General features: G+C 49.5%; 6 protein-coding genes and 2 long non-coding RNA genes across 11 annotated transcripts; 3 read left to right on the forward strand and 5 right to left on the reverse strand.

Annotated features, from left to right (window-relative positions):
• The first annotated feature begins 24,139 nt into the window (after nt 1-24,139).
• PNMA3 (PNMA family member 3) lies at nt 24,140-27,986 on the forward strand. The gene is made up of 2 exons (XM_008990061.5): nt 24,140-24,265; nt 24,559-27,986. Exon 2 carries the CDS (start codon nt 24,665-24,667, stop codon nt 26,054-26,056), a length of 1,392 nt encoding a protein of 463 aa, XP_008988309.1. The 5' UTR covers nt 24,140-24,265; nt 24,559-24,664; the 3' UTR covers nt 26,057-27,986.
• Nucleotides 27,987-30,587: 2,601 nt separating this feature from the next.
• PNMA6A (PNMA family member 6A) lies at nt 30,588-31,815 on the reverse strand. Its single transcript, XM_003735848.5, is given in 4 exon segments — nt 30,588-30,776; nt 30,886-30,997; nt 31,000-31,417; nt 31,419-31,815. Coding segments are annotated over 4 exon segments (1,092 nt in total). The 5' UTR covers nt 31,794-31,815; the 3' UTR covers nt 30,588-30,589.
• A 12,247-nt stretch (nt 31,816-44,062) lies between these two features.
• On the forward strand, nt 44,063-55,826 carry LOC144581086 (uncharacterized). Its single transcript, XR_013531617.1, has 3 exons — nt 44,063-44,143; nt 46,600-46,742; nt 54,915-55,826. It is a non-coding gene; the product is annotated as an uncharacterized LOC144581086 (long non-coding RNA).
• LOC118150532 (uncharacterized) lies at nt 46,746-59,743 on the reverse strand. 4 transcript variants are annotated; one of them, XM_035288662.3, is made up of 4 exons: nt 59,632-59,743; nt 55,270-55,450; nt 53,862-54,568; nt 46,746-52,021 (listed from the first exon to the last, which is right to left on the reverse strand). In XM_035288662.3, the coding sequence occupies exons 3-4, from the start codon at nt 54,346-54,348 to the stop codon at nt 47,361-47,363; spliced, it is 5,148 nt and encodes a 1,715-aa protein (XP_035144553.2). In that variant the 5' UTR covers nt 54,349-54,568; nt 55,270-55,450; nt 59,632-59,743; the 3' UTR covers nt 46,746-47,360. The 4 variants fall into 4 exon arrangements, with proteins under 4 accessions (XP_035144553.2, XP_035144552.2, XP_078219376.1 ...); XM_035288661.3 differs by having other exon boundaries at nt 46,746-52,129; XM_078363250.1 differs by having other exon boundaries at nt 59,588-59,743.
• LOC144581227 (uncharacterized) lies at nt 52,140-53,796 on the reverse strand (the record flags this gene model as incomplete). The annotated part of the gene is made up of 2 exons (XM_078364212.1): nt 53,628-53,796; nt 52,140-53,515 (listed from the first exon to the last, which is right to left on the reverse strand). Coding segments are annotated over exons 1-2 (1,545 nt in total), but the record flags the coding sequence as incomplete, so codon positions are not given.
• Nucleotides 59,744-81,690: 21,947 nt separating the features above from the next.
• Nucleotides 81,691-94,682, forward strand: PWWP4 (PWWP domain containing 4). Its single transcript, XM_078363251.1, is given in 4 exon segments — nt 81,691-81,802; nt 85,978-86,158; nt 86,860-87,979; nt 87,981-94,682. Coding segments are annotated over 2 exon segments (6,987 nt in total). The 5' UTR covers nt 81,691-81,802; nt 85,978-86,158; nt 86,860-87,079; the 3' UTR covers nt 94,068-94,682.
• LOC128930599 (uncharacterized) lies at nt 85,606-97,365 on the reverse strand. The gene is made up of 3 exons (XR_008478844.2): nt 97,285-97,365; nt 94,686-94,828; nt 85,606-86,513 (listed from the first exon to the last, which is right to left on the reverse strand). It is a non-coding gene; the product is annotated as an uncharacterized LOC128930599 (long non-coding RNA).
• Nucleotides 97,366-134,185: 36,820 nt separating this feature from the next.
• On the reverse strand, nt 134,186-138,234 carry PNMA6F (PNMA family member 6F). The gene is made up of 2 exons (XM_017968781.4): nt 137,974-138,234; nt 134,186-137,221 (listed from the first exon to the last, which is right to left on the reverse strand). The coding sequence occupies exon 2, from the start codon at nt 137,148-137,150 to the stop codon at nt 135,414-135,416; it is 1,737 nt and encodes a 578-aa protein (XP_017824270.4). The 5' UTR covers nt 137,151-137,221; nt 137,974-138,234; the 3' UTR covers nt 134,186-135,413.
• Between the last annotated feature and the right edge of the window lie 4,287 nt (nt 138,235-142,521).

Raw genomic sequence — 142,521 nt, forward strand, 5'->3', positions numbered from 1 at the left:
TTTGCTCTATACTCTAAAGTTATGAACTGTTCTGAGCCTATTTATTTCACCATAATTAACCAACTGTTTAATTTCTTCTTTTCTTTTCTTTTTTCAAAATGAAGACAAGTTTATTAGAAAAGTAAAAGAATAAAAGAATGGCTATTCCACAGGCAGAGAAGCCTTGAGGGCTGCTGGTTGCCCATTTTTATGGTTATTTCTTGATTGCATACTAAACAAAGTGGGGTGAATTATTCACGCCTTCCCTTTTTAGACCATATAGGGTAACTTCCTGACATTGCCATGGTGTTTATAAACTGTCATGATGCTGGTAGGAGTGTAGCAGTGAGGACGACCAGAGGTCACTCTCATCACCTGCCAGGATCTGGCTCACAGACCCTAACTGCACGACGGATGAATAATGTACTCGGACACCAGTATTCAGTGAAAGAGCAGACCACGTCACTGACAGAAAGAGTTGTAGCAGCCACTGTGGCCATGACTCACTGGCCTTCCCAGCATTTATTCAGTACACATTCAATGACAAAGGCATTGAGTCACTATCACTAGAGGGTAATTAACCTGGTCGCCCTCCCCCTGAGAGAGCCATCCTGCCATGAATGATCAAAGGTTAGTTTTAGGACCACGTGAGTAAACAAGTTATTTAGATAAACTTCTCTGTATTCCTGTTATTTGCTTTTCTGCTATCAAAGTAAAGAGAATTAGGCTGCCTTCAGCCAAACCTTTTACTGAGGCTATGCAATCCCCACCCCTGGCCCTCCAAGAAGTTTTGTGACTATTTCCTACAACTATCTTTATAATTTTTCCTTTAAAATGTTTCCTGCCACCCTGACTGAACTCCCACAGTCACCATTTTGTTTTTGGTGGGTTTGGGCCAGCTTCTTTACTGCAATCTGTTTTATCTGCAAGGTTTTTATGACCTGTAACTTACGCTGACCGATCTCATCCTGTGACTTAGAATGCCTTAACCATCTGGGAATGAAGCCCAGTAGGTCTCAGCCTCATTTTACCCAGTCCCTATTCGAGATGGAGTTGCTCTGCTTCAAATGCCTCTGACATTTCCTTCCTCCCTTTTACAAGAGAACCCTTAATCCTAAGGGTTGCAGATGGATGAAGATACCTCTTTTGTAACTTCTTTTTGCTGAATAGGGGAGATGGTATTCCTACCTAACTATTGGGTCTCTTGCATCCAAGGTAGAGAGGAGCTCAGTTAGAAAATGTTGGTATGGTGAAGGCCATTTATAACTCTTGAGTTATAAATAAATATGTATATACATATCACAATATATTTATATCTGCAATAATCACAAGGTGATATCTGGAAGATTAATAAGTGTTCAATTTATGAAAACATTCAGTAAGCATGTACTGCATTCCTGAACAAAGAGTACAGTGGCAACATATTCCACAATAGTAAAGCGAAATCAGTAAAATTATCTCAAGTAAATTAAATTAGAAAAGGCTTTCCATGAACTGGGCAATTGTTGGAACTGAGTTGATATGGGGTTACTAGCTGATCCCAATATATGCCCAAATTAGAATATTGATCCAGATTTTTACATTACCCATCCCTCTTGTTTCTTCTGAATAGCAGTCAGAGGTCATTGGTTGGTTCACAGGAATAAGCAGGGTTAGGCTAAATTGCAGGGAAAAAGCCCAAAACAATTGATGAGCCTAGAATCTAATAACATGGGTACCACAGTTTTTGAAACATAATTTTTCTATCTCTAGTCTCCCATTTTTATTAAAAACAAATAAAGGTAAGACCAATTGACTTTATTATACTTGGCCTGATCATTCATATGAAGTGCAGCAAGAAAAATTATTCTTCACATAAGGCCTTTTAAAATTAGCTTTGATGGAACTCTGCTCCATAGAAAGAATCTCAGATAAGACTTTTTTTTTTAAAGTCAAGCTCAGCCATGAGTTTATACCCTCAAATACCTATGAGTTGGGTAAATTCCTCTCCTCTTGAGGTCCTAAGATAACTTGGGGGTTCCTGGGCCTGTCAGAAAGTGATATTCTTTACTTACCACAGGTAAGGAACTCTGTACAGGGACTGTACAGGCAAGGTATGAGGAAAGTTTTCCCAAGGGACTTTTATTGTCTCTATAAGTCAAGTTTTGTTCTTTAAAAGAAATCACACACTAAGTTATATCAGAATTATAGGAGTTTCCTATAATTTTGGAATACACACCAATAATATATTTATACAAACACTACCCAAAGAAAGCCAAATGCTATTTCATATTTGACGGTACTTCCTTTGTGACTTTTATACCAAATAAGCCAAATGTCATTTTTGGCCTTTAGATGACCTAATATCTAAAAGATTAATTAGGTCAGAAAAATAAAACACTAGCTATCACAAAATAGAACTCCAGGTCAACAAAAGTCATTCATTTCACCAAAATAATAACTTAAAAATTTTCAAAAAGGCAAATATCTCACTCATGAAGAGGGAAGATCTGGCTTTCCAAACGATGTCTCTTTTCTTTCCCTTCTTTTCCCAGAGTTTATTTAAAAGGCAAACAAAATCTTTCATTATTTTTTAATAAAACATGAAAATCCTGTTCAAGAGAGAAAGCCACATTTTGCTCTTTGCATTAGTGCACTACTGATATCAAACCCAATTCTCAATGAAACCTTACAGACAAATCTATCCAATTTGAATGTCTGACCATAAAGTAAGATTCTTATAAACCCTTTACAAATTTTTGTTAAAGAGAAGATTAGTGCTTTAAGAAAAACCTGTTGTGCTTTATTCCAATATTCAATTTACAGAAAAACTGAATACCCTTTAACATTAGCCAATATGTTCACACACAGAATTTCTTTTACAAGATTAATTTTTTTACAAATCTTCCAGAACTTGCTCAAATCTTCGGCTTTTTCCTATCTAACTTAAAACAATAGTTTAACCCTCTAAAAAAAAATCCACATTCTCATGCATTCTTATACTCTTTTACCAAAAACACATTTCATGTTCCTTACACACCTTGCTTGTAAAACTATTTTTATTTTCTAAAGATTACTAAAGTAATGTGAACTAAAAGGCATTATGCTTTTCATTTTCCTGACAAAATATTTTATTTAAACACTTACTATTTTTAAACCAATTAATTAAAGCCGTTTCATATATAAACAACACACACACACAACACATATAAATACACAGCCAGAAGAATGTCCAGTAATTGTAAGATTTTTTGTTTGCCAGTTTCTTAAGTTTCCTTCCCAGAAGGAGCCTAGAACAATTTTGAGATTGCAAAAGTTTTTAACGCTTGTTTAAGTGAATCCCAAAATTCCTGTTCCCTGGATGGCAGAGACCAAGAGAAGCTACTGCCATGTATTACAGAGTAGAGCTCCCAAGGACATTTTTCAACATGTGATCTCCGGGGACAAGCCAAAAGCATTCCCGTTGAGAACCGGAACGACACAAGAATGCCCACTGTCACCACTATTGTTCAACATAGGACTGGAAGTCTTAGCCAGAACAATCAGGCAAGAGAAGTAAATAAAAGCCATCCAAATAGGAAGAGAGGAGGTAAAACTATTTCTCTTCACAAATGATATAATTTTAAGCCAGGAAAATTCATAGTCTCTGCACGAAGGCTCCTAGATATGATAAACTACTTCCGCAAAGTTTCAGGATACAATAATCAGTAATATTTCTATACACCAATAACATCCAAGCTGAAAGCCACAAAATGAATAAAATACAGCTAATCAGGGAGGTACAAGATCTCTACAAGGAAAATCACAACACATTGCTCAAAGCAATCAGACATGACACGAACAAATGGAAGAATCAATATCACTAAAATGACCATACTGCCCAAACAGATTTGCAGATTCAACGTGACTTCTATCAAACTACTAGTGTCATTTTTCGCAGATTTTAAAAAAGCAAAACGAACAAAGCCAGAGGCATCACACTACCCGACTTCAAACTGTACTACATTTACCAAAACTGTGTGATACTGATATCAAACAGGCACTTACACAAATGGAACAGGATAGAGACCCCAGAAATAAAGCCGCACAATTACAACCATCTTATCTTCAACAAAGTTAAGAAAAACAAGCAATGAGGAAAGGACTCCCTATTCAATGAATCATGCTGGAATAATTGGCTAGCCATATGCAGAAGACAAACAAGATCCATTTCTTTCACCATATACAAAAATCAACTCAAGATGAATTAAAACTTAAATGTAAGACTTAAACTATGAAAACTGTAGAATAGAATCTGGGAAATACAATTCCAGACATAGGCATTGGCAAATGTTTCATGATAAAGTCAGAAAAGTCACGGCAACGAAATCAAAAATAGACAAGTAGAATCTAATTAAAGACCTTCTGCACAGCAAAAGAAACTATCGAGAACTGTCTACAGAATGGGAGAAAATATTTGGAAACTATGCATCTGACAAAGGTCTAATATCCAGAATCTATAAGAAACTTAATCAATAAGAAAAAAAAACAAAGAATCCCATTAAAAAGCAGGCAAAAGACATGAAAAGACACTTCTTAAAAAAAGACATACAAGTGGCCAACAAACATATGGTAAAATTCTCAATGTCACTGGTCATTAGAGAAATGCAAATCCAAACCACGATGAGATACCTTCTCACACCAATCATAATGGGGTATTATTAAAAAGTCAAAAACAACCGATGCTGCACGGCTGTGGAGAAAAGAGACACTTACACACTGCTGGTGGGCGTGTAACTTAGGTCAGCCACTGTGGAAAGCAGTTTGGAGATTCCTCGAAGAACTTAAAACCAAACTATCCTTTGACCCAGCAACCCCATTACTGGGTATATATCCAAATAAATATAAATAGTTCTATAAGACACCTGCGCATGTATGTTCTCCACAGTGCCATTCACAATAGCAAAGACACAACATCAATCTAAATGCCCATCAACTGTAGACTGTGTAAATAAAACATGGTACATACACACCACAGAATACTATGCATCCATAAAAATGAATGAAATAATGTTCTTCGTACCAACATGGATGGACTGGATGCTATTATCCTAAGTGAACTGAAGCAGGAAGGGAAAACGAAATACCACATGTTCTCACTTATAAGTGGGAGGTAAGCATTGAGTACATATGGACATAAGAAAGGGGACAATAGACACTGGGACCTACTTGAGGGTGGAGGGTAGAAGGAGGGTGACAAGTGAAAAACTACCTGCTGAGTACTGTGCTCATTACCTGCGTGACAAAACAATCTGTACACCAAACTGCCACGAAACACAGTTTACCTGTGTAACAAACCTGCACATGTACCCCCTGAACTTAAAAGTTGCAAAGAAAAACAAACAAAACAAAACGTGCAAAAAACCCCACAGTAGCTGAGGAAGCTAGAATCACAGGGTGTTTTGTTCCCTTGTAGAAACTAAAGATAACATCTTAACATATGTCTCTGAGTTGCTTTTCAGAAACTTGGACCCCCTGCCCCCCGCCCGCCACCAAATGGATGCTCTGGCATGTAAACCTTAGAAAAGGAGGAGCTGAGGACTGAACTCTGACCACTGCTGTTTGTTTGGAATTCCTTCATGAGGGGCCTGGAGGAAGTTATGTCCATGAGCCAGAGGTAAAGTTCTTTTCTACTGACCCCAAAATTTTAAACAAAGTTTCTCTTCCTTAACCAAATGCAAATCAGAATATTTCTGAATCTATTTATGGCCTGTAAGTCCTCACTTCAAGATATCCCCCTCACTTAAAGATATCCCATCCGTTTAGGCCAAAACCAATGTGTAACTACCGTGTATTAATCTATGAATTGGCCTGTAACTTCTGCTTTCGTGAAATTAGCTCCTGCCTTTGAGAGCCCTGACCTGCAAGCCACTGGGGAGGCCTGGATTTGAGCGTTGGCTGCCTGATCATCTTTGCTTAGTGCCCTGCAAATAAACACCTCCATTTCTACCACTGCAAACCTTGGTGTGGATATCTGGTCTTACTGTGCCAAGTGAGTGGACCCCAATTCAGTTTGACAACAAAAATATAAAGTTTTAAATGAATTTTATGGAAACCTGTATATCCACATGCATAAAAAAGAGAAATTAGACCCTACCCTTACACCATACACAATAATTAATTCAAAATGGATTACTTCAATATAAGCCCTGAGACCACAAAATTCCTTAAGTGAAACACAAGGGGAAAGCTCCTTGACAATTATAGTTTGAATATGACAGCAAAAGCTCAGGCAACAAAAGCCAAAATAAATCAGTGCGACTACATCAAAAGAAAAAGCTTCTACACAGCAAAGGAAACAACAAAGTGAAAAGGCAGATATCAGAGGATGAGTTCCTATCTAAAATATATAAGCGGCTCATATAACTCAATAGCAAAAACCAAATAATCCAATTTAAAAATACACAAGGGACCCAATAGACATTTTTTCCATAGAAGACATACAAATGGCCAAGGAAATGCCAATCAAAACCACTGTGAGGTATCACCTTCCATCTGTTAGGATAGCTATTATCAAAAAGTCAAAAGACCATACGTGTTGGTAAGGGTGTGGAGAAAAGGAAACTCCTGTACACTGTTGATGGGAATGTACATTGGTGTAGCCATTATGAAGTATGGAGGTTCCTCAGAAAATTAGAAATATAATGGCCATATGACCCAGCAATTCAACTTCTGGGTATATATCCAGAGGGATTTCTTTTTATGTATTAGTTAATGGTGCAGCAGGATATCCACACCAACTTCTCAGACTGGGGAAATTGAGATTCATGGTGGTGAGTCACATGTTCTTATGTATCAGTGACCAGATACTTGTCCGTTGTAACGTGGTACTAAAGAGTTTTGTTCTGGCAAATCTTTTCTTTGCACCTTCCATGAGGCTCCCCTAACCTGGGCATTTTGTGGGAATTTCATCGGCTACCTGATACCTGGAAACTGTGCAAGGGGATTCCCTCCACTCATCAACGCAGAGATTCAGAGGGGTTTCCTTGGCTCTCTGAACCTGGAGATCCAATGAGAGGGAAATCAAGAAGGGTGGTGGTGGGTCCCTTGGCTCTTAGAACTGAGAAATTGGGGAGGGGATCCTTAGGCTTTTGAACTCAAGGACTGTGTAGGGTGTTCTCTTCATTCTCAGACCCAGGGAGTGCGAAAAATTAAGTAAGTGGGACTACTTTCCAGTTATTTACAAGGACGGAGGTGGCCGTAGGGCCCACAGCAGGAGCGGGGGAAGACAAGGTACCTTGCCAGGAACCCCAGGAGGAGAGGCCCGGGACCTGTGGCCTGTGGTGGTTGTTTGCAGTTTCTCTCTGTGTTGTGGTTCCCTTCTCTTCAATGGTTTCGGTATGTGTTTCTCTTCAATATATTACATTCAGTGCTCCAGCCGGTCTTGCCTTTGCTGTGGGAAACTGGGGGGAAAGGTCTCTTCGGGATAAAATGGGAGTTGGGGGACAACAGCAGCATGGAAATCTGACCGTATTGTGGTCACTGGGATACGGTCAGGGCATAGTCTGCCAGGGATTGTAGCGAATGACCTATCTGCAATGGTGGTTCCAACCCAGAGTAAGTGGTTTATGGGGTTGAGGAAAGAAACCAAGCTGAACATGCTGGATGATGTGTGGCTGGCTCCCCAAGGCATGCACGGAGGCTCCCAGAATGAAGTGCCTAAGACATGGAAGAGCAGGCAGGGACAGCAGGCAGCAGATAGCAGGCAGGGTTGGAGGCCTGGGTGGAGGCTCCACCATAGACATCTTTTTAATAGTTCCTCAGTTTCTCATGTTTATCCAGCGTGTGGACTACAGTGCCAGAGGTTTCACCATCTCTTTGGGAAGGCAGAAGAGATGGATAACGAAAAGGGGTGGAGCAGGGTCTGGGGAGTGGGGGAGCGGGACTTTTGGCCTGTCGGAATGTGCAACCACCATCAGCCTATGTGACGTGTGCCCGCCTGTGCACCTTGTTGAGCGCGCCACCGTGATGAGTGTGGCGCCGCCATTTCCTGCAGCCACAACCGCAGGGTCGTTGTTTCCCGTTGTCCTTTTATTCTTTTTAGAAACGCTCTCACTCTGTTCCCCAGGGTGGAGTGTAGTGGCGCTATCATATCTCCCTGCAACCTAGATCTTCTGGGCTCAAGCGATTCTCCTGCCTCAGCCTCCCGAGTAGCTAGGACCACAGGCGTGCACCACCACACCCGGAACCACAGTCACAGTGCGTCGCAGTGCCCGCCGGGAACATGGGACCCAGCACAGAGCGAAATGGCCGCCCGGGGCGAGCTCGGCTCCGGCAGGAATTCTAGTGAGGCCATGCCCCCGCTGGCCGCCAGAGGGCGCGCAAGGATCACCGGAGGCGCCGGCTGCCTTTTCCCTCGCTCAAGGTCTGCAGCTGAGGCTACAGTGAGGGCCTTGGGGTGCCCGCGCGTGGACCATGGCCGGAGGGAGGGAGCGAGGGGCCGAACGGGGCTCCTGCGGCCTGAGCTTGTTTCTCAGGGAGCCCTGGCTGCCATGGCCTCTGGGGTGGAGTTATCTTGACATCCTGTAGGGCAGTGGAGCCTTACTTTCCCTAGCCCCAAAGATCATGGAGCCTCTTTCTGTTTAGAGGAAGAAACCAAGGACAAGAGATTGGTGGGAATTGTTGTGGCTACAGAATTGATTCTGGAACCCGCGCTTTCATTACACTCTACCCCTTCCAGTTTGTGATGTCCTCCTTCTGTCAACAGTTATCGAGCCTGCTGGCCGTGTTGCTCTGGCAGTGAGTCCAAAGGTGAAGGGCAGCCTCAAAATGTTTCCTCAACTGTCCAGTATGGTATACCATGTCCTGCCTCCTTGATGCTTATGATGGCACCCAAAATACTGAGTATATTTGGAAATCTAGCACTCCTGCTCCTACCTGGACAGACCCTCAGTCTTATTGAACGAAAGCTCGGTTATCACACAGGCAGTGACAGCACGGTGATGACTTTCCTGTTGTCATGTTTGCGTTTTTTTTTGACACAATCTGGCTCTGTTTCCCAGTCTGGTCTATGTCCACAGTATCTTCCTGGTCTGCTTGTACTAAGTCAAGCAGTTTCCGTGCTGGCATGGGTGCCAGCCACCTGAGGAGGCCCAATGTCATCTCTCTTTTCACAGTGGTTCTGCCTTTTGTCTGTGCTTTCTATTCCTTCTAGCATAACCCCTTCCTGACAGAAGGCCAGGGAGAGCACAGGCCACTTTAAGGTTTGACATTCAAGTAACTAACAGCCTCCCTTTCCCAGAGCAGCATCAGTGCTTGGAGAAGCATCTGCCTCAGCCTTCATTCTCCCTAGAAACTGACCTTGCCTTTTACCATTGTAACCTACCTCTGAGCAAGCTGGCAAAAAGGCCTGCACGCCCCCTTCTTTGCTGATGAAGGAAAGTCAAACCATGCAAGTTCCTGTCTCCATGTGGGAATTCTCGTATTGGCCCCCCGCTCCTAACCATAGAGAAAACCTAAGCCACTCTCCTTCTTTTGCTTCCAGAAGCCATTTTGGAATTGCTGGAGATGACTGCTCGCCTCTCCCAAAAACCCTCAGTTATATAAGTAGTGAAGCTTTTCTTGTCTTCTTGGTATATATGTGGGGTCATCAGCCTTAACATTGTGAAAAGCCAAATGGAAACCTATGAAACTGGATCCCCACTCCTGAAAGCCACTTTGAAGACCTAGGATGCAGGATGTATTAACAGATGTGGTTCCCATCATATCTCCATTTAATCTACCAGTTCTGTCCCCTGTAGAAATTGGATGGATTCTGGAGAATGAGTGTACCCTACCTCATGCTTCATCAAGCAGTAATCCCAGTTGTAAATGCTCTGTGCCAGACATAGTATCACTGCTCAAATAGATTTATAAGGCCTTGGCTGCATAGTATGTGGCCATTGATTTGATGAAGGCATTCGTTTCCATTTCAGCCAATCAAGGAAAGAGGATGAGAAGCTGCTGTTTGAATGTTTGTCTCCTCCTTGCCCTTACGAATAGATTAATCCAATCATTGATTAATGGACTAATGGCTTCTCATGGGAGTGATACTGGTGGCTTTACAGGAAGAAGAAGAGAGACAGAGAGACCTGAGCACACGCAGCCTTCTCGCCATGTGATGTGTGCCATTTCGTGACTCTTCAGAGAGTCCCCCCCATCAAGAAGGCCCTCACCAGGTACTGCCCCTTTACCTTGGACTTCTCAGCCTCCACAACTGTAAGAACTTTTTCTTCTTTATAATTACCCAGTTTCAGGTGTTCTATGATAAGCAACGGAAAATGGACTGACACGGAAGCATTTCACGATCACATGGACAAACAAAAATCTTTATTTACATTTTGTCTCAGGACCATGTTAACTCTTTTGCCCTGTGTCATATCTATCCTCTGTCATCATACAGTCCAAAGAAATGTGGATCATCTAGGCAGTGCATAGAATGGCACATGAGTCTGTTACACTGACATCCTCATTCTGATTGGACAGGAAGAGTCAGACACTGGGATGCCTCGGTGAGACACGTGCACTCTGGAGGGTGGGCAATAAGCCCTATGGGGATTCAGAGATATGCTATATCAGTGAAGAATGTAGGAGTGCAGTGGTCAGAGGCGTGCCAGGATGTCCCCTCCAAAGGAAAAGACAAATTACTGCCTCTTGAATCTCCCACTGCAAAGAAAAAAGTAGTTGTACCTGGTACACTTCTTTGGGTTTGGGGGAGAAAACATTCCACCCATAGGATAACTTCTCCAGTTCACACACTGGGTGACACAGAAGGCTGAGATTTGAGAGAGACTGGGGGCAAGAGAGGGATCTGCAGCGGGTCGTGGCTGCAGTGCAAGCAACTCTTGGACCATCTCATCTGACAGACCCTGCAGTGCCAGAGGTGTCAGTGGTGAGAAAGGAGGCAGGGCAGGGTTTAAGGCCAGTCCCCATGGGAGGATTGCCACACAGGACCCTACAGTTCTGGAGCAAGGCCATGCCATCCGCATCAGAGAATTGTACACCTTTTTATTAACAGCTTTTGGGCCCTGGCAGAGACAACACTTGACCATGGGACACCAAGTGACTGTGAATCTGGAATTTCTTCTTATAAGCTGGGTCCTGTCAGACCATGAAGCGAAAGTCAGACGACCCTCTGGCAATTCACTATAGGATGGAAATACTTCATCTAGTCAGGCAAAGAAGTGTGAGTGAGCAATGGAAGCAATGGTGATCACACTGCCATAGGTGTGAGCTAAGGGAGAGGCACTGGTGTGATCTCATGTGATTAGATGAAGGAGGAAGAAAAGGCCTGAATATTGCTTATATGTGGCTTGGCTTTCATAAGCAATGTTCAGGCGTTTTTCTCCTCTTTGGTATGAGCTTAACATGGACAGCAGGTACATTCCAGCCACACCCACCTAGGGACAGCCCTGAAAGGCAGTGGGGAGGAAAGATCTTTCTGATGGGTGGAGCTTTAAGGTGTGCACCTTGTCATTCACTTTGTGTGGAATATGCAGATTTCTGAGCAGTGGTCAAAGGACTAGAAAACTAGAGACAAGGAGGTCTGGGGTAGACGCAAGTGAGCATGAAGGGAAAATTGTACATCACATGCAAGTGTCCCCCAGAAAGCACCAACAGTGGAAGAGGGTCTGAACAGTTAAGCAGACAAAACGGCTCAGCAAGTTGGACATTAGCCACCCTTCACCATCAGCCAGTCCAGAACTGAAACAATGGGCACGTAAACAGATGGAGAGAGTGTGAGGGATGGAGACGCTTGCAGACCCAGAAGCATGGAATCCCACTCACCAGGCCTTCATTGCTGCTACTGGCTCTGAAGGGCCAGTCTTTCAGCAAAGGAGGCCAATCCTGAGACCCCAATATGGCACCATTTCTCCAAGTTGGGTCCCTTCTCTTTTAGAAGAGACATCTACTCTTTCTTACAGACACGGAAACCTATTTTGAGTATGGGTTTTCCTTTCCTCCTGGCATAACTTCAGCCAACACCACTCTCCAGGGGCTTTCAGAGTGCATGACCTGCAGAGCTGGAATCCCACACAATAGGGTGTCCTACCAAGGGACACACTTCAGAGTGAAGGAGGTATGTGTATGAGCCCAGGAACATGGGATAATCTAGTATCACACTGTGCCACCCAGAAGCTTCTAGCTTGATAAAGTATTGGAACAGCTTTCTGGAGGTATAGCTGAAGCACATGCTTAGAGGCAATACCCTACAAGATGTCCATGTGGCACTGTGTCCCCAGTAGAAAGAATACATGGGTCTGGAAGCCATAGGGTGGAAGCCAAAGTGGCCTCACTTTCCATCTTTCCCAGTGACCTACTCAGGGGTCAACATTGTGCTTCCCACTCCTCACCTCTAGGCTTTGCAGGGTAGAGGTTCTGGTTCTTTGCACTCTTATCAGGAAATACAGCCTGGGTTTCGTTTGTACTTATAGCTACCACTGCTACCTGGTATTTTGGGGTTCCTTCAGTCCAGACACCAGCAAGCAGGAATAATCATCATGTTGGTGGGACTAATAGGCACTTATCGAGAAAGAGGTAAGACTGCTGTTATTATACAATAGAGGCAGACGGGAATATGTTGGGGACTCGCATGATCTTCTCCAGTGACATCTGGCACTCCCGTGCCTCATTGTGGCTGTAAGTGATCAAGTACAGTGTGAGGGTACGGATACGAGGGACTCAGGTAACTCAGGGGTGAAGGAAAGCTGCCAGAACTGCAGAGGTTATAGCTGAGAGTGACGGAATCCCAGAATGCACTGATAGGGCTTGTGCTTTGCCCCACCAACTTTTCTCTTCTAAGTTTACCCTCAGAAAGAGTGGCCCACGGGAGCAAGGAGGAACTGCTCCCCGAGCAAGCGTGGAGTAGTGCATCTGTGTGGCACAAAGGATGGCCTGTGGCAGCTATGGAAGTGCACTGCTTGGGTGTTGCTTTAAGAGAGGACTGTTATGAGGAGTGCAGTTAGTTGACGCCATCCAGGCACAATGCCTTCAGGGTCCAGGACAGCATTTAAGCCGAGACCATGCTAGTCCCAGGCAGCTCCCCATCAGAGGCTTAGCACAGCAGGGTACTAGGACCATTTTTGCTCAGTGTGGAACTCCTCTATGGGCTATCTTTGCAGCAGAGCTCCCCATTAGGCTGGCCAAGAATTCTGAAAGCACCACCACTGTCTGAGAGTCTTCCTTCTAATCCTTCTTCTTTCTCCCTGTCTTTCCACTTGTGTTAGACCTGCCCTGTGGTCTGAAGGTTCTTCCTGCCTCTTTTTGTGTCCTCTCCCCTTCATCTTCTGTGATAAATTTTTTGCACTTCTAACTCCATCTTGACTTCCTGGAGGACCTGAACTGACACATTTGATTTGGTGTTAGAGAGAGCAACTTCTTATCCTCCCTCCTAGGCAGGGTAGGGGAAAACGAAAGCACTCTTTGCTCCTACAAGTTCCCTTTGAAAATAACCTTTGACATGCTTAATCTGTTCAATAGCCTTGATGTGATGCTGTTTGCTGAATGGGTTTTGCCGTCTTTTACTAAATTCAGGGAGTTTGTTCAAGAGATTTAAGGGCTGATCAAGGACAAAGATATGACCATAAGGGACAGCAACACAACAAACTTTATTGGGTGGCACTTACACATGGTTGCATAAGATGGAAAGTCCTCACAGCCAATGGGCTAAGGTGCCACTACTCACAGGGCACGAGGAACCAAGAGAGAGCTTATGGGTTTAGGTGAGGTTACCCGGTACCACATTGGAGAGCCTCTGGGCATGCAAAGCAGGTAGTCTTTAAATGACTAAAAATCTGCTTATTCGGGATATTTTAAAAATAACCAAGCTGGGTACGGTGGCTCATGCCTGTAATCCCAACACTCTGGGAGGCCGAGGCAGGCGGATTGCCTTATCTTAGGAGGTCGAAACCATCCTGAGCAACGTGGTGAAACAGCATCTCTACTAAAATACAAAAAATTACTCAGGCATGGTGATGCATGCTCGTCATTTCAGCGACTTGGGAAGCTGAGGCAGTAGAATCGCTTGAGCCCAGGAGGTGGAGGTTGAAGTGAGCCAAGACCATGCCACTGCACTCCACCTTGGGTGACAGAGTGAGAATCCATCTAAAATAACAATAGTAATAATAATCAGGCATGTAAAAATATGAGTTGGACACCAGTGAGCTTTTCAGCTAACAGATCTCAGTCTGCAGTGAAGAAATAAACAGAGGCCATCTTTGATTCATTTATATAGCAAACAATGTTTGGTGTTTCCATTGAAAATGTAAATCATACAGGGACTTAGCACCTCTTGTCCGCAGATTTGAACTAAACATCTGTGGAAAACAGGCACGATCTCATTTGCTATCCTGTTATACATTCAATACTCAACAACTATGCCTTGAGGCAGCTGCTAGGGACACAATGGTCTAGGGAAGGAATTGCACAAATGCACATCTGATCACTGGGTTAAGTGCTAAGGAAGGGCAAGTAGTACAAGGATGCTACAAGAACGTGTTTAAGAGTGACCTCAGAAGGGGGTGCAGGTGTCAGAGGAAGCATCCTTGATGAAGAGACATAAATGCTGAGACATAGAGGATAAGTAGGAGTTAGCCAGGCAAAGAGTAGAGGTGGGGGTGAAACCATGTTCGGGCAACAAAGACAGAATATGCAGCAGGCATTGAAGCTTCCTCTACCCCACCTGCTCCCAGCCAGTGACGCCCTAGGCTTTGTCATCTCTTAATATCGTCCCATCTCAAGAATCAGTGACTCAAGTATGCCACTTTATGACCACAGACTCCCTACTGTTATCCTTTTCAACCTCTTTGGGGCCTTCAGATGTTGACTCCTCTCTTTCTTCCAAACTATCAGCTCTCTTCTTTCCCTCCTAGTTTCTTTTTTTTAAAAGAGCTTTACTCAGACATAATTCACACACATGTATTTGAAGTATGAAATTTGATAAATGTTGGTATAAGCAGACACCTGTGAAATCATCACCACAATCAAGATTAGTGAGTGTATTCATCACTCTCAGAAAGGGCCTCAGGCCCCTTTGCAATCTCTCTGTCTGTGTACCCTGCAACCTTGTTAGTCCTGATAGATCTTTTGGGTAGATTCTATAGACAGTCGCACTTCTTCCTTCCGGTATGAATGCCTTTTGTTTATTTTGCTTGTCCTATTTTCAAAAGGCTTTTTTCTTAGCTCCTTAGCTTTTGACAACATACAGCTTCATAATTCCTCCACCTCTCACTTCGCATTGGAATCTCGGCTCCTTAGGTCACCAAGTTTGTCTCCTGAGCCCTGTTAGACTGTGGAAATCTCTGGTGGGTGTTTGACCCCCAGCCACGGCCATCTAGATAAAGCCTCAATTCTCAGCCTCCTTCCCTGCACCTGGAGGTGTCCGCACCCTCATGGTTCTCTTCTTTCCTGCATGTTGGCCCCTCAAGTCTTCAGTATTTTAATGGGTCTCCGGTGCCTTTAAACTAATTCTTTTATCATGTTCCATTGGGCTTTTCTTGTTCTCTATAGGAGCCTTTGTCTGCCAAAAGCTACTCTCTCATACCCATAAGCAGAAGTCAAATCAATAAAATTGTTACTCGTTAAATGTTCTCAAACATTTCCACCACCATCCTAGTCCAGATCACTCCCCTAGGTTAGTGCAATGACCCCCTTCATTGCCCACTTATTCCTCATACAGCAGCCAGAATTCTTTTTAAAAAGACAGATAAGATCATATCACTTCCCTGCTCAAAACCCTTACATTATTTTCCATAGTTTTCTTACCATAAAATGAAAATAAACATTATTAAAAACAATAAATGGTACTTGCTGAACTGTGGTCATGTTCAGTTTGCATCAGTAATGCAAACAGCCCTTCCTGTGACTCGTCTCATTAATAGAGACAAGTAAGCAGGCGTTCATCAAGTTCAACTTAATTGGTCAAGGACACAAATGGGGCGGTAAAGGCAGATTTTCAAGCCAGGTCTCTTCAGCTCAAGAGCATGTCTTTGAAGCAGAGTCCTGAATGGAAAAATGACTCCTTTCCTATGTTGTCATCTTGGTATCAATTGGGGCTGTCCAGAGAAACAGGATCACTAGGAGAGGTAGATGTAGCTCCTGTTGAGGCAGGGACTTTAAGGAACTGGCTCACATGATTGTGAGTTGGGGGCTGGCAAGTCTTAAATCTGTCGGGCAGAGCAGCAGGAGGAGACCAGGGAAGAATTAATGTTGCAGCTAGAGTCCACAGGCTATCTGAATGCACAATTCCTTCCTCATCAAGGGACCTCAGTCTTTTCTCTTAAGGCCTTCAACTGATTGGATGAGACCCATCCACATTGTGGAAGAGGGCAATCTGCTTTGCTCAAAGTCTGTTGATTTAAATGTTAATAATATCTTGAAAAAATAGCTTAACAGCCACATCTAGATAGTTTGACCAAGCAACTGGGAACTATAGCCTAGCCAATTGACACACGAAACCAGCCATCATACTTCCTGACTATATTTTCATGGTAAAGAGTTCAAGCAACAGAGACATATATAGAATAAATGCTGAAAGCCACATTTCCATCCCACCCCCTTTCTTCCCAGAGGTGAACACTGTGAGTTGCTAAGTTAGCGTCCTTCCCAGACCTCTGCATATTCCTTTAGCATTCATACATGTAAATATATACATATATCATTTGCTTTTATTTTAGGTAAATGAGATCATCCTGTAAGTGCTGTCTAGTGTCTTGTTTTTTGTCTCAAATGGTAACTCATGGAGATCATTCCGTGTTAGTTCATACATATTTATCTTGTTTTGTTCTCAGTGTTTACAAAATCCTCTTTGATCTCTTACTGCAGCCTCAAACTTCTGGGCTCAAGTGACCCTCCCTCTTAAACTTCCCAAGTAGCTGGGAGCACAGGCATGTGCCACCACACCCAGCTAATTTTTTATGTCTTGTAGAGATGGGATCTTTCCATTTTTCCCAGGCTGGTCTTGAACTCTTGGGCTCAAGCCATCCTGCTGTCTCACCCTCCCAAATTGCTGGGATTACAGGCATGAGCCACCAAGCCTGGCCAGTGAGTGCTTTGATCGGTTTGGTGTCTATCTAATTACACAAAGAAGTGAAGACGGAAGGGTGGTCTCTTTACTTCCTTCATGTTCTCTTTTCCTCTCTGTTCTTACCCCTGTGATACAGATAACTTGTATCAAGAATGTCCTGCTATGACAGTGAACTTACATCATGTGACATGATCTACATTAATAAGAGAGAAGCTTGCATGTTATTAGGTTGGGGAGACATATAAGACTCAGAAAGAATTTTTCAGCCAGAAAGCCAAGACTGAGTTTTATTGTGAGAGATTCTTAGACAAATATCTGCAGAAACTTTCCAAAGGAAGCGATCGGGGAAGGGAGGCTGTGAAGAGGACTCTGTAAGCTTAAGCGTGGGGATGGGCATCATGCGTTGGACCAGAGGCAGGGCACAAATTGGGCTGAATAATGGCCCCCAAGGATAGCAGGTACAAATTCCTGGAATCTGTATATATTACCTTATTTGGGAAAAGGGTCTTTACAATGTGATTAAGTTAAAGATTTTGAGATGGGGAGATTATCCTGGATTATCTCTGTGGGCTCTAAATCAAATCGCTCATTTCCTTATGATGAGGCAAAGGCAGATCGTGTTTACACACACCCACATACAGGAGGAGATGATATGATGAGGGAACAGAGAGATTTTTAAATGCTGGTCTTAAGACCGAGGAATGCAGGCGGCCAGCAACCACTGAAAGAGCTAGAAATGGATTCTCCCCTGGAACCTTGGGAGAAAGTGGGGCCCTGCTGACATCTTGTTTCAGCCCAGTGATGCTGATTTTGGATCTCCACTCTCCAGAACTGGGAGAGAATAAAATTATGTTGTTTTAGGCCACCCAGTGTGTAATAATTTGTTACAGTAGCCACAGGCAACCCATACAGGACCTAATTGAACTCTTCAGGTGTTAGCCACATATACATACTTCCCCGGCCCCTTCCTCCCAGAGCCTGGGGATGGAAGCTTGGAGATTTTAATGTTGGGGAATCTTCCTGTTACTGAGGGATAGAAAGAGAACATGAGGAGGAAGCTGAGTGCCTGGATCAATGTTTAGTCCCCCTGGGAGTGATTTGTGAGCTACGTAAAAGGGGGGCAACAGAGAATACAGTTTATGTGGCCCTCACTTTCTAGGGCCCACTGTAGGAGGAAAGCTGAGCCAGAAGCCCATGGTCCCAGGAACAATATTAAGAAACTCTTAATTACCGGCGCTCTAGCTGCACCTGCCTTCACAGTGGCACACAGGAAATCCAGGGGAGGCGGGTGGCATGGCAAGACGCTGAATAAATGGAGGCAGAGACTGGCTGTGGCTATGTGTATGGCTCAGGGGAAGTATTCATTGCTATTTATACTTTGTTTAATGTCTTGGTTATCATTAATCTTATTAATAACAATAATAAAAATAAAGCACAAATGGCCAAGATTCCTCTGAATGCCTATTCTATGCATTTAGTAAAGTAATTTTGACGTAGGAGATCAGCAGGAGTTGTTATCTGACTACCGGTCATGACCTTGCTGATGAAAACAAATAAATTGCAGTAAAGAAACCAGCCCGGGCCGGGCGCGGTGGCTCACGCCTGGAATCCCAGCACTTTGGGAGGCCAAGGCAGGTGGATCACGAGGTCAAAAGATCGAGACCATCCAGATCAACATGGTGAAACCCCGTCTCTACTAAAAATACAAAAAATTAGCCAGGCACCGTGGCGTGTGCCTGTAGTCCCAGCTACTCGGGAGGCTGAGACAGGAGAATGGCCTGAACCCAGGAGGCAGAGGGTGCGGTGAGCTGAGATCTCGCCATTGCACTCCAGCCTGGGCAACAAGAGCGAAACTCCGCCTCAAAAAAATCAAAAAGAAACCAACCCAAACAGCTAAAACGAAGATGACAATGAAAGGGACCTCTGGTTGCCCCCACTGCTCATTACTGGCTAATTATGATACATTTGCATGCTAAAAGACACTCCCGCCAGCACCGGGATAGTTTACAAATGCCATGGTCCAAAGTGGGGGGTGACCCTTGGTTCCATCCCTTTTCTAGAAAATTCATGAATGACTTATGCCTTATTTAGCATATAATTAAGGAGTAGCTATAAATATAGCTAGGCCGCAACCAGGAGGGCTGCTTTGCTTATGGGGTAGCCCTGCTCTGTCTATGGAGCGGTCATTTTCATGTACTCTGTTGCTCTGATAAACTTGTTTTGCTTTCACTTTGCTCTGTCAGCTAGCTCTTGAATTTGTTCAGGTATGAACCCAAGACCTTTTTGAACCAGCTCTTCATTCTGCTCCTCCCTCACTAATGAGTTAAATAAAATTTTGACCCATAATCATTATCTGTGTAGGAATTTTATGATTAAAAAGAATTGGTAATTGTGACTTTACATCATCCTACGATCCAGGACAGACTGTTCCTGTAGGGTCCCTGGCCTTCTGGGACTTCACTTTCAGGAAGTGAAATTAAAATGGCAAAATTTATCTGATGATCCACAATCTTGAAACAGAACCACTGCTCTTTTGAGGGTCGCCATCTCAGTGGCATCACTGGAAAGTCCAGATTGCCTGTCACACTGGTAACCAATTATTGGGGGTCAGGTCCCAACAGGTGCCTGGGTTTAAGGGAATTAAATCTATCCTGACAGGTGGAAAGGGAGAAGAAGACATAAAAACAATTTGTTTTTTCATACCAAGGCTTTTGTGCTAAGGTGGCCATGTGCGTCAAAGTCAGAGAATCCCTCCTCCTGGGAACTAATAGGAAGTCTCTCAAAACTATAAGGGAAAGGTGTTTTCCCCACATAAATCCAGCTTTATAGACATTCTATTAGTGACCTATTTCCCTTTCCTCCAAAACAACAATGAATTGCTCTGTGTGCTAACAACATATCTTAAAAAAAGTAAAACAAAAGTCTGAATTACCTGATAAAAATAATATTTCAAACTCTTCAGTCATCAGAAGTACACAGTTATAAAAAATGCAGACACTCCACGTGGCATCTCCAGGACATTCAGCTTTCTGTGCCTGGTCTGTTTTAGCATCTCTGTTTTCTGCAGGGTTAATCCCCTCCTTGCCAGCATGAGCATTTACCCTTTTCCCTTTGGGTACCTTCTCTCCCTTCTTTCAAGGGGCTTCTTTAGGCTTGGGATCTGGCTTTGGAGGAACAGGTTTAGCAGACAACCTTTCAGATCTTCTCTGTGGTTTGTCCTTCACCTTGGCTGTATCTGTTTTAGCATCCCCTTCAGCCTTTCTCTTGGGGATGGTGGCAACAGCAGTGGGACATAGGTTCTCAGGGCGGGATGCAGTGGGGCACCGGCTTTGGCCACTCTGGGGAGTCATTCTTGCCTCTTCTTCTTTCAGATTCTTTTTTTATTGAACAAGTCATTCCTTTGCTCTCCTCTGGCTCTCATGTCTCTTTATCATTAAATAGTTACACCATCTAGTCCCGATTCAATTTCAGAAACCTTTCAGCATTTTGCCCTTAGAAGATTTCCAACAGAAATGGAATATCTCCCGTTTCTGGAGGCCAGAAGACCATCAAATTATTGGCAGGGCTGGTTATTTCTGAGAGTGGTGAGGGAGAATTTGGTCAGGTGCCTTTCTCCCTGCTTCCGGGGTTTTACTGGCAATCAGTGGCCTTCATCTTCATGTTTCTGAGTTCAAATATCCTTTTTATAAGGACACTTGTCACATTGCATTGGAGGTCCCCACTACCCCAGCGTGATTTCATGTTAACCAAGTACATCTACAATGACCCTATTTTCAAATAAAGTCACATTCTGAGGTACTGAGGATTAGGACTTCACCATATGAATTGAGATGGGAAGAGACATAATTCAACCCATAACAGTCTTAAATTAAGAGGAGTAATTTCTGTCTATCTGTGTATTTTTCTAGAGAAATTTCTTAAAGTCCCAATAAAAAATTTTATTGATCCAATAATGATGAATCAGAGGAGCTATTACTGTCTGAGCCTTTATGAAAATTAGTATGCATTTGGCCGCAAGTACCAAAAGTGTGACTCAGTGCCAGCCATATGAATGAAGCATCTTGGGTTCCCAGCCCTGTTGAGCCTTTAGATTATTCAATTCTCAGTTCATGAGTGAAATGCCCAGCTAAACTTTCGTCCAATTTCTGACTTACCAAATTGTGAGCAGAATAAAAGAGTTGTTTTAAGCCAGTATGTTTTGGGTCATTTGGGTCATTAAGTTAGTATTAAGTAACTTAACGGGAAGAAATGTCCAAACTAAATAAATAACTCCCATAAAAGAATAAAAGAAGAGAAGCACCCCAATTGAGAATTGAGAAAAAAATAGGAATTTCAAGTAAAAGGAATAAAAAATGTCCCCCCAACCAAGGTATTAAACCTAATTCATAATCATAGAAATTCTAGTTAAAAGCATAGTGACAATTGACATTTCTCAGGATTAACAATATTTAAGTCGCATAATATGAAATGTTAGTGATGATATGGAGCTTGACGGGAACATAAATTTGTACAGCAACCCAGAAAACTATTTGGCGATATCTCTGAATACTAAGGATAGTTTGACTCAGCAATGCCATGACTAGGTACATAACCTAGAGGAACTCTCCAAGAATATCTAAGGCAGCATTGTTTCTGGATAGTAAAGATGGGAAACTTAAATATCTGTCAGTGGGAAAACGGATAAATTTTGGTACACACACACACACACACACACACACACACAATGGAATACTATACAGAAGTGAAAAGTGACAGATAAAATTTGCTTATATCAAAATGGTGATTCTCACAAACAATGAATAGTTACTACAACAATGATATTTCTACCACGTGCAAGAGAGGCAAAGACAAGTGTTTAAGGATATAGTCATTTGCAGAAAAAACACAAAGAAATGCACATGGAGGACACTGCTTCCCTCTATGAAGGAGAGAGAGGGAGACAGCAGGGAAGGCCTGCAGGCGCTCACCCTAACTGCGGTGTTTTCTGTCTTCAGGAGTACTGGAGGCACTTTTTAAGCACTTTTTATGTATGTTAAATATTGCAGAATGTATTGTATAAAGTATTTAATTACCAGAAGCTCTTTAAAACATTCCCGGGCCTGTTTTAGACTCATCAGATCAGACTGCAGAGGTGGGGCCCATGAATCTGCCCCCTCTGTGATCCCCATAATCACTACTAGTCTAAGCCAGGGCAAGGCCATCCCAGTGGAGGCTACTTCCTTCATGCTCTATTACATTTTTCACTTTAGAAGTAATAATGTTTACCCGTCAGTTCCCCAACTCTGGTGCAGCTGTGTTAGCTGCCATGCAATGAAGACTTTCCACTGGTTTCAAGGGCAAAGGTTAACTCCAATATAAAGGAGTTCGAAAACCTTTCAAATTGGACATATTCACATATATCATCTTGATTCCAGCATTTCCAAATCCTTTTTTCCTGATCCCCAAAACATCCACAGATCACTGCATCTGTCTGGGAACTTCGCAGGCTTCTTTCTGAAGACATTCTAGACATGCCCCTCTGCCTTGGCACTGATACTTGGCATCTCACCTTGACATCTCAAGTTGGTCATTTACTCACTGTATGACCTTGCCCCAGTAGTGCCCCTCCTCTGAACCTCTGTTTCCACCCCTGTAGGTTGGGCAGATGAAGTGACAAAGCCAGGAACCATGAATGGACAAAAATAAGAGAAACCAATTCTAATAGTCATAAGGCAACCAGAGGAGAAATAGTCCCAATTCTACCTAAAGACTGATGGCCACCCATCGAGAACCCAGTTTCAATTCTACCTGCAATAAGGTGTGTGACTTGAAAATGTCTCTTAATATCTCTGAGCCTCACGAGTCAAATCACGGTAATGTTAATACCTGCCTCAGAGTTCTCCTGAGGAGTAAGTGAAATAATTCTTGTAGAGATATTTTAGGAATTACGTCTGACCATGAAAAAGCCCTTGGGGCCATTTCTTCTTGGTTCCTGACAAGTGACAGGCTACAAGCAGAAGACTGACCAGCACAGGGTTGGGGGGGATGTCGGTGGACAGTGTTGTGCCCCACTCACTGCAAGGTGGTCTCCCAGACTTCGCTGGATAGGTGACCTTGGCCTAGTAATCAACCACAAGCCCCTCTTTGTGTGGCTGAAGAGGAGCTGAAGCTGTGCGAACAGGAGGTGAGCATGCGGCTGGCAGAGCGGTCAGGGCCCGCAGAACACCTGGGCCTACTGCCTGAGGGGCCGTCACTCCCTTAGTCCTTTGGCTGCTGCCCTGGGATCAAACGGATACAACGCAACCCATGTAGCACCGCTGCCAAGGAGGGGCAGGCCCAAGGGATTGGGCTCCAAATCCTGCAAGTGGTTTACCAAGACACTAGATTTGCAGCACGCAAAACCGGAAAGGCCGAGGTAAACCCGGGCACTGGCACCTGGGCAGTGAAGCTCTTTGGCTGGAGGGCTTCGTGTCCCAGGAGCGGGATGGGCAATAAGGAGATGGCAGACCCTCCATGGGGTGATGTGCGTGAGCCACATGAGCGCTGGGGCATCTCCTGCACGGAATGGGACCCACACCAGTCAGAGGATCAATCCTGGAAGGGGAGTGGAAGGACAAGAGTCGGTGAACAGGCCCCAGAATTGCTCTCCCTGCCCCTGGCCAGAACGCAGAGCAGCCTGGCGCACCTCAGACCACTCCTTGGCTCTCTGGTGGGCACGCCCCGGGTGGGGGATGCAGATCCCTCGCCTCGCTGGCGCCTCCGGAGCACGTGCGGGAGGGGCAGGAGCCAGGACCAGGAGCTCCGAGGTGAGAGCCAAAGGCCCAGGGACCGGCCGCCACAGACCTTTGGACACCGCAGTGGGGGTGGGGGTGGGGGTAGGAGTGGGGATGGGCGGGCGCCTGTGTGCCGGGGGCCCCCGTGGCGGGGGGGCTAGGGGAGAGGAGAAGGTGACGTCACCCGGGGACCTGGGGCCCCCCGGGGCGGCGGCGAGAGCTCGGCCTCGTGACCCGCTGGCGCCAATGGCCCTGCGGTCTCCCGGGCGACGCGGAGGGGTCCGTGCTGCACCGCCCCCGCGCCCCCGCCCAGTGTCCGCACTGCAGAGAGCGGCGGCGAGCAGGCGCCGGCGCACTGGCCCACGTGCTGCGCGAGCGAGAGGGAAGCAGTCTGAGCAAACGCCCGCGCGGGGAGCCAGGGGCACCGGACTCCGCCGCCGCCGCTGCCGCCGCACATAGCCCCCGGCACGCCCCGTGGTGACCCGAACCAGGAGGGACCCTGCCTCGGGAGAAGGTATCAGACTCACCTGGGGAGGGGGACGCTGGCCCCCGGAGACTCTGCCGACCCTCACCTGCCCGCCCTAACAGAACTGAAGCAGCCTGCCGGGCAGGGGCTGGGGGGTCCTGGGGCGGCGCGGGGAGGGGGCTGAGGCCCGCAGGGACCCCCGGGGGACGGGGCTGGGCAGGGGCGAGGTCTGGCTGCAGAGACGACGCTGGGTGAGGCAGGCGGCTGGGGGTTGGGGTGGGCGTGGACGTGGTGGGGAGGGGTAGGCATTAACCTCGCTCTCGCCTGGCTGGCATTCACAGGCTGTGGAGACCTGGGCCTTCAGCGATCATCCTAGGAGTTGGTCCTGATATGTGCCTCGCGCCCTGATCACTCCCCCCAGATTAGTATCTGAAGAGATTCGGGAACATGCCGTCAACCCTGTTGCAGGACTGGTGTCGGGGTGAGCACCTGAACACCCAGAGGTGCATGCTCATCCTGGGTATCCCCGAGGACTGTGGAGAGGATGAGTTTGAGGAGACGCTCCAGGAGGCTTGCAGGCACCTGGGCAGATACAGGGTGATTGGCAGGATGTTTAGGAGGGAAGAGAACGCCCAGGCGATTCTACTGGAGCTGGCACAAGATATTGACTATGCTTTGCTCCCAAGGGAAATACCAGGAAAGGGGGGGCCCTGGGAAGTGATTGTAAAACCCCGTAACTCAGACGGGGAATTTCTCAACAGATTGAACCGCTTCTTAGAGGAGGAGAGGCGGACCGTGTCAGATATGAACCGAGTCCTTGGGTCGGACCCCAATTGTTTGGCTCCCAGAGTGACTATATCACCAGAGTTCTGGGCCTGGGTCCAGACTCTGGGGGCAGCAGTGCAGCCTCTGCTAGAGCAAATGTTGTACCGAGAACTAAGAGTGTTTTCTGGGAACATCATGTCCATCCCAGGTGCACTGGCCTTCGATGCCTGGCTTGAGCACACCACTGAGATGCTACGGATGTGGCAGGTGCCCGAGGGGGAAAAGAGGCGGAGGCTGATAGAATGCTTGCGCGGCCCTGCTCTCCAGGTGGTCAGTGGGCTCCGGGCCAGCAATGCTTCCATAACTGTGGAAGAGTGCCTGGCAGCCTTGCAGCAGGTGTTCGGGCCTGTGGAGAGCCATAAAATTGCCCAGGCGAAGTTGTGTAAGGCCTATCAGGAGGCAGGAGAGAAAGTATCTAGCTTTGTGTTACGTCTGGAACCCCTGCTCCAAAGAGCTGTAGAAAACAATGTGGTATCTCGTAGAAATGTGAACCAGACTCGCCTGAAACGAGTCTTAAGTGGGGCCATCCTTTCTGACAAGCTCCGAGACAAGCTTAAGCTGATGAAACAGCGAAGGAAGCCTCCTAGTTTCCTCGCCCTGGTGAGGCTCCTGCGTGAGGAGGAGGAATGGGAGGCCACTTTAGGTCCAGATAGGGAGAGCCTGGAGGGGCTGGAAGTAGCCCCAAGGCCACCTGCCAGGCTCATTGGGGTTGGGGCAGCACCTGTCCCTACCTCTGGCAACAGTTTTGAAGTGAGGCCTTCCCAGGGTTCCCGGCGCCGGAGGGGCAGAGGCCAACACCGAAGGGGTGGTGTGCAGAGGGCTGGCTCTCGAGGCTCAAGGAAACGGAGACGCCACACCTTCTGCTATAGCTGTGGGGAAGATGGCCACATCAGAGTGCAGTGCGTCAACCCCTCCAACCTGCTCTTGGTAAAGCAGAAGAAACAGGCTGCAATTGAGTCGGGAAACGGGAACTGGGCTTGGGACAAGAGCCATCCCAAGTCCAAGGCCAAGTAGGCTCGGGGGAACAGGGCAACATTTCCTACCGCAGTCCAAGGAGACAAGACAGATATTGGAAAGAGGGGAAAGAGGAGCCCAGACAAACAACAGATGAGTTGAGCGGGACAGAGGGACAGGGCAGCCAGACCAAGGCCAAGCTCCCTCACTCTGTGCCAGCTGGAAGGGACTTCAGCAACCAAGACAAACTGGCAACTGGCTTAGTGGGGGTCAAGTCCACAGCCCCAAAGAGGTGCTGGAGAGGAAAGCAGGGAGTGACTGCATCCAGCACATGGGGTGCCTGGGCCTCAGACGGGGACCCCAACAAAGTAAAGGCTGAAGAAGGTGCAGCTGGGGGTTCTGTCCTGCTCATCCAGCCACCCCCAAATGCCCACCCTGTGGACTTCGAGATGAGCATGCCCACTGGTCCCCAGGCCATGTGGGACCTGGAGGAGCCTGCCTGGGGCCTGCTCCTGCCAGAAGGAGCCAGGGCTGGTGAGGAAGATCTGTGGGACAGAGGCAAAGCCCATCTTCAGGATCATCTCCACTGCACTAGGGGAGCCCCAGGAAGGCAGCACCCTGGAGGCCCTGTGCCAGTGAGGCCAGGAGACCCTACGGCTCTGGGAACCCAGTGCCAGCCAGAGGCTGTGCAGGCAAGGAGACCAAAAATTGATGAGAAGACCCCCAGCAGGGGCACTGGGAACCCAGCAGGCCAGTGTCCTCACAGCTGACTTAGGCCAGGGTGGCTGTGAAGGGAAGTCTTCGTTGCAAAGGAGGAGGAAGAAAAGGGAGGACTTGGTGGGGGTTTGTTTCTTCTCCTTGTTTCTGTACAGGGCAAGGAACATCTGGGGCTGCCATGGCCAAAGTAACTCAACGGATGCTGACACCAAGGCCCGCCCCAACCCTGCCACCCTGGGAGTCCAGCCTGGAGGCAGCCCTAAGCAGCCAGCCGTGGCCTGGGCGGGGGCACCTGAAGACATCTGTCCCGAATCCCACTGGCCCTGAGCTGGGAGATGACGGGGCAAAAGAGGCCCTCTCAAGGGTGCCAGCTGCCTGGGTCTCCCAACAGGGGTCCCCCCACTCGCTGTCCCCAGGCAGACTGCCCTGTTCTGAGAATCCCACCCTCACCTGTGTAGGCCCTGTAGTGACCCATGCACCCAGGAGACACCCACTTACTGCTAGCCGTCGTTCCTGTGCAAAGTTGTGTACTGTGTGCCCACCCGGGTGGCCGCCTCTGGGCCCGGGACACGTGCTGTGAGCTTTCTGCAAGCCCACGCTCTGCTCGCTGCTGTCTGTCCCTTGTCGTGAGCACCACCTCTGCTTTCCCGGTGTAGATCTAGGCCAGGGGCTGCTTGTTCTGGTGGAGCTGTGTGTGTTCTTCTCTGAGCAGCTTCTCCCTGGAGGCCCCCAGTGCAGTCCCAGGAGATGGCAGAAAGGAGGCGGCAGGACACGATGCTCACCCCATCATCACGATGATGACGGTGCCTGCAACAGGAAGAACTGGACCCAGGACGGAGAGGGGCTGCCCTGCCTGAGGCTTCCCGGGGAGCTTTGTGCTTTGGTGTTCCACCCCTGTTGTTACTTGTGACTCAGTTTCCTCCACCCAGTGGTGTGTCCTCTGCTGTGTTTTCCAGTGTCCTGTGACTGTCCTGTGAAAGCCACAAGGCAGGGCCCCACCCATGCGGAAAGGCTTGGGAGGGGGCTCCCTGAAGCCAGTGGACACTGCCAGAGTCCACCGTCCTGGCAAGAGGCGGACCTGGGGCACTTGGGAAGAAGGGAGGTGGCCACGGGAGCCACAGCAGGAGGGGAGGCAGATGAGGTGCTTTGTCAGAAACCCCAGGAGGAGGGGCCCCAGGACCTGTGGCCTGCATCTTCTCTCTGTGTCGTGGTTCCCTTCTCTTCAATGGTTTCAGTATGTGTTTTTCTTCAATAAATTTCATTCCGTGTTCCAGCTTGTCTCGCCTCTGCTGTGGGAAACGGGGGGTAAGGTTGGTTGGGGATGGGGTTGGGGTGGAGTGAGGGCCACAGGGGCTTTTTAACACTGGTGTATACTTGGGGCTTGGTCTACAGGGCATTGTAGAATGGGCTATTGGTACACGTTGGTCATGAGCTAGGGTTTGTGGCTCATGGACCCAGGCCAAGAAACCCAGCTGAGCAGGCTGGATAGTCCCAGTAGACAGGACACTGGTGGGCCCAGGCAGTGGCTGGTTGGGTCTCCAAGGCACTGGTTGAGCTTCTCTGAAATGAATGAGTAACACATTTAAGGGAGGATGAGGAACAGCAGGCAGGACCAGTGGCCCTAGGATCCCTTATATCACTGTTGGGGTTCAGGGCTTCCACAACTGGTGCATCAAAACCAGGCCCATTTCTGTGAGTGTGTGTGAGATGGGGAATTTGTGTGTGTGTACTAGTGATTGTGTGAGTGTGGGAGAGTGTGTGAGTTTGGGAGTGTCATGTGTCAGCGAATATGTGAATATGTGAACGAGTATGTGAGATGGTATGTCAATGTGTTGATGAATGTGTGTTTGTTTTTGAGTGTGACTGAATGTGTGTTAGTGCTCAAATGTATGTTTGTGTTTAATGTGTATGTGTGTTAGTAAAAGCATGTTTGTGAATATGTGAGTGAGATGGTGTGTGAATGTGTGTATGACAGTGAATGTGTGGGTGACTGTTTTTGACTGTGTACATGAGTGGATATCTCTGTGTTTGAGAATGTTAATGTCTACGAGTTTGAGTGTGTATGTGTGAATGTGTGGAATGGGTGAATGCATGTGTGGGTATGTGTGTTAGTGTGTGTGAAACAATTTATGAGAGGGTGTGTGAATTTTCATGTGAGTGCAGGTGTTCGGTGATTGGTGGGATTTTTATTTCTTTAAGGAATCAAGAGAGTTGGAAAGAAGGCAGACAGAGGTAGAAGTTGCTTTGCCGCAAAATAGCAGTGAGACTTTTGTTGCCTCTAGGCTGATGGACCCTAGAGCTGGGCCTGCTACCATCTAATCATCCATTTCTCACCCCTGGAACATTCCTATTTTTAAGGTTCACGTGGCTTCTTGGCCTTTTGGCTAAGGTCAAGTGCAGTATCTATTTTCAGGTCCCTAATCTTAACAGATAGGTGTTACTGGTATTTTGTGATGGAAGCTGATAGAAACCGCCTCGGATGAGTCTCTGTGGACTTTTGTTTTCCTTTCTCCTGCACAAACACCTAGGAGTGGAATGACTGGGCCACAGGGTTGATTTAACTTTCTAAGAAACTTCACACAGATTTCCAAAGCTATTGTGACAATTTATACTCCAATGAGCAGTGCCCATTTCTTAGGGTACTCCAAAAATCTTGTATTGCCAGTTTTAAACTTTTAGCCGTCTCATGGGATGTCTCATCACGGTATCTCACGGTGGCATTAGTTTGCATTTCTGTGATGACTAATAACATTGAGCACTTTTTTGTGTGCTTATTAGCTATCTGTCTATCTACCTCACTGAAGCGCCTATTCCCTTGCCTAGTTTTTACCTGGGGTTTTTTTCTTTTTTCAGTTGTGCAAGTTGTTGAAATACTCTGGATACAAGTCCTTTGATATATGTACTGGGAAGACTTTTTACCAGTTGTGTCTTTCTTATACATATTCTTAGTGGAATGGTGTCTGTTTCTAAGCAGACGGGTTTCATTATAACGAAGCCCACTGCATCATTTGTTTCTTTTTACAATGACCGCTTCCTGGGTCCTGCCTAAGTTATCTTTCATTGGCCCACATTTACAAACGTATTGACCTATGTTTTCTTCTAGAACCTCTGTAGTTATAGCTTTTGCATTTAGGTCTTAGAATGTACCTACATTGGTTGGGCACAGTGGCTCACACCTATAATCCCAGCACTTTGGAAGGCCAAGGCAGGAGGATTGCTTGAGCCCAGGAGTTTGAGACCAGCCTTAGAATAAAAAAAAAAAAAAATTACCTGGGTGTGTGGTAGTGCATGCCTATTATCCTAGCTACCTGGGAGGCAGAGGTGGAAAGATTGCTTGAGCCCAGGAGATTGAGCCTGTGCTCCAGCCTGGGTGACAGAGCCAACTCCTGTCTCAAAAAAAGAAGAGTGTACCTAATAAGTTATTGGTGTAAGGTCAGATACATTTGAAAAGACTTTCTTTCGACATTGATTTTATTTAGAATGTTAGTCAAAAAATGTTTGACTTTGTACCTGTGGGTCTATAACGGGGCTCCTCTGCAAGTGTAGGGAAGGCTGCTGATTTGGGGCTCCCTTCTACCGTGTGTTTGATCTGACCCAGAAGTACCAGAAGTGAGCCTTGTTCAAAAAAGGAGGTAGTTTGGATTTGGAATCAAACGTGGTCATCTGAGTCAATGGGAAGGGCAGGTGGTGGAGGCCAGGGCCCCTTGGGGGGAAGGCGGGGGGGGCCCTGATCCCACTGTGGGGTGAGGGACTGGTCAGGGCCTCGCCTCTGCCTGCCTCCAGGGCGCTGCTCCCCGAGAGGAGAGGAGGCCCTGGGACCCTCAGAGCCTATTTACCCAGGGAGGCCGCATGTTGGCCCACCTCCAAGGCCCCATCCTAGTTGTCTGACTCCTCCAGGACGGGCTTGAGCCCCTCTTGGAGGGGATCCTCAGCCTCCTGGCCTCCTGTCTGGATGAGGACCTCTGGCCCCCAGCGGGAACCTCCTGGGACCGCCTGGACAGCACTGCCCATCTGGGCTGGGGAGGGGGCCCCATGGGGCTTGGTGGGCCCTGCCCGACCTAGGCTTGTGAGGATTTCGGGGGCAGGATCCTGGTTGTCCTCTTCCTTAAGGTGGTCCTCCTCCTCCTCCTCCTCCACCTTTTCATCCTCCACTTTAGTGCTGGCTCTGGCACCTCCCCTTCCTGTGCCTGGCTCTCACCCTTCTGGCTAGACTGGCCTCCCATGCCTCAGACTCCCGAACGAGCCCCAGCATCTCCAGGAAACTTGGAGACCTCCCCCCCATCTCAGCTTCCTCAGTGCTTCATCCAAAGGCTCAGTAAGGTTGGCTCTGGTGAGCATCCGCCTCAGGCTCACACAGTCGGCGGATGCTCTGGCCAGGGCCCACTTCTCCATGGCCTTCTGCAGGACTTCCAGCCACAAGGCAACAGCCAGGACAAACTGGCCTGACTGTTGCTGAGCAGTCAGATACTTCGGCCGGCTGGTAGGGGGCAGGGGGTAGGGCTCATTGTCTCCAAACACCTGGACCAGGGCTGTTAGACAGTCCTGAGCAGCCGACCTGGTGGGGTTTTCCGCCAGGAGTGCGTGCACAAGCTGGTCCCTCCCAGAAAACATGCCCAGGCTCTGGGACCTCAGGGTCTCCACCCAGGGCTAGACTGCCTGACTGACGGATTGGAGCCAGCTCGCCCTGCGCAGCCCCACACCCAGGACCCAGGGCACCGGCCAGAGTCTCCACCATCTGCCCCTATTGCTGCAAGAAGTGGAACACAAGACCGAGAAACTCCTCGCCTGAGCAATGGGGCACACAGACCGCGTTCCACGGGCCCGCAGTGCCAGGGACTTCCCTGGGGACCAAAGCATAGTTGACGTCCCCTTTGAGCCCGACCAGGGCCGCGATGGCACTATCCTCCTCTCGAAACACTTTGCCCAGCACCGTAAAGGGTCCCATAGGCCATAGGACAGCCTCAAGGGACTCTTGGAATTCGGCTTCATTACGGTCCTCCATGATGCCCAGGACAAGCAGGCCCCTGAGAACGTTGACGCCCATCCAACTGCGCCAGGCTTGCAGCATCGCCGTCGCCATGCCCGAAACCTTGGCCAGGGCTGGGCTGATAGGAGGGGCAGGAGAGGGTTCCCTGCACGGACCAGGGGGACATGGGGCGGCGGGGGTGTAGGGGGAAAGAATTGGGGTGGGAGTCTTGGACTCGGGGAGAACAGCCTAAGTCTCCACAGCCTGTGAATGCTAGCGGGGAGACCGAGGTCAATGCCCACTCTTCCCCACTCCCACGCCCACGTCCACCTCCACGCCCTCCTCCCCTGGCGACAGCCAGGCCCCGCCCCGCCCCCGGGGGTCCCTGCGGGTCTCAGACCCTTCCCCTCGTCGCCCCGGGCCCTGGACCCCTGCCGGACTCCTGCCCAGCAGGCTGCTTCAGTTCTGTTGGGACGGACAGGCAAGGGGCGGCGGAGTCTCCCGGGACCCAGTCTCCCGTCTCCCTCACCGAGTTAGTCTGATATCTTTCCCCGGGGCAGGGTCCCTCTTGCTTGGGGTCCCCACAGGGGCTGCGCACGGGGCGGCAGAGACCTGGTCGAGACCCGGTCGGGCGCCCCTGGCTCCCCGCGCGGGCGTCCGCTCAGACTGTGCCTCTCCCGGGTCCGCTCTGCACGTGGGCCAGTGCGCCCGCGCCTGCTCCGGCTGCTCTCTGCAGTGCGGACACCCGGCGGGAGCGCGGCGGCGGTGTAGCGCGGACCCCTCCCCGTCGCCCGCCTGAGAGACCACAGGGCCATTGGCGCGGGTGGATCACGCGGCCCGTCTCTCGCCGCCGCCCCGGAAGCCCCAGGTTCCCGGGTGATATCACCTACTCCTCTCCCCTAGCCCCTCGTCCCCCCGCTACGGGTCCCGGCATACAGGCGCCCGCCCACCCCTACCCCCACCCCCACCGTGGTGTCCAAAGGTCTGTGGTGGCAGGTCCCCGTGCCTTTGGCTCTCACCACAGCAGTTCCTGGTCCTGGCTCCTGCCCCTCCCGCACGTGCTCCAGAGGCCCAGCAGGGCGAGGGGTCTGCAACCCCCCCACCGCGGGGTGCCCACCAGAGGGCCAGGGAGTGTGGTCTGAGGTGTGCCAGGCAGCTCTGAGTTCTGGCCAGGAGGCAGGAAGCCAGGCTCTGGGGCCTGTTCGCCTGCTCTTGTACTCCCCCTCCCCATCCAGGACTGGTCTTCTGACTGAGGAGGCCAGGTGAGGCCAGGAACACTTGGTGCAGGAGCCATTCCATGGAGGAGATGCCCCAGGTGCTCACGCAGCTCACACACCCCACCCCACAGAGGGTCTGCCCTCTCCCCGCTGCCCATCCCATTCCAAGGACCTGCAGCCCTCTGGTGCCAAAGTGCTTCGCCGCCCCGGTGCCAGGAGCCAGCACCAAGGAGGGTGACCCAGCACCCAAGTATGCCAGGGCCTTGTCTGTTTTGCAGCCGCAAGTCCCAAGTCTGGGTCTCTGCCTCAGTGTGTGAATGCAAAGGTAGTCCAAGGGGAGTGGGCTACTCAATTTGTCCCCTGCCCCCTGTGCCCTCACCAGACTGATGGGCTCTGGGACATTGCTCCCTTGGCCCTAAGGGCAGCATGGGTGTTGTCCTTCCCTGGAGACCTCCGTCTGTCAGGCCTGAGTCAGCTTTCCATAGGTCCTTCCCCAGTCTTCTGCTACCTGGGCTAGACACCACACCAGGGCAGAGCAGCCTCCACTCATAGCAGAGATCCTGCACCTGTGGATCTGACCACCCTGCACCTGAGCTGTCACGGGAGTCTGGGGCCATGTGCACAGCATCTCCACCAGGCAGGTGGCAAGCAGGTTCCCACAGGGTCACACCTCTGGGTGTCGTTCCCTTGTCCCCTTCTCTTTCTTTGTCTGGCCTCCTGTTTGGCAACTTACAGGCCAAGGTTTCCCCCAGGCGTCCAGCTCGCCCAAGCTCCTTGCCGAATCATAGCCACAGAGTGTTTGTCTACGACCCTATAGATGGGCATGTAGGTCCTTCCCACCGTTTGGTTGTTGCAGACACTGCTGCCAGCGGCATCCCGCGTGCTCGTCTGAGCCACCACTGTCAGCGAGACGTGCTCTGGGGTGCACAGCAGGCAGTGGCTCTGCTGGGACTTGGGCTACGCCCATCAATGCCACCACCCAGCATTGCTCATCTGTGACCCCCCAGTGGGTGGGTGAAGCCACGTTCCCTTGCACTGGCAACTTGGGAGGGGTCCTGGGTTCCCACAGCCGGAACAGCTTTTGATCTTCTCCAGCCTCCCCCGCTTGCCCATCCCACAGGGAGAGACACCACCTTGTCGTGGTGTGCCCTGCGTTTCCCCGATCACTCGCCGTTCCCGGTTCCTCTTCTGTGGATCTCCTTTGCTCCTTTCCTCCTGATCTGGCCGATGACCATTGTCATTGGCCTGTTTCCAGGAGAAAGTTTCTAGCGTCAAGACGGAAGACTTTCTCCTTGTGATTCAAGCACTTGTGATATAAGACATGGCCAGTCTAACATGATGCCCAGAAGCAGGTTGCATTGGAGTGAGCCTCACAGATAGACTCTGGTTTGCCCGTATGGTTATGAATGGTTTCAGAATCAAGATGGAGTCAGTTGTGTTCAAACAAAGAAAAACCCGAATACCTGACAAATAGAGCCGTGGAGGGCCGCGGAGGCAGGGTTCCCATGCACAAATGCCTGATAACGAAAGCTATCACAGAAGACCGCAGAACCCACAAATCTGCACAAAGGCCGGCGCCACCTGACACAAATGATACTTCCGCGAGGACACCTGCCCAGCAACTGCCTGTCCAAGCCCCTGACCAATGTTACCCTGGTCATTAATCCTCGTAGCCACAGATCATGATCGCGAAACAATTATGGAAGCCTCCTCCCTTCTCCTGAAACACCTTTGTCTTCCTTCCCCCGCCTGAATATGCGCACGGTTCACTAGCGCACCCGCATCCCCGCTACAGTGCCTATTTCTGAATAGACACCATTTTCTTTGAGGGAGGCTCCCTCTCTGTGTGACACTTGGGTTGACATGGTCTTGCTCCCCAGGCTTTTCTACCTCCCCGGTAGGAAACATGGGGTCAGCGAAGAAATGCATGTCTATTGTCACAAAGCAGCCTCCCCAGTTGGCCTTGTGTGTCCGGTCTCCCCCAACAACAACCCGCCCCCGCCACTTCTCCCCATGGAGGGTCAAGACTGCTTGCTCTAATTCACCTTTGCTGTTAGAGTGTCTGTCTATGGAACCTTTAGTGGTAGACTTGTGACAGCTTATAACTCATATTGTCCTCTCTCTTGTTTTCAGCCATGATTTTTCTGGAGTCCTTCTGCAGAGAGGGCACTGCCCACCCAGCCGCCACCCGCCCCCCACCCCGGGAACATCTGTGGGTCTGGTGTCTCCAACTGGCCAAGCCAGTCCACAGGCCAACTCTCAACTAATTTCCTCTGTTTTCAGCCTTGTCTCTTCCCACTCTCCTTCCTTCCTCACCTGCTGACTCCAGGTCCAGGACACTGCAGGATGCCCATTCTGTGACCCCACCCCACCGGCCCTGGCCCAGGCTGGGCTGTGACACCTCAACTGTTTGTCTTTCATCAGTTCCCTTTCCCCACTCTCTCCTCCTCTCAACACAGTTGATGCTCCTTCCTTCTCAAAACCATTTCCTTTCTCAGCTTCCTCCTCTCCCTCACCCACTTTTGGGCTGACCTCCTCCCCCTCTACCTGCCTCTCTGTCCTTGGACCTTTCTCCTCCTCTTCCTGCCTTTGCTAGATCTCAGCGTGCTGGGGGCGGGCTCCCAGCCTCAACCCTGAGACATACGGCACCTCCGATGAATGCTCTGTCTCTGGACATGACCTCTCTTCCAAGCTCCACACATACCCATCAATCTGCCCAGGTGGATGCCCTGCAGACATTTCAGAGCTAAGATGGTCAAACCGGAGGGCTTCAGCCCCTTCACCACACCTACACCATCCCCAGGCTTCCCCCTCTGTACAGAGGGTTCTGCCTTCTACCTGGCGACTCAAACAAAGCAGCCAGGGTTCTCTCCCCTCTCCTTTGTTCCTCACTCCCAAATCTAACCCATCACTGGACTTTGTGGACTCTGGTCCAAGACTGCTAGCCTTCTCATCTCCAGGGTCCTTGGCCCGCCCTGTCTCTCCCTCTCCCTGCCTTCACTCTGCTTCCTCCCTACTCCACCCACACCCACTCAGCAGCCAGGGCGATCTCTGCAATACCACCAGACCCTGCTCCTCCTCGTGGCATCCCATCTCCTTAATCTCAAAGTCCCCATCCTGGTCAAGAGCACCCCAACCCCACTCCTGGAGACCTGGCTCCTCCGATGCTCTTCTTCCCTCCCTGAAACCCACCCCATGTCACCGTGCCCCCAGCTCCTCTCACCACACTCCTGCCGATCTGGCCCCGTGGCACAGGGCTTGTTCCCACCTTCGGCCTTTGCCATCCCTCCTTCCTCTGTGTGAGCCGCCAAACCCCAAGAACCTTCTGTGGCAGCAGCTTCCTCCTCCTCCTTGTCCACGTCTCAGCTGAACTGTCCCCTCCTCACATAGGCCCCCTCTGCTGGGACACACAAATCACACGCCCTCCATTTATATTCTTACTGGCAGCATTGCTACCTGTATGGGCACGTGGGAATTGCCGGTCTGAGTCTTTGCTTTGGGGTATCAGGGGCTCCCTCCCCAGGTGGTGAGCCAGTGGCCAGAGGGTGGGGCGGCCTTGCCTGTGTGTCTGGCCTATTTGTACTGCTATAGCAAGATACCTGAGACTTTGTAACGTGCAGAAACTTATTGCTCCCAATTCTGCGGTCTGGGAAGCTGAAAGTCAAGGCACTGGAGACTGGGAAACTTACAAAGAACAGAAATTCCTTGTTCCCCATTCCAGAGTCTGGGAAGCCCAAGATCAAGGCACTGGTAGGTTCAGCGTCTGGTGGGGGATCAGTCTCTCCTTCCAGGATGGTGTCTGTGCCTGTGTCCTCACATGGTTGTGGGGAGAAAAGGGCAAAAAGGGGGCCTACCTAGAGCTTTGAAGCCTTTTACAAGGGACTCCTCTCATCCCGGAGGACTCTGCTCTCATGGCCCCATCACCCCCTAAAGATCTCACCCCTTAACCCTGCTGCATCAGGGGTTAACTTGCCGCATGAATTTTGGCAGGGACACAATGTTCAATCCGTAATGCAGCATCTCCCACCCTGGGATCCCCAGCACCAAGAACAGAGTGTGGCCCAGAGGAAGCCCTAGGTGCCTTCTCTCCAGCAACTGCCTGAATCTGTCAGCCTGCTCCAGCCTGCCAGGGAACCGGGGTCTTACCCTGGAGGCTGTGGGGAGCCCTGACGGCTTTGAAGCCAGGGGCTGGTGACGCTGAGACTGGCCAGCTAGCCGTGTGAGGGAACTGATCAGCAGGAAGGGAAACCTGGAGCAGAGAGGGGCAGCAGCACAGGTCCAGGTCCCACTGGGGCTGGGCAAGGAGTGTCTATGGAAAAGCGGAAGATACAGGCTCTGCAGAGGGAGAAGGCCCGGTGAGGGCTCGCGCACAGTCTCTGGTTCCCTGTTGTATGTGGACCGAGTGGAATGCAGAGTCCTTGTCTGACATGGGGCTCTTGCTGGCAGTTGTCTTTCCTCCTGCCTTTTGTGAAAAGAGGGGTGACAGGCGTGGGGATGAGTTCCTGTGGCTGTGGTCGCATTCAAGTGGCCTGTGCGACACTCAGGTAGACATTCGCTCTGCCCTCTTCCTCCTTCCCGCCACTCTCCCACTGTCCATCTTCCGGTCCCGCCCCTTGCCCCCAGCCCCCAGCCCTGGCCTGTGGGCTGGTAGACTCCCTGGTAAAGGTAAAGGAATTGTAAAGGTACCCCCTATTTGGTTTGGCCCCCAGAGTCTTCCATCTTCTTAGCTCCGTCCCCCAGATTGCCAGCGGCAGGCTCTGCACAGAGCCAGTGTGCCCAGCAGATGGTGGGCACCTGAAGGGACGAACACAGAAGCACTGCAGCCTGAGGTGGACGCAGATGCTTCAATCAAGATTCACAGAAGGCTCTGGGTAGCTTGGTGACCAGACGCCCCTGTAGACCACCTCCTGCACTACTGGCTCTTGAGAACCAAGTCCCAAGGATAGCCGGCCTCGCTGAGTGCCTGCGACACAGGCCTGGACATAGAGCCGGTCTCTGTCTGCGTTTCTCCCCACCTGGCTGCCTCCTGGCTGGCTGGCCCTGGACGGGCTCCTTACAGCCTCCACAGGTTGAGAGGGAGCAATGTCTGCCCCCGAACCAGGAAGGGCTTCTCTGCTGTGTACCACAATGTCAGAGGGCCCAGGCTTTGCATAGCCAAATGCGGGGCCCTCCCATCTCTGCCACGGAGAGCCCGTGGCTCCCTCCTACCTTCCTACCAGGCAGGGCCAAAATTTCCAAGTCTGCGGATTCCGGCCACTTCCCCACTGGCTGCAGCCTGCTCTAACTGCCCAGAAGCCTCCTTCCCCCACTGCCTCTTTGATTCTGCCTCTGAGGGTTCCAGGCCCTCCTCACCAGAGACGGAGTCTGCTGGTGCAGTTCTTGGCTGGCACCATCCTTGAGATTGGGCTTTGCAGCGTGCGCACTGCAACGAGTAAATTTCTGTTTGGCACAGGTCACACCCCGTTCATGGTATTTTGGTATCGCAGCCCACTTGTACAGAGACGGCCTGATGCACGTTGGAGCCTTTGCCTTTACTTACCAGTTTTCAAATAGAAGCGTTGACGCCCCAGCGTTTTCGAAAAGTGAGCAGATGTTGTTTTTCTTTTCTCGTCGCTTTGACCTTGTGGATTCAGACCCATTTACGTGTTTTAATCGGTTTCCGTTGTTATTCTTACTGATGCTGAAACGGCCTCATCTGTGGCCAGTGGGAGCCCCTTTGGGTTGGTTCCCAAGACCTTTTAACGCCAGCCCGGCAGACTTTGAGCTTCCTCATCTTGTGGTACGCTCATTTCCCCGAGGAGTCCTGTTGGTTTTGTGAGAAGTTGTTTTCCTAAGCAAACAGTGGAATTTCAAGAACAATCTGGGTGCCATGGAGGCTGACTGCTGCTGATTTGATCATGATTTCTGGACCTCCTCAGCGCCCAGCGCTGGGAATTAATTACACACAAATACGCGCACGTGTACGTGTGCACATTGAAGATAAAAGATTATGTCTCATAATCTATAGATATGATAATTCCAACAACATCCACGACCACACAGCGAGCTTATCTATTTTACAGATGCTTATATATGCATCAGAATACAACATACTCATCTGTTGTATCCCACACTATATACACCAAGCATTCTCACCTGAAACTCTAAAACTCTTCGGAGAAAACATAGGGGAAAGGCTTCGGGACATTGCTCTGGGTAAAGATTTTGCGAATGAGACCCCAAAAGCACAGGCCACCAAAGCAAAAATAAACAAATGGGATTGCATCCGACTCAAAAGTTTCTGCACAGCAAAGGAAACAATCAACAGAATGAAGAGACAACCCGCAAAATGGGAGAAAATATTTGCAAACTATTCATCTGACAGGGGATTCATATCCAGAATATATGAAGAATGCAGATATTTCAGTAGCGAAAAACAACAACAACAACAAAACAATCTGATCTGAAAACGGGCGAATTATCTGAACAGACATTTCTCAAGAGAAGACACACAAATGGCCCACAAATAGATGAGAAAATGCCCAGTGTCACTAATCATCAGGGAAATGTGAACCAAAACCACACGCTGATATCTCATCCCAGCTAAAATGGCTTGCGTCCAAAAGACAGGCAATAAGAGAAGCTGGGGAGGATGCTGAGAAAGGGTAACCTTGGCACACTGCTGGTGGGAATGTAAATTAGTATGGATGCTATGGAGGACAGCGCAGAGGTTCCTCGAAAGACTGAAAATAGAAAGACCAGCAATCCCACCACTGGGTATGTATCTGCAGGAAAGGAAATCAATGTATCTAGGAGATATCTGCACTCCCATGTTGGTGGCAGCACTGTTCACAATAGCCAGGATCAGACGAAGGGCTAAAGAGAATGAGGTTCTTAGACCCGAGGGAATACTATTCAGCCTTTAAAAGAAGGAGAGCCTATCGTTCGCGGCAACATGAATAGGACACTGTGTTATGTGAAATAAGCCGGGAGCAGACAGCATAAACCCCACGTGTGCTCACTCATATGTAGAAGCCAAAAAAAATTGATGAAATAGAAGTAAAAAGTAGAACAGAGAGTACTGGAGGCTGGGAAGGGTAGGGGGAAGTGGGAGATAGGGAGAGATTTGTTAAAGGATACAAAATTACAGCTAGATAGGATGAAAAAGTCCTAGTGTTCTACAGGACTGTAGGATGACTGACTGCAGTCAACGGTGGCTAACGGAGAGCTTCCAATAGTTAGAAGGAGGACACTGAATGTCCCTAACACAAAGGAATGATACACGCTTGAGATGACGGTGTGCTGATGACCCTGATCTAATCACTACGGTAAGTTATATGTATCAAACATCACTATGTGCCCCAGAAAAATGTTCAAATATGATGCGTCAAGTAAAAGAAATGACAAAACCAGCCTTTCACGAACGTGATTACAGAGGAGAGTCTGAAAAAAACCAAAAATGGTGCATCTGCTCTTTCCCCGCCCCCTTTCATTGTACGGCTGCTGCAGTGTGTGGAGCCTGGCTGAGGTACAGATCCCCCCGCTCTAGGCTCCCTTCACCCGCTTGTGGCGCTCGGTTTTCCTTGATCCCGCGTGGAAACACAGATGTCATGCTCACCACCAGCCTTCACTGGTGCCCCTCCAGTCCTCTTGCTCTAGCAGACTCCTAAGAATGGAGTCATTGCAGTACATGCTCCAAGTTTTTGCACGTTGGTGAGAACTTGTTGCATTTACACTTTGAATGTGAGCTTGGTTGCGTACAATATCCTTTGCTCAGAGTTTTTTCTCATCATCTTACATTTTCTTCTAGCATAAGGCTTTCTGATGAACAGTTTGAGGATACTCTAATTTTCTTTCTATTATACCTGGATTCTTTCTGTCTCTCTGGCTGAATATCCAAAGACTTTTTTTTTTTTCTTTAAATTTCAATCATTGTGCTAGAACGTGTCTTGGCCTTGCTGGTTCTAGGCTGCTTTCCCCACGTACATGGTGTGCTCTTTCAAAGCTTTTGTGTTGTTTTGTTTTTACACATTTTATTCCCTGCTCTTTTCCTTTGCTTTGGTTTTTATCTTGGGGGACTCCTATTATATGCACACTAGATTTATTTTGCCTGCCTTCTATATTTGCCACTTTCTCTCAAATCTTCATCTCTTCGTTCTTCTTTTAATGTAAACACTGGCCCTGCTTTGCTTTTTCTATTTATCTTAAAGCATTATATGTCGCGTGTATTGATTCTTGGGGGCCTTTTAAGGAAAGGTCGTAATGACTGAACATTAAAAAAATCTTTTATTTATAATTCCTTCCCAGGCCTTTTCAAATTTGCCATGCTTTCCCGGGCCGATCGCCTCATCTCTGAGTTGCTTTAATAATTCTGATTTACGTTTTGTTTCATATGTTGAATCATTTTCTCAAGGTCCTTAGCTTGCTTTAAAATAAAGGATTTGCAGGCTGGGCGTGGTGGCTCACGCCTGTAATCCCAGAACTTTGGGAGGCTGAAGCAGGCAGATCATGAGGTCAAGAGATGAAGACCATCCTGGCCAACGTGGTGAAACCCTGTTTCGACTAAAAAATACAAAAATTAGCTGGGTGTGGTGGTGGGCGCCTGTAATCCCAGCTACTCAGGAGGCTGAGGCAGGAGAATTGCTTCGACCCAGGAGGCAGAGGTTGCAGTGAGCTGAGTCTGCGGCACCGCACCCCAGCCTGGGCGACAGAGTCTCGCTCTGTCTCAAAAAAAAATCCGAAAAACAAACAAACAAAACCCCACAAAACAAGAAAGAAGAAAGAAAGAAAGAAAGAAAGGAAGGAAGGAAGGAAGGAAGGAAGGAAGGAAGGAAGGAAGGAAGGAAGGAAGGAAGGAAGGAAGGAAGGAAGGAAGGAAAGAAGGAAAGAAAGAAAGAGAAAACCCAAAAGATTATAATTTCACCTGCACGTCCTTCTGGGATGTTTCTGTGGTCTGGAGGGATATTATACTGCTCCTTATTCTCTTCTCTGTTTTAGCAACTTTGTATGGGATTTGCCTTTGAGCCACTTGCTAACTAGTTTTCCCTTGAAATTCGTCCCTCTGCAGTTGTGGCAGGTGGGAGAGGCTAGGTTTTCTGATTTCACGTATGAAGAGCACTCTCTTCTGGTGAGTGTGGGAACTGAGACCGTCTGTCCGTTTAGTTTGTATCAGACGTTCTCCACTTGTTCTCCTCCGCCACTGTGATTTGGACTTTCTCTTTTTTTGCCCCTACCGTGCCTGTCTTGCTTTACTTGTCTTCTAGTCCCACCGGTTTCTGCTCAGTGGGGGCCTTTGTCCTGGAAAGAAGTTTTGGGAATTAATTGGGTCTAGTCTGTCTCAGCGCCTTTAGACCTTCGGGGTGACGGCAAGCCCTCCCTTGTTTCTCCTCTGGGAGACTGTGGGCTCCTGGATAGTGGGGGGATTGGCCCCTACCTCTCTGTGTGCCCAGTGGCTGGCACAGGGGCGGACCCTACCCCGAGATGTCTGTGAAGACACTGGCCCACCAGCTCCACTCACCACGTACCTGTCTCCTGGAGCAAGGGCTCGTTCAAGCCTGGGGCCCCTCGTTGGTAACAAATGAGAGAATCAGACCCCCACCTCCCCCAGGTCTCCTTGATCCCCCGCCCCCCCCACCCCTGAGCGGGTTGGTCCGACAGTCCTGGAAGGCCTTTTGTCACTAGGCCTGCTGGGGGGGCCCAGGTCACCAGGGGGCCCACCTGCAGGCAGGGGAGGGTGGCACTTGCCTCTCCCTGCCTCCCTGCCTCTCTCTCTCCCCTCTCTGCCCCCAGGCCCTTCTGACCTCTGCAGCTTCACAGCCTGGCCCCCACCGCCCTCCGGCATTCCCCTCCCCTTCAGAAGACACTTGGGCCACTCTAGCCATTAGTGGGTCCTCTGTGCTGCAGCTAGGCCAGGGGACTTGCCTGCCTGCCGGGATTGACAGATGGCTACTCTCCCCTCAGCCCGGTCAGGAGGCGGAGGGTGGAAGAGAGAAGCACTCATCCTTCTCACACGCACACAGGGCCACGTGGCCAGGGTGCTTCCACGTTCTTGTGCCCGAGGCCTTCCGTCCCGGCACTGTAGCTTATCCCTGGGGCCGCTGGGTGCTACCCTCTTATTGAGGCTGCCTCTGCCTTGTGCCTGAGAGTGACTGCGGGCAGTTACTCTCCTGACATACAGGGGCCACAGAATGGAGCTCAGCCCCTCCTGTCAGCCCTGGAAGACCCTGGCGACCTTGTCGCCTGAGCACGCCCCTCCTCCCACTGCCACCTCATGGGACTGGGGGTCAGAGACTTGGCTGGAGAGCAGCAGACACAATCGGCGGAGGATGGGGGTCCAGGCTCTGCCAGGCATCAAGGTCAGGACCCTGAGGGGTGACTGACGGTCCCCCAACCCCACCACGGCCACCACGACCTAAGCCTTGGGGTCACCGCTGACATCCCTCCCCCCCCACCCCGCAACCCCCAATCCCTTCCATATAAACGTCTTCACACCCACCCCTACCCCAATCCAGGCAGCACCCGGTTCCGCTCCTACTGTCAACCCAGGGAAGCCCTGGTGCCCGGATGTGACGCCACTGACTTGTGCGCATTGGGGGTTACAGAGGAGCCTGAAGGGCGGCCTGAGATCAGCAGAGGAAAGCGGGCCCAGGCTCTGCAAGGAGGCAAGGCGAGACGCTGAGGGAGGACTCAGGACACCGCCATCCCAGATAGAGGGCCCCAGATGATCCAGCGCCACCCCTTCTGGCAGCCCTGGACCACCTAGGGGCAGACTTCTCAGGCTGGGCCACCCCCAGCCCCCTGCTGCTGAAGCCGCTGGGGACTCTGGAGTCAGAGCTTGTGTGACCAGGGAAGGGCTGCTTGGGAGAGGACAGCGTCCAGGCTCTGCCAGGCCCCATGCTCAGGATTCTCAGGGAGGGCTGAGGGCCCCCCAAGACCCCACTCCAACGCCCATTCTCTCGGCGACCCAACCCCCGCTTAACTGCCATTCCCACCCCATCTCCCACCCCCCACCCCATCCCTCAACCCTCAACCCTGATCCCCATCCGCCCCGCCCTTCCACCCACACCATTCCCACCAGAACCCCCACCCCCAGCCCCACCCAGGCAGGATCCGGTTCCGCCCCTGCCATCCACCCAGGGAAGCCCCGGGTGCCCAGATGTGACGCCACTGACTTGCGCACTGGGGGACAGAGACATGTGAGGTTTCCATTCTTAGCGGCGGCCTGAGTTTGGAGGAGAGAGGCGGGCCCAGGCTCTGTGAGGAGGCAAGGTGAGAGGCTGAGGGAAGACTGAGGATCCCCCACCCCAGATAGACAGCCCGAAATATCCCAGCGCCGCCCTTGCTGCCAGCCCTGGAACACCTGTGGGAAGACGTCTCAGGCGGGCAGTGCCCAGCCCCCTGCTGCTTCAGCCTTGAGAAACACCAGGTTTTCCTCCCCAAGCTCTGGAGTCAGAGGTTGTTGTGACCAGGGCGGGACTGGTTAGGCGAGGGCAGGGCCCCAGCTCTGCCAGGCATCCAGGTCAGGACCCAGAGAGAGGGCTGTGGGCCCCCAGGGCTGCACTCCAATCCCACTCCCTCCATTCCCATTCCCATTCCCATTCCCCACCCAACCCCCATCTCCCCAACCACCCCTCCACCCCCGCCCCACCCCCACTCCGTCACCTGACCACCACTCTCCATCTCCAGCCCCATCCCCAACCCTTCTGCCACCCCACCGTCTTCCCCCCATCCCCACCCTCATCTCTCTCATCCACCCCACTCCCATCCCCACTCCCATTCTGGCAGAATACGGTTTACCCCTGCTCTCAACCCACGGAAGCCCTGGGTGGCTGGAGGCGACACCCCTGACTTGCACCTCAGAGATCTGAGAGAAGCCAGGTTCATCTAACGGTTCTGAGGGGCGGCTGGAGGTCTGCTGAGGGGAGTGGCCTGAGGCCCTGGGAGGAGGCAAGGCGAGAAGCTGAGGGAGGCCTGAGGAGGGCCCCCACCCCGGGTTGACGGTCCCCAAGTGATCCAGCACCACCCCTGCTGCCAGCCCTGGGCCACCCAGCCGGGGCACACGTCTCAGCTTAACCTGCAGGGCACTCTGGCCACCCCTGGCCCCACTACCACTTAACTGGCAGGGGACTCTGGAGTCAGAGCTTACGGGACCAGGTCAGGGCTGGTCAGGAGAGGGTAGGGCCCAGGCATCAAGCAAGGTCCAGGCATCTATCTGCCCAGCATCAAGGTCAGAACCTTGAGAGGGATCTGAGGGTCCCCCACCCTGACCTATATCCTCCTCTCCACCACTACCCCACTCACACTCCCATCTCCACCCCCACCCCCACCCCCACCCCCCACCCCAACCATATCTTGGCAGAATCCCTGCAGTCAACCCACGGAAGCCCCAGGAATGGCGGTCAGGCACTCGGATCTTGACGTCCACATCCGGGGCTGATGGAGGGAAGGGGCTTGGGGAAGGAAGGGGCTTGAACAGGGCCTCAGAGGAGCAGAGGGAGGGCCCTGCTGGGAGATGAGGGAGGCCTCAGGGGACCCAGCACCCCAGGACGGGAGACCCACCGCACCCCCGTCTGGGACGGAGGCTGCTTCTTTTGGCCTCAAGAATCACAGTGATGGGGACTCAGATCACCATAAGGGTGGGACCCAGCCCTGCCAGGATCACGAGGAGGAAGAGGAGGGAGGACTCAGGTGACCCTGGAATCCAGATCAGTGGGGACCTCCACCCTGGGAGACAAAGGTCTAATATCCAGAACAATAACCTCTGGATATTAGACCTTTCCACTGCAGCAGCTAACAGTCAGCCTTCTGCTTGCCAGCTCATTTTTGTCTTTTAATAAAAATCAAGCAATAGTCCAGTCAGCTGTCCCTAGATCCAGACCCTGGGATACTGCAATGTATAATATTGTCACAGGTCCCCGTTGGTCAAATGAGCCTGACCCCACCCATTGCCATCCTGATTGTGCTGCCCCGTACTGCAATGGCACCCACCTTAGCCTAGCCCTGATACTTTTGTGTCCCCGTCTGGAGCCTGCCATTTGAGAATCCTCTCACTGACTGACTGCCAGATACATGGTGGCATCGCTTGCGTCCAACCTCTGTTTTGAGAGGAGAGTCAAAGCAGAGCTTCTCCAAGATGCCGGGGCCACCCCACGAACAAATTCGTCATTTTAGTAGTGTCTTCTCAGCCCTCGAAGGGAACAACGTTCACAGGTGGGGCCTCCGGTGTCACATAATGAATCATAGCTAATACTGCTCTCCCCCCAGCCGCCTCACCAATTGGTCAATATTCTGCCAAGGCAGTTCCCGTAACTCCGTGTCATTTACTGTAGGCTGTTGTTCTCCAAACGTGAAGCTGCCAGCCCAACAGGATCTGAGGCCAGCCCCAGGACAGGGAACCCCACGTTATAGCTCTGTGCTCCCATGTAAATACACTCTCCCCTCTGCTGAACTGTGTTCTGTCTGCTGTCTTGCTGGATCCACATGCCCAAAATCCATTCCCACCTATGCCATCCCAGGTCATGCCAGGGCGCACTGGCCAGCTTCTGCAGGTTATCTGAATATGAGGTACTTCCCACCCAAACAGAAGCCGTATTTGTCTCCCGTGCTGCGATCTTTCCTATTCATGCTTTACGCTTGTCATAGCAGTGAAAGTTAGCGGGATGGATGTTAGGTAAGACAAGCCTATATATATAATTTTTTTCTTCTTCTTCCTTTTTTTTCCTTAGAGACTGGGTCTCCTCTGTGGCCCAGGCTGGAGTGCAAGGGTGTCGTCATAGTTCACTGCAGCCTCAACCTCCTGGGCTCAAGCAGTCCTCCCACCTCAGCCTCCCGAGTAGCTGGGACTATAGGCACGCACCACCAAGCCCAGGTAGGTTTTAAATGTTTATTATTGTAGAGACAGAGACTCGCTATGTTGCCCAGATTGGCCCCCACCTCCTGGGCTCAAGTGATGCTCCTGCTTCGGCCTCTCGGTGTGCTGGAATTACGGGCTTGAAGGCAACATCTTTTACGGTAGCTCGCCTAGACGAGGTCTTTGCGGAGTCTCCAGGAACAAGGGGATTGCTCCCCAGTTAGCGAGGGTTAGGCGGTTGCTAAAGCCAGGGCGGCTTTTTGTGTGAAAGAACATAGGACCTAAATGAAAGTAGCAAGTCCAGTCAAAGGAAATGTTATGAAAACCAATGGTCTTGTCCTTCAAACCTACTGGGACAACTACGCTTCCAAAGATGTTGAGGGAAATGCCAGCGTTTGCAATTGTTTCACAAAAGAGCTCTTCACGAGTTTGCGAGGAAGCCATGGTGATGAATGTGCCACCACCAAACGCTAGGGGTGGGCCCCAAATGAGTTCTGCATGTTCCCAAAGTCTCGAATATCCAGAACTTACTTAACGCTCGTCGGGGAAGGGATGGTTCATTTTACACACAGGGACTTTCTGATAGATTCTGGAAAGGAGGTGGCTCCCTGCTAAGGTCTGGGTGCAGGAGGGGAGCTAATTAGCTTCACGGGTTGTTGCTGGTTTCCTTCTCCTCTTCTTTAAGACATTTCTGTCAAACAGCTCTTTCTCACGGTAATGCACAGGTGGCCCTCGAAGGTACTTCTCCTCTGCTGCCTTGTAATCCAGCCCATCAGTTGCGGCGATGGCACAAATGATGGCCTCCGGCAGAAGAACTTCCAGAACAAAATTGACTTTGTCGTCCCTTATCCGAGTCAGCATGGTCTTGTCCATTTGCTTGTTGTAGATTTCTTGTAAATGCTTGGTCACGACTTCCAACTGGTCGTCATCTTCCAGGTATGTTTCAAAGCAGAGCAAGTCCCTGTGTGGGGTCAGAAACATGGTCAGCCACCTGGACTGCTTCCTGCCTTGCAAGATGTCCAGGAGGTGGGGGTCGGCCCCCTTTTCCCTCACGATGAAGTCCACCAGCTTCCGGTTGTCTCGGTCCCGAGCGGCCCTCATCCGGTCCGGGAGGATTTTCTTGCAAGGCCTCTTCCCGCCCAGGGAGGTCTCCTCCTCCCAGTCTTCCAGGTCGGCATAATTGACCTTTGGGAAGTCGATCTGCAGGTCTCCCTCTTGTACGGCTCTCCTGACGGGGTAGCTGACATCTGCAGCGTAATAGTCCAGGAAGGAGCCCCGGAAAGAACCCCGGACCAGCCCTTCTCTGTAGTGGGAAATCAGTGAGAAGCACCAGTCCACGCTTTGCTTGTATGCCTTCTGGGCCCTCTTCAGCAGTTTCTCTTGCTCCTTACAATCCAGGTGCTTCAGCCTTTGAAGAGGAACTTGAATGCCACGATTTCCATGGTGCAGGTTGTCGTCCAGCAAGAGCACCCTCGCGGTCTTGTCTGTGTTGCTGACACTCTTGACCACTGCTGGCCAAAATGGATGGTCTTGAAATTTGAACCAGACCAGTGTTCCCCTTTCAATGGGACGTGGCTCCCGTCGAAGAGCAAGGCCGGCGGGCCGCCCATCCTGTTTTCTGCCCGCCCTCTGAATGGCGGTCACGGGATTGGCAGCCTTAGCGTCACCAGGGGGCTGAGGTCTTCGAGGTCTCCTCTGAAAATCTGGACCCGGAAGCTTCCTTTTTCTCTCGGCAATCCGCGGTGAAGAAGGCAGCCTGTGCTGAGGGGACCCAGAGGATGGGGCCAGACCTGCCCAGCCTGGCTTCCAGGCACCCTCTCCAGGGTCCTGAATGTCCCCTGAGAAGGGAGAGCATTCAGGGGAAGCAGCCAGGGTCTTCTTCTTCGGGCGGCTGTCCAGTGTGTCTTCCTTCAGAGCGGGGGGCACAGGGCTGGTGAGGCCTGGGGGCCGAGATGCACCCTTCCCCTTTACTGTGGGAGGCAGCGACGTAAGAGTTGAGGCCTTGGCTCTTTTCTTGCCTTTTATCTCACAACCACGCCACGAATGTGTCAGGGAATCCTGGCCGGCACGGCAGCTTTGCAACGCCTGTGCTTGCATTCCACCTGGAGTAGGAGCAATGGCCATGCGTGTCTGTGACCTTTCACCACGCAGGGCGCCTGGAGTAGGAGCAATGTCCTTGTGTGCCTGAGAGCCCTCCCCGTGCAGGGTGCCTGCAGTGCACCGTGTAGGACCAATGGCCATGCCTTCTCCTGAGCTGTCACAGTGCAGGGCACCTGGAGTAGGAGCAAAGGCTCTGTGCGCTGGTGACCTGTCACTATGCTGGGTGCCTGCAGTAGGAGAAATGGCCATATGCATTTCTGACCTGTCACCCTGCGGGGTGCCTGGAGTAGGAGCAATGGCCTTTCGTTTCCGTGACCTGTCACCTCGCAGGGCCCCTGGAGTAGGGACAATGGCCGTGCGTGCTGTTGAGCTGTCACTGTCCATAGCACCTGGAGTAGGATCAATGGCCATGTGCGCTGGTGAGCTGTCACTGCACAGGACTCCTGGAATAGGAGCAATGGCCATATGTGTCTGTGGCCTGTCACTGTGCAGGGCACCTGGAGTAGGAGCAAAGGCCTTGCGTTTCTGTGACCTGTCACCGCGCAGGGTCCCTGATATAGGGCCTATGGCCATGCACGATGGTGAGCTGTGGCCACGCATATCGCCTGGAGTGGGAGCAATGGCCGTGTGCGCTGGTGAGCCATCACCGCCCAGGGTGCCCGGAGTAGGAGCAATGGCCCTGCCAGCTGGTGAGCTGTCACCACACAGGGTGCCAGGAGTAGGAGCAATGGCCTTGCGTTTCCGTGACCTGTCACCTCGCAGGGCATGTGGAGTAGGGGCCATGGCTGTGCGCGCTGGTGAGCCATCACCTCCCAGGGCACCTGGAATAGGAGCAATGGCCTTGCATGCTGTTGACCTGTCAACGCGCTGGGCGCCTGGAGTAGGAGCAATGGCCGTATGTATCTGTGACCTGTCAGTACGTGGGGCGCCTGGAGTGGGAGCAATGGCCTTGTGTTTCCGTGACCTGTCTCCGTGCAGGGCCCCCGGAGTAGGGGCAATGGCCATGCACATTGTTGAGCTGTCACTGCGAATAGCACCTGGAGTAGGAGCAATGGCCGTGTGCACCTGAGAGCCATCACCCTGCAGGGCTCCTGGAGTAGAAGCAATGGCCATGTGCGCTAGTGACCTGTCACCGCCCAGGGGGCCTGGAGTAGGAGTAGTGTTCGTGTGCGCTGGTGACCTGTCACTGCCCAGGGTGCCTGGAGTGGGAGCAATGTCCCTGCGTGCTGGAGACCTGTCAACGCGCAGGGTGCCCGGAGTAAGAGCAATGGACTTGCGTTTCCGCGACCTGTCAGTCCTGTCACCGCGTAAGGTGCCAGGAGTAGGAGCAACGGCCTTGGGTTTCTGTGACCTGTCAGACCTGTCACCTCGCAGGGTCCCTCGAGTTGGGTCAATGGCCATGTGCACCATTGCGCTGTCACTGCGCATAGTTCCTGGAGTAGGAGCAACGGCCGTGTGTGCCTGAGAGCCGTCACTGTGCGGGGCTCCTGGAGTAGAAGCAATGGCCGTGTGTGCTGGTGAGCTGTCACCATGCAGGGCGCCTGGAGCACGAGCAATGTTCATGTGCGCTGGTGAGCTGTCACTGCCCAGGGCGCCTGGGGTAGGAGCAATGGCCCTGCAGGCTGGAGACCCGTCAACGCGCAGGGTGCCAGGAGTAAGAGCAATGGCCTTGCGTTTCCGTGACCTGTCAGTGTTGTCACTGTGCAGGGCGCCTGGAGTAGAAGCAATGGCCTTGTGTGCTGGTGACCTGTCACCATGCAGGGTGCCTGGAGAAGGAGCAATGCCCGTGGGCACTGGTGAGCTGTCAGTGCGCAGGGGGCCTGGAGTAGGAGCAGTGGCCTTGCGTTTCCCTGACCTGTCGGACCTGTCACTGGGCAGGGCATCTGGAGTAGGGGCAGTGGCCGTGCACGCCGTTGAGCTGTCACCGTGCATAGCGCCTGGAGTAGGAGCAATGGTTGTGCACACCTGAAAGCCGTCGCTCTGCAGGGCTCCTGGAGTAGAAGCAATAGCCACGTGCCCTGGTGACCTGTCATCATGCAGGGCACCTGGAGAAGGAGCAATGCCCGTGGGCGCTGGTGAGCTGTCACTGCCCAGGGTGCCTGGAGTAAGAGCAATGGCCTTGTGTTTCCGTGACCTGTCAGTCCTGTCACCTCGCAGGGTACCTGGAGTAGAGGCAATGGCCATGCGCGCCGGTGAGCCGTCACTGCCCAGGGCCCCTAGAGTAGGAGCAATGGCCTTGCGTGCTGCTGAACTGTCAACGCGAGGGGTGCCTGGAGTAGGAGTGATGGCCTTGTGTTTTCGTGACCTGTCGCCACGCAGGGCCCCTGGAGAAGGGGCAACGGCCATGCGCGGTGTCGAGCTGTCACTGTGCCTAGCGCCTGGAGTAGGAGCAATGTTTGTGTGCGTCTGAGAGCTGCCACCCTGCAGGGCGCCTTGAGTAGAAGCAACGGCCATGTGCACTAGTGACCTGTCACCGCCCAGGGCGCCTGGAGTAGGAGCAATGCCCGTGGGCGCTGGTGAACTGTCACCGCCCAGGGCGCCTGGAGTAGGAGCAATGGCCCTGCGTGCTGGTGACTTGTCAACGCGCAGGGTGCCAGGAGGAGGAGCAACATCCTTGCGTTTCTCTGACCTGTCAGACATGCCGCCTCTCAAGGCCCCTGGAGGAGGGGAAATGGCCGTTCCTGCAGTTGAGCTGTCACTGCCCGGGGCGCCCAGAGTAGGCGCAATGGCCGTGCGCGCCTGAGAGCCATCACTGTGCAGGGCGCCTGGATTAGAAGCAATGGCCACGTGCGTTGGTGACCTGTCACCGTGCAGGGCACCTGGAGAAGGAGTAGTGGCCGTGCACGTCGTTGAGCTGTCACTGCACTTAGTGCCTGGAGTAGGAGCAATGGCCGTGTGGGCCTGAGAGCCGTCGCCATGCAGGGCGCCTGGAGTAGGAGCAGTCGCTGTGAGTTCTCCTGAGCTGTCACCGCACAGGGCGCCTGGAGTAGGAGCAGTCGCTGTGAGTTCTCCTGAGCTGTCACCGCACAGGGCGCCTGGAGTAGGAGCAGTCGCTGTGAGTTCTCCTGAGCTGTCACCGCACAGGGCGCCTGGAGTAGGAGCAGTCGCTGTGAGTTCTCCTGAGCTGTCACCGCACAGGGCGCCTGGAGTCAGAGCAGTGGGCGTGCGTGCTGGTGACCTGTCACCATGCAGGGTGCCTGGAGAAGGAGCAATGGCTGTGTGAGGTGGTGACCTGTCACCATGCAGGACGCCTGGAGAAGGAGTAATGGCCGTGCACCCTGGTGAGCTGTCACTGTGCAAGGCACCTGGAGTAGGAGCAATGGCCATATGAGTCTGTGACCTGTCACTGCACAGGGCCCCTGGATTGGGAGCAATGGCCCTGCGTTTCCATGACCTGCCACCGCACAGGGCCCCTGGAGTAACAGCAGTGGCAGCACGTGCCCACGACCTGTCACCGCGCAGGGCACCTGGAGTAGGGGCAATGCCGACACCCACCCGTGACCTGTCCCTGCACCGTGTGCATGGAGTAGGGGCAAGTCCCCTGCGTGCCCGTGACCTTCCGCTGCACAAGGCGCCTGGAGTAGGGGCAATGGCCCTGCTCGTCCCTGACCTGTCACTGGGCAGGGCGACTGGAGTAGGACCAACGGCCGTGCGTTTTCCTGATCTGGAACCGTGCAGGGCACTTGGGGTAGGAGCAATGGCCCTGTGCCGCAGTGACCTGTGCCCGCACAGGGCATCTGGAGTAGGGGCAATGCCCGTGCCCACCCGTGACTCGACGCCGCACAGCGTGCATGGAGTAGGGGCAATGGCCCTGCATGCTCCTGACCTGTTACTGAATAAGACACCTGGAGTAGGGGCAAGGCTGGTGCGCGCCCGTGACCTTTCACAGTGCAGGGTGCCAGGAGTAGGGGCGTGGCCGGTGCACGCCCGTGACCTGTAACCTCGCAGGGCGACTGGATAGGGGGCAACGTTCCTGTGCACCAGCGACCTGTAACCGTGCAGGGCGCCAGGAGTAGGGGCAATGCCCGTGCCCACCCGTGACTCGACCCCGCACAGCGTGCATGGAGTAGGGGCAATGGGCCTCCGTGCTCCTGACCTGTCACACAATAAGGCACCTGGAGCAGGGGCAAGGCTGGTGCGCGCCGGTGACCTTGCACCATGCGGGGTGCCTGGAGTAGGGGCAATGGCGGTGCACGCTGGGGACCTGTAACTTTGCAGGGTGCCTGGAGTAGGGGCGTGGCCGGTGCGCACCCGCGACCCGTAACCTCGAAGGGCGCCTGGAGTAGGGGCAATGTTGGTGAGCGCCCGTGACCTGTTACCTCGCAGGACACCTGGAGTAGGGGCAATGCCCGTGCCCACCCGTGACTCGACCCCGCACAGAGTGCATGGAGTAGGGGCAATGGCCCTCCGTGCTCCTGACCTGTCACCCAATAAAGCACCTGGAGTAGGGGCGTGGCTGGTCCGCGCCGGTGACCTGCAACCTCGAAGGGCGCCCGGAGTAGGGGCAATGTTGGTGCGCGCCCGTGACCTGTTACCTCGCAGGGCACCTGGAGTGGGGGCAACGTTCCTGCGCACCAGTGACCTGTAACCGCGCGGGGTGCCAGGAGTAGGGGCGTGGCTGGTGCGCCGCCCGTGACCTGGAACCTCGAAGGGCGCCTGGAGTAGGGGCGATGGCCCTGCGCGCCAGTGACCTGTAACGGCTCAGGGTGCCAGGGGTAGGGCCAATGGCGGTCCACGCCGGTGACCTGGCCCCGCGCAGGGCGTCTCCAGTAGCAAAGGCCCTGCTCCCCCATGACCTGTAACCTCGTGGGGTGCCTGGAGTAGGGGCAATGTCCTTCCGTGCCCGTGACCTGCCACTGTGCATGGTGCGTGGAGTAGGGGCAGGGGCCCTGCGTGCCCGTGACCTGTCCCTGCACAGGGTGCCTGGAGTGGGGGCAATGGCCCTGCGTACCCGGGACCTGCCACCGCGCATGGTGCCTGGAATAGGGGCAATGGCTGTGGGCTCCTGTGACCTGTCATCCCGCAGGGTGCGCTTACTCTCTGAAGGGACCGTCGGTGATCTTGGGTTTTCCCTCTTCTCAAGGCTCTTCCTGAAGTCGAGTGTGCGTCTCCAGTCGTCTTCACGAGGGAGGGAACTGGCGGGCTTTTCCGGCACCTTTTGAGAAGGCTGAGAGGGCGTGGTGCTCTCTTGTTCATGTGGTTTTCTTCCTCCACGCAGATTTGTTCTCTCGTTCAGCATCTCCAGGGCCACCTGAAGGGTTCCTCTGTACCCCAACTTCTCTCCGGGTGGGGCACCGACCATCCTCTGTGCCGCTGCAGAGGCGGCAATGTCTTCCATTTCAGACTTAGTTGGGGTCCTCACGTCTGTGCTGCTCACCTTGATCTTTTCATCTACTGCAAGGATTTGAACTTCTAGGGAAGGTGCCACTTGACGCATCGTTTTTGGTGAAGTCGCACGTGTACACAAAACCTTTGCTGGCCATAGGCGGCCTTTCCAAGAGCATAGGACGTACTCGGAGTCCATGATGAGCTGAGTCGTGTGTGCACAGGTAGCTAAGGGAGGCCGAGGGGTGTGCCCGCCACGCCCTCTTCTACCGCAGGTCTCTCCTAAACCAAGCTGCCCTGCAAAGCATCCTTTGCCTTCGGACTGCAAAGGGTGTGTAGGGTGGGTGGGCTGTGTTCCTCCTCCTGAATCTCCCTGAGTCACTCGAACTCGTGTTTCCAGTGGGCCATACTGGAGTAAACTGCAATGTGGAAAAGGGAGAGCAGAAAGGTATCAGAAAAACATCCTTTTGTGAAATGCGAAGCACCCGCTCAGTGAGGTCGATAAGACAAGGAAATGTGACAAGTGAGTCTCAGACAGAGGGATAGACAGATGGCAGGTACGTGGGGACATCCAGAAGGTGCACAGGAGCTTTCTGACACACCAATCCCAAGGCTTCGTCCTAATTTTAGCAATTCCATGTTGAGGAGCACCTGCATGGGGAGGTGGGTGTCCCGACAGGGGCCCCATGTTTCTTATTGAGTATTCTGTGCCTTTGGGCTCCTCGGGAGGGAACCTAAGGAGACGCTTCATGTTTTTATTTCCAGGGTGACCAGTATGGAGCTGTGCACCCCAGGAAGCCCGAGGAGCTCTCCCACATGCAGAGGCTGGGTGTCCGCACCGTGTCACGTGCAAGGGCACGAACTTAGAACCCAGAGCTGCGTGGAGGTCATCCCGGTGATTGCTGGCTACCATCGGTCACGAGGATCGCTGCAGGCACCGGTCACTGGCTGCCACCTGCACCTCTCTACCGTGGCTTTAAACTTTTGCCCCCCAACACCAAATCTGTGACTCTTATCCTGACAACAAGGGTCTGTACGACGACGGGCAAGGAAAATTCCACTCCGAAATGACAGCATGAAATGAATGCAAGTGAACGTTTAGTAAGTGGGGAAATCTTACCCAGTGTCACATGGATCGCAGCAGGTTTGGTTCTGTGAGCTGAATCTCTTGCTACTCACACGGCAAGCGCTGGTGTGGAGACCCTTCAGCTCCGCTCCATGCCACCGAAGAGCGCTATTCTTCGGGCATCCCAGTGGCACCACGTGTAGATGCTCGGGACCTATGCACTCCTAGTGTCAATCTGGAAACCCAAACACAGATAGGAAATGAAGCCAATCAAGTGATTTATCCAGTTCCCCTCCCCAACTCTCGAATGCATGCCCTTTTGAAACGGAACTGATGCCTTCATCTCAGGCATCATGTAGACGTCATATTTCTTCTTTTGCATCTCAAAATATTTCCCTGTTACGCCACTTAGTGTATGCTGGTCTTTTTCCGTTTCAGAACCGTGGGAACTACTGCGCTCTCTCGCGCTCTCTCTCTCTCTCTCTCTCTCTCTCTCTCTCTGTCTCTGTCTCTCTCTCTCTCTCTCTCTCTCCTGTGTGTGTGTGTGTGTGTCTGTGTGTGTGTGTGTAAAATGAAATGTGCTCAATGAGATTGATAAAATAAGGAAATGTGACAGGTGAGTCTTGCCTTGTTACTGTGTTTGATTCTCAACATGAAAACGGGTTTGCATAGAATACAAAACGTGTAGACAGACATATGATGAAAGGGACACCACTCACAGAAGCTCACTCTACACGAGAATGTGCCTGCTTCCAAGGCATTGCCAACGCGCCCAGGTGCACGGACACGTGCACACATTATCTTCAACTAGAGCTCCTAACTGAAGAGCGTAACTGGACACATGGTCTTGTGAATGCCCATGTTCCTACCTCCTTTGTGTGAATGCCTTTACAGGGAGGTTTCCCTGATGGTTTCAAACTTTATCTAATGAAATGTCCCATATTACAGAAACGTGCACTGAGATGCAACCCTTGTGTGAATCCTTCACTCCCCACCTTCCAAAGCGAAATACTCTGCTGCTAGTGTGTTGTTCTCCACAGCCATTGTACAAAACTTGGTACTGTGCAACACTGAGTATCGCAGCTCATTTACACACTATGGACTTCAAATGACAGGTTTCACAGGCCAAAAATTATTTTCTCAATAAATGCAGGTATGTGTGTCTATTCATGCACATAGGTGGATGTAATATGAGATGTATAATGATGATGAGATATACCAGCTTTAGGGAAAAGCTGCCCAAAACCTTTCTTAGATGAGGGTATATGATGATACAGGTTTAATGCCTCCCTGCTTCAGAGAACTCAGAGTACCAGGCTGTCAAGCACAGGTGTCACCCGAGGACCCAGAACAAAAGTCAGAAGGAATCACCAATGACCAAGGCACTTCAGTCTCCCCTTAATTAGACCCGCCAACCCATGTCACAAAACAGGTATGATTGGGCACTCAAGGTGCCTGGCAGTGATGCATAGAATCCATGCTCGCTGCCTCTACACATTCTTGTAAACGTTTCTGCTTCCAGTACCAATGCCGTTTTCTTCTCCATTTAGTTCCATATTTTAAACAAAGACAGGGAAACATCTAGAGGGATGTCTAAAATTTCTACATAGGAAATATAGTAAGCATCAGCAGTCCAATCACCCAGAAATGCTTACTGCAGGTGTATGAGCCCACACACTCCGGAACTGTTGTTCTGTTGACACATGTGTATATGTCTGTAAGATATTTAAAAGGCTTAAAATTTGTACAGACATTTGAAGATTCTTCAGTATTGGCATTTGGCGACATATTTACAGGTGTGAAACACTTTAAGGGGCTGCCTTCTACAGACAACCAAGATATCCATTACAGTTACGTTTTGGATGGCCGAAGCCATGCCTCCCTAAGAGAGACCGTCTGAAGGGAAGTGTGTGAAATCAAAATATTACATGTTCTCTCACCACATGCACTGGCCCGAAATACCTGCTATCGAGGGTTTGCCTATAGTCTTGCTGGCAACTTTCTCCCCACATTTTGTAGTAAGGGAGACACAATTGTTTTCTCTCCCTCGAGAGAGAGAGAGAGGCAGAGAGACAGAGAGAGAGAGACACACACACAGAGACAGAGAGAGAGAGAGAGAGGAGACAGAGACAGAGAGAGAGAGGAGAGAGGTCGGTAGGTAGGCTGATAGATGAGGGATAGACAGACGGATAGACAGAGAGATAGATGGATGCATAGAAGTAGAGATGGATATAGGTTGACAGGGTTGATTGATTCATGGGGATAGATACAAATGGATGGACGTAAAGATCGAGATAGAGATATACAGTATAGTAGCTAGAGGGTCTACTGATATTCAGAATAATAGAGAGAGAGAGAGAGACACAGATGATGGAGACAGACGATGAAGAGATATACAGAGAGAAAGACAGTTGGATGTAGAGATAGAGAAACCTAATTTTATAGAAGATAGAGACTTGATAGGAAGAATGATAAGAATAGATAGATGGTGATGGATGGATAGAGATAAAGACAGAGATGGATAAAGACAGAGAGATGATGGATGGACAGCACAATGGCTAGAGACAGAGCAAGATAGCTAGACAGGTCTACCTCTATCTCTGTCTGGGTATACCTTCATCTGTCTATATCACAGATCCAGGTAGATAATGACATGCAAACATTGATCTACTTCTGCGTGCCAGGATCCATGTGATGAAAACAGAATATTCACTCCACCCAACTCAGTTTCGTGAGTGAGCCCAAATTCTCAGAGTATGGAATGAGTAGGGCAATGTGTTTAATGTTTTACTTCACAATGAAATCAAACACTGCTTGCCCAATGAGCCTACGCAGATGAAAATGAAGACAGGAGCAGTAGTGAGTCTACAACCTGCAGCATCATAGGCAATTTCAGGTCACTAAAGAATTAGTGGTGCAGTATTGTCTATTGTTGGTGTATAACTTTTGTTCTATTCCAATTGCTCTTTAGTTGAGGGATGAAAGAACTAGATGGCCAAGAGGTTTTATCTCTGTCATTAACAGCCACGATTTGGGGGATAATTCTTTTGGATGCCCTCCGTGAATTCCTTTCTCAAGTGAGGGATTTATTTACGTTTCAGGGCAAAGTAAAAGAACGCAGTCCTCAGCAGCTCGCCTCAAAGTGGGGCTCCTTTCCTGACACGGCCCCCCCTCCCACCGAGAAGCAGGCATTGTCCCTTCCTCCCCCTAGCACCCCTCCCTACCATGACCAGAGCTTTGTGGAGCTGCTGTCGGCTGCTGGGTGCGTGATTTTAGACCCTCCCCCAAACAGGAGTTTCCTCCAAAGGATGAGCTGGCAGCATCCTTTAGTCCAATAAAGGCACCGCGTATAAAATGGTTTCTGCAAAGGAAGTGCATTCTTGCGTGTTCCTGCACGTCTCCTTTGCGCAGGCGAAGTGCACGTGAACTTTGAACCCACCTTTAAAGACAGGCCCCACGCTTTCCTAGGGTTTGCCGTGCACTTGTAGAACAGTAGGGGGAGAGTTCGTATCGGTCCAGTTTTCTCCTTAATGCTGTTCAGTAATTGCATGCGTCAACAGAGGATGCAATTAGTGAACTACTGCCCCGCTCTCTGGCGTGGAGAGAGGGGGGCTGTTTTGTAGAGAAGAGGAACACAGCGGCCCGCCCCGGTGAAGGAGCCTGTGTTTCTCTCGGCTGTCATCGAGAAGGGGCCCCTCACTGATTTTCACTCTATTCAGCTCAGCGTAGTTAGCAGAGTGATACCAGGAAATTCGCCTTTTAGAGAACAGGTGTCTCATCTCACGGGTCAGCCACCCAGGATGAGCACAGCAGGAACCCTGGCTCGCTCAGAGTGACGGGAGGCCTTCCCACCCTGTGCCTTGTGGCTCCCCATTTGCCGACTCCATATTTCCCTCTCCTAATGTGTGCGCAGTGAGCTCTTACACTCAGGAGGCGAGTGAAGTGACATCGTGAAGGGGACCCGCCACTGTCCCTTAAGTTCAGACATCCCTGGGGAGTCTCTGCTTTATTTAAAGGACTCGGGTGACGGTGCTCTATGGCACAACAGGTGTCACCTCAGGACAGTGAGCCAGGGATGACATGCTACTCAGTCTCCTCAGCCCCGGTTCCTCGGGAGCTGCCCGCCTTCCTCATCAACAGCAGGGATGACAGCCCGGAGTGGTCAACTCAGTGACCCCCCCCCACACACCCCCTCAGAGAGAGACACACACACACACCCTCACCCACCCACCCACCAACCCCCGTACACACACACACACACTCAGACACACACACACGTCCACACACCCCCACACATCCACACCAACACACACAGCCACACACATTCGCACACACACACACCCTCACACCCCTCCCCCGCAAGCCCCCTCACCTTCCCCAGCCACCCACACGGTCGCATCGATAGCAGGCACCTACTAGTCTTGACGCTCCCACAGCTCTTCCAGCTGTCCGGGCTGTGGATATCCTCGCGAAATGTGTCTGCCGCCAGGAAAGAAACGCTTACCCCAGTTGTCATAGAAACCGGGATGTAGCCCGGACGGCGTTCTCCTGGATAACGGCTTTCTACAGGGCGCGAGAAGTGCCAATACATCCTCAGAGGCTCCGCGTGGATCTCGAGCTCCTTCGGTTACAGCCCCCCCCCCCACACCCACCCAAGCTCACGCGGGAACCAGTAAAGGATTCGTAACATGCTTTGGAATCCTCCTTGGCATAGGCGCTGCTAAGGGAAGGGGAAGTTTACAGATCGGGGAGCATGGAGGGAGGCAAGTGAAGGCGTCGCAGGTTCTCTTCTCCCTTGGGGCACAGGGACTCAGGGCCCAGGTCCCGTTAGGGGCCGCCTGCCTGTCCCACCGCCAGAGCACACGAGGCCAGTGGGATCTTTTGTGCAGGCTGGATCCGGGGCCCTCGGTCAGTTCAAAGCTACCTGCAGAGGCCAGGTCTGGGAGGGTAGAACACCTGCAAGCCACAGGAAGGCAGAGCCTGAACGTAGGTTGTGGCAGGAAGAAAAGGACCCTGACCCTTCACCTGGACCGAGGTGGATTGCTCGGGGTGGCAGCAGGCCGTGGTCCCCGTGAAGAGCAATGTGCCCGCAACCTGGGACGACAGGGAGGAGGGGGTTAACCCCTCACATTGAGATCTGTGCTCAGCACATACTGCTGGAACCCTGTGCTCACTAATGCTTCATATGCCCCAAGGCAGGGTTACCTTTCCACCCGGGCACACGGCCCATGCTTCCTCTCCCAGTCAGGCCTTCCTATTAGAAAGACACAGCTGCCCCCGGATGCAGCTCTTCTGCCTCCTCCTGCTCAGGAACGAGAGGCGACCCTGCTGTGGTCCATCCTGGGCAGTGATGATGGGCTGGACACAGGCCTTCGGGAGAGAGGGTGCGATTCTCAGCGTGCTCCCATTTTGGGGGAGGGGGTGGTGGTAACTATTCCCATCGCAGCCAGTTCTAGTCTCCCAACATCGGCTCCTTGAATTTGGAGCTGGCGAGGGATGCCCAGAGCAGCTCTCTGGAGGAGGTTCCAGACAGCTCAGCACAGCATCAGGCTCAGACACCCTGGAGCAACACCCAGCCATGTGCTCTAGTCCACATGCCACCTACAAGAGAAGGGCCGAGCTGGACTCTATGTGTTCATTTTAATATTTTTTAAATGCCAGCAGCTTTCGTGGTGCAAGTGGTTTGATTTGCATTTCCCTAGAGTAACGATGTTGAGCCTATGGTCTCTGTCCCTACACCCGTGCACGGGCCTGGATCCTATATTGCTTATGGCATGCGCCCTCTTTCCCATCCTCATTCATCTGTTAAACTCCCACCCACATCTCAGTATCCATCACCAATATTTCATCTGCTGAGCACATCTGTGAAAGCCAGACTCTCACCTCGATTTCTTTGAGACTCTGAATGAAACAGCCAAGTGTGCGTGATATTTAGGCTGTCACGTGGCCTTGACAAAATTCTACACCACGGGCTCCTAAAACAGTGAGAAAATGTTTTGTCTGAGTCCAGGTAATTAGAAGGAGTAAACTGGCAGTGATCCAGATGGAAAGGTATTGGCAACGTGCTGCTCTAAGAATTAGCACTGAGACGAGTTACGAAATCGTGTTGTATCTATGGTACACAGACGTCTGCAGATTGACTACCTCTTGGAGCACACGGTAAACTCTCCAGATATTTTCACACTGCTCTACACCTTCTTCAGTAGTAACATGCCATTGTGACGGGCATCAATCTGAGGCAATGCTTAACATGAGTAAGGGAAATGAGAGATACTTTTCAGTAAAGTTACTGTAGGAAACCACATTCAATTATATGATCTCATGAACAGTTTGTAGTACAGGAAGGGCTCGGGTAGCCTTAGCCCACTGTTCCTCACCCAATGCACTGGCGCCTTTTTACGAGCCAGTGGAATGTTGAGGGTCACAAGGGGGTGAATTCAAAGGGAATAACATACAGTAGCCTTACCGTTAACCTATTACTAGTACAGGCAGTGTGAAAGCATGGTCAGAGTGAATAAAATCTTGAAGACTTTGGCTGCTCAATGTGGATGAAAGAAGGAAAATGCATGGTTCAAAACCAAACCAAACCAAACCTTGCAGAGCCGGCAGCAAACTGAGACAGGTACAAAAGTTAAAGATCACTTTAGAAGATGTAAAGGAGCCTCTATCTATATCCACCTGAGTCTAGCTATGTCTTCATCTATACCCACCCCTCTATCTATCTGGAGACAGAAACGGATGAAAGGAAATGATACCCTGGAGTGTAAATGGAATATTACATCTGCTTGGCACAATCATGTGTGAATGTCATTTCCTTTATAAATTATATTTTTTATGACATTTTAGAGCGAAGAGGCATTATTTTCATAACTAGACCAAAGATTTGAAAGTAGAATTTAAGTTACCTTAGAGTGCCTCATATTAAAATATTTCTTTGTTATTAATTTTAATTTTTGTATTCTGTAGACAAATTTACGGGTACGTGTGAATTTTGTTACGTGTGTACAGTGTGTGGTGATTAAGTCGAGGTACTTAGGGTGTCCGTCACCCGAGTACAATACATTTTTGTGAGGGACCGTCACCCTGCTCTGCCCTCAAACACTGAATTCATTGCTTCTATCTTACTGTAGGTTTGCTCCCTTCAACCGACTTCTCTTCATCCTTCCCTGGCTGACTCGCTCTCCCTAGTGTCTGTTCTCTCTCTCTCCACTCTCTACCTCCATGCGATCAGACGGTATCGCTCCCACATATAAGTGAGGACACATGATCTTTGTCTTTTTTCTGCCTGCCTTATTTCATAGGCGATAATGACCTCAAGTTCCATCCATGTTGCTGCAGATGACACAATTTCCGTCTTTTTATTATGGATAAATCGAGTTACACAGAAACACACACACGCACAAATTCACACACATACATGCCCACATATATACACCATCTTTTTAAAAAACCACTCATCTGTTGATGGACACTTAAGTTGATTCCGCATCTTTGCTATTGTGAATAGTGCTGTAGTCAACATTCGAGAACAACAGGAATTTTCTTTTTCTTTTTTTGATATATTGATTTCTTTTCCTTTCGGTAGATACCCATTAGGGGGATTGCTGCATTGAATGGTAGTTCTGTTTTTCGTTTTGTTGAGAAATCGCCATAATGTTTTCCATGGTGGCTGTAGTAGTTTACACTCCCACTGACAGGTTATAAGAATTCCCCTTCCTCTGCATCCTTGCCAACCTCTGCTGTTTTGTGTCTTTTTACATAGTGTCCATTCTGACTGGGGAAAGATGATATGTCATTGTGGTTTTGGTTTGCATTTCTGTGGTGATTAGTGAAATGAGACCTGTGCCTCTCACCACGTACGAAAATCAACTCAAAATAGAGTAAAGGCTTACATAAAACACCTGAAGCTATATAAATGCTAGGAGGAAACCTAGGGAAAATTCTCCTGGACACTGGTCTGGGCAAAAAATTTCTAAGACTTTGATAGCCCAGGCAACAGGAGCAACCAAAAATAGACAAATACAGTGCATGCAACTGAAAAGCTTCTGCACACCATCAGCAGAGTAAAGAACTAACCTGTTTAATGGGAGACGATATTTGCAAACGAACCATCCGACAGGTGATAATATCCAGAACGTACAAGGAACTCAAACGGCTCGACAGGAGAAACATAATCCCCTTAAAAAGCGGGCCGAGGATCTGAATTGACATTTCCCGAAAGAAGACGTACAAATGGCCCACAGATTTATGAAAAAGCAATCCACATCACTAATCATCAGAGACATGGGAATCAAAACCCGTACTATTTTATTAATGGAAGGCCGAGGGCTCTTTGTTAGCTAACTTCTGGGAGACTAACTTTACAGATTCATTAAATGCAGCACTTGTTAGAGTTAGAAACTTGGGTGTAATGATTTGTAGAGGGGAACTCATCCAACACCTGTGTTTTCCCTGCTCTTAGATGAGAATGGAAATGTATCCATTTCATCTATTCTCAAAACCGTATTATAGACAAGTTGTACTTTGCTGCCAGACATGTCATAAAATGATATAATTCAATCTTGATTATTCATGGAGCAGCGACTCCATTCATATCCTGTTTCTTCATTATTTCTTTCTCATTTCTCACATTCCTAATAGTTTCCTAATCTCCATAGACTGTATTTGCAAAAAGAAGACGACGGTGTCCAAAAGCCACCAGATGGAGGTGTTGAGCTGCCACTGTTAAGGTCAGCCAGGCAGTCCCTGACACATAGTGCGCAGGTGTGAGAACAACCTGGGCAACTTATTTCCAATGCAGATTTCACATTCCCTCCCGCAGAGTTCATCTGGTAGGCCTGAATAGGGCCATGAAATCTGAACGTTCCCATTTTGCTTTCGCTGTGATCCTGATACAGGCTGGCCCACAAGCCACACTTTGAGAAACTTTGATTTCAATGGTAATGGTAGTTATGGCCATATAGAAAAATGTATAGAGAAAGAGTAGACAACTGGAGGAGAAGTGAGTAAAACCAAATCCCTGGAAATTCCATCTTGAAAGGGCCCCATGGAGGAGGTGCTACAAGTAAAGGTATTGAGCCGTGGCCAAAATGAAGAGACCAAGAAGAGAATGTGTTGTTGTGGAAGCCTAAGAAACACAAAAGGAGGGGAAAGAAAAAAAGAGGAGCGTGCCCAACAGTGTTGGCTGCAGCTGAGAGTCAGCTGAGATGAGGGCCAGAGAATGTCCGTTAGATACAGTCACACGGAGGTCACCAGTGACTTTTGAGGGAGAGCCCTTTTAGGAGAGATGTGCGCGGGCCCACGTTGGTTTTCTAGTGGGTTATAGAAAATGTGAGATGTGAGGCAATAGAGACACCAAGCAGAGCTAATCCTTTGGCAGCTCTGACACAAAGAGCAAGAGAGTGGTGGGAATCACATTGGTGGTGAGTAAGGCCCAGGGATTTTCAAGTGGAAGGAGAGTCGAGTACGTGCGAGTGGGAATAAGAAAGATGGAAAGAGAAAAGACGTGCCGAAGATAGAGGGAGGAGAAAGACAACGGAGAAACTAACCGATAACACGAGGTTTCTGGAAGACAGGAGGCCACGGAACCTACAACACAGGGGCAGGGTCACCTCTCTTCCTCTAACAGGGACACAGATGCAGGTAGCTTGTAGGTTTGATGGCAGAAGTGTTGGGGGGGTTTTGTCTGAATGGTTCTGTCACAAAAACAGGAAGAGAGTCAAGAGGTGCGTGTGGCAGGGAGTTGCGAGTGGAAGTAGCAAAACTGAACAGTGACTAGAGCAGAAAAGCGAGAGAAAGTGATGCTCCTGTTAGACAGAGATAGAGAGACCCAAAAGAGAAGAGTCAGGCAGAGGAAGGAGGAAAAGTAAGGAGATGCAGTGGGGAGTGAGCGATTAAGAGAGACCCCGGGAGAAAGCTGGCAGCTGCCATGAGGCTCTCCTATGGGGACGTGGGGGAAAAGAGAGCTCTGGTTAAAGGGGAGGATTTCCTCTGTGGGTGAGGATAAAAATCACCACGTAGCCTTTTCTGGGTTAACGGAGATGAGTCATCTCGGACCCATAGGATGCGACCTAGTGTTACTCAAGTTGAGACTGGAGGATCCACATTCAAGACGGCTGGCCCACGCGGCTGGCAAGCTGCCGCTGCTTATCAGCTGGAAATTCACCTGAGGCTGGGGGGCTCTGATCCTCTCCATGGGTCTCTCCACGGGCTGCTTGAGCTTCCTCAAAGCGTAATGGGTGGGTCCCCAGATCAAGCGTCCCAAAGGAGCAAGGTGGGATTTCATGGCATTTTTAAGACCTAGTCTGTACAGACACAAATCCTCACTTGTGTGGTCTGCTCTCACAGTCCGCAGCTTCATACGCTGCCTCAGTTCAAGAGGAGGGCATGTGAGCTGCACTCCTTGACAGGAGCAGGGCCCAGGTCACATGGAAAGAAGACCTTGTGGGAAAGAAGGTGGTGCTGTGGCCATCTTCAGAAAACGCAATTTGCCACAACCAGTTAAATGGTAGAAAAGGTATAACAGTGTAACTTTAAAACACTTTAAAATTTTAACTTTAAAACTTGTGTGTGTACATAGTAGGTGTGTATATTTATGGGGTACGTGAGAGTTGTTTGTTTCTTTTTGAGTCAGAGTCTGGCTCTGTTTTCCCAGTTTTATGGCCACTTGTGGGTGGGTTAACAGCTCACTGAAGCCTTGAGTTCCCGGACTCAAGTGATCCTCCCGTCTCAGCCAGCTAAGTCACTGGGACTACCAGGGCATGCCATCATGCCTGGCGAATTTTCTGATTTTTGGTAGAAGCAGGGTCTCTCTGTGGTAGTGAGTCTGGTCTTGAGCTCCTGGGCTTAGGTGATCCTCCCAGCTTGACCTCCCAAAGTGCTGGGACTACACGGGTGAGCCACTGCACACAGCCCACTGTAACACTTTAAACATGTTTAGAAAGGTAGTACTGATGTACATGTATTGAAACTACAACATGGTATTCGAAAATGCACCTTCTCAAGTGTATGAAGAACATTTACAAAAACTCATCATCTATGAGGTCACGAAGAAAACAGTTGTAAGTTCCACAAAAGAGAGATATCACAAGGTACTGCTGTGATCATAGTACAATACAACTGAAAACTGTAAAAATATGTCCCCCTGCCCCATGACTCAGAAAAACCATCTGTTAAAGAAATATTTGATGCCAGCAGAGATATGAGAAGAAATTATCTAATTTATGAAAAATTATAATAAATCCTACAGATTTGAATCTATGAGATATATTTAAAGGGGTGATCAGAGAAAAGTGGACCACTTTGAATATGCATATCCTTGACAATGAGAGTGTAAAAATGAATCAATGACATTTCTAACTCAAAGGCTAGACATAAAATAAGGTTAAAAGAAAACACAAACAAGTAAATACTGTTAATATATAAAGCAGATATTAATGAGGGAGAAACAGAAATACAAGACAAAATAATGAAGAGTCTCTTCTTAAAATCGATGACGCAGGTGAAGCAGTAGCTCATTGATTCAAAGATGCAGAGATAGTGTGTCTATATATATTATAGGAACACAGATAAGTAGGTAGGCATGTAGATAACTAGATAGACAAGTATAGAGACGGATGGATGGATGGATAAATAGATAGATAGTCAGATGTATTGCACAGGAGAAACAGAACTCCCAGCATACCTTGTTTGATTGTGTCTTATTGCACTTTGCAGATACAGCTTGTTTTCGAAGGTCCCTAATGACCCTGCTTTGAACAATCTGTGGGCAACATTTTTCACAGCATGTGCTCACCTCATGTCTCTCTGTCACATTTTGGTGATTCTCACAATATCTCAAATGTTCTCTATAATTATATCTGGTATGGTGATCTGTGATCAGTGATCTTTGATGTTGCTATCGTAATTGCTTTGGGAAGCCACCAAATGTACCCTAGAAGAAGCAAACTTAGTCAACCAACATTGTGTGTGTGTGTGTGTGTGTGTGTGTGTGTGTGTGTGTGTGTTTATATCTTGCTCTATTGCCCAGGCTAGAATGCAGTCTAAAAATGGGAATTAAAAACCTCTTTTATGCCAATAAATGTGCTTAACAATGGAGACAGGAAGGAATAAGGGAGGAAAATAACAAACAAGCAGCCAACCGATATTTCATTTAAACCTGTGAAATGCTATGCAATTGCTGAGGAGTGATTTACTTACAATTATGTAGTGACTTTTAGAATAGGTGTGATGTGATACTGAGAAAAATGTATGTTTCATGGATTTGGGGTGGAGAGTTCTGTAAATGATTATTTAAGTTTACTTGTTCCAGGTCTGAGTTCAAGTCCTGGATATCCTTGTTAATTTCCTGTCTTGTCGATCTGTCTAATATTGACAATGTAGTGTTAAAGTCTCCCACTATTATTGTGTGGGAGTCTAAGTCTTTTTGTAAGTCATTAAGAACTTGCCTTATATATCTGGGTGCTCCTGTATTGGGTACGTATACATCTAGGATCGTCAGCTCTTCTTGTTGCATTGATCCTCTCACCATTACGTAATGTCCTTCTTTGTCTCTTTTGGGCTTTGTTGCTTTAAAGTCTATTTTATCAGAGACGAGAATTGCAAAGCCTGTTTTTTGTTTGTTTTTTTTTTTTTTTTCTTTACCATTTGGTACATTTTTGAGGTGGCAGGTACTGGTTGTTCCTTTCCGTGTTTAGTGCTTCCTTCAGAAGCTCTTATAAAGCATGTCTGGTGGTGACAGAATCTCTCAGCAATTGCTTGTTCATAAAGGATTTTATTTCTCCTTCACCTATGAAGCTTAGTTTGTCTGGATATGAAATTCTGGGTTGAAAGTTCTTTTCTTTAAGGATGTTGAATATTGGTTCCCCACTTTCTTCTGGGTTGTAGGGTTTCTGCCAAGAGATCCGCTGTGAGTCTGATGGGCTTCCCTTTGTGGGTAACCCGACCTTTCTCTCTGGTTGCCCTTAGCATTTTTCCCTTCATTTCAACCCTGGTGAAACTGATGATTACATGCCTTGGGGTTGCTCTTCTGGAGGAATATCTTTGTGGTGCTCTCTGTATTTCCTGGATTTGAATATTGGCCTGCCTTGCTAGGTTGGGGAAGTTTTCCTGAATAATATCCTTAAGAGTGTTTTCCAGCTTGGATTCATTCTCCCTGTCACATTCAGGTACACCTATCAAACGTAGATTAGGTCTTTTCACATAATCCCATGTTTCTTGGAGGCTTTGTTCATTTATTTTCACTCTTTTTTCTCTATTCTTGCGTTCTTGTTTTATTTCATTGAGTTGATCTTCAACTTCTGATATCTTCTTCTGCTTGATCAATTCAGCTATTGAAACTTGTGTATGCTTCGTGAAGTTCTCATGCTGTGTTTTTCAGCTCCATCAAGTTGTTTATGTTCTTCTCTAAGCTAGTTATTCTAGTTAGCATTTCGTCTAACATTTTTTCAAGGTTTTTAGTTTCTTTGCATTGGGTTAGAACATGTTCCTTTAGCTCAGAGAAATTTGTTATTACCCACCTTCTGAAGCCTGCTTCTGTCAATTCATCAAACTCATTCTCCATCTTGTTTTGTTCCCTTGCTGGTGAGGAGGAATTGCGAGCCCTTGGAGGAGGAGAGGCATTCTGGTCTTTGATGATTTCATCCTTTTTGTGGTGGTTTCATCCCATCTTCGTGGGTTTATCGACCTTTGATCTTTGACATTGGTGATTTTGGATGGGGTCTCTGAGTGGACGTCCTTTCTGCTGATGTTAGAGCTATTTCTTTTTGTTTTTTAGTTTTCCTTCTAACAGTCAGGCCCCTCTGCTGGATGAGGGTGTGTGTGTGTGTGTGTGTGTGTGTGTGTGTGTCTGGTGTGTTATACAGGATTCAGGGAGCTGCTTGAGAAGGCAATCTGTCCCTTGTCTGCCTGCAGAGGTGCTGCTGGGTTGCCTCGGACTCAGCCTGGCTGCTGTGCAGGCTTCCTCTGGCTTTTGTTTACACAGGTGAGATTTGACCTGTCTTTGCAATGGTGGATGCCCTTCCCTCTACCGAGCTCAATCGTCCCAGGTCGAGCTTGAACTGATGTGCCGGCTGGAAACTCTCAAGGAAGAGGACTTCACTTTGCTGGTCTTTGTGGGGGTGGGACCTGCCAAACCATATCACCTGTCTCCCTGCTTTCAGCTCTCCCTCTTTCTTGGGGGCTGGGGGTGGGTAGATCCATCCCATAGGCACTCTCAGTGCTAGCCAAAACCTCTGCCCAGTTCTGTGCCGACAACTTGCTGCACTGTGCCAGCCGGAGCTGTTGCTGAGATCTGTGCTGGCAACGTATGGCGCTTCTCAGCCCACCGGCATTCTCCCAGACTGTGGGTTGCAAAAGGCATGGGAGAAGTGCAGCATCTGAACCGGAGTGCCCAGAGGGTAAAGTCCCTGATCCTCTGGTTGGTTGCACTTCCCAGGTGGGGCAGTGCCCTGCCCTCCCTCAGTTTGCCCTCCCTCTTGTTACTTGTTCATTCTATTTCCTGTCATGTATTCCTTTTTGTTCAGCTTGGTTGTATATGTTATTTAATCTTTAAGGAAGATAATTCAGTTTTACAGGGCTCTGATTTACTTTTACTTGGGCTGTCTCTATGTGAATGTAAGTCTGTGTGAGTGAAAACTGCTCAAGTTAGGTGGAATGTCTCTGGCAAATTTGATGGTGTGTTCAGAAAGTTTCTGATCAGAAAGCTCATTCAGCATAAAACCTTCCAAAAACTTCCTGAGGCACCCACATGAAAATACTGGATTTCTGTTGGAGGTGCTCAGAATGTAGTATTTATAACTGAAGATCTCTGTTTGGTGTGCCAAAAAAATGAAAAACATTTGGTCCCAAAAAAACTCCATAAATGTTCAAAATATATAATAGTCATACAAAAGCTTCATTTGGATTCAAATGCATATATTTCAGCAGATGTGTCTAAACTAACTGGATCCCACAGGAACAGCTGAACTGGATTTTGGTATGCCTTGATAACTGAATGAGTTATTCTTAGGCTTTGGTAGGACAAAAATAGTCCATCTGTGAAGAATGGTAATAGAGAGATGGCAAAAAGTGGCATCCTCTGAAATAGTTTATTTATGGAATTTAGGACAAGTTGGACAATCTTGAAAATGTTTTGAGGTCACACTAATTTGCAGAGAAAATATAGCCAAAATGGAGTGGAAAAACAGCCACAGACAGTTACTTTCCAATGGCTTGTTATTGATTTTCTTATAAATTTCATATCAGTTAAGCAGTAAACAGAGCATCTTTAGTATAATGAAGTGCTGTTGTTGCTGCCAAAGTATCTCACGTTCTACTCCATTCTGTGTTCTATGAGAAATTATATATTTGTCTTTTTCATTTAAATTGTTTTTCTGGCATTTCATCCTTTAACTGTGGATTTTATGTCTTTAAATATGTTCTTTCCCTTTTTTTTCCCTGACCTTGGAAATGCAGCCTTATGTGGTATTTGTTTTGTTCTCCAAAACATTGCTTAAAAGTTCAAAAGGAGCCAAGTACTAAAAATTTTAGTCACAGAAACTTAAGCTAGTGAAGCAAACCATTTGGAAGGGGAAGGTGGATGGCAAGAAATGGAAAAGGAAGAGCTCACTGGTCTCCTCCACAGTGTTCAGCACCAGTACAGTCATGCTACCTATAGAGCTAAAGTCAAACCCACCCACACAACAGTTTAGTAATGTGTAGAGATTCAGTGAAAAATAAATAAAAGCTGTTCATGCATAAGCACATCTTGGCAAGGGCACAGAAAATGAGAAAGTCTGATGAGGCCAGCATAAAACATGGGATATCAGCATCCAACAAAAGAAAGACATAAGAATAGGTGAATCTACAGCTGAAAGTAAGGAGGACCACCAAAGGGAGGAAAATGACTTGTTTCAATGAAAGCCTTATTTGAGGGAAAACAAAATGGAAGAAATATGCAAGTAAAAATTCTGGTTGTGTCTCTTACATGTACATCAACTGTGATGTGCTACAGCTTGATAGCTGTCAAGAAAAGTTTTTCATATTGAGAGCTTCACCTGCTCTACTGACTTGGTTTAGTCCTGCTTAAATACCTTAAGCATTTAAAGGAAGAGCTTGGGCTGGGTGTGGTAGCTCAGGCCTGTAATCCCAGCACTTTGGGAGGATGAGGAGGGAAGATCACGAGGTTAGGAATTTGAGAACAGCTCAACCACCATGGTGAAACTCCGTCTCTACTAAAAATACAGAAATTAGCCAGGCGTGGTGGCAGGTCCCTGTAACCCCAGCAACTCAGGAGGGTGAGACAGGAGAATTGCTTGAACCTGAGAGGTGGAAGTTGCAGTGAGCCAAGATAATGCCACTGCACTCCAGCCTGTGTGACAGAGCAAGACTCCATCTCAAAACAACAACAGACGTTCTCCAAGATGGCCGAATAGGAAAAGCTCCTGAGTGCAGCTCCCAACAAGATAGATGTAGAAGTCAAGTGAACTCTCCATTTCCAACCAAGGTACCAGGTTCATTTCAAAGGAACTGGTTGGACAGTGGGTGTAGCCCAGGGAGGGCAAACTGAGGGAGGGCAGGGCACTGCCCCACCTGGGAAGTGCAACCAACCAGAGGATCAGGGACTTTACCCTCTGGGCACTCCGGTTCAGATGCTGCACTTCTCCCATGCCTTTTGCAACCCACAGTCTGGGAGAATGCCGGTGGGCTGAGAAGCGCCATACGTTGCCAGCACAGATCTCAGCAACAGCTCCGGCTGGCACAGTGCAGCAAGTTGTCGGCACAGAACTGGGCAGAGGTTTTGGCTAGCACTGAGAGTGCCTATGGGATGGATCTACCCACCCCCAGCCCCCAAGAAAGAGGGAGAGCTGAAAGCAGGGAGACAGGTGATATGGTTTGGCAGGTCCCACCCCCACAAAGACCAGCAAAGTGAAGTCCTCTTCCTTGAGAGTTTCCAGCCGGCACATCAGTTCAAGCTCGACCTGGGACGATTGAGCTCGGTAGAGGGAAGGGCATCCACCATTGCAAAGACAGGTCAAATCTCACCTGTGTAAACAAAAGCCAGAGGAAGCCTGCACAGCAGCCAGGCTGAGTCCGAGGCAACCCAGCAGCACCTCTGCAGGCAGACAAGGGACAGATTGCCTTCTCAAGCAGCTCCCTGAATCCTGTATAACACACCAGACACACACACACACACACACACACACACACACACCCTCATCCAGCAGAGGGGCCTGACTGTTAGAAGGAAAACTAAAAAACAAAAAGAAATAGCTCTAACATCAGCAGAAAGGACGTCCACTCAGAGACCCCATCCAAAATCACCAATGTCAAAGATCAAAGGTCGATAAACCCACGAAGATGGGATGAAACCACCACAAAAAGGATGAAATCATCAAAGACCAGAATGCCTCTCCTCCTCCAAGGGCTCGCAATTCCTCCTCACCAGCAAGGGAACAAAACAAGATGGAGAATGAGTTTGATGAATTGACAGAAGCAGGCTTCAGAAGGTGGGTAATAACAAATTTCTCTGAGCTAAAGGAACATGTTCTAACCCAATGCAAAGAAACTAAAAACCTTGAAAAAATGTTAGACGAAATGCTAACTAGAATAACTAGCTTAGAGAAGAACATAAACAACTTGATGGAGCTGAAAAACACAGCATGAGAACTTCACGAAGCATACACAAGTTTCAATAGCTGAATTGATCAAGCAGAAGAAGATATCAGAAGTTGAAGATCAACTCAATGAAATAAAACAAGAACGCAAGAATAGAGAAAAAAGAGTGAAAATAAATGAACAAAGCCTCCAAGAAACATGGGATTATGTGAAAAGACCTAATCTACGTTTGATAGGTGTACCTGAATGTGACAGGGAGAATGAATCCAAGCTGGAAAACACTCTTAAGGATATTATTCAGGAAAACTTCCCCAACCTAGCAAGGCAGGCCAATATTCAAATCCAGGAAATACAGAGAGCACCACAAAGATATTCCTCCAGAAGAGCAACCCCAAGGCATGTAATCATCAGTTTCACCAGGGTTGAAATGAAGGGAAAAATGCTAAGGGCAACCAGAGAGAAAGGTCGGGTTACCCACAAAGGGAAGCCCATCAGACTCACAGCGGATCTCTTGGCAGAAACCCTACAACCCAGAAGAAAGTGGGGAACCAATATTCAACATCCTTAAAGAAAAGAACTTTCAACCCAGAATTTCATATCCAGACAAACTAAGCTTCATAGGTGAAGGAGAAATAAAATCCTTTATGAACAAGCAATTGCTGAGAGATTCTGTCACCACCAGACATGCTTTATAAGAGCTTCTGAAGGAAGCACTAAACACGGAAAGGAACAACCAGTACCTGCCACCTCAAAAATGTACCAAATGGTAAAGAAAAAAAAAAAAAAAACAAACAAAAAACAGGCTTTGCAATTCTCGTCTCTGATAAAATAGACTTTAAAGCAACAAAGCCCAAAAGAGACAAAGAAGGACATTACGTAATGGTGAGAGGATCAATGCAACAAGAAGAGCTGACGATCCTAGATGTATACGTACCCAATACAGGAGCACCCAGATATATAAGGCAAGTTCTTAATGACTTACAAAAAGACTTAGACTCCCACACAATAATAGTGGGAGACTTTAACACTACATTGTCAATATTAGACAGATCGACAAGACAGGAAATTAACAAGGATATCCAGGACTTGAACTCAGACCTGGAACAAGTAAACTTAAATAATCATTTACAGAACTCTCCACCCCAAATCCATGAAACATACATTTTTCTCAGTATCACATCACACCTATTCTAAAAGTCACTACATAATTGTAAGTAAATCACTCCTCAGCAATTGCATAGCATTTCACAGGTTTAAATGAAATATCGGTTGGCTGCTTGTTTGTTATTTTCCTCCCTTATTCCTTCCTGTCTCCATTGTTAAGCACATTTATTGGCATAAAAGAGGTTTTTAATTCCCATTTTTAGACTGCATTCTAGCCTGGGCAATAGAGCAAGATATAAACACACACACACACACACACACACACACACACACACACACACAATGTTGGTTGACTAAGTTTGCTTCTTCTAGGGTACATTTGGTGGCTTCCCAAAGCAATTACGATAGCAACATCAAAGATCACTGATCACAGATCACCATACCAGATATAATTATAGAGAACATTTGAGATATTGTGAGAATCACCAAAATGTGACAGAGAGACATGAGGTGAGCACATGCTGTGAAAAATGTTGCCCACAGATTGTTCAAAGCAGGGTCATTAGGGACCTTCGAAAACAAGCTGTATCTGCAAAGTGCAATAAGACACAATCAAACAAGGTATGCTGGGAGTTCTGTTTCTCCTGTGCAATACATCTGACTATCTATCTATTTATCCATCCATCCATCCGTCTCTATACTTGTCTATCTAGTTATCTACATGCCTACCTACTTATCTGTGTTCCTATAATATATATAGACACACTATCTCTGCATCTTTGAATCAATGAGCTACTGCTTCACCTGCGTCATCGATTTTAAGAAGAGACTCTTCATTATTTTGTCTTGTATTTCTGTTTCTCCCTCATTAATATCTGCTTTATATATTAACAGTATTTACTTGTTTGTGTTTTCTTTTAACCTTATTTTATGTCTAGCCTTTGAGTTAGAAATGTCATTGATTCATTTTTACACTCTCATTGTCAAGGATATGCATATTCAAAGTGGTCCACTTTTCTCTGATCACCCCTTTAAATATATCTCATAGATTCAAATCTGTAGGATTTATTATAATTTTTCATAAATTAGATAATTTCTTCTCATATCTCTGCTGGCATCAAATATTTCTTTAACAGATGGTTTTTCTGAGTCATGGGGCAGGGGGACATATTTTTACAGTTTTCAGTTGTATTGTACTATGATCACAGCAGTACCTTGTGATATCTCTCTTTTGTGGAACTTACAACTGTTTTCTTCGTGACCTCATAGATGATGAGTTTTTGTAAATGTTCTTCATACACTTGAGAAGGTGCATTTTCGAATACCATGTTGTAGTTTCAATACATGTACATCAGTACTACCTTTCTAAACATGTTTAAAGTGTTACAGTGGGCTGTGTGCAGTGGCTCACCCGTGTAGTCCCAGCACTTTGGGAGGTCAAGCTGGGAGGATCACCTAAGCCCAGGAGCTCAAGACCAGACTCACTACCACAGAGAGACCCTGCTTCTACCAAAAATCAGAAAATTCGCCAGGCATGATGGCATGCCCTGGTAGTCCCAGTGACTTAGCTGGCTGAGACGGGAGGATCACTTGAGTCCGGGAACTCAAGGCTTCAGTGAGCTGTTAACCCACCCACAAGTGGCCATAAAACTGGGAAAACAGAGCCAGACTCTGACTCAAAAAGAAACAAACAACTCTCACGTACCCCATAAATATACACACCTACTATGTACACACACAAGTTTTAAAGTTAAAATTTTAAAGTGTTTTAAAGTTACACTGTTATACCTTTTCTACCATTTAACTGGTTGTGGCAAATTGCGTTTTCTGAAGATGGCCACAGCACCACCTTCTTTCCCACAAGGTCTTCTTTCCATGTGACCTGGGCCCTGCTCCTGTCAAGGAGTGCAGCTCACATGCCCTCCTCTTGAACTGAGGCAGCGTATGAAGCTGCGGACTGTGAGAGCAGACCACACAAGTGAGGATTTGTGTCTGTACAGACTAGGTCTTAAAAATGCCATGAAATCCCACCTTGCTCCTTTGGGACGCTTGATCTGGGGACCCACCCATTACGCTTTGAGGAAGCTCAAGCAGCCCGTGGAGAGACCCATGGAGAGGATCAGAGCCCCCCAGCCTCAGGTGAATTTCCAGCTGATAAGCAGCGGCAGCTTGCCAGCCGCGTGGGCCAGCCGTCTTGAATGTGGATCCTCCAGTCTCAACTTGAGTAACACTAGGTCGCATCCTATGGGTCCGAGATGACTCATCTCCGTTAACCCAGAAAAGGCTACGTGGTGATTTTTATCCTCACCCACAGAGGAAATCCTCCCCTTTAACCAGAGCTCTCTTTTCCCCCACGTCCCCATAGGAGAGCCTCATGGCAGCTGCCAGCTTTCTCCCGGGGTCTCTCTTAATCGCTCACTCCCCACTGCATCTCCTTACTTTTCCTCCTTCCTCTGCCTGACTCTTCTCTTTTGGGTCTCTCTATCTCTGTCTAACAGGAGCATCACTTTCTCTCGCTTTTCTGCTCTAGTCACTGTTCAGTTTTGCTACTTCCACTCGCAACTCCCTGCCACACGCACCTCTTGACTCTCTTCCTGTTTTTGTGACAGAACCATTCAGACAAAACCCCCCCAACACTTCTGCCATCAAACCTACAAGCTACCTGCATCTGTGTCCCTGTTAGAGGAAGAGAGGTGACCCTGCCCCTGTGTTGTAGGTTCCGTGGCCTCCTGTCTTCCAGAAACCTCGTGTTATCGGTTAGTTTCTCCGTTGTCTTTCTCCTCCCTCTATCTTCGGCACGTCTTTTCTCTTTCCATCTTTCTTATTCCCACTCGCACGTACTCGACTCTCCTTCCACTTGAAAATCCCTGGGCCTTACTCACCACCAATGTGATTCCCACCACTCTCTTGCTCTTTGTGTCAGAGCTGCCAAAGGATTAGCTCTGCTTGGTGTCTCTATTGCCTCACATCTCACATTTTCTATAACCCACTAGAAAACCAACGTGGGCCCGCGCACATCTCTCCTAAAAGGGCTCTCCCTCAAAAGTCACTGGTGACCTCCGTGTGACTGTATCTAACGGACATTCTCTGGCCCTCATCTCAGCTGACTCTCAGCTGCAGCCAACACTGTTGGGCACGCTCCTCTTTTTTTCTTTCCCCTCCTTTTGTGTTTCTTAGGCTTCCACAACAACACATTCTCTTCTTGGTCTCTTCATTTTGGCCACGGCTCAATACCTTTACTTGTAGCACCTCCTCCATGGGGCCCTTTCAAGATGGAATTTCCAGGGATTTGGTTTTACTCACTTCTCCTCCAGTTGTCTACTCTTTCTCTATACATTTTTCTATATGGCCATAACTACCATTACCATTGAAATCAAAGTTTCTCAAAGTGTGGCTTGTGGGCCAGCCTGTATCAGGATCACAGCGAAAGCAAAATGGGAACGTTCAGATTTCATGGCCCTATTCAGGCCTACCAGATGAACTCTGCGGGAGGGAATGTGAAATCTGCATTGGAAATAAGTTGCCCAGGTTGTTCTCACACCTGCGCACTATGTGTCAGGGACTGCCTGGCTGACCTTAACAGTGGCAGCTCAACACCTCCATCTGGTGGCTTTTGGACACCGTCGTCTTCTTTTTGCAAATACAGTCTATGGAGATTAGGAAACTATTAGGAATGTGAGAAATGAGAAAGAAATAATGAAGAAACAGGATATGAATGGAGTCGCTGCTCCATGAATAATCAAGGTTGAATTATATCATTTTATGACATGTCTGGCAGCAAAGTACAACTTGTCTATAATACGGTTTTGAGAATAGATGAAATGGATACATTTCCATTCTCATCTAAGAGCAGGGAAAACACAGGTGTTGGATGAGTTCCCCTCTACAAATCATTACACCCAAGTTTCTAACTCTAACAAGTGCTGCATTTAATGAATCTGTAAAGTTAGTCTCCCAGAAGTTAGCTAACAAAGAGCCCTCGGCCTTCCATTAATAAAATAGTACGGGTTTTGATTCCCATGTCTCTGATGATTAGTGATGTGGATTGCTTTTTCATAAATCTGTGGGCCATTTGTACGTCTTCTTTCGGGAAATGTCAATTCAGATCCTCGGCCCGCTTTTTAAGGGGATTATGTTTCTCCTGTCGAGCCGTTTGAGTTCCTTGTACGTTCTGGATATTATCACCTGTCGGATGGTTCGTTTGCAAATATCGTCTCCCATTAAACAGGTTAGTTCTTTACTCTGCTGATGGTGTGCAGAAGCTTTTCAGTTGCATGCACTGTATTTGTCTATTTTTGGTTGCTCCTGTTGCCTGGGCTATCAAAGTCTTAGAAATTTTTTGCCCAGACCAGTGTCCAGGAGAATTTTCCCTAGGTTTCCTCCTAGCATTTATATAGCTTCAGGTGTTTTATGTAAGCCTTTACTCTATTTTGAGTTGATTTTCGTACGTGGTGAGAGGCACAGGTCTCATTTCACTAATCACCACAGAAATGCAAACCAAAACCACAATGACATATCATCTTTCCCCAGTCAGAATGGACACTATGTAAAAAGACACAAAACAGCAGAGGTTGGCAAGGATGCAGAGGAAGGGGAATTCTTATAACCTGTCAGTGGGAGTGTAAACTACTACAGCCACCATGGAAAACATTATGGCGATTTCTCAACAAAACGAAAAACAGAACTACCATTCAATGCAGCAATCCCCCTAATGGGTATCTACCGAAAGGAAAAGAAATCAATATATCAAAAAAAGAAAAAGAAAATTCCTGTTGTTCTCGAATGTTGACTACAGCACTATTCACAATAGCAAAGATGCGGAATCAACTTAAGTGTCCATCAACAGATGAGTGGTTTTTTAAAAAGATGGTGTATATATGTGGGCATGTATGTGTGTGAATTTGTGCGTGTGTGTGTTTCTGTGTAACTCGATTTATCCATAATAAAAAGACGGAAATTGTGTCATCTGCAGCAACATGGATGGAACTTGAGGTCATTATCGCCTATGAAATAAGGCAGGCAGAAAAAAGACAAAGATCATGTGTCCTCACTTATATGTGGGAGCGATACCGTCTGATCGCATGGAGGTAGAGAGTGGAGAGAGAGAGAACAGACACTAGGGAGAGCGAGTCAGCCAGGGAAGGATGAAGAGAAGTCGGTTGAAGGGAGCAAACCTACAGTAAGATAGAAGCAATGAATTCAGTGTTTGAGGGCAGAGCAGGGTGACGGTCCCTCACAAAAATGTATTGTACTCGGGTGACGGACACCCTAAGTACCTCGACTTAATCACCACACACTGTACACACGTAACAAAATTCACACGTACCCGTAAATTTGTCTACAGAATACAAAAATTAAAATTAATAACAAAGAAATATTTTAATATGAGGCACTCTAAGGTAACTTAAATTCTACTTTCAAATCTTTGGTCTAGTTATGAAAATAATGCCTCTTCGCTCTAAAATGTCATAAAAAATATAATTTATAAAGGAAATGACATTCACACATGATTGTGCCAAGCAGATGTAATATTCCATTTACACTCCAGGGTATCATTTCCTTTCATCCGTTTCTGTCTCCAGATAGATAGAGGGGTGGGTATAGATGAAGACATAGCTAGACTCAGGTGGATATAGATAGAGGCTCCTTTACATCTTCTAAAGTGATCTTTAACTTTTGTACCTGTCTCAGTTTGCTGCCGGCTCTGCAAGGTTTGGTTTGGTTTGGTTTTGAACCATGCATTTTCCTTCTTTCATCCACATTGAGCAGCCAAAGTCTTCAAGATTTTATTCACTCTGACCATGCTTTCACACTGCCTGTACTAGTAATAGGTTAACGGTAAGGCTACTGTATGTTATTCCCTTTGAATTCACCCCCTTGTGACCCTCAACATTCCACTGGCTCGTAAAAAGGCGCCAGTGCATTGGGTGAGGAACAGTGGGCTAAGGCTACCCGAGCCCTTCCTGTACTACAAACTGTTCATGAGATCATATAATTGAATGTGGTTTCCTACAGTAACTTTACTGAAAAGTATCTCTCATTTCCCTTACTCATGTTAAGCATTGCCTCAGATTGATGCCCGTCACAATGGCATGTTACTACTGAAGAAGGTGTAGAGCAGTGTGAAAATATCTGGAGAGTTTACCGTGTGCTCCAAGAGGTAGTCAATCTGCAGACGTCTGTGTACCATAGATACAACACGATTTCGTAACTCGTCTCAGTGCTAATTCTTAGAGCAGCACGTTGCCAATACCTTTCCATCTGGATCACTGCCAGTTTACTCCTTCTAATTACCTGGACTCAGACAAAACATTTTCTCACTGTTTTAGGAGCCCGTGGTGTAGAATTTTGTCAAGGCCACGTGACAGCCTAAATATCACGCACACTTGGCTGTTTCATTCAGAGTCTCAAAGAAATCGAGGTGAGAGTCTGGCTTTCACAGATGTGCTCAGCAGATGAAATATTGGTGATGGATACTGAGATGTGGGTGGGAGTTTAACAGATGAATGAGGATGGGAAAGAGGGCGCATGCCATAAGCAATATAGGATCCAGGCCCGTGCACGGGTGTAGGGACAGAGACCATAGGCTCAACATCGTTACTCTAGGGAAATGCAAATCAAACCACTTGCACCACGAAAGCTGCTGGCATTTAAAAAATATTAAAATGAACACATAGAGTCCAGCTCGGCCCTTCTCTTGTAGGTGGCATGTGGACTAGAGCACATGGCTGGGTGTTGCTCCAGGGTGTCTGAGCCTGATGCTGTGCTGAGCTGTCTGGAACCTCCTCCAGAGAGCTGCTCTGGGCATCCCTCGCCAGCTCCAAATTCAAGGAGCCGATGTTGGGAGACTAGAACTGGCTGCGATGGGAATAGTTACCACCACCCCCTCCCCCAAAATGGGAGCACGCTGAGAATCGCACCCTCTCTCCCGAAGGCCTGTGTCCAGCCCATCATCACTGCCCAGGATGGACCACAGCAGGGTCGCCTCTCGTTCCTGAGCAGGAGGAGGCAGAAGAGCTGCATCCGGGGGCAGCTGTGTCTTTCTAATAGGAAGGCCTGACTGGGAGAGGAAGCATGGGCCGTGTGCCCGGGTGGAAAGGTAACCCTGCCTTGGGGCATATGAAGCATTAGTGAGCACAGGGTTCCAGCAGTATGTGCTGAGCACAGATCTCAATGTGAGGGGTTAACCCCCTCCTCCCTGTCGTCCCAGGTTGCGGGCACATTGCTCTTCACGGGGACCACGGCCTGCTGCCACCCCGAGCAATCCACCTCGGTCCAGGTGAAGGGTCAGGGTCCTTTTCTTCCTGCCACAACCTACGTTCAGGCTCTGCCTTCCTGTGGCTTGCAGGTGTTCTACCCTCCCAGACCTGGCCTCTGCAGGTAGCTTTGAACTGACCGAGGGCCCCGGATCCAGCCTGCACAAAAGATCCCACTGGCCTCGTGTGCTCTGGCGGTGGGACAGGCAGGCGGCCCCTAACGGGACCTGGGCCCTGAGTCCCTGTGCCCCAAGGGAGAAGAGAACCTGCGACGCCTTCACTTGCCTCCCTCCATGCTCCCCGATCTGTAAACTTCCCCTTCCCTTAGCAGCGCCTATGCCAAGGAGGATTCCAAAGCATGTTACGAATCCTTTACTGGTTCCCGCGTGAGCTTGGGTGGGTGTGGGGGGGGGGGCTGTAACCGAAGGAGCTCGAGATCCACGCGGAGCCTCTGAGGATGTATTGGCACTTCTCGCGCCCTGTAGAAAGCCGTTATCCAGGAGAACGCCGTCCGGGCTACATCCCGGTTTCTATGACAACTGGGGTAAGCGTTTCTTTCCTGGCGGCAGACACATTTCGCGAGGATATCCACAGCCCGGACAGCTGGAAGAGCTGTGGGAGCGTCAAGACTAGTAGGTGCCTGCTATCGATGCGACCGTGTGGGTGGCTGGGGAAGGTGAGGGGGCTTGCGGGGGAGGGGTGTGAGGGTGTGTGTGTGTGCGAATATGTGTGGCTGTGTGTGTTGGTGTGGATGTGTGGGGGTGTGTGGACGTGTGTGTGTGTCTGAGTGTGTGTGTGTGTGTACGGGGGTTGGTGGGTGGGTGGGTGAGGGTGTGTGTGTGTGTCTCTCTCTGAGGGGGTGTGTGTGGGGGGGTCACTGAGTTGACCACTCCGGGCTGTCATCCCTGCTGTTGATGAGGAAGGCGGGCAGCTCCCGAGGAACCGGGGCTGAGGAGACTGAGTAGCATGTCATCCCTGGCTCACTGTCCTGAGGTGACACCTGTTGTGCCATAGAGCACCGTCACCCGAGTCCTTTAAATAAAGCAGAGACTCCCCAGGGATGTCTGAACTTAAGGGACAGTGGCGGGTCCCCTTCACGATGTCACTTCACTCGCCTCCTGAGTGTAAGAGCTCACTGCGCACACATTAGGAGAGGGAAATATGGAGTCGGCAAATGGGGAGCCACAAGGCACAGGGTGGGAAGGCCTCCCGTCACTCTGAGCGAGCCAGGGTTCCTGCTGTGCTCATCCTGGGTGGCTGACCCGTGAGATGAGACACCTGTTCTCTAAAAGGCGAATTTCCTGGTATCACTCTGCTAACTACGCTGAGCTGAATAGAGTGAAAATCAGTGAGGGGCCCCTTCTCGATGACAGCCGAGAGAAACACAGGCTCCTTCACCGGGGCGGGCCGCTGTGTTCCTCTTCTCTACAAAACAGCCCCCCTCTCTCCACGCCAGAGAGCGGGGCAGTAGTTCACTAATTGCATCCTCTGTTGACGCATGCAATTACTGAACAGCATTAAGGAGAAAACTGGACCGATACGAACTCTCCCCCTACTGTTCTACAAGTGCACGGCAAACCCTAGGAAAGCGTGGGGCCTGTCTTTAAAGGTAGGTTCAAAGTTCACGTGCACTTCGCCTGCGCAAAGGAGACGTGCAGGAACACGCAAGAATGCACTTCCTTTGCAGAAACCATTTTATACGCGGTGCCTTTATTGGACTAAAGGATGCTGCCAGCTCATCCTTTGGAGGAAACTCCTGTTTGGGGGAGGGTCTAAAATCACGCACCCAGCAGCCGACAGCAGCTCCACAAAGCTCTGGTCATGGTAGGGAGGGGTGCTAGGGGGAGGAAGGGACAATGCCTGCTTCTCGGTGGGAGGGGGGGCCGTGTCAGGAAAGGAGCCCCACTTTGAGGCGAGCTGCTGAGGACTGCGTTCTTTTACTTTGCCCTGAAACGTAAATAAATCCCTCACTTGAGAAAGGAATTCACGGAGGGCATCCAAAAGAATTATCCCCCAAATCGTGGCTGTTAATGACAGAGATAAAACCTCTTGGCCATCTAGTTCTTTCATCCCTCAACTAAAGAGCAATTGGAATAGAACAAAAGTTATACACCAACAATAGACAATACTGCACCACTAATTCTTTAGTGACCTGAAATTGCCTATGATGCTGCAGGTTGTAGACTCACTACTGCTCCTGTCTTCATTTTCATCTGCGTAGGCTCATTGGGCAAGCAGTGTTTGATTTCATTGTGAAGTAAAACATTAAACACATTGCCCTACTCATTCCATACTCTGAGAATTTGGGCTCACTCACGAAACTGAGTTGGGTGGAGTGAATATTCTGTTTTCATCACATGGATCCTGGCACGCAGAAGTAGATCAATGTTTGCATGTCATTATCTACCTGGATCTGTGATATAGACAGATGAAGGTATACCCAGACAGAGATAGAGGTAGACCTGTCTAGCTATCTTGCTCTGTCTCTAGCCATTGTGCTGTCCATCCATCATCTCTCTGTCTTTATCCATCTCTGTCTTTATCTCTATCCATCCATCACCATCTATCTATTCTTATCATTCTTCCTATCAAGTCTCTATCTTCTATAAAATTAGGTTTCTCTATCTCTACATCCAACTGTCTTTCTCTCTGTATATCTCTTCATCGTCTGTCTCCATCATCTGTGTCTCTCTCTCTCTCTCTATTATTCTGAATATCAGTAGACCCTCTAGCTACTATACTGTATATCTCTATCTCGATCTTTACGTCCATCCATTTGTATCTATCCCCATGAATCAATCAACCCTGTCAACCTATATCCATCTCTACTTCTATGCATCCATCTATCTCTCTGTCTATCCGTCTGTCTATCCCTCATCTATCAGCCTACCTACCGACCTCTCTCCTCTCTCTCTCTGTCTCTGTCTCCTCTCTCTCTCTCTCTCTGTCTCTGTGTGTGTGTCTCTCTCTCTCTGTCTCTCTGCCTCTCTCTCTCTCGAGGGAGAGAAAACAATTGTGTCTCCCTTACTACAAAATGTGGGGAGAAAGTTGCCAGCAAGACTATAGGCAAACCCTCGATAGCAGGTATTTCGGGCCAGTGCATGTGGTGAGAGAACATGTAATATTTTGATTTCACACACTTCCCTTCAGACGGTCTCTCTTAGGGAGGCATGGCTTCGGCCATCCAAAACGTAACTGTAATGGATATCTTGGTTGTCTGTAGAAGGCAGCCCCTTAAAGTGTTTCACACCTGTAAATATGTCGCCAAATGCCAATACTGAAGAATCTTCAAATGTCTGTACAAATTTTAAGCCTTTTAAATATCTTACAGACATATACACATGTGTCAACAGAACAACAGTTCCGGAGTGTGTGGGCTCATACACCTGCAGTAAGCATTTCTGGGTGATTGGACTGCTGATGCTTACTATATTTCCTATGTAGAAATTTTAGACATCCCTCTAGATGTTTCCCTGTCTTTGTTTAAAATATGGAACTAAATGGAGAAGAAAACGGCATTGGTACTGGAAGCAGAAACGTTTACAAGAATGTGTAGAGGCAGCGAGCATGGATTCTATGCATCACTGCCAGGCACCTTGAGTGCCCAATCATACCTGTTTTGTGACATGGGTTGGCGGGTCTAATTAAGGGGAGACTGAAGTGCCTTGGTCATTGGTGATTCCTTCTGACTTTTGTTCTGGGTCCTCGGGTGACACCTGTGCTTGACAGCCTGGTACTCTGAGTTCTCTGAAGCAGGGAGGCATTAAACCTGTATCATCATATACCCTCATCTAAGAAAGGTTTTGGGCAGCTTTTCCCTAAAGCTGGTATATCTCATCATCATTATACATCTCATATTACATCCACCTATGTGCATGAATAGACACACATACCTGCATTTATTGAGAAAATAATTTTTGGCCTGTGAAACCTGTCATTTGAAGTCCATAGTGTGTAAATGAGCTGCGATACTCAGTGTTGCACAGTACCAAGTTTTGTACAATGGCTGTGGAGAACAACACACTAGCAGCAGAGTATTTCGCTTTGGAAGGTGGGGAGTGAAGGATTCACACAAGGGTTGCATCTCAGTGCACGTTTCTGTAATATGGGACATTTCATTAGATAAAGTTTGAAACCATCAGGGAAACCTCCCTGTAAAGGCATTCACACAAAGGAGGTAGGAACATGGGCATTCACAAGACCATGTGTCCAGTTACGCTCTTCAGTTAGGAGCTCTAGTTGAAGATAATGTGTGCACGTGTCCGTGCACCTGGGCGCGTTGGCAATGCCTTGGAAGCAGGCACATTCTCGTGTAGAGTGAGCTTCTGTGAGTGGTGTCCCTTTCATCATATGTCTGTCTACACGTTTTGTATTCTATGCAAACCCGTTTTCATGTTGAGAATCAAACACAGTAACAAGGCAAGACTCACCTGTCACATTTCCTTATTTTATCAATCTCATTGAGCACATTTCATTTTACACACACACACACAGACACACACACACACACACAGGAGAGAGAGAGAGAGAGAGAGAGAGACAGAGACAGAGAGAGAGAGAGAGAGAGAGAGAGAGCGCGAGAGAGCGCAGTAGTTCCCACGGTTCTGAAACGGAAAAAGACCAGCATACACTAAGTGGCGTAACAGGGAAATATTTTGAGATGCAAAAGAAGAAATATGACGTCTACATGATGCCTGAGATGAAGGCATCAGTTCCGTTTCAAAAGGGCATGCATTCGAGAGTTGGGGAGGGGAACTGGATAAATCACTTGATTGGCTTCATTTCCTATCTGTGTTTGGGTTTCCAGATTGACACTAGGAGTGCATAGGTCCCGAGCATCTACACGTGGTGCCACTGGGATGCCCGAAGAATAGCGCTCTTCGGTGGCATGGAGCGGAGCTGAAGGGTCTCCACACCAGCGCTTGCCGTGTGAGTAGCAAGAGATTCAGCTCACAGAACCAAACCTGCTGCGATCCATGTGACACTGGGTAAGATTTCCCCACTTACTAAACGTTCACTTGCATTCATTTCATGCTGTCATTTCGGAGTGGAATTTTCCTTGCCCGTCGTCGTACAGACCCTTGTTGTCAGGATAAGAGTCACAGATTTGGTGTTGGGGGGCAAAAGTTTAAAGCCACGGTAGAGAGGTGCAGGTGGCAGCCAGTGACCGGTGCCTGCAGCGATCCTCGTGACCGATGGTAGCCAGCAATCACCGGGATGACCTCCACGCAGCTCTGGGTTCTAAGTTCGTGCCCTTGCACGTGACACGGTGCGGACACCCAGCCTCTGCATGTGGGAGAGCTCCTCGGGCTTCCTGGGGTGCACAGCTCCATACTGGTCACCCTGGAAATAAAAACATGAAGCGTCTCCTTAGGTTCCCTCCCGAGGAGCCCAAAGGCACAGAATACTCAATAAGAAACATGGGGCCCCTGTCGGGACACCCACCTCCCCATGCAGGTGCTCCTCAACATGGAATTGCTAAAATTAGGACGAAGCCTTGGGATTGGTGTGTCAGAAAGCTCCTGTGCACCTTCTGGATGTCCCCACGTACCTGCCATCTGTCTATCCCTCTGTCTGAGACTCACTTGTCACATTTCCTTGTCTTATCGACCTCACTGAGCGGGTGCTTCGCATTTCACAAAAGGATGTTTTTCTGATACCTTTCTGCTCTCCCTTTTCCACATTGCAGTTTACTCCAGTATGGCCCACTGGAAACACGAGTTCGAGTGACTCAGGGAGATTCAGGAGGAGGAACACAGCCCACCCACCCTACACACCCTTTGCAGTCCGAAGGCAAAGGATGCTTTGCAGGGCAGCTTGGTTTAGGAGAGACCTGCGGTAGAAGAGGGCGTGGCGGGCACACCCCTCGGCCTCCCTTAGCTACCTGTGCACACACGACTCAGCTCATCATGGACTCCGAGTACGTCCTATGCTCTTGGAAAGGCCGCCTATGGCCAGCAAAGGTTTTGTGTACACGTGCGACTTCACCAAAAACGATGCGTCAAGTGGCACCTTCCCTAGAAGTTCAAATCCTTGCAGTAGATGAAAAGATCAAGGTGAGCAGCACAGACGTGAGGACCCCAACTAAGTCTGAAATGGAAGACATTGCCGCCTCTGCAGCGGCACAGAGGATGGTCGGTGCCCCACCCGGAGAGAAGTTGGGGTACAGAGGAACCCTTCAGGTGGCCCTGGAGATGCTGAACGAGAGAACAAATCTGCGTGGAGGAAGAAAACCACATGAACAAGAGAGCACCACGCCCTCTCAGCCTTCTCAAAAGGTGCCGGAAAAGCCCGCCAGTTCCCTCCCTCGTGAAGACGACTGGAGACGCACACTCGACTTCAGGAAGAGCCTTGAGAAGAGGGAAAACCCAAGATCACCGACGGTCCCTTCAGAGAGTAAGCGCACCCTGCGGGATGACAGGTCACAGGAGCCCACAGCCATTGCCCCTATTCCAGGCACCATGCGCGGTGGCAGGTCCCGGGTACGCAGGGCCATTGCCCCCACTCCAGGCACCCTGTGCAGGGACAGGTCACGGGCACGCAGGGCCCCTGCCCCTACTCCACGCACCATGCACAGTGGCAGGTCACGGGCACGGAAGGACATTGCCCCTACTCCAGGCACCCCACGAGGTTACAGGTCATGGGGGAGCAGGGCCTTTGCTACTGGAGACGCCCTGCGCGGGGCCAGGTCACCGGCGTGGACCGCCATTGGCCCTACCCCTGGCACCCTGAGCCGTTACAGGTCACTGGCGCGCAGGGCCATCGCCCCTACTCCAGGCGCCCTTCGAGGTTCCAGGTCACGGGCGGCGCACCAGCCACGCCCCTACTCCTGGCACCCCGCGCGGTTACAGGTCACTGGTGCGCAGGAACGTTGCCCCCACTCCAGGTGCCCTGCGAGGTAACAGGTCACGGGCGCGCACCAACATTGCCCCTACTCCGGGCGCCCTTCGAGGTTGCAGGTCACCGGCGCGGACCAGCCACGCCCCTACTCCAGGTGCTTTATTGGGTGACAGGTCAGGAGCACGGAGGGCCATTGCCCCTACTCCATGCACTCTGTGCGGGGTCGAGTCACGGGTGGGCACGGGCATTGCCCCTACTCCAGGTGTCCTGCGAGGTAACAGGTCACGGGCGCTCACCAACATTGCCCCTACTCCAGGCGCCCTTCGAGGTTACGGGTCGCGGGTGCGCACCGGCCACGCCCCTACTCCAGGCACCCTGCAAAGTTACAGGTCCCCAGCGTGCACCGCCATTGCCCCTACTCCAGGCACCCCGCATGGTGCAAGGTCACCGGCGCGCACCAGCCTTGCCCCTGCTCCAGGTGCCTTATTGTGTGACAGGTCAGGAGCACGGAGGCCCATTGCCCCTACTCCATGCACGCTGTGCGGGGTCGAGTCACGGGTGGGCACGGGCATTGCCCCTACTCCTGGCGCCCTGCACGGTTACAGGTCGCTGGTGCGCAGGAACGTTGCCCCCTATCCAGTCGCCCTGCGAGGTTACAGGTCACGGGCGTGCACCGGCCACGCCCCTACTCCTGGCACCCTGCACTGTGAAAGGTCACGGGCGCGCACCAGCCTTGCCCCTACTCCAGGTGTCTTATTCAGTAACAGGTCAGGAGCATGCAGGGCCATTGCCCCTACTCCATGCACGCTGTGCGGCGTCGAGTCACGGGTGGGCACGGGCATTGCCCCTACTCCAGATGCCCTGTGCGGGCACAGGTCACTGCGGCACAGGGCCATTGCTCCTACCCCAAGTGCCCTGCACGGTTCCAGATCAGGAAAACGCACGGCCGTTGGTCCTACTCCAGTCGCCCTGCCCAGTGACAGGTCAGGGACGAGCAGGGCCATTGCCCCTACTCCAGGCGCCTTGTGCAGCGGAAGGTCACGGGCACGCAGGGGACTTGCCCCTACTCCATGCACACGGTGCAGGGACAGGTCACGGGTGGGTGTCGGCATTGCCCCTACTCCAGGTGCCCTGCGCGGTGACAGGTCGTGGGCACGTGCTGCCACTGCTGTTACTCCAGGGGCCCTGTGCGGTGGCAGGTCATGGAAACGCAGGGCCATTGCTCCCAATCCAGGGGCCCTGTGCAGTGACAGGTCACAGACTCATATGGCCATTGCTCCTACTCCAGGTGCCTTGCACAGTGACAGCTCACCAGGGTGCACGGCCATTACTCCTTCTCCAGGCGTCCTGCATGGTGACAGGTCACCACCTCACACAGCCATTGCTCCTTCTCCAGGCACCCTGCATGGTGACAGGTCACCAGCACGCACGCCCACTGCTCTGACTCCAGGCGCCCTGTGCGGTGACAGCTCAGGAGAACTCACAGCGACTGCTCCTACTCCAGGCGCCCTGTGCGGTGACAGCTCAGGAGAACTCACAGCGACTGCTCCTACTCCAGGCGCCCTGTGCGGTGACAGCTCAGGAGAACTCACAGCGACTGCTCCTACTCCAGGCGCCCTGTGCGGTGACAGCTCAGGAGAACTCACAGCGACTGCTCCTACTCCAGGCGCCCTGCATGGCGACGGCTCTCAGGCCCACACGGCCATTGCTCCTACTCCAGGCACTAAGTGCAGTGACAGCTCAACGACGTGCACGGCCACTACTCCTTCTCCAGGTGCCCTGCACGGTGACAGGTCACCAACGCACGTGGCCATTGCTTCTAATCCAGGCGCCCTGCACAGTGATGGCTCTCAGGCGCGCACGGCCATTGCGCCTACTCTGGGCGCCCCGGGCAGTGACAGCTCAACTGCAGGAACGGCCATTTCCCCTCCTCCAGGGGCCTTGAGAGGCGGCATGTCTGACAGGTCAGAGAAACGCAAGGATGTTGCTCCTCCTCCTGGCACCCTGCGCGTTGACAAGTCACCAGCACGCAGGGCCATTGCTCCTACTCCAGGCGCCCTGGGCGGTGACAGTTCACCAGCGCCCACGGGCATTGCTCCTACTCCAGGCGCCCTGGGCGGTGACAGGTCACTAGTGCACATGGCCGTTGCTTCTACTCAAGGCGCCCTGCAGGGTGGCAGCTCTCAGACGCACACAAACATTGCTCCTACTCCAGGCGCTAGGCACAGTGACAGCTCGACACCGCGCATGGCCGTTGCCCCTTCTCCAGGGGCCCTGCGTGGCGACAGGTCACGAAAACACAAGGCCATCACTCCTACTCCAGGCACCCCTCGCGTTGACAGTTCAGCAGCACGCAAGGCCATTGCTCCTACTCTAGGGGCCCTGGGCAGTGACGGCTCACCGGCGCGCATGGCCATTGCCTCTACTCCAGGTACCCTGCGAGGTGACAGGACTGACAGGTCACGGAAACACAAGGCCATTGCTCTTACTCCAGGCACCCTGGGCAGTGACAGCTCACCAGCGCCCACGGGCATTGCTCCTTCTCCAGGTGCCCTGCATGATGACAGGTCACCAGGGCACGTGGCTATTGCTTCTACTCCAGGAGCCCTGCAGAGCGACGGCTTTCAGGTGTGCACAACCATTGCTCCTACTCCAGGCGCTATGCACGGTGACAGCTCAACGGCGTGCACGGCCACTGCCCCTACTCCAGATGCCCTGCCCAGTGACAGGTCCGACAGGTCAGGGAAACGCAAGGCCACTGCTCCTACTCCAGGCCCCCTGCGCACTGACAGCTCACCAGTGCCCACGGGCATTGCTCCTTCTCCAGGCACCCTGCATGGTGACAGGTCACCAGCACACAAGGCCATTGCTTCTACTCCAGGCGCCCTGCACAGTGACAACACTGACAGGTCACGGAAACGCAAGGCCATTGCTCTTACTCCTGGCACCCTGCGCGTTGACGGGTCTCCAGCCTGCAGGGCCATTGCTCCTACCCCAGGCGCCCTGGGCAGTGACAGCTCACCAGCGCACATGAACATTGCTCGTGCTCCAGGCGCCCTGCATGGTGACAGCTCACCAGCACACACGGCCATTGCTTCTACTCCAGGAGCCCCGCACAGTGACGGCTCTCAGGCACACACGGCCGTTGCTCCTACTCCAGGAACTATGCGCAGTGACAGCGCAATGGTGCGCATGGCCATTGACCCAACTCGAGGGACCCTGCGAGGTGACAGGTCTGACAGGTCACAGAAACCCAAGGCCGTTGCTCCTACTCCTGGCACCTTACGCGGTGACAGGACTGACAGGTCGCGGAAACGCAAGTCCATTGCTCTTACTCCGGGCACCCTGCGCGTTGACAGGTCTCCAGCACGCAGGGACATTGCTCCCACTCCAGGCACCCTGGGCAGTGACAGGTCACCAGCGCACACGAACACTACTCCTACTCCAGGCCCCCTGGGCGGTGACAGGTCACTAGCGCACATGGCCATTGCTTCTACTCCAGGAGCCCTGCAGGGTGATGGCTCTCAGGTGCACACGGCCATTGCTCCTACTCCAGGTGCTATTCGCAGTGACAGCTCAACAATGTGCATGGCCATTGCCCCTACTCCGGGGGCCCTGCACGGAGACAGGTCACGGAAACACAAGGCCATTGCTCCCACTCCAGGCGCCCCACGTACTGACAGGTCACAGATACATACGGCCATTGCTCCTACTCCAGGCGCCCAGCGCGTTGACAGGTCAACAGCATGCAAGGCCATTGCTCCTATTCCAGGTGCCCTGGGAGGTGATGGCTCACCAGCGCGCACAGCCATGGCCCCTACTCCACATGCCCTGCGAGGTGACAGGTCACGGAAACGCAAGGCCATTGCTCCTACTCCTGGCACCCTGTGTGGTGACAGCTCACCAGCTGGCAGGGCCATTGCTCCTACTCCGGGCACCCTGGGCGGTGATGGCTCACCAGCGCACACGGCCATTGCTCCCACTCCAGGCGATATGCGTGGCCACAGCTCACCATCGTGCATGGCCATAGGCCCTATATCAGGGACCCTGCGCGGTGACAGGTCACAGAAACGCAAGGCCTTTGCTCCTACTCCAGGTGCCCTGCACAGTGACAGGCCACAGACACATACGGCCATTGCTCCTATTCCAGGAGTCCTGTGCAGTGACAGCTCACCAGCGCACATGGCCATTGATCCTACTCCAGGTGCTATGGACAGTGACAGCTCAACAGCACGCACGGCCATTGTCCCTACTCCAGGGGCCCTGCGAGGTGACAGGTCACGGAAACGAAAGGCCATTGCTCCTACTCCAGGCACCCCGCAGGGTGACAGGTCAGAAATGCATATGGCCATTTCTCCTACTGCAGGCACCCAGCATAGTGACAGGTCACCAGCGCACAGAGCCTTTGCTCCTACTCCAGGTGCCCTGCACTGTGACAGCTCAGGAGAAGGCATGGCCATTGGTCCTACACGGTGCACTGCAGGCACCCTGCACGGGGAGGGCTCTCAGGCACACAAGGACATTGCTCCTACTCCAGGCGCCCTGCGTGGTGAAAGGTCACAGACACGCATGGCCATTGCTCCTACTCCAGGTGGAATGCAAGCACAGGCGTTGCAAAGCTGCCGTGCCGGCCAGGATTCCCTGACACATTCGTGGCGTGGTTGTGAGATAAAAGGCAAGAAAAGAGCCAAGGCCTCAACTCTTACGTCGCTGCCTCCCACAGTAAAGGGGAAGGGTGCATCTCGGCCCCCAGGCCTCACCAGCCCTGTGCCCCCCGCTCTGAAGGAAGACACACTGGACAGCCGCCCGAAGAAGAAGACCCTGGCTGCTTCCCCTGAATGCTCTCCCTACTCAGGGGACATTCAGGACCCTGGAGAGGGTGCCTGGAAGCCAGGCTGGGCAGGTCTGGCCCCATCCTCTGGGTCCCCTCAGCACAGGCTGCCTTCTTCACCGCGGATTGCCGAGAGAAAAAGGAAGCTTCCGGGTCCAGATTTTCAGAGGAGACCTCGAAGACCTCAGCCCCCTGGTGACGCTAAGGCTGCCAATCCCGTGACCGCCATTCAGAGGGCGGGCAGAAAACAGGATGGGCGGCCCGCCGGCCTTGCTCTTCGACGGGAGCCACGTCCCATTGAAAGGGGAACACTGGTCTGGTTCAAATTTCAAGACCATCCATTTTGGCCAGCAGTGGTCAAGAGTGTCAGCAACACAGACAAGACCGCGAGGGTGCTCTTGCTGGACGACAACCTGCACCATGGAAATCGTGGCATTCAAGTTCCTCTTCAAAGGCTGAAGCACCTGGATTGTAAGGAGCAAGAGAAACTGCTGAAGAGGGCCCAGAAGGCATACAAGCAAAGCGTGGACTGGTGCTTCTCACTGATTTCCCACTACAGAGAAGGGCTGGTCCGGGGTTCTTTCCGGGGCTCCTTCCTGGACTATTACGCTGCAGATGTCAGCTACCCCGTCAGGAGAGCCGTACAAGAGGGAGACCTGCAGATCGACTTCCCAAAGGTCAATTATGCCGACCTGGAAGACTGGGAGGAGGAGACCTCCCTGGGCGGGAAGAGGCCTTGCAAGAAAATCCTCCCGGACCGGATGAGGGCCGCTCGGGACCGAGACAACCGGAAGCTGGTGGACTTCATCGTGAGGGAAAAGGGGGCCGACCCCCACCTCCTGGACATCTTGCAAGGCAGGAAGCAGTCCAGGTGGCTGACCATGTTTCTGACCCCACACAGGGACTTGCTCTGCTTTGAAACATACCTGGAAGATGACGACCAGTTGGAAGTCGTGACCAAGCATTTACAAGAAATCTACAACAAGCAAATGGACAAGACCATGCTGACTCGGATAAGGGACGACAAAGTCAATTTTGTTCTGGAAGTTCTTCTGCCGGAGGCCATCATTTGTGCCATCGCCGCAACTGATGGGCTGGATTACAAGGCAGCAGAGGAGAAGTACCTTCGAGGGCCACCTGTGCATTACCGTGAGAAAGAGCTGTTTGACAGAAATGTCTTAAAGAAGAGGAGAAGGAAACCAGCAACAACCCGTGAAGCTAATTAGCTCCCCTCCTGCACCCAGACCTTAGCAGGGAGCCACCTCCTTTCCAGAATCTATCAGAAAGTCCCTGTGTGTAAAATGAACCATCCCTTCCCCGACGAGCGTTAAGTAAGTTCTGGATATTCGAGACTTTGGGAACATGCAGAACTCATTTGGGGCCCACCCCTAGCGTTTGGTGGTGGCACATTCATCACCATGGCTTCCTCGCAAACTCGTGAAGAGCTCTTTTGTGAAACAATTGCAAACGCTGGCATTTCCCTCAACATCTTTGGAAGCGTAGTTGTCCCAGTAGGTTTGAAGGACAAGACCATTGGTTTTCATAACATTTCCTTTGACTGGACTTGCTACTTTCATTTAGGTCCTATGTTCTTTCACACAAAAAGCCGCCCTGGCTTTAGCAACCGCCTAACCCTCGCTAACTGGGGAGCAATCCCCTTGTTCCTGGAGACTCCGCAAAGACCTCGTCTAGGCGAGCTACCGTAAAAGATGTTGCCTTCAAGCCCGTAATTCCAGCACACCGAGAGGCCGAAGCAGGAGCATCACTTGAGCCCAGGAGGTGGGGGCCAATCTGGGCAACATAGCGAGTCTCTGTCTCTACAATAATAAACATTTAAAACCTACCTGGGCTTGGTGGTGCGTGCCTATAGTCCCAGCTACTCGGGAGGCTGAGGTGGGAGGACTGCTTGAGCCCAGGAGGTTGAGGCTGCAGTGAACTATGACGACACCCTTGCACTCCAGCCTGGGCCACAGAGGAGACCCAGTCTCTAAGGAAAAAAAAGGAAGAAGAAGAAAAAAATTATATATATAGGCTTGTCTTACCTAACATCCATCCCGCTAACTTTCACTGCTATGACAAGCGTAAAGCATGAATAGGAAAGATCGCAGCACGGGAGACAAATACGGCTTCTGTTTGGGTGGGAAGTACCTCATATTCAGATAACCTGCAGAAGCTGGCCAGTGCGCCCTGGCATGACCTGGGATGGCATAGGTGGGAATGGATTTTGGGCATGTGGATCCAGCAAGACAGCAGACAGAACACAGTTCAGCAGAGGGGAGAGTGTATTTACATGGGAGCACAGAGCTATAACGTGGGGTTCCCTGTCCTGGGGCTGGCCTCAGATCCTGTTGGGCTGGCAGCTTCACGTTTGGAGAACAACAGCCTACAGTAAATGACACGGAGTTACGGGAACTGCCTTGGCAGAATATTGACCAATTGGTGAGGCGGCTGGGGGGAGAGCAGTATTAGCTATGATTCATTATGTGACACCGGAGGCCCCACCTGTGAACGTTGTTCCCTTCGAGGGCTGAGAAGACACTACTAAAATGACGAATTTGTTCGTGGGGTGGCCCCGGCATCTTGGAGAAGCTCTGCTTTGACTCTCCTCTCAAAACAGAGGTTGGACGCAAGCGATGCCACCATGTATCTGGCAGTCAGTCAGTGAGAGGATTCTCAAATGGCAGGCTCCAGACGGGGACACAAAAGTATCAGGGCTAGGCTAAGGTGGGTGCCATTGCAGTACGGGGCAGCACAATCAGGATGGCAATGGGTGGGGTCAGGCTCATTTGACCAACGGGGACCTGTGACAATATTATACATTGCAGTATCCCAGGGTCTGGATCTAGGGACAGCTGACTGGACTATTGCTTGATTTTTATTAAAAGACAAAAATGAGCTGGCAAGCAGAAGGCTGACTGTTAGCTGCTGCAGTGGAAAGGTCTAATATCCAGAGGTTATTGTTCTGGATATTAGACCTTTGTCTCCCAGGGTGGAGGTCCCCACTGATCTGGATTCCAGGGTCACCTGAGTCCTCCCTCCTCTTCCTCCTCGTGATCCTGGCAGGGCTGGGTCCCACCCTTATGGTGATCTGAGTCCCCATCACTGTGATTCTTGAGGCCAAAAGAAGCAGCCTCCGTCCCAGACGGGGGTGCGGTGGGTCTCCCGTCCTGGGGTGCTGGGTCCCCTGAGGCCTCCCTCATCTCCCAGCAGGGCCCTCCCTCTGCTCCTCTGAGGCCCTGTTCAAGCCCCTTCCTTCCCCAAGCCCCTTCCCTCCATCAGCCCCGGATGTGGACGTCAAGATCCGAGTGCCTGACCGCCATTCCTGGGGCTTCCGTGGGTTGACTGCAGGGATTCTGCCAAGATATGGTTGGGGTGGGGGGTGGGGGTGGGGGTGGGGGTGGAGATGGGAGTGTGAGTGGGGTAGTGGTGGAGAGGAGGATATAGGTCAGGGTGGGGGACCCTCAGATCCCTCTCAAGGTTCTGACCTTGATGCTGGGCAGATAGATGCCTGGACCTTGCTTGATGCCTGGGCCCTACCCTCTCCTGACCAGCCCTGACCTGGTCCCGTAAGCTCTGACTCCAGAGTCCCCTGCCAGTTAAGTGGTAGTGGGGCCAGGGGTGGCCAGAGTGCCCTGCAGGTTAAGCTGAGACGTGTGCCCCGGCTGGGTGGCCCAGGGCTGGCAGCAGGGGTGGTGCTGGATCACTTGGGGACCGTCAACCCGGGGTGGGGGCCCTCCTCAGGCCTCCCTCAGCTTCTCGCCTTGCCTCCTCCCAGGGCCTCAGGCCACTCCCCTCAGCAGACCTCCAGCCGCCCCTCAGAACCGTTAGATGAACCTGGCTTCTCTCAGATCTCTGAGGTGCAAGTCAGGGGTGTCGCCTCCAGCCACCCAGGGCTTCCGTGGGTTGAGAGCAGGGGTAAACCGTATTCTGCCAGAATGGGAGTGGGGATGGGAGTGGGGTGGATGAGAGAGATGAGGGTGGGGATGGGGGGAAGACGGTGGGGTGGCAGAAGGGTTGGGGATGGGGCTGGAGATGGAGAGTGGTGGTCAGGTGACGGAGTGGGGGTGGGGCGGGGGTGGAGGGGTGGTTGGGGAGATGGGGGTTGGGTGGGGAATGGGAATGGGAATGGGAATGGAGGGAGTGGGATTGGAGTGCAGCCCTGGGGGCCCACAGCCCTCTCTCTGGGTCCTGACCTGGATGCCTGGCAGAGCTGGGGCCCTGCCCTCGCCTAACCAGTCCCGCCCTGGTCACAACAACCTCTGACTCCAGAGCTTGGGGAGGAAAACCTGGTGTTTCTCAAGGCTGAAGCAGCAGGGGGCTGGGCACTGCCCGCCTGAGACGTCTTCCCACAGGTGTTCCAGGGCTGGCAGCAAGGGCGGCGCTGGGATATTTCGGGCTGTCTATCTGGGGTGGGGGATCCTCAGTCTTCCCTCAGCCTCTCACCTTGCCTCCTCACAGAGCCTGGGCCCGCCTCTCTCCTCCAAACTCAGGCCGCCGCTAAGAATGGAAACCTCACATGTCTCTGTCCCCCAGTGCGCAAGTCAGTGGCGTCACATCTGGGCACCCGGGGCTTCCCTGGGTGGATGGCAGGGGCGGAACCGGATCCTGCCTGGGTGGGGCTGGGGGTGGGGGTTCTGGTGGGAATGGTGTGGGTGGAAGGGCGGGGCGGATGGGGATCAGGGTTGAGGGTTGAGGGATGGGGTGGGGGGTGGGAGATGGGGTGGGAATGGCAGTTAAGCGGGGGTTGGGTCGCCGAGAGAATGGGCGTTGGAGTGGGGTCTTGGGGGGCCCTCAGCCCTCCCTGAGAATCCTGAGCATGGGGCCTGGCAGAGCCTGGACGCTGTCCTCTCCCAAGCAGCCCTTCCCTGGTCACACAAGCTCTGACTCCAGAGTCCCCAGCGGCTTCAGCAGCAGGGGGCTGGGGGTGGCCCAGCCTGAGAAGTCTGCCCCTAGGTGGTCCAGGGCTGCCAGAAGGGGTGGCGCTGGATCATCTGGGGCCCTCTATCTGGGATGGCGGTGTCCTGAGTCCTCCCTCAGCGTCTCGCCTTGCCTCCTTGCAGAGCCTGGGCCCGCTTTCCTCTGCTGATCTCAGGCCGCCCTTCAGGCTCCTCTGTAACCCCCAATGCGCACAAGTCAGTGGCGTCACATCCGGGCACCAGGGCTTCCCTGGGTTGACAGTAGGAGCGGAACCGGGTGCTGCCTGGATTGGGGTAGGGGTGGGTGTGAAGACGTTTATATGGAAGGGATTGGGGGTTGCGGGGTGGGGGGGGAGGGATGTCAGCGGTGACCCCAAGGCTTAGGTCGTGGTGGCCGTGGTGGGGTTGGGGGACCGTCAGTCACCCCTCAGGGTCCTGACCTTGATGCCTGGCAGAGCCTGGACCCCCATCCTCCGCCGATTGTGTCTGCTGCTCTCCAGCCAAGTCTCTGACCCCCAGTCCCATGAGGTGGCAGTGGGAGGAGGGGCGTGCTCAGGCGACAAGGTCGCCAGGGTCTTCCAGGGCTGACAGGAGGGGCTGAGCTCCATTCTGTGGCCCCTGTATGTCAGGAGAGTAACTGCCCGCAGTCACTCTCAGGCACAAGGCAGAGGCAGCCTCAATAAGAGGGTAGCACCCAGCGGCCCCAGGGATAAGCTACAGTGCCGGGACGGAAGGCCTCGGGCACAAGAACGTGGAAGCACCCTGGCCACGTGGCCCTGTGTGCGTGTGAGAAGGATGAGTGCTTCTCTCTTCCACCCTCCGCCTCCTGACCGGGCTGAGGGGAGAGTAGCCATCTGTCAATCCCGGCAGGCAGGCAAGTCCCCTGGCCTAGCTGCAGCACAGAGGACCCACTAATGGCTAGAGTGGCCCAAGTGTCTTCTGAAGGGGAGGGGAATGCCGGAGGGCGGTGGGGGCCAGGCTGTGAAGCTGCAGAGGTCAGAAGGGCCTGGGGGCAGAGAGGGGAGAGAGAGAGGCAGGGAGGCAGGGAGAGGCAAGTGCCACCCTCCCCTGCCTGCAGGTGGGCCCCCTGGTGACCTGGGCCCCCCCAGCAGGCCTAGTGACAAAAGGCCTTCCAGGACTGTCGGACCAACCCGCTCAGGGGTGGGGGGGGCGGGGGATCAAGGAGACCTGGGGGAGGTGGGGGTCTGATTCTCTCATTTGTTACCAACGAGGGGCCCCAGGCTTGAACGAGCCCTTGCTCCAGGAGACAGGTACGTGGTGAGTGGAGCTGGTGGGCCAGTGTCTTCACAGACATCTCGGGGTAGGGTCCGCCCCTGTGCCAGCCACTGGGCACACAGAGAGGTAGGGGCCAATCCCCCCACTATCCAGGAGCCCACAGTCTCCCAGAGGAGAAACAAGGGAGGGCTTGCCGTCACCCCGAAGGTCTAAAGGCGCTGAGACAGACTAGACCCAATTAATTCCCAAAACTTCTTTCCAGGACAAAGGCCCCCACTGAGCAGAAACCGGTGGGACTAGAAGACAAGTAAAGCAAGACAGGCACGGTAGGGGCAAAAAAAGAGAAAGTCCAAATCACAGTGGCGGAGGAGAACAAGTGGAGAACGTCTGATACAAACTAAACGGACAGACGGTCTCAGTTCCCACACTCACCAGAAGAGAGTGCTCTTCATACGTGAAATCAGAAAACCTAGCCTCTCCCACCTGCCACAACTGCAGAGGGACGAATTTCAAGGGAAAACTAGTTAGCAAGTGGCTCAAAGGCAAATCCCATACAAAGTTGCTAAAACAGAGAAGAGAATAAGGAGCAGTATAATATCCCTCCAGACCACAGAAACATCCCAGAAGGACGTGCAGGTGAAATTATAATCTTTTGGGTTTTCTCTTTCTTTCTTTCCTTCTTTCCTTCCTTCCTTCCTTCCTTCCTTCCTTCCTTCCTTCCTTCCTTCCTTCCTTCCTTCCTTTCTTTCTTTCTTCTTTCTTGTTTTGTGGGGTTTTGTTTGTTTGTTTTTCGGATTTTTTTTTGAGACAGAGCGAGACTCTGTCGCCCAGGCTGGGGTGCGGTGCCGCAGACTCAGCTCACTGCAACCTCTGCCTCCTGGGTCGAAGCAATTCTCCTGCCTCAGCCTCCTGAGTAGCTGGGATTACAGGCGCCCACCACCACACCCAGCTAATTTTTGTATTTTTTAGTCGAAACAGGGTTTCACCACGTTGGCCAGGATGGTCTTCATCTCTTGACCTCATGATCTGCCTGCTTCAGCCTCCCAAAGTTCTGGGATTACAGGCGTGAGCCACCACGCCCAGCCTGCAAATCCTTTATTTTAAAGCAAGCTAAGGACCTTGAGAAAATGATTCAACATATGAAACAAAACGTAAATCAGAATTATTAAAGCAACTCAGAGATGAGGCGATCGGCCCGGGAAAGCATGGCAAATTTGAAAAGGCCTGGGAAGGAATTATAAATAAAAGATTTTTTTAATGTTCAGTCATTACGACCTTTCCTTAAAAGGCCCCCAAGAATCAATACACGCGACATATAATGCTTTAAGATAAATAGAAAAAGCAAAGCAGGGCCAGTGTTTACATTAAAAGAAGAACGAAGAGATGAAGATTTGAGAGAAAGTGGCAAATATAGAAGGCAGGCAAAATAAATCTAGTGTGCATATAATAGGAGTCCCCCAAGATAAAAACCAAAGCAAAGGAAAAGAGCAGGGAATAAAATGTGTAAAAACAAAACAACACAAAAGCTTTGAAAGAGCACACCATGTACGTGGGGAAAGCAGCCTAGAACCAGCAAGGCCAAGACACGTTCTAGCACAATGATTGAAATTTAAAGAAAAAAAAAAAGTCTTTGGATATTCAGCCAGAGAGACAGAAAGAATCCAGGTATAATAGAAAGAAAATTAGAGTATCCTCAAACTGTTCATCAGAAAGCCTTATGCTAGAAGAAAATGTAAGATGATGAGAAAAAACTCTGAGCAAAGGATATTGTACGCAACCAAGCTCACATTCAAAGTGTAAATGCAACAAGTTCTCACCAACGTGCAAAAACTTGGAGCATGTACTGCAATGACTCCATTCTTAGGAGTCTGCTAGAGCAAGAGGACTGGAGGGGCACCAGTGAAGGCTGGTGGTGAGCATGACATCTGTGTTTCCACGCGGGATCAAGGAAAACCGAGCGCCACAAGCGGGTGAAGGGAGCCTAGAGCGGGGGGATCTGTACCTCAGCCAGGCTCCACACACTGCAGCAGCCGTACAATGAAAGGGGGCGGGGAAAGAGCAGATGCACCATTTTTGGTTTTTTTCAGACTCTCCTCTGTAATCACGTTCGTGAAAGGCTGGTTTTGTCATTTCTTTTACTTGACGCATCATATTTGAACATTTTTCTGGGGCACATAGTGATGTTTGATACATATAACTTACCGTAGTGATTAGATCAGGGTCATCAGCACACCGTCATCTCAAGCGTGTATCATTCCTTTGTGTTAGGGACATTCAGTGTCCTCCTTCTAACTATTGGAAGCTCTCCGTTAGCCACCGTTGACTGCAGTCAGTCATCCTACAGTCCTGTAGAACACTAGGACTTTTTCATCCTATCTAGCTGTAATTTTGTATCCTTTAACAAATCTCTCCCTATCTCCCACTTCCCCCTACCCTTCCCAGCCTCCAGTACTCTCTGTTCTACTTTTTACTTCTATTTCATCAATTTTTTTTGGCTTCTACATATGAGTGAGCACACGTGGGGTTTATGCTGTCTGCTCCCGGCTTATTTCACATAACACAGTGTCCTATTCATGTTGCCGCGAACGATAGGCTCTCCTTCTTTTAAAGGCTGAATAGTATTCCCTCGGGTCTAAGAACCTCATTCTCTTTAGCCCTTCGTCTGATCCTGGCTATTGTGAACAGTGCTGCCACCAACATGGGAGTGCAGATATCTCCTAGATACATTGATTTCCTTTCCTGCAGATACATACCCAGTGGTGGGATTGCTGGTCTTTCTATTTTCAGTCTTTCGAGGAACCTCTGCGCTGTCCTCCATAGCATCCATACTAATTTACATTCCCACCAGCAGTGTGCCAAGGTTACCCTTTCTCAGCATCCTCCCCAGCTTCTCTTATTGCCTGTCTTTTGGACGCAAGCCATTTTAGCTGGGATGAGATATCAGCGTGTGGTTTTGGTTCACATTTCCCTGATGATTAGTGACACTGGGCATTTTCTCATCTATTTGTGGGCCATTTGTGTGTCTTCTCTTGAGAAATGTCTGTTCAGATAATTCGCCCGTTTTCAGATCAGATTGTTTTGTTGTTGTTGTTGTTTTTCGCTACTGAAATATCTGCATTCTTCATATATTCTGGATATGAATCCCCTGTCAGATGAATAGTTTGCAAATATTTTCTCCCATTTTGCGGGTTGTCTCTTCATTCTGTTGATTGTTTCCTTTGCTGTGCAGAAACTTTTGAGTCGGATGCAATCCCATTTGTTTATTTTTGCTTTGGTGGCCTGTGCTTTTGGGGTCTCATTCGCAAAATCTTTACCCAGAGCAATGTCCCGAAGCCTTTCCCCTATGTTTTCTCCGAAGAGTTTTAGAGTTTCAGGTGAGAATGCTTGGTGTATATAGTGTGGGATACAACAGATGAGTATGTTGTATTCTGATGCATATATAAGCATCTGTAAAATAGATAAGCTCGCTGTGTGGTCGTGGATGTTGTTGGAATTATCATATCTATAGATTATGAGACATAATCTTTTATCTTCAATGTGCACACGTACACGTGCGCGTATTTGTGTGTAATTAATTCCCAGCGCTGGGCGCTGAGGAGGTCCAGAAATCATGATCAAATCAGCAGCAGTCAGCCTCCATGGCACCCAGATTGTTCTTGAAATTCCACTGTTCGCTTAGGAAAACAACTTCTCACAAAACCAACAGGACTCCTCGGGGAAATGAGCGTACCACAAGATGAGGAAGCTCAAAGTCTGCCGGGCTGGCGTTAAAAGGTCTTGGGAACCAACCCAAAGGGGCTCCCACTGGCCACAGATGAGGCCGTTTCAGCATCAGTAAGAATAACAACGGAAACCGATTAAAACACGTAAATGGGTCTGAATCCACAAGGTCAAAGCGACGAGAAAAGAAAAACAACATCTGCTCACTTTTCGAAAACGCTGGGGCGTCAACGCTTCTATTTGAAAACTGGTAAGTAAAGGCAAAGGCTCCAACGTGCATCAGGCCGTCTCTGTACAAGTGGGCTGCGATACCAAAATACCATGAACGGGGTGTGACCTGTGCCAAACAGAAATTTACTCGTTGCAGTGCGCACGCTGCAAAGCCCAATCTCAAGGATGGTGCCAGCCAAGAACTGCACCAGCAGACTCCGTCTCTGGTGAGGAGGGCCTGCTTGTCGTGGATGGTGCCTTTCTGCTGTGGACTTTCCAAGTGGGACTAGCAGGCTCTCTGGCACTTTGTTTATGAGGGCACTGATCCCATTGGTGAGGGTAGAGCCCTCATCACCTAATCACCTCCCAAAGGCCCCACCTTCCAACACCACCTCCTTGGGGGTTAAGATTTTAACATAGAAATCGGGCGGGGACACAGGCATTCAAACCGTACATAGCACAGACCTTTCCCGTACAAATTGTGGGTAGGGGAAGAGTCCTTTATAGAGGTATGCCACAAGTAAATGAAGAAGGGGGTAACCTTAAGTTATTACGATTTCCAGCCTTTACTGAGTTAAGAATGGAAGCATTAGCAATGGACAGCTGATTTCTGTTGCTTTCTAGTGACTTGGGCCACTTTTGTTTAATCAAAAGATTCAGGACATGCAACAACTCAACCGTAGTGGGAAGGAGAATTTCTATCATAAAAGTGTCAAGGAAATTAAGAGACTAAGTGCCTTAAAGAGTCAGAATGGGGGCTTTTCTGGGGGTAGAGGGGTGATGTAGACAGAGTTGTGTCCCGGAGAGCACAGGAGGACTTCTGGAGTGGACGGCAAGCTTCCAGTTCCTTCCATGGAGCCAGGGTGTTTCCAAGCGCGTTTGACCTAAAACGGTTTTTAAAGTGTACCTTTATACAATTCTGTTTTCTCTCTGTATTACTTTAGCAATATGAAGTGGATGTTTTAAGGACCAATGAAAGGTGGATTAGAGGCAGTGCATCTATGGAGGAGTTTTGCAGTAAAGGGAAGAGAGAGAGTACAGTCGCCAGAGAGGGAGGTGAGATCAAGAGAACAAAATGTTTCTCTTGATTTTAAATGGAAAAAGTCATAGCATGTTTGTGTGTAGCGAGAAATTTCCCAGAGAAGGAGATAATGCTGGGAGAAGAGGGAAGAAGTGCCAGAACAATCTCTGAGTAGGTAAAGGGGGATGGGATCCAGCATCCAAGTGGCAGCACTGACCTTGGATCCTAACACAGTTGTTCATCATGGTAACTACAGATGCTGAGTATATGGTGGGTGCAGGTGGGCTGGGAGACATTAGAGTTGGAGGCAGTGAGAGAAGCAAGGCAGGCACAGGTATGCACAAGGATACAGTGGTAACGAAGTGAGCAGGATGTTTCACCTGGGTAATCAGAGGAGCTAGGACTTGAGGGGATAATGGGGGGTGGACACATGATAGAGTTTGGACAGCGGATGGGGTGATCCGAGGGTAAAGGCATGCCCTTGAGCCTAAGCTGGGCTTATGTCTAGGACTAGCATGTGCTCTCTGGAAGGACTGGCTGAGGGGTGAGAGATGTGGCAAAGTCACTGGAGGAAAGGTAGGAAATTCTGAGACACACTACAAGATGTATGACCCTTGAGGACATTATGCTAAGTGAAGTTGACCAGATACAAAAATACAAGTACTGTAGGATTCCACTTCCACGAGACCCCTAGAGTAGTCAAATTCATAGGGACAGGAAGTAGAATGGTGGTTGCCTTGGGCCGAGGGGTGCAGGGAGTTGGTGTTGAATGGGGATGGGGCTTTGGTTTGGGAAGACGAAGATCTCTGGTGACGGATGGTGGTGATGCATGCCGGACTCCTCCGAACTGTCCACTTCAAAACTGTTAAAGTGGTATGTTATTTTGTGTGATGTGTATTTTAACACAATTAAAATTTTAGAAAGGAAAAGGAAAGCTGGCCAAGCATTTTAGTTTCGGCATGCTGACACTCCATGTCATAGTCAAGGCATTTCCACCACCGCGATTTGAGAACCTGAAGATGTGGGCCACCAGAGAGTCACCCGGCGCCAACGTCTATGGTCCGCAGCCCATTCTGGAGGTGAGGCTCTTGGTATCCAGGGCCGTCTTGCTCAGTGGTCCGCACCCAGCCTCCTGCAACCACAGGGAGGAGTCAGGAGAGGGAGAGGGCCTCCGGAAATAGTCACTTCGCTGACCTGCTAAAAGTTACTTGAACACATCCATTCCTCGGCAGTCACGGAAAGGAAAGCATTTTCTTCTAGCATACCCAGAATGCTCAGCTGAGCAATCTGATCTGACCTGGCCCAGCCCATGACCCCAGAATATGGATTTGGAACACACAAGTGCACTGGCTCTGTTGGCAGGCCCAACTCACACACCCAGTCTCGTCTCCCCAGCAGGGCTCTCCTCTCTGCTCTGCCACTGGCTGCATTCAGTGGGCTGAGGGGTTAAGTCCTCCATCCCCCAATGCAGTGCTCAGTGCTGAGTAAAAATATACACATGCACGTGGAGCCCAAAACCGTATTTATCCTACAGATTACCACATGCTAAGAAAAATTGGAGTGTACATAAGCAGAAGCATTTTCAATTTCTTTTCCGGTCTATGAAGAAGCAGGAATGTAAACTGAGTTACTCTAGTCAGCCACAATGTTGAGTTCTGGTATTTATCTAACTGAAAGCCTATCTAATGTGAGCACAGAGACACATTCATTCATTCAAGAAGCACTTTGGGAGCACCCACACTATGCCAATACAGGACTGGGAGCCAGGATGATGAAACACCCCAGTCGAGGTGCGCCACAAACAACGCTAGCCCCCCGGAGGGGGTCCCGAAAGCAGCAGCCGGAAGTCAGTGGGATGCGTGCTGAGATCCCAAATGGGGGAAGCCAGGGGACTATGGGAGGCAACAGCAAGAGCACCTGCCCCTGCTGAGTGGGCAGGAATGGTGTCCCCTGGGAACAATTTAAGAGAGAAAGGCAGTACAAGTAGGAGTTACCCAGGCCGAGGACAGGGATAGGCAGAGAGTACCAGGCAGGGAAAGCACTTCCAGCCAAAAAGGAGTACAGCCAGTGGAAGGCAGGGTATGATGAACATGTTCTGGGAAGGGCCAGAGGGTCAATATTTTCAGCTCTGTGACCTCAACTCTGTGGTTGTGGCACAAAAGCTGGCCCACAGGCACAGCACGGAGATGAAGGATCAGGGCAACTTTATTGCTGACAGGGGCATCTTCATTTCACATCATTGTTGCCTGTCCTGAGATAATATCACTCTCCCTTTGGTCATTTAACTAGTCTTCCCCAGATGGACACTGGGAACTTTCCCAGTCTTGTGCTATCACTAGCTATGCTGCACTGAAGATCTTAAACATATTTCTTTCATCTATGAGAGGATCTATCTGTAAGCTCCATATTCCTCCCACACAATGGTGAGATCAAATGTTCTGTGCATTTGGATTTTTAATGGATCTTGCCAAACTGCCCTCCATAGGAGTTGTGCCAATGTCTATGCCTACCGGCAACCAGTGGGGGCATCTATATGTCCCATCAGATTCACCAACACTGTGTAATCTGACATTTAAAATTCAGCCCATTGAATCAGTAAAAACAAACAAACTGAAAGTGATATCTCAGTGTGGTTCTGATGTGCACGTCTGGGGATGTGCATCTTTTCACAGATTCAAGAGCCTCTTTTCTTTCTTTTCTTGTTGATGGTCTGTTCACATCCTTTATGCATTGTTCCTCCTGGGTGGTCCATCCTTTTCTCTGTGAGTTACAGATATTTTTCCCTAGTGTGTCATTTGTCCTTTGACTTTGCTGATTGTGTTAGTCTGTTCTCACATTGCTATAAAGTAATACCTGAGACTGGGTAATTTATAGACAAAAGAGGTTTCATTGGCTCATGGTTCCTCAGTCTATACAGGAATCATGGTGTTGGCATCTGTTCTGCTTCTGGGGAGGCCTCAGGAAACTTGCAATCATGGCAGAGGCAAAGGGGGAGCAGGCACATCACCTGGCCAGAGCAGTAATGAGAGAGAGTGTGACGTGCCACACACTTTAAAACAGCCCGATCTCACAAGGACTCACTATCATGAGGACAGCCAGGGGGATGGTATTAAACCACTCATGAAAAATCCACCCCCAGGATCCAGTCACCTCACACCAGACCCCACCTCCAATACCGGGGATGATAATTCAATATGAGATTTGGGAGGGAACATAGATTGAAACTCCGTCACTGAGGATGGCTCTCTTTGCCACTCACAAGGTTTGGCTTGGCTTTGCACCTTTCCATTATTGAAGAGAGTTTCTAAATCTCATGAAGGAACAGGTGTCAGCGGTGGCAGACCTCCGAGTTACCCCAAGTTACTGGTGGCAAATCTGTACAACTTCAATTCTTGCTTCCTCAGAGGAAAACATTCAAATGAGGGGTACAGGGCAGAAAAGGAGGCCAAGACAAGCTCCAGAGCAGGAGCAGAAGTTTATTAAAAAGACTTTAGGACAGGAAAGGAAGGAAAGAACCCTTGGAAGAGATCTCAGTGGGGACCTGAAGGTCAAAGAGAGAACAAAAAAAGGGGCCTTTCCCCTTGACCCTGGGACTTTACAGGCTCACCTCTTTCCCACGATTCTTCCCTTAGGGTGGGCTTTCTGCACGCACAGTGTCCTCCTTACCCTTGGGAACTGTGCCTGCCCAATGTGTTTGGGATTTGTACACATGCCCATCTGAGGCTTTTTCCCTTTTTCCCATGGAATGTACCTGGAAGATCGTAAAATAACTCACCATTTTTGTCTCTTATTGTGCGTACCTAGGAAATTGATTCTCCCCTAGGGCCTGCCTTTAATCAACACTTCCATGTTAACAGGTGTGGACCATCAGGAACTGGCCTCTCCCTGGCACTGTCACCCCTTTTAGAGAGGTGATGCGATAACTGCAGCACCATGACCTGACATTTCTAGTGGGTCAGGGGAACAGCCCTCGCCTGCCCCACTCATGCCTAACTACCTGTATAGCACAGACACTTGATCTAGAGGCAATGGAGGGCTGACACAGAGGTTTTCAGCAAGGAAGTGACATGGTCAGGGGTCCATGTTATTTATAAAGCTCATTCTGGCTACAGAGTGCTGGAGGGAATGGAAAGGGATCCAAATAGACCCAGAGAGACCAACTGGTGGCCAGGACCAAGGCGTGGAAGTTTGGGAGGGCCAAGAAGCATTTATGAGTGGAGCTACGTGATGGGCTGAGGGTGCAGTACGGGAGCAGGCCAGGTTTTCGGCTTGTCCAGCTGGTCACCATATAGATGTCCATGATGAAGCTATGGAATGTAGAAGGAAGAGGACAGCTTCTGTTTCCTTCCTTCTTTCACTGGGGTGTGAGGGAGACAATGAGTTCCGCATCCTACAGGGACCCTTTTCTTTAATCCCACAAGGAACTGAGTGCCACACCTCTGTGCACCAGGCCAATGGCCTGTGCAGTGTCTGTTTCCCTCAAGAGCCTCCCCCCGGGGCAGAGATGATTCCTTTGCCATACGTGGATCCCTAGTGCCTTGCAGAGTGCCAGGCACTGAAAAATATTAAAAAATGCTTACACCAGGGGAGAGGGCTCAGAGGGTAGAAAACATGCTCTGGAAGTGGCACCATAGGCCCACACATGGGGCTGGGCCCAGGGAACGAATGAATAGATAAATGAATGAGTGACGTGCTAGGCAGAGAAAAGTCCTTTCCCCACCCCCTGCCAGTGTCTCTTGGGCTTCCATCCTTCCTTGGCCCTGCTCTTCTCAACAGGTCACATCCCACCCTCAGCTCCAAAGGCTACTTGCTCATTCTGTGATCAAATTTCAAGGCCAGTGGTCCACAGAAAGGAATGGTGGGTAATGCATGGGTGGGGGGCAGGAGAACAAGGGCCGTAGAACATCCACTATTCCGACACCACTTTTTGAATATCTAGTTTGTGGGTGTTTCATAGGATAGTATATACCATATTATGGCAGTGATGTGTGATTTAGACATAGCTAAAGGTGCACTTATTTGGTGGGGGATGTGTCTGTTGGATCCTCTGGGGATGCCAAAAGAGCCTTAGGAGTGCCAGTGTTTGCCAACCCAGAAGGGGAGATGGAAGCAAAGACTGTTCCTTGGAGAGGCCTCGTGGTGAAGAGAGGTAAGAGGTGCAGCCAGACAGAATAAGTCTAGTTGGGTTGGGGGGCTGTTTTGTGGTGGGCAGCATCATTGATATATCATGAGCTGGGCAAGGAGGGCACCTCCTCCCTCCTGGGGAGGAAAAAGGGGCAACCATCATGCAAACGTGAGAGAAATTTAATATTAAGCAGGCCTCCAGTTAGATTGGTCAAGGGTGGGCAGTGGGGAGGAAGAATGGAATCTCAGAAACAGAAAGGGCCAGTAAAAATCCTTGAGCTCTGCCTCAAGCAGCAGCATACTCGGCATCCGTTTCCTGAGTGAGCAATGTGGCCTGCAGAGTTCAGGAAGGAGAGTGGCATGGCCCCTGCCCCAGGAGGCTTGCAGCAGGGGCTGCTCCTCTAAATACATCTGCCTCTGTGTGCTTCCCACAGTTGCCATAACAAAGCACCACAAACCAGTTGACTCTAATCACTCCACAGAAAGTGATTCTCTCCCAGAGGAGGCCAGAAGTCTAAAACCAAACTGTCTTCAGGGCCATGCTCCCTTGGATCCTTCCTCATCTCTCCCAGCTTCCAGTGGCCCAAGGTGTCTCTTGGACTGTGGCCTCCTGGTCCTAATCACCACCTCATTCTTCACATGGCTTTTTCTCCTAGGTTTCCATGTCTGGGTTTCTCCTCTGTGCGGTTCCTATAAGGACATTTATCACTGGATTTAAGGTCCACTCAGGTAATATAGGATCATCTCCTCCCAAAACACTCACCTTCGTGATCTCTGCAAAGACCCTTTTCCCAAATAAGGTCACATTCGTAAGATCTGAAGGTGAGGATGAGACCATGTGTTTTGGGGGGGGCACCATTCAATCATGATACTGGCCTTGCCTCAGCTTGCCCTTGGCTGTGCTTCTTGGGGGTTGCCCTCTGCCTTGGAGTCCAGCCCAAGAGGCCGCGAGAGGCTTTGCCACACTCGCTGAGTCTGGAGTGCTCAGCTAGAAAGTGTGTGATGGGGATGAAGAGCTGACTGACTGCCTGGAAGTCTTCCCATGCTCAGTGCCCTCATGGGCATCTCCTGGGTTTGAATTCTCTGATGTCCCTACCCTCAAAGAGCTCGCAGTTTGAAAGCAGGGCAGTTAGCACAGAGGTCAGGGAGAAGAGGGACGAGAACTCCAGGCCCAGATTAGCAGAGACTTGCCTTTGCCTAGGGGCCCCCAGAATCAAACAGGAAGCCATAAGGATGCCAGAATTATCTTCCCACCTCATCTGCAGGACCCAGCCCTTGAGCAGGACACATAAGGCTCGTTACCACCTGTGGTGGCACAGTAACAGCCCTCAAAGATGTTCATGGCCCAACCCCTGGAAGCCGCATATATGTTACCTTACATGGCAATAGCGATCTTCCAGAGGTGAGATGGGTGGGGAGATTATCCTGTATTGGGCAGGTCTTTACACTGAAGGACAAGGGTATGTAAGTGAGGGAGAGGGGTGAAGAAGACTCAGTGTCAGAATCACGCCACCAGAGAAAGAACTCAGCCAGACATTGTTGGCTTTGAAGTTGGAAAGAGCCATGAGCCAAGGAATTCAGGTAGCCTCAAGATGATAGGAAAGGCAACGAAAAGGATTCTACCTCTAGAACTTGCCATTATGGACTTCTGACCTCCAGAACTGTAAGATGATAGATGTGTGGGGGTGGGGGTTGCTTTTATTGTGGTAAAATAGACATAACATAAAATTTACGATTTTAGCCACTTTAAAGTGTACATTTCAATGTTGTGCAACCACCATCTCTACCCAGTTCCAAAAAGAATTTCATCATCCTCACAAAGAATCCTACTCCCATTTGCAGTCACTCCCCATTTGCTCCTCTTCCCAGACCCTGGAAATCATGAATCCACTTTCTGTCTCTATGGATTTTGCTTCTCTGGCTGTTTCATAGAAATGGCTTCCTATAATATGTGAAGCTTTGTGGTAAAGGGAGTCAGTCCCTCCCCTGAGTCCCTGGCACTCACCATTCTACATTTAGCTCTTGAATTTGACTGCTCGAGACCTCTCATGTAAGTGGAATCATACAGTATTTTCCCCTCTGTGGCCAGCATGTTTTGCTTAGCACAATATCTTCAAAGTTCATCCATGTTGCAGCATGTGTCAGAATCTCCTTCCTTTCCAAAGCCAAACATTATTCCATTGTGTGGCTATACCACAACTCATTTATCCACTCATCTGCCAATAGACGACCTCGTGTCATTTTTCAGCCCTGGTGCCTGCGTGTTGTGGAGGGTTAATGCGAATTTATCAAGCAGGTAAAGTGCTGCCCAGTCTGTGTTTGTACAGTTGTCATTCTACACTATAAATGCATCACCACACTTGTCCCATGAAGGTAGGCATTAAGTGCCCCTCCAAGCCTTGTGACAACTGCAGATTTCGTGAGCTCGAGCACCTTCATCAAACCTCATGCTTGAACACAAGACCTAGATGCACAGGACTGCTCAGTATAACAAAAACTTCAAACTGCAGTTGTGTTACACATGGAACATTTTTCAGTTATTCCCAAATAGGAAGCTGGCTCCGACTACCAGAGACCAAAGGTGTTTAATCTGAACTCTCCCCACATTGGTTGTCAAGCTGACTAGTAAATACAAGAGAGATACAAATCTGGAATTTTAAGAAGATTTTGACAATTGAAGACATATTACAAAAAGAAAAACACACACACACACACACACACACACACACGGCTCTAGTGAATAACTGTTAGCTGTCAGTGTCATTTCCTGGTTCCTCACATCTTTGAAGGTTTTCCATACTGCTTTACTTCAAGTACCTGCCCACATATTACTTACCTACAAGGTAAGTATCATTATTCATGTTTCACAAATAGAGAAAGAGACAGAAAGAGAGACATAGAAAGGTTAAGTGGCCCAGGGAACCAGCTACTGAGAGATTCTGCCAGATTGCACTTGGCCTCACATTGCCCCAAGCTTTCTCCAGATGGGGTCCCAGTTCAACTCTGTTTCTAAAGAAATAAAAGTTCTGGACATGGGGCCCAGGTATGTGCATTTTGACCAAGCATCTTTAGGTAATTCCAATTTACTACACTTTTCTCTTCAAGTGCAACCTAGAGACCATCTACATAGGAAACAGGTGTAGTCTTCCACAAGCTAAATGCATCAGAGCCTCTTGGAGTTTTAAAATTTTTCAGATATCTAAGCACAAAACCTGAGATTCTAGTGCAATCATTCTGGGATGGGGTCCAGGCATTGGTACAAGTTTAAAGCCCCACCATGTTTCTCCTGTTGATGGGAATTTAAATCAGTGTAGCCATTATGGAAAACAGTATGGGGCTCTCTAAAAAATAAATAAATAAATAAAAACTACAAATAGAACTACAATAGGATCCAGGAATCCCACTACTGGGTATATATCCAAAACAGGGAGATCAGTGCATCAAAGAAATGTCTGTACTTCCATACTTACTGCAGCACTATGCACAGTAGCCAAGATATGGGATCAATCTAGGTGTCCTACTCTGGTTCTATGTAGAGGACTCACATGAGTCATATGTATAGGTCTCAGCTTACCCAATGAGACCTGCCCAGGAAAATAGGCAAGAAAATATATGAAAGCACAATTCATAGAATAGTAATCCACTAATTAATGCTTCAAACAATACCCAGACTCGCCAGTCATCAAACCCAAATTCAAATTAAAGTGATAGGTCATTTTTCACCTATCAATTTAGTGAAGATTGTACAAAAGCAACAGGGCATACTAAGAAGGAACTATCACTCAGACAGCCAGTGTTATTTGGTACAGGTTTTGTAGAAAGCAATCTGACCATATTGAATGAGGGCCTCAAAAAGCAACATTTGGTATCTATCCTTAAACAAATCAGAGACTGAAAATAAGCATATAAATGTAAAGATGCTCACTGCAGCATCATTGAAAATCAGAGCAGGCAAAAAGTCAAAATCATCAACAAGGAACTGACTTGTTAAGTGAGTCAGAGAACTACGCTACAGTGTGAATGAGGAATTATTATCTAGATATGAAAAAGAATTTTCATAGAAAAAGGTTCAGTAGGAAAAAAGCAAAATAGAATATAGAGTATGGTCCTAAGTATGTTTAAAGATACACACTCTCACCCCTGCTTTAAAAAAAATGGCTGAAAGGAAAGAATACACTAATGACATTAGAGCTAGGTTTCAAGATGATAAATAACATTTGGTTTTCCATAATGAGCACAAGTGATAAAGATTCAGCCTGTTTTGGTAAATACTTTTTAATTGTCTTCTTGTCTATGTTTATGTTTGGTGGTTGCCTAGGGTCTTCTTGGTCATGCTCCAAATAACCATGACTGATTTCATGTGTATTACTTCATGCCAGGCCAAGCTGCCTGCTTCCTTCTCAAGAATGAGCTCCTCTGGGTCGGGGGACTAGTTATTGTCTCCATTTACAAGGGGGAAACTGAGATTTAGATAAATGAAAAAATGTATTCAAAGATTATATGGCCAGGAAGTACCAGAGATGAGCCTCTCCACCAAGCCTAGTTCTGTCTGTCCTCAGCCTTGGTGACTCACTGTCTCTCTCACTTTCTCTCTCTTCTCTCTCTCTCTCTCTCTCTCTCACCGCCTCCCCCCTAGCTGCATCACTTTAAGCAGATGCAAATGCACTCAACTTTGGAGAAATCACATAAACAGGAAGGGTAAGATCCAGAGGGAACACTCCAGCCTGCAGAGAATTCCACTGCCCCAACCACCCTAAAGGTGATAGAGACATCCTTGAGCCCATTTTCAAAGTGTGAGTCACAGTGCAGGGATAGAATGCTGAAGCCATCCTACTCAACAATAGGGTGACAGAAAAACAACACAAGGAGAGAGGAAATGGGAAAGGCGGTAGGCCCTGCTTCATTCCAAATCACCCCATCTTCACCTCCAGGGAAGAGAAAGGTGCACAAGACAAAGGAGATGATTGATGGGGTTCTCTATCCAAGCTAAGCTGTTCTCACTTCTACATCCCTGCTTGTCCCTCCCTCTCCCCTGGCCAGGTATGTCTATACATGTCTCCAAGACTCAAGAATCCATTGGATTTCTCCTTATGCCAGGCCTGACATCACTTACAGTTGTAAGCTATTGATCCTGTTCACACTGTAGTTCTATCTTTGTTTTGTTTTGTTGAGATGGAATCTTGCTCAATCACCCAGCCTGGAGTGCAGTGGCACAATCTTGGCTCACTGCAGCCTCCATCTCCTGGATTCAAGCAATTTGCCTGCCTCAGCCTCCCAGTAGCTCAGATTACAGGTGCCCGCCACCATGCCCAGCTAATTTTTTAGAATTTTTAGTAGAGACGGGGTTTCACCATGTTGGTCAGGCTGGTCTTGAACCCCAGATCTCAAATGATTCACCTGCCTCAGCCTTCTAAAGTGCTGAGATTACAGGCCTGAGCCACCACGCCAGGCCTATAGTTCTATCTTGAAAGAGATGGCCCCATTTTATGAATTACAACAGGTGCAGGCAACATGTGGCACCATGGAAAAAGAGAAATAGAATAGCCAAGAAACTGATATTCAGAAGATCATAGAAGAGGGTTCCAGTTCCATGGTTCCAAAGACCCCCTGACTAGCCCCAGAACAATTCAACACCATCATGATGAAAACCAACTAATCCCCCCATCATGTGGTTTCTCCCATAGTCCCTATCTCTGTTTGTGGCACCTTCCAACCCAAGTGCCAAGCTAGAAACAGTAGAGTCTGTAACATTTTCCTTTGCACTGCCAACCACATCCTACCATCCTCACTATCTCCAGCCCCAGGATATGGCTCTATCCCTTGAGGTTTCCCAACCTCCAGCCCACATTCCTCTCAATTACCCAGCTCAAGTGTGCCTCCTGTTTCCTGCAAGGCCTACAGAAAGAAAATCACAGTACATCCAATCTTATATCCTGCTTTTTTCTATTTAACATATTTAGACAATATTCCAAGCTAAAAAATAGTTTTAAATCTCATGTTAATGATTGCATGATACTTCATTGAATGGGTAATTTATTTAGCCATTCTCCTATTATGGGATGTTTGTTTGCTTTTGACATTTTACACCTAAAATGGTATTGTGATGAAAAAAGACCACAGAAAAAAAGAGCACAGAAAAGTTTTCCATGTTAAAGAGATTGAAACTAAAGAAATACGTATCATAAAGTAATGGGCAAGTGAGCAGTCATGGGATCCAGTTAAAAATTTAAAGGAAATTTCTGTGGGCCCACATGGCATCTATCCATTTAGGAGGCCAGGAGCATACCTGGAGGCCAGTGCTACCTGATCACCCTCCTTACTAGTGTCTTATAGTCTGATAAGGGAGACTGAAAAATAAACTATTCATATGGCTATTTACCACACCCCCACCCAGCACCCAGGACAGGGACCTGCCACTGTTGCCCATAAAAGAGGCCAGAGTTTCCCTTCTCTCCCCTGCTTCAGGAGGACGAACTGCCACACCTTGAGGCAAGAAAATGATAAAATCAGCAACATGCTATTGTTCTTAGACAGTGGAGCCTCATTCCAGCACGACCCTGATACCAAACCAGATAAAAACACAACACAAAAGGAAACTGCAGGTCAATATCCCTGATGGACAGAGGTGAAAAAATCCTCATCAAAATGCAGGCAAACCAAATCCAACAGCACTTCAAAAAGATCATTCACCATGATCAAGTGAGATTTAGCCCAGAGATACATGATGTTTCAACGTGACAAATCAGTAAATGCAATGCATCACATTAACAGAATGAAGGACAAAAACTAAATGATCATCTCAATATGCACAGAAAAAAAACATTAGATAAAATTCAACAGCCCTGCATGACAAAAACTCTGAACAGATTAAGTATAGAAGGAACATATCTCAACAAAATAAAAGCCATATGTAACAAACCTGCAACATCATATTGAATGGGGAAATTTAAAAAGCTTTGCCTTTAGGAACTGGAACAAGACAAGGATGCCTACTCTCAACACTTTTATTCAACATAGTACTGGAATTCCTAGCCAGAGCAAGTAGGCAAGAGAAATAAATACACAGCATCCAAATTGGAAAAAGGAAAATCAAATGTTTGCTGATAACATGATCATATATATAGAAAAACATAAAGATTCCACACAAAATAACTCCTAGAGCTGAAAAATGAATTCAGTAAAGTTGCAGGATACAAAATCAACATACAAAAATGAGTAGCATTTCTATACACCAACAACAAACTACCTGAAAAAAAATCAAAAAAGCAATCTTATTGACAATAGCTACCAAAACAACCGAATACCTATGAATAAACTTAACTGAAGAGGCGAAAGATTTCTACAAGAAAAACTATAAAATACTGGCGAAAGAAATTGAGGAGGACAGCAAACATGAAAAGACGTCTGGATTAGTCCATTTTCATGCTGCTGATAAAGATATATCTGAGACTGGGTAATTTATAAAGAAAAATAGGCTTAATGGACTCACAGTTTAACATGGCTGAGGAGGCCTCAAAATGATGTTGGAAGATGAAATGCACATCTTACATGGCAGCCAGCAAAAGAGAATGAAAGAATCAAGTGAAAGAAGTTTCCCTTATAAAACCATCAGATCTCGTGAGATTTATTCACTACCAGGAGAACAGAATGTGGGAAACTGCCCCTATGACACACTTATCTCCCGTTGGGTCCCTTCCAGAACAGAACACATGGGAATTACAGGAGCTACAATGCAAAATGAGATTTGGGTGGGGACACAGCCAAACCATATCAGCACCCATGTACGTGGACTGTAAGAATTAATATTGTTAAAATGACCATACAACTCAAAGTGATCTACAGATTCCATTTAGTCTCTATCAAAATGCCAGTGACATTCTTCACAGAAGTAGAAAAAGCAATCCTAAGATTCGGATGGAACCATAAAAGACCCCTAACAGCCAAAGCAATCCCAAGCAAAAAGAAAAATCCAGAGGCATCACACTACCAGATTTCAAAATATACTACAAAGCTATATGCTATTGTTTGGATATGGTTTGTCTGACCTCTCCAAATCACATTTTAAAATTTAATCCCCAGTGTGGTGGTGTTGGTAGGTGGGAACGAATGGGAGGCGTTGCGGTCATAGGGGCAGATCCGTCATCTTCACAGCAGTGAGTGAGTTCATGCTCTATTATTTCTCATGAGAACTGCTTGTTAAAAAGAGCCTGGCACCTCCTTCTCTCTCTCTTGCTTGCCTCCTCTCACCATGGGATGTCTGTACATGCCAGCTCCTCTTCCCCTTCTGCCGTGATTGGAAAAAGCTTGAGGCCCTCACTCAACCCTGATGCCAGTGCCATGCTTCTTATACAGCCTACAGAACCATAAGCCAAATAAATCTCTTTTCTTTATAAGTTTCCCAACCTCAGGTATTCCTTCATAGCAACACAAAGGAACTAAGGCACTATGGGAACCAAAATAGCATGGTACTAGCATAAAAACAGATAAATAGGCCAACGAAACAGAATACAGCACCTAGCAATAGATCCACATATTTACAGCTCACTGATTTTTTTTAAAGGCACCAAGAATAGTAATTGGGGAAAGGACAGTTTCTTCGATAAATGGTACCGTTATCTCTCATCTCATACAAAAACCAACTCAAAATTGATTAAAGACTTAAAGCTAAGACCCAAAACTATAAAACACTGCTAGAAGAAAACATAGGGGAAACACATCAGGACATTGGTATGGGAAAATAATTTATGAGTAAGACCTCAAAAGCATAGACAGCAAAAGCAAAAGTAGACAGATAGGATTATATCAAAATAAAAAGCTTCAACACAGAAAAGGAAACCACCAACAGAGTGAAAAGACAACCTACGGAACGGAAGGAAATATGTGCATACTATTCATCTGATTGGGGACTAATATCCAGAATATTCAAGGAACTCAACAGCAAAAACACAAATAATTTTATTTAAAAATGGATAAAGAATCTGAATAGGCATTTCTCAAAAAAAACAGAAATAATCAACAAATATATAAAAAATGCTCAACATCACTAATCATCAGGGGCATGCAAATCAAAACCACGATGAGATATCATCTGACCCCAGGTAGAATGGCTATTGTCAAAAAGACAAACAATAACAAATGCTGATAAAGAAGCAGAGAAACCAGAACTTTGATACACTGTTGGTGGGAATGCAAACTCGTGCAGCCACTATGGAGAACAGTACAGAGAGTTCTCAAAAAAAACTATAACTAAAACTACTACATGATCCAGCAATCCCATTACTGGGTATATACCCAAAAGAAAGTAAATCAGTATATCAAAGATATATCTGCACCCCATGTTTAGTGCAGTGCTATTCATAATATCCAAGATATGGAATCAGCTTAGACGTCCAATAACAGATAAATGGACAGAGAAAATGAGGTATCCATACACAGTGGAATATAACGCAACCACATAAAGAATGAATCCTATCATTCATGGCAACATGTCACCCAATGAGCCTGGGGGACATTATATTAAGAGAAATAAGCTGGGAACAGAAAGTTAAATAATGCATGTTCTCATTCACATATGGAAGCTAAACAAGTTGATCTCAAAGAAGTAGAGAGAATAGTGGTTACTAGAGGCTGGGAGAGGGACTAGGGACGGATGGATTGAAGGGTGAGTTCTGGTGTTCTACAGCACTGTAGGGTGACTGCCGTCAAGAACAACTTATTATGTAGAAGAGAGGATTTGGAATGTCCCAAACACAAACAAATGACAAATGTTGGGAATATGTGAATTACCCTGATTAGATCACTATACATTGTAAGTATTGAAATTCACTATGTGCCCCATAAATATGTACAATTATGTGTCAATTTAAAATTTTTTAATTAAAGATAAATAGAGGATGGAGACTCACAAAAAGTTTCAAATTGGTGGAAACACATCCAGAAGTGGCTTAGGCATGTCCAGAGCAGACAAGAAAGGCAGGAAGGTAGGTCGGAGGCTCACAGTCTCCAGGCTGAGTTTGTGAAAGAGAATAAGATTTATCTTCATGATGCTTTGAGGATACTTGGTTTTAATTCTAGGATTCAATGAGAGATGTAAGACATTAGATTTGATGTGGGAACAATTTGGTATCTGTCCCACCGATGTGGTTAAGTAGTCCAAGTGGAAACTTTCCATGGTATTCCAGTAGATCTCCCAGGGTGGGCCCTTACCAAGTGGCATGAGTAAATATGTCCTCATTTTTAGGGCAAAAATTGGTGATTCCTAGCTTTTGATGATCATAGACCATTCTGGAAATCTGGTGTCTTCTTGATAGTTGCCTTTGTGCCACAAGGGCAGCAGAAAGTAGTTGTGACGGAAAATCCATGCTGTCTTCTCTTTCAGGAAAAGCATGCGACCCCCAGGGTGGATGGTTGCATTTTTCGGGTCTTATAAGGTAGTGAGGTGATTTTAAATGTTCGAAAGAACTGTGTGTGCTGCCTCATTATCTTAACCCATCCATCTATCCACTCTGAAGATGGCTACTAACTGGTCGGCCCAAGTCCTGTCTAACTCATGGAGCCGGTCGGGGAGGCTGGGAGCAGGAACTCTTTTGTGGTTCTTTTCTGTATTCGTTGGAGAATGGTGAGCAGGCTTTTACCAGCCAAAATAAGCTGCAAAGTTTTTGGTGCTGAGTATAAATGAAAGTCAGGGAGATGATGAAGTAGCTGATTAAGATATCTTGTCTTCTAACAAAACTGAAAAAATGGGTTATTTTGACTACTATGTGTGACTTTACGTAAGGAATCACTCTCTCTGGGTCTTGATTCCCTCGCAAATAGAATGAGAGGCACTAAGGAGATGCCCAAGGCTCCCCTTCAACTGAAAGGCACACAAAGAGCATACGATTTTCCCCAGTAGATGCCCGGTTGGCAAAGCTGGGGTTTGAATCCAGGTTCATGCACTCCAAAGCTCTGCCCCATGGATTCACGAATTTGTGGCAAGTTTAAGAGCCACTGAGCCAGACTGAAACCAACAGACAAGAAGATCATATACATTTGTGGGCGCTTCAACGGACTCTTGCTGTGGTTAGCTCCTGCCCAGGGCCTTTGCATTTGTTGGTGTCCCTCTGTGGTAGACCATGCCTCTCTCAATATCTGCACAACTCCTGCAGCTCTCTGATCAAATGCCACATTCTCAGGTATAGCAACCCCCTCCCCATGTTTCCCAGCCCCTTACTCTGCTATAAAATCCGTCCACAGCACTTCTCCCCACCTGACATGTTTAATGTAGATTTCTCTGTTAACCCTTTTGTTGCCCATTTCCCATGTCAGCTCCAAGAGGCAAACCTGTTTTGTTCACTACCAGATCCCCAGAGGCTCGGCCAGTGTCAGCCATGGAGAAAGAGCTCAATCCTTTTTGGGGAAGGAATGTGACAGGGTGGCCCTTGGCACCGAGACCGTGTGCTAACCCCTGTGTTGCTACTCAGAACACCCTCCCAGAAGGACGCTAGTGATGAAAAGCCATGCATTTTTTATATGTGAACAAAAGGCGAAAAGTTCCCAGATACCAGCCTCTCTGCTGCTTTTAAAGCCCTGTGTCTCCAGGGATGACAGTCTCCTGCCCTCTTTGGAAGCTGTTGAGTTACCAAACAGCTACCTAATTGTCCGTAAAGAGGAAGTCCTTCACTGTCCTGAGAAAGACACACGTGAGAACTAGGGAAACAACGCATGCATGCAGGTGACTGCTACCTCCTCTGGAGCCCTTCTGACATGGTCACCCAGTTCAATCATGTGCAGAGAACATTCACCAATTCAAACGTCCACTGGAGAAAAACATATGGCCTTCTAGCCAGCGGCTTTCCTCACCCCATTAACCCACTCAAGGCTTCCTATGCTTTCAAAGCAAACGAATGAACACACACCATGCAGTGCTGTTTCCCTTCATCCTGTGTCCATCTAACAACCGCCCCACCTCCCTTCCCCTTCAGAGCCAAATTTCTAACAGAAGAGTCTGCACTGGCCTTGGCCCGTGCCCTTTCCTCACTGCCTGTCTCTGTCTCTCTCCTGGAACCAGCACTCATCCCCACCACTTCCCAAAACTGCTTTTGCAGTGAGGTTTCAACAATCACCCATTTGCCAGTGATTCTCCAATCTTTCCCATAGCCTCAAACTCTCTCCTCACCTCTCGTCTTACATTTCCAGCTGTCTGAAAGGAACATGCTCAGAACTGACCCCATTAGTTCCCCATAAGCTCTCCAGCTTGCCTGAATTCTCAACAGCAGGGGATGGTAACCTCACCTCCGAAGGTCCTCTGGCCAGCACTCCTGAAATGTCTCTTTGCTTACTCTTTAGCCTTAGTTTTCTCATCCTTAAATAGGGGTAATAACTCATAACCCAAAGGGTGGTTTATAGGGGTTATAAATAATTGAGGTAGGTGCCTGGTACCCCATCCACAGACTGCAGATTATAGCCATTATTACCCTTGACTCCTTCCTCTCTGTCCCTTGCCCAGTCCTGACCACATCCTGGCAATCCTGCCTCCTAAATAGGACTAGGACACAATCATTTGTCTCCAGGCCCACTACCCTGAAACACAGACAATCACCCTGAGGAACCTCCCAGGATCCACCCTCTCCTGCGCCAATCCTATCTTCCACCCGACCACCACACTGAGCTTTCAGAAAGCAAATTGTGTTGACATACAACTGCTTCAAAGCCTTCCAAACATCTGTACTGCTGATGGGACACAATTCCAAAATCTTGAACGTAGTCTCATAGTTCTTTGTGATTTGGCGCAGAACTCCTCCAAAGTTATCCCCAGAAGCTTCCATGCTCTGTTACTCCTGTGAACCTCTATCCATTCATTAAAAATGAGCTATCCCTCATCCTATGCATTCATTAAAAATGAGCTATCGCTCATCCTATCCATTCATTAAAAATGAGCTATCCCTCATCCTATGCATTCATTAAAAATGAGCTATCCCTCATCCTATCCATTCATTTCACAAAGCTGTACTGAGCCCTTACTATGTGACGAGCACTGTACCAAGTGCCATCCTAAAGAGTTTACCATCTGCTGGTATAGGACAAGATGCCAGGGGGCACAGGACAAGAGGTCATGGGTACACCTTCAGTGTAGAGCCAAAAGAAGGCGGGGGCAGGAATAAACAGACGTGGCCAACCAGGACATCCTTGACATTTCTCTCTTGTTGTAGCCTTGTGAAATCATCCTTGAATGTCAAGTTAATCATTTGTTTCTCTTGGCTCCAACAGGCTAATTGAACAGCCCTCTCCAAGTTTTCACATCTGCCTTCCCACTAGCTGGTGAGCTCTTTGGGAGAAGCCACCATGTTTTGCCAGAAGTGGCAACTTTAGGACCTGAGGGTGCTCAGTGAATGGACAAAAAGAAGTTGGTTCTTGTTTTCCATGCGTGCACCATACATGTGTGTACAAATCTGCCTGGGGGAGCATTCCACCCCACCCACATTAGGCAAGGTTCCTTCATGCACCCCCATTGTTCTGAGAAACTCTCCATTTCACAGTCTCCGCTGTCAATCACATTCTGTGGTTGTTAGAGTAATGAGTGTCACTGCCGCTAGCCCACAGACTGCATGCGGCAAAGGACGGTGTTGGCCATGGTCACTGTGGTGTCTGGCATGCAGGAGTGCTCGGTAAGAAATCCTTGCTGTTAACTGAAAGTAAGCAGGCAGCATCACCTCTTTGTTTTAGATCTCCCACAGTCGCGAGCACCAGAATAAGCCCGCAGTAACCAGATACTCGTGGAGTTGGACTTATTAAATCACATATGTTCTCAAATGACTCCAGTGCAAATGATCTCAACAAGTCATGACTGCAAAGGAAAGTGATGGTGACAAAGCACATGTGGGGACTAAGGTGGATTGAATTCCTGACCCTACAGAGAGCAGGTCACCCAGCCTGTCCATCTCTATTTCTTCACCTGAAAATGGTCATCCTGGATTCCTATGAGGTGTCTGTGAAATAACCTACACAGAATGGTTCATACACGCACCATGAACACTCAGTGTCTGCCTCACTTATTGTAATTACTGTGAGTGTAGTCATGGAATTCAGTCTCCTCCTGGCTTATGTCATCAGGGCCCATCCTTGCCCCAAGCCACCTTATTGGCTAACCTCTCCAGTCTTCCCCACATAGTCAGTAGCAATAAGTTCATCATCCAATGACCCTTTCGTCTGAGTTCCTCCTCATCCACCTACTCATTGACAGCCTGGGGCATTTAGCCTAGGTGCCAAACCACACATGTTCACACCAGGTGTCCTGAGCAGCTAGTTATTGAGAACAGCTTCTGCTTATTGGGCCACCAAGCACTTAAAGATTTTTCATTCCAAAGGATTGGAATACAATGGAAAACTGAAATTATGCTCAAAGTTATACTCAAAACCTTAGAGTCCTGGTCAATTCCAAAGCTGCCTAGATCTTTCAACAGCCTTAATCTTGCATGGTCTCTTGTCCCTGATCCTGGAATGGCAGCATTGCCACTCCAGTTTCAGACATGTTTCTCAGTATTATCCTGGCCATGGGACTAAAATGCAGACTCCAAGGCTCCACCCTAAGAGTCTCATTCTGAGAACGGAGCTGAAGCCCTAACATTTGCATATCCCTAGGCTCCCTGAGGACCCAGATGCTGGAAAGGAGATACTATGGGGAAGTCCAGGCCTGCAGTGCATCTGAGCAAAGCCTAGGTGCCTGCAGGGTGCAGGGTGCAGGGTGTAGGGCGCTCACTGTGCCTGCTGAACGCCTGTAACCTCCACCCTCTGGCCTTTGCCCATGTGAGCACGGGCTCCTGCACTCTCGGATCCCTGCCCACCATGCCCCAACCACCATCCCCCCGAACAGGAACTTGTAAGACCGCATGAAGTGCAGCCCAGCCTTTGAGCCCTGAGGCAGGGCCCAAGCGGGCAGGAGCTGGGCTGACTGTTGGGGGTGGCCCCTTTCAGAAAAGCGAACTGCTGCTTCCCATCCCACCCTTGCACAGCACAGAGTGTGGAGATGCATGGACTGATGCTAGGGACACAAAGAAGAGCATTCCCAGGAGCAATGGAAAGGACAGACACAAGTGGCCACTGAGGTGCAGGAGAGACTGTCTCTTATAATCTCACTCGCTCACTCCACCCAGAGAGCACATTTTATCATCCCTATTCTGCAGATGAGGAAACTGAGGCTGAGAGATGGGGATGGACTGGTACCAGATAGTGATGAAGGGGAGGGTACAGAAGACTCCCCAGTCTGACTGCTTATGGAGGCAGCCACAGGTGGGGCCTGAGCACTGTGTGGAGCAGTGCTGCCTACGCACTACCCCATTGACGCTCTCTTTCTTATGGTCATTTTATAGATGATAAGATTTAGGTTCCAATAGGTTAAGAGCATTGCTCAGAGTCATAAGGGTACTAAGCAGTGGAGCTGGGCCTAGAATTCAGCCAACCACACAAACTTCTGTACTCTTAATCCTCTACACTGGCTCTAGAACTTTCTTCCACATCGGAATGACTTGGAGAGCCTTTGCGTTTCTGAAAGTCTGGAGATGCTGAGGCTGTAGTCCCAGGTCTCTACCTCATCTCCCATCATGCCCCCCCAACACTGCCCCAGCAGTTCTCCAGATCACGGAGATTCTGTCCTGCCTGCTTGCTTTGGGGCACACCCTTTGCCCAGTCTGGAATGTCCCCGTCCCTGAACTCCCTGGGAAAATTCTTCAGCTATGCTCACAGTCCATGGCTTTCTCTGTGACTGGTCCTCTTCCTACTGCAAGAATCCAGGCCAACATTACTTGCTACTCCAGTAGCAATGATATCTGTTTACTGTGTATACTTTGTTTTGTCTTTATCTGTATCCCATTCTGGGTTCTTACTTTTCTGGGGAAAGTGACCTTGTCCTACTTATGTTTTCGTGCCTAGCAAGCACAGGCTTACAGAAATGCTTGCTAACTACTGCTCTGTGTGGCCTAACTTGCAGGGCCCTCCACAGCCCCGGCCTAAGCACGTTTCCACGGTTAGCAACCGCATCACGCAGGACAGGTGGAGCAAGGAACTCCACAGACATGAAAGGCATGGTTAATTCTAACAGCGACCGGGTCAGGGCAGGGCACATGTCCTAAGGACCCAAAAAGTATGGGCTAACACTGCAGTTCTCACACCTGGGGCCAGGGACCCCAGGGGATCCCCCAGACCCTTTCAGGCAGGGGTCTACAAGATCAAATCTCTTTTCATAATGACACTAAAAGATTTTGGCCTTGGGTCTTTCCTTCTTACCCAAGGAAACTGTGGAGTTTTCCAGAGGTTACCTGAATGTGATGCCATGGTGTGTGGAAGTCAGAAGCAGAGGAAAATCCAGCTTTCTAATATACTGTCATCTTTCAATAAGTGAATATTTTCTAATTTGTTATTTTTAAATTTTAATACAGCAAAATATATGCTGTATGTATAGATAGCGATAGAGATAGAATCTCCACATAAACAAATACTCTTGGGGTCTTCAATAAACTGTAAAAGTGCAAAGGAGTCCTGAGACCCAAAAGGTTGACAGCTGCTGTTGTTCAAACCTAGTCAGTTCATCTTGCTCCATTTGATGCTCCAAAACTGAATGCATATTAGATTGGGGACAGGGTGGTCTTTATCTTTAAAGACAACTTTGCTCTGTTTCCTCTGTGATGATGGCGAAGCTACCACAGAACACAAATTTAGGAGGCCGGGTGCAGTGGCTCATGCCTGTAATCCCAGCACTTTGGGAGGCCGAGGCAGGTGGATCATGATGTCAAGAGATCAAGACCATCCTGGTCAACATGGTGAAACCTCGTCTCTACTAAAAATACAAAAATTAGCTGGGCATGGTGGCACGCACCTGTAATCCCAGCTACTCGGGAGGCTGAGGCAGAATTGCTTGAACCCAGGAGGCGGAGGTTGCGGTGAGCAGAGATGGCGCCATTGCACTCCAGCCTGGGTAACAAGAGCCAAACTCCATCTCAAAAATAAAAATAAAAATTTAGGAAAGCAAGCGTGGAAGATTTTTGTAATTCATGTGAAACATCAGATATTTGCATTAACAATTTTTTTAAGAGAGAAAGAAAGAAAGAAAAAGCAATTAAGAAGAAGAAAAAAGAGGAAGAGGAGGAGGGAGAGAGAACGGGAGTGTTGCTTAATTGCCCAGGCTAGAATGCAGTCTAAAAACGGGTATTGAAAACCTCCCTTATACCGTCAATTGTGCTCAGTAATGGACAACCAATATTTCATCTAAACCTGTGAGTGGGTGTGATGTGGTACTGATAAGAGTGCGTATCTTGTGTGTTTGAAGTGGAGAGTTCTATAAACGTTTATTAAGTTTACTTGTTCCAGATCTGAGTTCAAGTCCTGGATGTCCTTGTTAATTTTCTGTCTCATTGATCTATCTAATATTGATGTTGAAATCTCCCACTACTACTGTGTGGGAGTCCGAGTCTCTTTATAAGTCTTTTGTATCTTGTATTGGGTGTGTACACATCCAGGACCGTCACCTCTTCTTGTTGCACTGATCCTTTTACCATTATGTCGTCTGTTGATCTTTGCTGCTTTCAAATCCATTCCATCAGAGGCGAGAATTGCAACTCCTGCTTTTTATTTATGTATTTATTTTTGCTCTCCATTTGGCTGACAAATCTTTCTCCATCCCTTTGTTTTGACTCTTTATGTATCATTGCATGTAAGATGGGTCTGGATGCAGCACACCGATGGGTTTTGGCCGTGTCTTTTGATTGGGGGATTTAGTCAATTTAAATGTAAGATTATTGCCATTTGATGTTAGCTGGCTATTTTGCCCATTCGTTGATATAAATTCTTCATTATGTTGATACTCTTCACTTTTTGGTATATTTTTAGAAAGGCTAATACTGGTTGTTCTTTTCTATGTGTAAGAGCTTTTCAGAAGCTCTTGTAAAGCAGGCCTGGTGCTAATGAAATCTCTGCATAAATTGTTAATTGCATTAACAATTTTTATGCCCTGATTTGTAAAATCAGAAGAGGAAGCTTGAAAATACATATATCCATACACTCACATGCAGAACACCACGGCGAAGATTGGAAGCTAGAAGAGGGGCCTGGAACATCTTTTCATAGAGTCTTCAGAGGAGCCCTGCCCATATCCTGACCTCTGACTTGCAGCCTTTGAAATGGCGAGGCATCCATTTCTGTCAGTCCAGCCCCCGGCCGGCGGGGCTTTGTGTGTGAGTGTATGTCTTTCCAAACTTCCTCTTCTTGGGACACCACTCATATCAGATTAGATTACTTCTGTAAAGACCCGATCTCACATTCTGAGGTGCTGGGAGATTAGGGCTTCAACATACCTTTTTCTGTAGGGGACAGGTGGGGAAACAATTCAACCCATAAGAGTTGGCAATGCCACAAATTTGAGAAATTATAAAGGAAAATGGTATGGGATAAAATTATGGGGCTGAAATCAAGGAAGCAAATAGCCTATTTTGGTTCATAGTGATAAGGAACTAGAGAAGGTTTCCAGGGCGAAACCTTACAAGACCTTGCTGTGTTGTGTTTTGTCACCATACATATGAGAATGTTATTCAGAGAACCGGGTTTTATGCTGTGAAGGGCCTTTCTGGGCCTCACGGAGGCTTGGAAAGTTGTGCTCAGACAGCGCATGTGGGGAGAATGATCTGGACCTAAGAGTTTTAGAATCACTTCCAAGACTCTTGCACCAGAAGCCCAGAGGAGGAGGGAATATACAGGGAAGGAGAAAAAAGAAGAAAAGCTAGAGCTTGCAGTGATGAGAAGTGTTGCTGGGAATGAAATGCGTTTGGTTAGTAAATCTAAGGAATTAAATATTGTAAAGAAAGACAAAGTGAGGAAGAAAATGCTGGCAGATTTTGCACTGTTGCAACCATGGTAATGATTTCACCCAGGAGCCTAGATGGAAGTTGACCAAAGGGAGCAGCACCCACCATTCCTCGTGGCCTTGATGAGAAATGCCATAACCATCAAAAAGAGCTGCACTTAAAGGGGGAGTGTCATGCTATTTACCTAATCCAGCTTCTCATAACAAATCACTACAGATGCTGAACTTTAAACCAACATGCTGTTATTAAGGCACAGTTGCCCCAGGTCAGGGGTCCAGGCCTAACTTAATTACGTCTCTGCTCACAAGCCTGCAATTACAGTGTTGTCTAGGTGGGATGCTATCTACAGGCGTTGGGGGAGAATCAGATTTCAAGCTCACTAAGGCGGCTGGCAGAATTCAGTTCCTTGACGTTGTCAATCTCCATTTTGTTGCTAGCTGCCTCCCGGGTGGTCTCAGCTCCTGGAGGCCTCTCTCCGGCCTGTGCATGTGCCTCCCCCACACTCTCAAAATTAGCAATTGTGTGTTGAGTGCTTCTGATGCTTTGAATCTCTCTGATTTCCCCTTCTGCCCTCAGCAGGGAGAAAGCTCTGCTTCTAAAGGCTCATGTGCACCCTACATAGCAGAGAACCTAAGATAATATCCCTATTTTAAAGACAACTGATGAGTAACGAAATTACATCTGCAAAGTCCGGAGCGTGAAACCAGGAGGTCGTGGTAACCCTGTATCTCTGGGGAGGCTGTCATTGGAGAGCAGTTTCCATTTACCAGAGGATTATTGTCTGGTCTATTCTGAAAACGTCTCAACCTTTCCAAATTGCTTTCTAGTTACTATTGACTTGTCATCACAGTGGTTCCCTTAGCAACAGTGGGAACTGACCACCTCTCTCCTGATACAGACTACACTTGAGTATTTTTCCACAGAATGTGCTTCCTTCCATGGCATATTCCAAGACAGATCCCTACCTGTTAGGAAAAGTCCCTCACCATGGGCTACCGCTTGCTTTTTCAGCCTCACGGCTCACTACTGTCCTCTCTCCATGTCCCCGGCATTCATTCCCAGCCTATTCCATGTGCATCCTGCTGCTGACATTGACAACACCTCCTTCCCCAGTCCTCCACCCTTTAGCAGTGGTTCAACCTTTAAGACCAAGCTCAGAACGCATCTCCTCCAAGGACTGATGTGGAGTCCCACAAACTGAGTTCTGTGCTTCCAAGTGGCTCCCAGTCTGACTCAATGCACACACCCCCCACCCCACACCAAACACACGCAGCCCCAAGTGCCATGTGCCTGTCCCAGCAAAGGACCTCCAGACTCTGCAGGTAGAGACAGCAGCAATGCACACAAAGTCCTAAGGAGACACCCAGCAAGTATCAAGAGCTCAGCCAGGGTCACTTTTGTTCTAGCTGTCACTGGGTCACTTTTGTTCCAGCTGTCATTGTCTATGGCCCAAAGGACTGGGACAGCATGTGCCAGCCCAGGGGACACTGAAGAGATGCCCTGACAAGTCCCTGCCTGAGAAAAGACTGGAGCAGAAGCCTGAGCCCCAGGTCTGGGAGCCCCACCCTAAGGAACACAGACCCTGGGGACATACATTGTAGTGCTCATGACCATCAGGTCCCCAAGTGGATGGAGGCTGTCACAGAGAACACACGGCCCATGTCCTTCTGGTCTCTTATAGTCTTTTAAAAGACAATGACATTGGTTTAGGTTTTTTTTCTGATTACAGAAGCAACATGTGTTCACCAAGAGAGCACTGATCACTGTGAACTGCAGGCCCTATACCCTCTGGCCATGTTTTCAAGGGCTGTCACCATTAACCACATGCCACCCGTTCCCTGGCTGTGAGCCCTGTTGGCCTGGGCTGGAATCCCAATGCATCCACTGATGAGCTGTATCACTGTAGGCAACTTCCTGAACTTTCCTGTGCTCAGTGTCCTCATTTGGAGAAGAGTGCTCATGACCTCCCTGCCTAGGGGGCAGGCCCCACTCCAGGCTCCCTGAGGAGGGGATAGGATCTGGAGGAAGGTGGTAGCCTTCAGAGAGGCTCCCCTACAAATGCCGGGGTCTTTAGGTGGGGAAAAGCTCAGAGGGCAGAGTGTAAGCCCAGGCCCAGAGCCAGCTGAGCCCCCAGGCCCCATGGCTCAGGGGACCACAGCAGCAGGGGCCCAGGGAAGCAGCTGGCAGGTGCCTGGCTTTGGCCTTTGCACAACCCACTCTGGGTGAAGGAGTCGGGGCCTGGGTGGTGGCCCCGTTTGGACAGGCAAAGAGAAAGGGGGAGAAAAAAGCTCACCTTCTGCTCTTTCCAGATTATCTTGCTCAGGGGGAGAGGACTTGTTCCCCGACCAACCTGAGGGTCAGGTTGCTTTTTCTTGTGGCTCAATAATGAGATGCAGATGAATTGGGGAGGAAGCGAGTTTTTATTTCTGTAACTGGTTACTGAGAGAAGGCCTGGAAAATATGGCCAGACCAACTCAAAGTTGCAAAGTTCTGCAGAGCTTATATCCCTTCTAAGCTATATGTCTACCTATAAGTGTGCATCCATCTAAAAAGACGTAAGTGATTAACTTTTGTTTTTTTTGAGACAGAGTCTCGCTCTGTTGCCCAGGCTGGAGTGTGGTGGCACAATCTCGGCTCACTGCAATCTCCACCTCCCGTGTTCAAGCGATTCTCCTACCTCAGCCTCCCAAATAGCTGGGATTACAGGTGTGCACCACCACGCCCATCTACTTTTCACGCCCATCTATTTTAGTAGAGATGGGGTTACACCATGTTGACCAGGATGGTCTCGAACCCCTGACCTCGTGATCCACCTGCCTCAGCCTCCCAAAGTGCTGGGATTACAGGTGTGAGCCACCGCGCCCGACCGGTTAACTTCTTTTAATCTATAACTAAGATCTGAGTCCTGAGGACCTCCCTCTGGAGCCTCAGTAAATTTATTTGATCTGAATGGGTCCGGGCGCTGGAGTGATTACCCTTGTCTTGTCTCCTGCTAAGTCATGGAGGTTTGCGGAGTTCCTTTATTCCCCAGTAAAATTTGTTTGTGGAGGCCTGGTGAGTTTCTTCAGACCCTCAAAAAAACATATTTAATCCTAAACGGATCCTGTTCAGAACTCTTTCATTGGCTTGTCGTGTCATTCACGGCCCGGGAAAGGCCTGGGCAAAACTCTTGGTGGGCTTTTGTTACATTCCAGCCTTTGTATAAGGGCGCTGGCTCTTTCAGCTTTTAATATTTAACTTCACCACTCGGTCAGGGCTGAAACAGTTGTTATGGAGGCTGCATGAGTGATACCTGACCTGTCACAGATTGAGGGCTGGCAAAAAGCGGCCCCCAGGGGTCTCAGTTTTCTGTGCCAGGCCCTGCTCCTGTGTCTGGCAGCCAGAGGGCCCATTCCCAGAGCCCTCCTAGGGCCAGGCTGCCCGGGGCGTGGTCTTCCTCCTGGCACCCTACCATGGGAGGGGCCGGGAAAGCAACTGCTCTGTGCCATCTTCATCGTCAGGAAAAGGAACGCGCCACACGGCTCACCGAGAGCAGGTCATCCCAGGCCAGGAACAGGTGGAGGCCAGGATTCCAGAAAGGCCACAGAGCGGGGCTGGAGCCTGCAGGAGAAGCAGCAGGGGGTCCCGGCCATGCCCCTAGGTTGGACTTGTCATTCCCAACCAACTGCGATGGCACACAGACTTCCCTTCCAAGGCGGTCAGTCGGCAGCCAATTACTACTCAGATGAGCCTGAAATGAATACAACACATGCTGGCCCTCCACGGACCTGGGGGTGCCATCCATAGGAGGCCAGGGCACAGGCCTGAGGACGGCGCTCCTGTCAGCCCTCTCTGCTCAGGGCCAGACCTGAGGATGGGACCCCTGTTAGTTCTCTCTGCTCAGGGGAAAGGCCCGAGGATGGGACTTCTCTCCATCCACTGTGCTCAGGAAACAGACGTGAGGACCTAAGTCAGTCCCCACTGCTAAGGGAAACAGCTAAGGCCATGGCCTGTCAGCCCTGTCTGCTCCAAGACAACCGGGGACCAGGAGTCTTCTCAGTCCTCTCTGCTCAAGGGACAGACCTTAGGTCGTGACCTCACTCAGTACTCTTTACTCAAGAGCGATTCATAAAGGGACGCCTCTCCACGTGCACGTGTTACTCAGCAAACATGAGAACAGGAACTCTCTCCTTCCCCTCAGCTCAGGGGACAGGCCCGAGGATGGGACCCCTGTCGGTCCATCTTCCAAGGGGATAGATATGAGGACAGGACCTCTCTGGGTCCCCTCAGCTCAGGGGACAGGCCTGAGGATGGGACCCCTCTCAGTCCTGTCTGTTCCCAAGGACGGGACCTCTCTGAGTCCTCTCTGCTCAGCTTCACCCGCCATGACTGGGCTCTGATCCGGCTCCCTCATCCAACTGCTGAAGCTCTCTGTGAGCCCAAGAGGCTGCTGCTTATTGGATGGGCTTGGTCAGTCCTTGGGCGCCCAGGAAGGCACCTTGGTGGACCTTTCTGTCCCCAGGCCACCCTCCCCCCAGCCAGGGGCACTTGGTGAGGACTGTGCAATGAAACACATTGCATGGTGGGAGCTGTGCAAGCCGGAACGCGCCGCGGGCCTATGGGGATGAAGGCGGCGGGAGACCCCCGGCGTGGGGCCCGCCCTTCAGGCCCAACACAGTCTCCTTGCTCCGGGCTGGTGGGGAAGCAACTGGTTCCTCCCGGTACCTCCTTCCAGACTCCCTGGCTAGATCCCTTCCAGGGTTCACGACCCAACTGTCCAGCATGTGTGCTCGCATGCTCAGTGACACACAGACACACACACACATTCACCGACACGCTCACGTTCCAGAGACGTGCACACACATTGAGTGACTCGCTCAGATCAGTGACACACATGCTCACACACATTGACACATACATGCTCATTGACCCACCCACATTTGCAGTCAGCACACTCACAATGACTCGCAAATTCACACACATACACTGACACACATTCAGTGACACACTCATGCTCTCGACACACATTCAGTGACATGCACGCTCACATTCAGTGGCACACACTCATTCCCACACACACTCCCACTCACGCAGGTTCAGTGAGGCAGTCACATGCTGTCACTTACATTCACGCACACACATTTTCAGAAACGCACGCACGTGCGCACTCACACACACACACATGCCCAAGCACACCCGCTCACTCACACTCACGCCTGCTGGAGAATCACGGCACACACAGGGCCACTCTGAACAGGGAAAACCAAGGAGCCCCGACAGGCCCTAGCAAGGTCAACCAGTCTCTTATCCTCTTTCCTCTCGTCCTGCCCCCCAGATCTGCAGGGGTCCTTGGAAAGTGAGTGGTTGGCTTGGCCCTGCTCAGGCACACGGGACAGACATGCTGGGGATGTGCCCAGCCTGAAGAAGGCAGGGAGAGCAGAGCACAGTGAGGGCCCCGGGCATGCCTGCAGGGTACCCCATGGGACACACTCCAAGGGTCCGTGAGACACTGGTCAAGTGCCTTCAGGCCGAGGAGGGTGCAGGCCCGGCCCCAGGGACCTGCCGCCCCCTACCCCTCACACACAGCCCTGCAAAACTACCGGTCCCAGGCCCACAGTCGTTCGGGTACGCCCAGGGTCTCCCAGGGCCCCTGCCGCCCTGCAGCTCTGCTCAAGCAGACAGGTCGCCTACATGCAGGTTTCCTCGGGCCAGGGGGACAGCCACCCACGCCCAGCACTGGCTCCAAGTCTGCTTCGGGGGATCCTGGCTGTCATCTGAGCCTTGTGGATGGTCCGAGGCTCTGTGCTCCAGAACAGCCGGATGAAGCGTGTGGGCGCAGACTGAGCGATTCCCGGGAGACCCTCGCCACCTTTGAGTCCATGATCCTGTCCCCTCCTTGCACATGTGCAGGGAGAGGCCTATCACCTGTCCCAGTCCCTTCCCCCGCAGACTCTGGGTTAGTTAAATGGCTGATCCAGGAGTGCCCTCAATTTGTGGCGATCTCACTGGCCCGTTGGGGGAGAGAGCCAGTCCCAGGAGGGCTCAGGAGGTCGGGTTCCAGGATCCTCAGGTCCCCACCAAGAATTGCCCCTGTGGCCACAGTGCTGAGGGAGGATTGCTGCCCTAGGGACTCACCCAGTCACTGTTGATGGCCACCAGCATCCTGTCACTAGGGTCCATGCAGCCCAAGGAACCCCACTGGTCCTCAGGGACCCTGCCCTTCACACACCCCAGTGTCAGCCTGGCCAATGTAGCCTTCACCCCACTCAACCTTACCCCCAGTTTCCCACAGCAGAGGCGAGACCGGCTGGAACACGGAATGAAATTTATTGAAGAGAAACACACATCGAAACCATTGAAGAGAAGGGAACCACAACACAGAGAGAAACTGCAAACAGCCACCGCAGGCCACAGGTCATGGGGCCCCTCCTCCTGGGGTTCCTGGCAAAGCACCTCATCTGCCTCCCCTCCCGCTGCAGCCCCCTCGGCCACCTCCCTCCTTCCCGAGGGCCCCAGGTCCGCCTCTTGCCAGGATGGTGGACTCTGGCAGTGTCCACTGGCTTCAGGAAGCCCCCTTCTGAGCCCATCCGCTGGGGTGGGGCCCTGCCTTATGGCTTTCACAGGAAAGTCACAGGACACTGGAAAACACAGCAAAGAACACCCCACCGGGTCGAGGAAACTGAGTCACAAGTAACAACAGGGGTGGAACACCAAAGCACAAAGCTCCCCGGGGAGCCTCAGGCAGGGCAGCCCCGCTCCGTCCTGGGTCCAGTTCTTCCTATAGTCACTGTCAGCATCACGGTCACTGAGTAAGCATCCGCTATGTCCTGGTTCCTCTTTTCCGCCATCTCCCGGGACTGCACTGGGGGCCTCCAGGGAGAAGCTGCTCAGAGAAGAACACACACAGCTCCACCAGAACAAGCAGCCCCTGGCCTAGATCTACGCCGGGAAAGCAGAGGTGGTGCTCACGACGAGGGACAGACAGCAGCGAGCAGAGCGTGGGCTTGCAGGAAGCTCACAGCACGTGTCCCGGGCCCAGAGGCAGCCACCCGGGTGGGCACACAGTACACAACTTTGCACGGGAACAACAGCTAGCAGTGGGTGAGCGTCTCGGGTGCGTGGGTCACTACAGGGCCGACACAAGTAAGGGTGGGATTCCTAGAACAGGGGTATAGTGCCCTGGGGATGGTGAGTGGGGGGACTCCTCTTTGGAGACCCAGGCAGCTGGCAGCCTTGAGAGGGCCTCTTTCCTGCATCTCTCCCAACCCAGGACAAGGGTTGGAGGCAGACATCTTCAGGTGCCCCTGCCCAGGCCGCAGCTGGCCACTCAGGGATCCCTCCAGGCCAGCCCCCCATTTGGAATCAAACGTGGTCATCTGGGTCATGGGGAAGGGCTGGGGGTGGTGGCCAGGGCCCCTTGGGGGAGGTGGGAGGCACTACTCCTGATATAGGGTGAGGGACTGGCCCTGGCCTGGCCTCCGTCTGCCTCTAGCGTGCTGCTGCCTGAGAGGAGAGGAGCCTTTGGGCCCTTGGAGCCTATTTGCCCGGGGAGGACTTAGGCTGGCCCGCCTCCCCAGCCCCATCCTCATCCTCGTTTTCAGACTCCTCCAAGATGGGCTTGAGCCCCTCCTGGGGAGGTTCCTCAGCCTCCTGTCCTCCCACCTGGACAACGCCCTCTGGCTCCCAGCTGGGACCTCCTGGGGCCATATCAACTGCATTGCCCATCTGGTCTGGGAGGCCCCCAGGGACATCGATGGGCCCTGCCTGACCTAGGACTTTGAGGCAGGCAGGGGCATTTTCATCTTCCCCAGTGGCAGGGGTGCCCCTGGCGGCCTCTTTGCTGGCAGAAGGGGCGTCAGCAGCATCTTCTCTGCTGGGATCAGCGTCGCTGGCATCCCCCTGGGCTGGGGAGGCCTGGGCGACATCTCCTCGGGCAGGGGCCATCTGGGCAGCAGCTGGGTGTTCACTCTCCACTGGGGCCTCTGGCCAGGCTGCACCCTGCTGGCTCTTTGCTGGGGAGGCCACCCACACCTCCATCTCCCGGATGAGCCGAAGCAGCCGTAGGAAGCCAGGCGGCCTCCTATCCAGCTGCATCTGCTTCAGGGTATCCTGGAGAGCCTCGCTGGGGCGGGCCCGAGACAGCACCTGCCGCAGTCTGAAGTGGTTGGCCATGGCTGGGTGAAAGGCCCCCTTCTCCATGGCCTTCTGCAGCAGGCCTTCCAGGCGCACCACGAAGGCAAACAGCTCCTCCTGGGGCCCCTGCGTGCAGGTCAGGAACTTCAGCCGTGTAGTCACCCATGTGTCCCGATTCCTAAATGCGTGCCCCAGCGCCGCCAGGCAGTCCAGCGTGGAGAAGCTGGGCTCTTCCTCCAGGAGGCCGTTCACGATCTCCAGGGCGGCACCGCGCAAGCTGCTCAGCACCCGCCTCCTCCTCTCGCTTTCTGATGCATCGCACCACAGCTGCAGCATGTCGTTGACATGCTCCAGCCAGCTCTCAAAGGAGTCTTCCATGCAGCCTGGCTGCACCATCCCAGAAAAGTGTCTCAGTTCCTGGTGGCCCACAGTTTTCAGCAGAGGCCACAGGGCCCTGTTCCATGACTGGGTCCAGGTCTCTACCTCACCTGCGCCTCCTGCCTCACCTGCACCTCCTACCTCAACTGCACCTCCTGCCTCATCTTCACCTCCTGCCTCATCTTCACTTCCTGCCTCATCTTCACTTCCTGCCTCATCTTCACTTCCTGCCTCACCTGCGCCTCCTGCCTCACCTGCGCCTCCTGCCTCACCTGCGCTTCCTGCCTCATCTTCACCACCTGCCTCACCTTCACCTCCTGCCTCATCTTCTCCTCCTGCCTCATCTTCACCTCCTGCCTCATCTTCATCTCCTGCCTCACCTGCACCTCCTGCCTCACCTGCACCTCTGGCCACTGCTTGCCCCTGCGGCTGTGCAGGGAAACTGGCCATATCCTGAAACTCAGCATCAGGAGCCTGGGACAGGGAGATCACGTTCCACGGTCCCCCTTTGCCTGGTATTTGACGGGGAATCAAGCTTCGGTTTAAACTGTCAGCGAACTCCACCAAGGCTGCCCTGGCCCCAAGCCCCCTTCTGAAGACCTTGGTGAGCACTCGGTACCTGCCCAGGGGTGACAGGGCAGCCCGCACTGCCTCCTGGAACTCATGTTCCTCGCAGTCGTCAGGGATACCCAGGATGAGCAGGGAGCGCTCTGCGTTCACACCCATCCACCTGCACCAGTCCTGAATCATTGCCCGAGCCATCGCAGAGGACTTGAGGGAGGGAGCTTGATCAGATAGGAATGTGTGATGACTGTTGCAGTCTCTGACGCAGCCTGCGTGTGCAAAGGGGAGAGAGGGATGTTGCTGCCAGTCAGCCCACCCCCACTACAGGCCTTCACCCTCCCCTCCGACGCACTGCAGCACCCAGGGATCCACTCCCTCCCACTGCTGCAGCCCAGGCACCCCCTCAAGCCCTCCCCCAGTTGGTGACAATCCCTTGGCATGCAACCGCTGCCTCTACTGGGAGACCCCCTGTTGACTGAGCTGAAGCCCCTATCACTTCCACCTCTCACCATCATCTGTGACACTGCAGCCAGAAGTCCTCCTCTATCCAAGCCCCTGCAACAGGTAGCTTCCCCCCTCCCCCACCGCGGAGTCCCTGCGGCCAGGAATCGTCCCCTACACAGATCCTGGCAGCGTGGAGTCCTTCCTTACCCAAACTGCAGAAGAGAAGCAGAGAGACCTCCCCGCTTCTCTTTCCCAGCGCCAAATCAGGAGCCCCCTACCTCTTTTGATCCTCCGTGTAACCCAGCAACCCCCTCCGCGCCTCCCACACCTGCAACCAGAAGTCCCCTTCCTCCCCCCCCCACAACTAGAGGCCCCCTCTCTCCCACCGCCCCCTGCACCTCTGCAGCTGGAGCCCTCCTCCCACAGACTCCTGCAGCCAGGAGCCCCCTCCTCCCCTCTCCGCGGGCCCTGGGCCCGACCGGGACCCCCTCTCGCGCCCACTGCCTAGGGAGGCAGCGATCTGGCCCCTGCCCACTACGCCCGCTGTCAGTTTGGGGTCCCGCTGGCGCCTGCTCACTTTCTCCGACTCTGCGGACGCTGCGACCACCGGCGGAAAAATGCTGCCTTCGGGCTGCGGAGCTCACTCTGGAGGCTGCCTAGAGGCCCTGGAGCAGGAGAGTGGAAGATCGCGCCTCAGTCACGCGGCTGCGCTGCGCAACGCTGGGGGTCTCCCAGGCCAGCTGTGCTAAGGCCACATGGGATTTCCGCTTTTCCCAGAAGTCCCAGGTAGATGAGGAAGAAAAATTTCGGTGTCTCTGTGGAAGACAAGTGGCTAGACAGGAGGAGACTTCTGTGTTGCCCTGGCAACAGGACCTGCATGGTAAGGGCTTAATGTTCCAAGGCTTGGAGCCTCTGGGAGCAACAGGCCCACCGATTGGTCCTCCACCATCAAAATGACCTCAATCAGTAATTGTGGCAAATTGCTGGAGTGGGTGGACTAGAAATCACGGACAGGAGAACCTAAGACCAGGTCCCCAGGGTATTCACAGCCTGCCATGATCATGCCTGGAATCCCTGCAACACAGAGTGATTGCTGGCTGCGTTCCTCATCACAGCTCTTTACCGGCCAGCCTTCAACCACCTGGGCAGCCATTGCATAGGAAAGCTGGGTGGCCTATATGTGTCACTGAACATGTATGCCCCTCATCTGTAAATGGGCAATAAAACACTTTCCTTTTTATGTACTGCTGGATATGAACTTCTAATACATAGTTTTGCTACACTGTTCATGACAGACGCTTTTCTGTAATTTTCTTTTATGTCATCTTTTTTGATCAGGATTTAGGTTTATACTGGCCCCATCAACTGAGTGTTTGTGGGTTTGTTTGTTTTAGCTTTAGAAATGTTTTTTGACAATAAATACATTTGTGAACTATAGGGATGTTTTTTCTATTCAATCCATTGGAAGTTTTGATAAATTGCTTTGTTTCCAATGGATTTGTCAATTTTATCTAAGTTGTCAAAATTATTGTTATAAAGATAATATTCCCCCACTATTCTTTTAATGCCTGTATGATCTCTAATGATATCCCTCTTTCATGGCTGATATTAATGATTATTTTCTTTTTTTCTTGATTAGTCTTCCTAAGGGCTATATATTTTGTTGCTCTTTTAAAATATGTATGATTTGCTTACTTTCAGTTTCTTTTCTATTTGTTGATTTCTGCTCTTATATCTCTATTATCTCCTTCCTTCTTCTTCAAGATTTACTTTTCTATTCCTTTTCTAGCTTTTTATGTCAAATGTTTTATATATTTACTGATTTATATTAAATATTAAATATATTTTACATATTTACTTCTTGTCTAGTGCTTATCTCAATTGCTGAGGCCGGGATGTTGACTCTTCAACTATAATTGTGGAAATGTCAATTTTTGTTTCACATATTTTGAGGCTCTATTATTGGGTGCAAACATATTTATGAGTTCTATGTGCTTCTGATGAAACCTTATATAATTATTGCCTTTATCTCAGGTGATAGTCCACCTTGTCTGTTATCACAGCCATTCCCACTTTCTTATGCTTGCCCCTTGCATGGTATATAATTTTACAACCTCTTGCTATCAACTGATCTGAGTCTCTATCTTAATGGCATCTCTTGGAGACAGTAAAAGTCTTTCTTTTATTCTTTCTCACAATCTCTGCCTTTTGATTGGAGTATTTAGTCCATTTACATTGAATGTGATGTTTGATATGTCTGGATTTAGGTCTATACTTTTACTATTTACCCCATCTGATTTTGTTCCCATGTTCCCCATTTTCTGCCTGGATTAATCAAATTTTCTCACTTTTAATGTATTTATTATCTTCTTACCTATACCCATTTGCATTTTTGTAGTGCTCACTCTAGAGATTACAATATCTTTAACTTTTCACTGTCTACTTAAAGTTAAAATTATACATAAATGTAAGAAACTCTCCGTCATATAGATTCATTTCCATTCCACGTCATCCTTTATGCTATAGTTGCCACACCCTAGTATATACTATCAAGCTGTTTCCCTTAAAGTCATATTATTATAAAGAACTTAAGAGCAAATAACTATTCATTTACTATTTCCAGCGTTCTTCACTTCTACCCAAAGATCAAAGATTTCCTCTAGTTTCATTTTTCTTCCATTCAAAAGACTTCCTTTAGTATTTCTTTTAGTGCAGTTCTGTTGATGAATTTTCTTCGCTTTCATGTATCTCAAAAGATACTTATTTCACCCTCGTTCTTAAATTTGTTCTATTTCTCTAGATACAGAATTCTAGATTGGAAGCTTTTTTTTTTCTTACAGCATTTTAGAGATATTGCTCCACTGTCTCATGGCTTCCATTGTTTCTGATGAGAATTAAGTGGAGATTCTTAATATGCTCCCATATGTAGTGTTTCACTTTACTCTGACTACTTTCAAGATTTTTCTTATCCTTCTTTGTTTTCAGTAGCTTGACTAAAATGTGCCTAGATGTTTCCCTTGTATTTATCCTCTTTGTGGTTCACCAAGTTTCATTAACTTTGTAAATAGTGGATTTCCCAAGAAAAAAATGATACTAGAGGAATTTTTCAGTCATTACTTCTTCAGATAGCTTTCCTTCCCCATTTTCTCTATCCCATCCTGGCATTCAAAATACACATTTGACCTCTATATGTTGTCCAACACACCACTGAGATTCCATTCTTTTTTATCGTTGTTCCTCTTGGTTTATCCAAATAGATCACTTCTGTTGATCTTGCTTCAAGCTCATGACTCCTCTGTCATCTGCAATCTGTTATTAAGCTAATCCATTGAATTGTTCACTTGATGTTTTTCAGTTCTGGAATTACAGTTGGTTCATTCTCTTTTTTAAATTTGAATTTGGGGTTTAGGGTACATGTGAAGGCTTGTTGCACAGATAAACAAGTGTCATGAGGGTTTACTGCACATGTTATTACATCACCCAGGTATTAAGCTCATACCCAATAGTTATCTTTTCTGCTCCCCTCTCTCCTCCCACCCTCCAGCCTCAAGTAGACCCCAGCATCTGTTGTTTCCTTCTGTGTGTTCAAAAGTTCTCATCATTTAGCTTCCACTTGTAAGTGAGAACATGCAGTATTTGGTTTTCTGTTCCTGTGTCAGTTTGCTAAAGATGGTAGCCTCCAGCTTCATCCATGTTCCCACAAGACATGCTCTTGTTCTTTTTATGGCTGCATAGTATTCTGTGGTGTATATGTAGCATATATTCTTTATGCAGTCTGTCATTGATAGACATTTATGTCGATTCCATGTCTTTGCTATTGCGAATATGGCTGCAGCGAACATTCGTGTGCATGTGTCTTTATGGAAGGATGCTTTCTATTCCTCTGGATATATACCCAGTAATGGGATTGCTGCTTTGAATTTTTATCTCTTTAAGGAATCACCACACTGCTTTCCACAATGGTTGAACTAATTTATACTCCCACCAACAGTGTATAAGTGTTCCCTTTTCTCCACAACCTCGCCAGCATCTGTTATTTTTTTGACCTTTTAATAATAGCCATTCTGACTGATGTGAGATGGCATTTCATTATGGTTTTCATTTCCATTTCTCTAATGATCGGTGATTGATTGAGCTTTTTTCATATTTTGTTGGCTGCATGTATAGCTTCTTTTGAGAAATGTCTATTCATGTCCTTTGCCTGCTTTTTAATGGGGTTGTTTTTTTTCTCTTGTAAGTTTATTTAATTTCCCTATAGATTCTGGATATAAGACCCTTGTCATATGCATAGTTTGCAAATATTTTCTTCCATTCTGTAGGTTGTCTGTTTACTCTGTTGATAGTTTCTTTTCCTGTGCAGAACCCCTTAAGTTTAATTAGATCTGACTTGCCAATTTTTGTTTTTATTTTGATTGTTTTGGTGTCTTTGTCATGAAATCTTTGCCTGTTTCTATGTCCAGGATGGTAACTGCCTAAGTTGTCTTCCAAGATTTTTATAGTATGGGGTTTTAAATTTAAGTATTTAATTCATATTGAGTTGATTCTTGCATACAGCGTAAGCAAGGGGTCCAGCTTCAATCTTCTGCATATGACTAGCCAGTTATCGCAGAACCATTTACTGAATAGGGATTCTTTTCCCCATTGTTTGTTTTTGTCAGCTTTGTCAGAGGTCAGATGGTTGTAGGTGTGCAGCCTCATTTCTGGGCTCTCCATTCTGTTCCATTGGTCTATGTGCCTGTTTCTGTACCAGTACCATGCTGTTTTAGTCACTGTAGCCTTGTAGTAGAGTTTGAAGTTGCGTAATGTGGTTTGTTCAGCTTTGTTCTTTTTGCTTAGGATTGCCTTGGCCATTTGGGCTCTTTTTTGGTTCCATATAAATTTTTAAATAATTGTTTCTAGTTCTGTGAAGAATGTCATTGGTAGTTTGATAGAAATAGCATTGAATCTATAAATTGCTTTGGGCAGTATAGCCATTTTAATGATATTGATTCTTCCTATCCATGAGCATGGAATGTTTTTCCATTCATTTGTGTCTTCTCTAATTTAGTTGACCAGTGTTTTGTAATTCTCATTGCAGAGCTCTTTCACCTTCCTCGTTAGCTGTATTCCTAGGTATTTTATGTTT

This window comes from Callithrix jacchus, chromosome X (genome assembly GCF_049354715.1).
Source record: "Callithrix jacchus isolate 240 chromosome X, calJac240_pri, whole genome shotgun sequence".
Classification (NCBI taxonomy): domain Eukaryota; kingdom Metazoa; phylum Chordata; class Mammalia; order Primates; family Cebidae; genus Callithrix; species Callithrix jacchus.

Coding starts and splice junctions, on each gene's coding strand:
- PNMA6F (XM_017968781.4), bottom strand. CDS start 137,150: ATGGCTCGGGCAATGATTCAGGACTGGTGCAGGTGGATGGGTGTGAAC.
- PNMA3 (XM_008990061.5), top strand. CDS start 24,665: ATGCCGTCAACCCTGTTGCAGGACTGGTGTCGGGGTGAGCACCTGAAC.
- LOC118150532 (XM_035288661.3), bottom strand. CDS start 54,348: ATGGACTCCGAGTACGTCCTATGCTCTTGGAAAGGCCGCCTATGGCCA. Junction 52,130..53,861: donor ACCGACGGTCCCTTCAGAGA/GTAAGCGCACCC, acceptor CTCCTACTCCAG/GTGCCTTGCACAGTGACAGC.